The sequence below is a fragment of the Ochotona curzoniae genome, unplaced genomic scaffold (genome assembly GCF_017591425.1).
Source record: "Ochotona curzoniae isolate NIBS_2020 unplaced genomic scaffold, NIBS_Ocur_1.0 scaffold_4506, whole genome shotgun sequence".
Classification (NCBI taxonomy): domain Eukaryota; kingdom Metazoa; phylum Chordata; class Mammalia; order Lagomorpha; family Ochotonidae; genus Ochotona; species Ochotona curzoniae.
Genome location: NW_024467119.1, coordinates 2,779,580 through 2,923,758, shown reverse-complemented (window position 1 = coordinate 2,923,758; position 144,179 = coordinate 2,779,580).

Here is a 144,179-nt window from a genome sequence, read left to right as displayed (position 1 = left end):
AGGGAAGTGAAGCAAGCGGGACATGAACTGGTACTCTTATACGAACTTGGTACTCTTATACGAACTTGGTACTCTTATACGAACTTGGCACATGCAAGGCAAGGTTTTAGGATGTTACACCACGGCTAATAAATACATCATTAAAATGGTACACTATTTGTTCAATAATTTGTTGAATGCTGTGCTGAGAGGATAAAATAACTTGAAATTCTTGATACTATGTATGAGAAAGAAAATAGAAAATAATTCCTTAAATACAAAATTCTAATGGTTTCTGAATCATAGCTGATAATGACTTACAATGGCAAAGTTACATCCATAAAATCATATGCTATTGTAGTTTGAGAAATAATAAATTTAATAATTCATGGATGTAATACACAAATTTCAAGTGTTTATTTTTATTCATATGAAAGGTATAGTGTTACCACAACATATGTGTGCTAACGCACTTATAGTATAAATAAAAAATAAAGAATTTTATGCATTTACTTAAAGAACATTTGTTAATATGACTACTATTTTAGATAATCTCTAATGAATAAAATTACTTAATGAAAAGGAAAATTTTTTTAAGATTTTTTTTTTATTGGAAAGTCAGATATACAGAGAGGAGGAGTAACACAGAGGAAGATCTTCCGTCTGACGATTCACTCCCCGAGTGACTGCAATGACCGGAGCTGAACTGATCTGAAACCAGGAGCCAGGAATCTCCTCCAGGTCTGCCACAAAAGTGCAGGGTCCCGAGGGCTTGGGCCGGCCTTAACTGCTTTCCCAGTCTGCAAGCAGCTAGCTGGATGAGAAGCGGGTCTGCTGGGATTAGAACCCTCGCCGTTATGGGATCCTGGCACATTCAAGGCCAGAACTAACAGCACTAAGCCACTGCACCAGGCCCAAAAGGAAATATTTTAAGAACCATTGGCATAAAATATCACCCTCTTCTCATGTAATTCCCAATGCGACTTACCGAATTGTGGGTAGGGGTACACACCCATAGACACTTGACCATTGGTAAAGTGAGCTTAATTTTCTTCATCTATTTGAACTGATTTTTTGATTATTCTGCTTGCTATAAGTCACATTTACCTTTCATGTATTGTAACTGAATTTTTCTCAAGCAAAAATGCAGCATTTTTTGAGAGGTAAAATCCATTTTAAATTATATCTCTCTGGATTTTACATCTCTATGTTAATCTCACATGCTCTCTTGCCTGTCTTTAAGTTGATTAGCATTTCCATAAATGTTGATTCCTACATCTCATATTTATAAATGAAGCAGTAAATGTATTCCTGGAGTTCAATTTCTGATCTTTAGACTGGAGTATAATAATTTCAATCTCCCGCTGCCACCAACTTCTGGTTGCCTCTAGGCACATCTTAAAATATCTGGTTCTTAACTGAAAAGTTAGAACCAATTCAATAAGTGGCTCTCTCAATAAAGTAATGTTCAAAATGGTAGTTTCATATTTGTAATGATCTTTGAAATATGAAATGTACAATTTAAATTTTCTGATGCCAAGAAATTTCTATTCTCTCTAGGTCGAGAACAATCCTTATATTGAGTTACATAAGTATTGTTTTCCTGAACCTATCATGGTTCTATGATAAGTATATTTGTTTAAATAAGCCCATGGTCTTCTTCCACCCTAGGGAAAAATGGTCCCACTTATTTTTTGTTTCCTTAATAATTTTCTCAGTTCAACTATCCATTGGAAAATGTGCAAGGTATAGACTCCTGTATGCTCACATTATTGCTAGTTTTCTTTGCTAAAAGTAAATAAGGACTTCTCTTCAATAAGAGAAACTGATATGTCCTCTTGATGAACTTTGTCGAAGAGTTTCTATTTCTGTGATTGACCCAGGCAGTGTGTGGGTCAGATACATTCATATGGCTGTGAACGAGCTCCAGCAACTAACTCGGCTGAACGAGAGACATTCAGTTCTATCTTTATACAGACACATTCTGGAAGTTGCTGAGGCAGGAGGTACGAGGGGATCCCGGAGTGGACACCTTCTACAGGGGAAGGGAATGGCATGCAAAGTGTAGAGACAGCATTCTCACAGTGCATTCGTTCTTCACAAATCAAAACCTGGCGGTAAATGTGGAAGCCACAGAGCTTATTTTTTTTTTCAGGTGTCTTGTTTTCCCTGTGGAGATTCAAAAAGATAACGGAGAGGTGATGAGCAGTTGATGGTGCTGAGTAAGGAGGTCAGGGGTGCGGGAGATGCTGTAGAGGCAAAGGTACACACATCTAGGAAAGAACACATCATTGAAAGCAAGAAGTAAAGGATCAGAAACAGGTGGAAACCAAAATGACTTACATCCTAAGAAGGCCAGAGTACCAGGTAAACATCAGCAGCTAAAGCTGCGACTTGGGGTGACTTTTTGCAACCCACTCCTGTCTTACCTTTTCTGGTCACCCTTTAAATAAACTCAGGTTTAGATTGCTAGTTTGCCTTTTCTTCATAAAATGTGGTTGTGAATTCACAAGTTTGATCTTTAGCCTTGAATTGCTCAGAGTTGAGGATGATCATCCAGTTCAGACATACAGGACTCACCATGCCCTGTTCACACTCCCTGCATCTTAGGCCAACGCCAGCAGGGCTCCCATGTGGCAGACAGTAACTCGCTGCATGCCACATGACTCCCACACACTTAAAAATCAACCCTAACCATGAGATAGAGCTTCCACTGATTTTTGTTGGTGAAATGTGTCTCTTCTAGACAACAAATAGATGGGTTTTGTTTCTTAATCCAGTCTACTAATCTATGACTTTTGAGCTTTAGCCAATTACTTTCAGGGTTAATATGTACGGATGGTACTTTGATCCTGTCATTTTAGGAATGGGTTGTTCATTGGTTTAGTCTTCTGTTGTCATTTTACTGGGATGTTCTTCACATTTGCCTTTGGTTTTGGTGGGTGCTATTCCTCTTCTGTCAAGAGAACATCTTGAAGTATCATTTGTAGGATAGCTTTGGAAGAGGCAAATTCTTTTAACTTTTCTTTATTGTGGAAGAATTTTATTTCATTTTCAAAGACAAAAGAAAGCTTTGCTGGACATGTTATCCTGGGCTGACAATTTTTTCTTTTAGAATCTGGAATATATCATTTCATTCTCAACTGTAGAGTTTCCTGTGAGAGATCTTCTGTGAATTTAACTGGCCTTCCTTTATATGTCAGTTGATTTCTTTCACGTGCACATTTAAGGATCGTTTCCTTATGTTCAATTGATGAGAGCTTGATGATCATGTATCTTGGGGAAGTTCGCTTTTGATCAGGCCTGTTGGGAGTTCTGTGCCCTCCTGGATGTTGTTTCCCAATTCTTTCTCTAGATTAGGGGAATTTTTTTATGTTTTTGTCTTTCTTAGTTTCATCTCTTCAAAACAGCTTCTTCTGATTAAATTTTTCAATGACTCATGGATCATACAGTAGCATCATTTTCTTCAAGAAGGTTCTTGATTTTCTTTTTCATTTCTTCAGTGACACACTAATCATTCAGTAGCATGTTGTTCAACTTCATGGTGTTAATTTCTTTCTTCTTCCTGTTGTTGATTTTGTTTTGTGTCTTTTCATTTAAGGGAATGTACAGTAACTGTGAAACGGAGACTAATATATCCAGATGTGAGGATACAATGTAGTATGTGTTTCTACCTGCAGACAAAGATGGACTTATAATGAAACTGTTTACTATATCTTGAAAATAGGATGCTGGACTCTCTGCCATTGTCCATGCCCGCAATGATGGACATATGACTGAGCATGAAGAACTATACCTCAGTAATGATATAGAGGAGCTAGGTGTGTGTGGGGGGGAGGCGATTGGGGAGTGGATAAGGGAAATCCCAGGAGCCTATGGGACTGTATCATAAAATGATGATGATAATAATAATAATAATAATAATAATAATAACTCAACCCTAACCAAAGTTTGCATTTTAGCTTTTCTTGTAAAGTGAAATTTGGTAGGTTAGATAGGCACTGTGTCAATACATATCAGGAATCAATGTATAAGTCGTCGTCTTGGAAATGAAGTTTAAACTTTTAGTCAAACTTCACAAATATTCGTTTTTGATTTTTTTTTAACAAGCACATGAACACACAGACATCAGAAATCCAAGCATTAATGTGGGCACTGTAGTTTCAAATGGTGACTTAATCTGTGTTTCCGTAAGACCCACCTGGTTGGGGACTTACAATGTCCTTAACCTCCAGCCCAGCTTTCTTCTACAGCTCCTCATTGTCTGGCACACACCTGCTGAGACATCCCATCCCACACAGATGCTCCCTAATCTCTGAAAAGTCATTACTGACTCGAGTTACCTGAGGGTACTTGTTCAAATAACAATGCCACCACTTCATTTCCACAGAGTTCTAAACATCTTTTCTCTCTACATGATCTATTTGTCTTGGGATAGAGACAGACCCTGTCGCTCTAGTCATATAAAATATCATTTCTCAAATTCCTGATGTGGAGTTCAGCGAGTGTGTTGTCTCTATTCTTGTGTTTATAACATGATCAAATGGACAGTTCTTGGAGAGTCAGAATTTTGCCTGTTTCTTCCTATAATTTAACTCAACTTAGTTCCTGTGTTAATTTTAAGTACACAACAACCAATCACTGAAGTTTTACACTATAAGTGAAGTATTATGGGTAAATTAATGATTTATTTATGAAATGACAAAGTTCACTCAAGTGAAAGAGAGGGTTCCACATTTTCATGCACCTGTCATTCTACTATTGTGTACCTAGAAAAATGCAATTCTTGTTAGGCAAACGTAGTCAGTGTTTGATGGAGCATCTTCACGCTTTTCCCAGTGCTGCTAGTCAGCCTCCTAGACTATACATAATAGCTCTTGGTCATGCTGTCAATAGCTTAATTTGCAAAACAATTTCACTTTCTCCTGCCACTCCAGGATTTAGAGCTATGTACTTAGTTCCAATTGATTTCTAAAAAAAAAAAAAAAATATATAGACAAATGAAAAATCCTTCAAATGTAGCCAATCATATTTGGATATGTATGGCCTAGTAAAATTTTTTTTTAGTCAGTACTAATGTCTTTCATCAACTTGTAGTGTCAAGAGAGATATTTTCCTTTTTGAAATCCTTCACATTTGACATACTGGAAGAACTCACTGATTGAGAATCTGTCTATAATCCTCATATGCCAATACATTGCCTCTTGCTATGCTGTCATATCACTTGGATTATGATAGTGTCTCATCGGAATTGCTGTAGAAACATCACTGGGCCTCTGACCCATCCGGGTCCTGCGCTACCCTGCATCACACACATACACACAGAGCCAGCCACTTCAGTCCACAGACTGGTCTCCAGAAGCCCATATTCCACCTGAATGTGCCTCTGCTGTCTCCTCTTTACTTCTCCTGAACTTGGTTTTCACACCTGCAGCCAAAGGACTGAGCTCTCACTCAACAAGATGTTACCGAAGGAATTATGACAGTTGCCTTAGGCATGACGTGCAGCCATCCATGACATTTAAGGTCTGGGGGATGTGCCCCCCCGTGGGAAGATCTGGGGGGACGTGGATGTTTCCCTGTGGTCAGCCTCACGTTTTGATGAAAGGCCTCACCACTCCATTTATTAGCTATCTCGTCTCTTAATAAAGTACAAAATAAGTAACGACTGATTGATGTGGTGAGGAGCGCACAGCTGTTAATACGTCCATGTGATTGGAAGGTGTGTGATTTGGGGAAGACATCTCCTGCAGCACTTTCGATCAGAGAAAGCATTGTTTATGTTCTCTTTAAGACAGTGAAAGATGGGGCCTGGCGCAATAGCCCAATGGCTAAAGTCCTTGCCTTGCATGTGTCAGGGTCCCATACATGCGCTGGTTCTAATCCTGGCAGCCCCGCTTCCCATCCAGCTCCCTGCTTGTGGTCTGGGAAAGCAGTCAAGGACGGCCCAAAGCCTTGAGACCCTGCACCCGTGCAGGAGACACGGAAGAGCTCCTGGCTCCAGATTCGGATCAGCTCAGCTGGAGTAGTTGCGCTCACTTGGGGAGTGAACCGTCAGATGGAAGATCTTTCTCTCTGTTTCTCCTCCTCTGCATTGTGCCTTTCCAATAAAAATAAATAAATCTTTAAAAAATATAGTGGAAGATGAAACAATAAAATCCTAATTGAAACAATGATTAAAGAAAAGATCGAAGCTCCTAAGAGTTAGAAGTCAGTAGATGCTTGTGGTCCTGTTGTTTTCTAGAGGTTTTGCTAACCTTTAGTTTCCCAATGGATGATGAATGTGCATTCCAAGACTGACGAGGACATGGGACCCTAACAATTATATACTCTCTCAGCACTGCATCACCAAGTCATAGTGAGCTGTGAATACATCCCTCAGAAAATACAGATATGCCAAAGGGCAATTTAGCACCTCCTCAGAGCCCAGATGAAATAGGAATTATTCATAATGAGCTCACACCCCATTCTTGGTGCAGCAATGCCGTTCTGAACCTGGACTAGAATGATGTGAACTCCCAGCTAGCATTTTCTGTATCTTCTCTTATGCAAAGGCAACAATCTTTAATTTACTTAATATTTCATAGCACGAGTGCTTTAAGAATCTCCCTTCTTCATTATTAACTTTATTTCAACCATTTTCCAAATACTTCTCCTGTATGTTTGATGTTTATACGCACGACACACATGACTTCATTTTTATATATCTGATGTTTGAGCCTCAAGATAAGAAACTGTTTTCTGTGGTTGTCACTCATTCCGAGTGAGTCTATCGGTTGTATGCTTCCGAGTCACACTTTCTAAATATAATACAGGATGATGCCCCTGAGTCGTAACAGAAACTCTCATTTCTAGTGGCTTGACTGCACTCTGTCAAACTTATCCATGATCCGTGGAAGAGCCAGTGATGCTTGTATGGAAGATGGTTGTTGTTGTATCTCTAAGAATAGGTATTATTTTCCTTGCACAGAGACAACAAGCATCATCCTGACCTGGCCAATGTGGGCAATTGCCCCAGACCCTTACCCTGCTTCCTGGTGGGTAAGGGTTAGAGTTTACCACCCAGTGGCTGAGGCCTGGGTTCCAGGCCTGCAGGTGGAGTGTAGTGGGTTAGTGGAGTCTGCCGGAAGACGCCCTCCTTCCTTCCCCATTCTTACCCTTTAAAATTGTAACCCATGTTACAATTGGTGTTTCTTGCAGCCAAATGACAGCATTGCCTCTCCCTGGCGACCTCGTGACCTGTTGGCAGGTCTAAACCCTAAGAGGCCAAACCAGTACTTATCAATTTGACAAATTCTCAATGATTCTGACTAATTTAATTTTTAGACTTTGTTGTAAATTAGCTCAATGTTAAACAACCACATGAAAGTGTTCAACCACTTTACTGATGACTTTGTAAAAAATCTATATGAGTTCCATTCTCCTTTCTCTATAGGTGGTACACTCAATTTCCCGGAGTTCCTCGTTGCTAAAATTGTCAACAGAATAGTCAGCATGTGGAATGCACTAACACCACCAAGGATGCTGATGCTACTATTGGAAGAAGTTCTGAAATATCCTCTCGTAGAATATTATTATGCCTTTAATGCTGTTGCATTATGCTGAATATATTTAAACAACTTAAACTCTCCTTGAAAAAATTTGCAGTAGTGGAAACTGAAAAAAAAGAATGACAACATAGCACAGAGACTTGTAGTGTCTGTGTCAAGAGCTGAGTTTCAAGCACTGGAAAGCCTACCTTCTTCTTATTATGCTTTCTATGAAAATAAATATTTATTTTCATCAAATGGAATCTGAGCTCCCAAAGATGATCAGTTTGAATGTAGATGCTACATCTGAGATCCCGGTCTTGGGGAGTTCCTCTCAACTTACCCAACTACAGGAGCGACTTCCTCTATTGCCCTATGATGCTGTAATTAATCTATTAATAGAAACACTCTGATGATGAGCAATGTCTTGACCGCTTTTCTAGGGCACTTTTCGGTTTGTACAAGGGATTCAAGTCCTGGGGCAGACAGGACTGAGGCAACGTGGCCATCAACACATTCTATTGCTGACCAACCAAGAACTGTGGTGTGTGCTGGGGCAGGTGACCTCTGCGAATCCCGCCAGCCCCAGAGGCCCACCTGCAGCTGCTCCTGTCGTGTGTCCTCCTTATTGATGACTCCCCTTTCTTTGCGACCTCCTTATAAACCACAAGGACTCTCTCCATCTCTACAATTCTGGATTCCTAATACATAAATATTTAAGAATAAATGAATATCAAATCACAAGGTGCCTCCATTCAGCGGGACAGAAGTTCCACACACCCTCACATCTGTTAGCTCATCATCTACCGACAGATCAAGTTTTGTTTCCTCTTTATCCTCAATCCTGTCCGTGTTGTTTTGGTTCAACACCAAAGAAAGACACAGAACTTCTTGGTTAAAATATATATTTTATAAATATTTATATATATGTATATGTATATATAAAATATAGTTAAATATATATAATTTTAAAAATAAGAAAATCATTATCCAGGGGTTGGAACTATGGCATATCAGGTTAAATTGGCACCTACAAAGCTGGCATCCCATATTCGCATTGATGCAAGACCTAAATGCTCCACGTGCAATCCAGCTCTCTAGCAATGCACCTGGGAAAGTAGCAGAAGGCAACCCCATTAGTTAAGCCTCTGCTACTGCATGAAAGAACTGGATTGAAGCCGCTGGCTCCAGGATTCGGTCTGGTCTGGTCCTGGCCACTGAATCCTATGTAGGAGTGAACCAGTGGACCGAGGTTCTCCTCTCTTCCCTTTCCTTCTGTCTTTTCTTTCTTTCTGTAAGCAACACTCTCTTTTCCACATTCCGTTAAAACTCACACTGTTTTGTCAGTTGCTTGTACTTGTAGCTCAGTCTAAGCGTAGCCTTGTTCTAAAGTGCTGCTTATTCCTGTTTTCTAGGTTATTCTGCACACAGACACAAATATACACTCACTCTTAAATACCACCATGTTAATATCTATGTAATGTAAGTCTCTAAATATCTAGCTCATTTTTTTGTAATAATGGGAAATTTTGAGCTGTACTAATAAACAATATGCTGAATAAATGGCACTGAATAGTCCCAGAGTATAATAAATGCTATATTTTATTTATGGATTGTCCTAATAACAAAATTTGTGTAATTCTTCACCACGGACACAGCTGTGGTGATTTGCATGGGACGCTCCTTGTGATGGTTAGCAGGGCAGCCCCTCAACGATCTCATCTCAGATATTACTGATTCATGGTGGAGTTTTGGTCTCAAGGATCTCACCTGTAGCTGGAATTGCTGAGTCATTTGAACCTTTGCATGCACTTGCCTTAAATCTACTGTGGTTCCCAAAACAGCTGCAGGGGAATCCATTCTCAAGCACATTGCATGAGGCTGTCAGTATCCATGGACAGCTAACATTTAACATTTTTGCAATCTGAAGAACCTAATTATTACTCTCTTGATTTTAAATTACTCTTGTATTTCGCCACTATGCTTAGTCTTCAATTTCAACATCCACTGCCAGATGAAAATACTCTAAATGCAATATTATCAATTTAAACTTTCAAAGTGAAATAAGCCTGTGGTTTTCACCTTTCTACTTCTAAAAATCAGTGTAATATTACATGAGGTATTAAAACAGAGAACAGACATCACACACTGTTATAACACTTTGATAATAAATCACATTTTATAACGGTTGATTGTTCTTTTTACATATGAAAACAACAGTTCTTAAAAAAGAAGCGAAGTGTAAGCGTGTGATCTGTATATTGTAGAAACCTTTGGTGTAATAATTGACGGTCTGTCTACCAACAATTTTGAAATACTTTGTTATGTATTCATTGTTACTATTTTTGATTTGCTTGTTTTCTTACTATTTGACTTCACCTGCTGAAACCTCTGGTCTTTGGATTTGTCAGAGGTATCCCCATGTTTGATCACAACCATGCTTCTCCGTCATCGCTTTGTTCCTCCATCTCATGGGCTGGTTTCATTGTTTTCTAGGCAGATTCTCTAGTTGCCATTCTTTCTTTGTGTTGAATGGTTTAGCCTATTCATTGTGTTAAGTTTTTCTAATGAATATATTTAGTGTTGTCAATATTAGATCTTTCAAATGTTGTTTTAGGGATCAACATTGTAGCATTATACAATGCCATTTTTTCATATTGGCACTGGCTAAAGTCCAAGCTGTGCTACTTCGGAGCCAGTTCCTTGGTGATGTGTCTGAGAAAGCATCAAAAAAGGTTTATGTGCTTGGACTCCTGCACCCAGGTAGGAGGCCCATAGGAATTGCCTGCCATCTGACTTTTACCTACTGTGTCAATACTGCATTCAGCCCGTGTCTGCTCTTGTAAGTGACAAGTTGTGGATAGTAGGGGAAGTTAAGGAAGGCAATGGCATTTTCAAACCAGACAGCTGAAAATAAATGGTGTTAACATTTTATATATTGAGGCAGAACATTCACTTTCAATTCCACATCTGTCTTGGAAACGAGTTTTTTGACAATTGTATTCAAAGCAGTGTTTTCAGAAAATTCCTTGAAGACGAATCAGAACTTGAAATCTGTTTCCTAATGATGGAACTGTATCTGTGCCAAGGCAGATTAGCAAGCCACTTTAATGGCCCAGTAGCTGCTGAGGCCCTGGTAACAGAATATGCCCGCTCCAAGTGAAATCTCCTGAGCCCGCAGAGGCAACTCTCTTGAGACCACCTGTCAATAATTAACGCCTTGGCTCAGGCTTTTCTGGCCTCCCTCTCCACTGGCAGCCTACTTTGAGCTTTGTATCCTGTCTGGATTTCCTCTTAGGTCTTCGGTTTTCTGTCCTCAAAATAACGTCACACTTTGAAGTGGGATGTGAGTTGAGGAAAACATCAAAGGCAGCCAGGGGGAGATTCACAGTTGGGAATGAGAGAAGGAAGGGCATCTCTGAGCAAGGGTCAGTTCTCCTTTGCATGGGGATTGGGTTCTGGTTGAATCAGCAGCCCCTGTGACTGACTTTCAGTCAATGGATAAGAGAGAACACCCCGTTTTCATCCTGTGGCTGCCTGCTATTCTCAGCCTCCCCCAGCTGGCGCTCTGAAACACCGCTGTATAATTTAATATTGTAGTGGTGAGAAGCTCATGAGGGACGGCCAGGTTCTTTATTTCAGTGTTCAAGCCAGGGATGGCACCACTCTGTGAGGAGGAACACATTTGATTCTGGAGCAAATGCTGTAAAATGCCAAACTCAAAGCACTGGGATTCAAGTGGAACAGCTTTGGGGAAATTCCAACAGAAACTTATGGGGCCAAATATAGGTACTGTCAAGAGTCAGCATGAATGATCTGAAATGCTTTGGGAAAAACAAGTTGAGAAGACGGCGGGACAGCGTACATGGCAGTGTTGGCATTTTACATTCTGGAAAAGCCCGTGGCTGTGTATGCTCAAATAAGAACCCACGGAGAACCTCATTTTCCATTTTTAACGAGAAGAAGTCTTTGCAAAAGCTTTGTTCAAATCAGAATCTCTGCTGAGACTAATTTTTGACAGATATATGACTTTTTGAGAGAAGAGTTCATCATTGTTTTTCATTGCAGATCTAATACAACAAGGGCCGCTTACTTGACATAAAAATGCAGTAATAATAAATGAACTGATATTGCTCTGCGCTCTCAGAGGCACCACAAGGCTCAGCGGGAAAAGAGCGAAGAGGAATAGCATCTTTTTTTTTCTTTTATCTCATTGTATTTTGCACGTTTTTGTAAAAGTCTGAATATTATTATTTAGGGCGTTTTCTTTACAAATTAGATACAGATGGACTCTCAGTGAAAGAATTGAATCTATCCTAGTTGGGAAGTACTTTAACAACAACATAATGGACTTGTGACTGTTCATGAAGGACATCCACTGTAAAACTAGAGGGGAAATTAATGTGGGGTCAGGTGGGAGGGACCTTTGAGAAGGACATGGGCAACCCCAGAACCAATGGAACTATAGCATAAAAAATAAGATGTGTTAAAAGACAGTGGGAAGATTGCCATTAGGACACGGCACGTCTCAGTTCCCTGGCAGCGTCGTAACTGAGACTACCCTCTGGGCGCCTGTGATGCTGTGCACAGGGTCCTGCAAGAAAGTCCCCGTCCTCCGGAGCAGGCTTGGGATCTACATTCCAGTTTGCTGTTGCTCATTTCCCCTGGGAGTTTGCAAGTTCCCCCGCCTGCACTTTGGTCCCTATCCTAATGCCTGGAGCGGATTACATACATTGATTTTTAATCTGTAAAGTTTCTAAAATAATCTAGTGTTTTACATCTCAGTGTTAAGCTCCAACAATATAAACAGTGTAACTTATTAGATGACTACTGTGAAAACAGATTTACATCTACCATTATCAAAACTACATCCTGCCCCCAGTGTTCTCCATGCAAATATGGAATTCAGTCTTAACGCTTAATTGATCTTTATTCCTTCTAGAAGTAAAATGGAAGAGCATTAATTTTTCCATTAAATTTCATTGATTGTCTTGAAACATCCTGTCCTATAGTTAGGTGAGAAAAACAATCAGTAAAAATATGGAACAAAACAGAATCGGTTGTTTAAAGATGTTATATGTATGAGAAAGAACAATTTCAGTCATCATAGATAAGTATGCTCTTAACACTTAAATTCACCACGGACTAACTAATTAATTTGTTCTGACTTTGTTTTGCATTCAAGTTACTGTCTTCTAATACAACAATTAAACAATTAAAGTTCTTGGGTTTTGTACATTAAAACAAAAAATCAAAGCCTGATTTCCCCAGGTCTTCATAGTTTTTGTGATAAAACTCTCCAGGATATGAGCTGAGTTCATCAGATCTGAGAAATGAAGAACACAAGTTAAGATCTGAAAGATCTGGGGGGAAAGTGATGTTAGGGCCCTGGGGAGTCCCTAGACACTCTATTATCACACACACATACTCAGATCGCTGATGACATAAACAGTTATGGAAATTAATGACAAGATTTTAGGATATTGTTGGACAACTTAACTAGTAACAATTTCTGACAATTATATGTCGTCTTCATTAGACAAATAAAGCCATAAACATCAGTGGGAAGTTGAAACAGGGTGACTGTCAAAGAAGAGTTTAATTATGGCAAGGAGCAGTCCAGAGCAGGTGTCACTAGAGCTTTGCAATTGGGAGTGGAGATTGGGTTTTATTCTCTCATTAATTTTTGCCGGAAATGAACCACCTGCACTGTTCTGTGCATGGGAGGCAGAGGGAAGGCTTCTTGGTCTCTGCCTGCAGCCTGCCCAGACTTTGGGAGGTTTGCTGTAGCATTCACACTGGCATTTGGGACGAATGCAGACCCAGAGCAGCATGAGAGATGGATGGCATGTCAACCCCGGAGGAAAGCATCAGAATTCCTAATGCCTCGACCTTTCTATATCGGTTGTGATAATCAATGCTAGGTTAAAAGTTGGTGTCTTATTATTGTTACTTAGTATGGTAAAGAGGATTTTATTTTACACAGAATAGCAGCCCTACATTAAATTCTTCTGTATGGATGGCCAAACACTTCACTCTACTTTGATATTTGACTATATTAAAAATAATTAAAAACATGTAATCCCTGTTTTAAATATATTTTCCTTATCTTTCACAGCACTGACAAAGTTAAACAATTATAATTAGTGGAAATTTGTATTTTACTTTATATTACATTATATTTTTAGAAATTTAAACAAAACTTCAGTATTTTTTTTATTACAAAGTCAGATATACAGAGAGGAGGATAAGCAGAGAGGACCTTATTCCATCTGATGATTCACTGCCCAAAGGGCTGCAACAGCCAGAGCTGTGCCGATCCAAAGCCAGGATCCAGGAGTGTTTTCCGGGTCTCTCACGTGGGTGCAGGGTCCCAAGGCTTTCGACCGTCCTCGACAGCTTCCCCAGGCCCCAAGCAGGGAGCTGGATGAGACGTGGGGCCATTGGGATTAGAACTAGTGCCCATAATCAATCCTGGCATGTTCAAGGCAGTCAGATTGTTTTAAATATCAAAGATGACTAGTAAATTACCTGTGAATTAATGAATGGAAGGATGGATAAATGATTAAATAAATGAATCAATGCTAGATTATACTTTCATAGGTTCCCAGATGTAAATGATCATATGACATACAATTTTTCTCAAGGTGCTTCTAAAGCTATGCTCATAGTAGTTACTCAAGTAAATTGCAACTTCAATGTTGTGATTCTTTCATGAAATGCCAAAACTGGGTATTTTGGTTTTTATGGCAAGATGCTGTCTCTGAGCCTGCGGCTGTAGGCTGGTGGTGTTCTCTGACCCCTTTAGCAAATGGAGAGTTTGTACATAGTTCAGATGGAAGAGCTGAATCAGATGAGAAGAGGGAAGACCACTTGGTGAACTAAAATTGGGAATTTATCTCGTTCAATCTCTTTCTCATTTCTCCTTCTCTAGTATCATTTTTCCCACTGTTCTCTTTTAGGACTTTTAAGGAGAGAGGTGAACCTCATTAGCAACGGGAGGCAGGTTTATATTCTGTTTTCTCTGAGTTACCAATTAACCAGATATGCCAATGCCACAACCTATTGCCTAATACCCAACATTTCTTCAGGTGCCGCTGATCAATCTTTATTGCAATTCACAAAACGTAATGTGAATATGGTTTTGTGGAATTTAAAATATTCCATTAAGTGATGATTAAGACATCAGACATTTCACCAAGTTGTAGCTTCAGGTGCTGGGTGTTTTTAGACAGGACAGAGAGGGACAGGAGTAAGTGTGGATTGAGACTCTCTGTGGAAGCAGCCATTTCTAGGTCCTGGGAGCAGAGACATGGAAAAGTAGGTGATAGGAGGAAGGCAGACAAAGGGCATAATTTAAAGTTAATGTTTGTTAAAACAAAACAAAACAAAACAAAACAAAACAAAGGAGTATCACTGCCTGTTTACAAAAATTACTTATTACAGAGGAAAGATGACGATGGGAGAGACTGAGAGCAAACATTACAGAAGTGAATTACTTGAGTAGGCAAGAAGGAATTTCATCCAATACATAAACGGAAATATTGACATTAAACATGATATATCTGACACTGGGGGTCGGGAGCTTTGCGTAAGTGGATTTTCCCTATAAATGATGTCTACTCAGTCATTCACGGTGATTACTTATAGAATTGTGTAGTTGAACTCAAGTGATCTTGTCCCTAGTGCCTCACTTTGATTTCATTGTTAAACAATTCAGAATCTTAATTTGAACAAAACACACCATGCACTATGAAGGGAGCAGCTCGATGGGGCATTGTTCTCTCCTTAAATAGGCTTTGCAACAACCTAAGGCATTCCTCTTTCCTTGTGGATACAGGAGAGTTTTTCCATTGTAGGAAATACACCAGTCAAAGCAGTCAAGAACAGAATTAACTCAGAAATTGGGAAAGAGAAAGTAACAGGCTTTGGGACTCTTTTCTTTGCCAAGGGTGTGATATTTGCAATACCATTCATTGGCCATAATTATCAGCTTAAATATTAGTTTGCTGTTGACTTGTTGAGTTTTGACATCCGCCTGTGGTTTCCTCGGCAGGGCCAGACCAAATGATCTCTCTGACGTTATACAGTCTGTGAGTCAAATGCTCCTTGCTCCTGGAAGAGAGATTACTTATTTATAGGAGATTAAGTGCTAAGAGATGGAATCAAACACTATGGAACAGGACCTTGAGAGAACCCAAACATGAAGCAAACTTCTAAAGGCACCTCTCAGTCCCATGCTGGGATTCACAGTGCAGGGAGAAATGTGCCTTGCAGCTTCATTGATGGCGGGAAGCTTACACTTGGGCTGATCTGTACAGCTCCACTAGGTGTTGTGTGCTGCTCTGATCTGGCACCAAGTAGTGAGATGGATCTTTCTTTCTTTCTTTCTTTCTTTCTTTCTTTCTTTCTTTCTTTCTTTCTTTCTTTCTTTCTTTCTTTCTGTCTTTCTGTCTTTCTTTCTTTCTTTCTTCTTCAGATTTATTTATTTTTATTGGAAAGTCAGATATACAGAGAGGAGAGACAGAGAGGAAAATCTTCCCTTCATTGATTCACTCTCCAAGCAGCAGCAGCAACTGGAGCTGAGCCAATCCGAAGCCAGGAGCCTGGAAACTCTTCCGGGTCTCACATGCAAGTGCAGGGTCCCAAGATCTTGGGCCATCTTTAACTGGTTTCCCAGGCCACAAGCAGGAGCTGGATGGGAGGCAGGGCCGCTGGGATCAGAACTGGTGCCCATATGGGAACCTGACATGTTCAACACGAGGACTTTAGTCACTAGGCCAACGTGTTGGGCCCAAACTCGATGCTTTCTATCCTTCTATGGTTGAAAGCTTGGATTAATGTTGGTTGAAACAACAGCCATTGCAAGACAAAGAGGTAACCATGAGGGCTGTGTATTAGGTAAATAGCAAAGGCAGGTAAAATCGCGGTTTCAAATGAGGGTTTTGAAAAGCAGAAGCCGTACAAAGGTGCCTGGCTGCCTCTGAGAAGCCTCCCAGCCACCAGGTTCTTCCAGGGCCACTGGTGGCAAATGAGAAATGATCATTTTAACCCTGTCCACAAATCGCAGGCAGGATATTACAGAGTACAGTGGGAGCTGGGACTGTCAGTTGTCAGCAACTGGCTCAGTCATTACTTTCGTTCTCCTTTTTAAAAACACCTAATCTTTGTGTTTAAGATTTATTTTTATTTAAAAGGCAGTGTGGTGGAGAAAGAATATAGAGCCGAAACCCTACCTGCTCCTTCACAGCTCAAATACCTTCTACAGCCAGATGCAAGCCAGGCCAAAACAGTGAATTCCACCCAGGTTTCCCACATATGGAAGGGATTAAAATATTTGGGCTATAATTTAAGCATCCTAGACATCTTAATAGGAAGATGGACTACAACCTTTGTAGTTTAGCCTTAGGTCAGTGATATTTCAAACTCCCTCGCAGAATATGGAAGCATTCCTAACATCCATTCCTGGTGCTATCCATTCTCAGACTGAATTTCTCTCTTTTATTTTAATCTTTTTTATTTAGTATTATTATTATCATTTTATGATACAGTCCCATAGGCTCCTGGGATTTCCCTTGTTCCCTCCCCAATCCCACCCTCCAAGCCTAGTTCCTCTATATCATTGCCAAAGTATAGTTCTTCATACACAGTCATATGTCCATCATTGTGGGCATGGACAATGGCAGAGACTCCAGCATCCTATTTTAAAGATATAGTAAACAGTTTCATCTTAAGTCCATCTTTTGTTTTTGTTAGTTTCATCTCTTCAAAACAGTTTCTTCTGATTAAATTTTTCAATGACTCATGGATCATACAGTAGCATCATTTTCTTCAAGAAGGTTCTTGATTTTCTTTTTCATTTCTTCAGCGACAGATTCATCATTCAGTAGCATGTTATTTAACTTCATGCTGTTATTAATTTCTTTTTTCTTCCTGTTGTTGATTTTGTTTTGTGGCTTTTCATTTAAAGGATATATAGTAGCTATGTAATGGAGACTGTCATATCTAGTAACATGTTATTTAACTTCATGGCATTGTAAATTTCTATTTTTTTTCCCTGTTGTTGATTTTGTTTTGTGACTTTTCATTTAAGAGGATGTACAGTTGCTGTGAAATGGATACTGTCATATCCAGATGTGTGGATATAATGTAGTATGCATCTCTAATTTTAGACTCAGACTGAATTTCAACTTCTTCAGGTGAAAGAAACATTCCTGAAAATTTTAACATTTTACAATAAGGTTGGGTGTCTGAGGAAGCAAGAAGGTAATATTTCACAAGCACAAATGCATAATTTAAATAACGGTCTACCATATTAATCTTCTTTAACTTACTTAGTCTAAGATGGAGTTAATAACTACAGCTCTTTGATAAATTTTTCCAGCAAAGAATTTTCCCACAATGATTTTCTGTTTGCAAATTCACCACATTTAAACACTTTTTTTTCTGTGTAAACAAAATTACCTCTGCATGTAAAAAAACATATGAAATAGATTACTTCTTCAAAAATAGAAAATTATTCTGATGCTAAACATATCTCATAATGTGTTTTGTAGTCTCTTATTCCAATTGGGCAAATTTCCGCCTTCAAAGTTTGTAAAAAAGAAAGAATTACATACCCAAAATTCTTGCTCTCCCATAAGAGCTTCAATAAAGAAGCTTCATCAGACCATCCTGCAAGCATATGAAAGACATGCTTAACACCTATTACTCTAATACAATTTACTAGCCGATTATTACTGACTTATAGAATGCTCTTAATTAAGATGTATTTGAACAATCTGGAGGCTCGTGGAAGGCTAAGCTGAAATGTAGAATGTATGAACCATTGCTAAGAGATGTCACATGTTAAATTTGACCAGAGGCATATTCCATATTGAATACATAATACGTGGAGAGTGACGACTTTTGATAAAATCATTATTTATTGGATGCCATAAATGGATTTCTGAAGTAGTTTGTGGAAATGTTCACCAAGACCAGGAGCCACATTCAACAGTTACAATAAACAGGATTTATTTCTTAGCGTTTGCTTTAGAATTCATAATTACATACTTTGAATAAGCAATATTCATGCCAAATAGTGAAGTGACTTTTTGTCACAGTAAAACAAAACACAGCACACAAACAAAGAAAAACACCCTGGAGTCATGCGGTGACAATGGAAATAGTTTTCAATGTAGGCTATTATTTTGTTAGTTTTTATTTTCTTGCCCGTATTTTTTTCAGTTCTTTGAAATCTGAAGGACTTTGTTCCTCACAGATGTAAATGGGATTTGTTTACTCTAAGTGTTTTAATAGAATGAAGGAAGTGTTAGCTGAAAACAGGCCTATCAATTCCCATGTCCTCAATCCCTCGTTCCGCAAACTAAATGATTAAAAAAGCATGGGTCTGAACTATCAAGGCTGTATTATTGGAAATATTTTTAATGAAGATTTTAAAAAAATCTATCCTTGCTTAATATTTGTATTTATTTTGGGTTAACCATAATTTGATTTTATCAAAGGCAAGGTACTCTTCATTCCCTGTCTAATATCTGTTTTGTTGCTATTGTCACTTACTCCTCTAATTGCTAATGGAAATGTTTTTGGTTACAAAAAAAAACCCCATATTAATAGACAGCAGTGAACTCTAGCAGTAATAAAGTCATTAATCATCTCTACCAAACTGCTAGATATTTCACTCTAGGTAATTAAATTGAACACACTAAACAGACTTTCCCAGTTAAGATACTTCGATCATATCATGCCTGATGTTCTCTGCTTATTTTGTTTTAATGTTTTAAATTGAGATCTCAAGTTTAATAAAAGCATAACAATTGAAAACCTTATTGATTTATTCACTGTATTCACCAATTTACTTAGAAAAATTGCTCACCTAGCTGCCTCTGTTACTTATGTGCTCAAGGTGGTATTCATTTGAAAGATCATGAGAATCGAGTGTTTGCGTATAAAGCAGGAATTTCGGACGACAGAATGTACTGAACTGAGAGATAATGAAGATACAGCAGCTCCTTCACACAATCATCAGATATTTTCAAATTCGTGACCAATCATAGTATCTCTCAAAGAGTTATTTCGCGCAAACTAGAAAATGTACAGACACCTTGACCTGTGGCATTCTATTTTCTTACATTCTGTTCCGGCTGACGAGACAGGACACAGCCACTCCTGGCTCACTGCACACTCTCTCTCCAGTCGCATGCCTGAAGCTCATCCCACAAGCTTCAACATGCCTGAGTGGGAGAGATGAGATCCGTGATTGATCCTTGTTTGTGGCTGTCACACCATCGATGCTTGGTTTTACTGGTCTACACGCAGGTTACTGACAAGTGTCATCATTCTGTTTTGCTTTATTGTTAATAGACCAATGATGACAAGTAACCTTTTATGAAATATGTAGTGGATTATTAACTAGAGCCACAGTGCTATTCAATAGATAAATCATAGGAACCTATTTCCTTTCTTACTAGCGCTTTGCATCCTGTGAGCAGTGCCTCCACTTTTCCTGACCAGTGCCACTCCCAGCTCTGGAAACTGCCCACCATCCTTAGTGTCTGTGAGGCTGGTTCTCAGCTTTCACAACATTCTGTGACTCCTGGCATCAGGCCTTCCAGCTCCACCCATGTTTTACTAACGACAGACTTTCTACTTTTGAAAGGCTGACTAGGGGCCCAGTGCAATGGCTCAGTGACTAAAGTTCTCGTTTCACAGGTGACAGGATCCTATCTGGGTACCGGTTCATGTCCCAGCTGCTCAGTTTCCCATTCAGCTGCCTGCTTGTGGCCTGGGAAAGCAGTCAAGGACTGTGTGGGGGACCTGGAAGAAGCTCCTGGCTTAGGATTGACTCAGCTCCACCTGTTACAGTCACACAGGGAGTGAACCAGTGGATACAAGATTTTCCTTTCTGTCTGTCCTTCTTTCTGTAAATCTGCCTTTCCAATAAGAATGAATAAATACATCTTTTGTAAAGGCTTAACAATTTCCATTATGTGGTTCCTTTATGAGCCTCTTTCACATAGAGAGAATTGATGTAAAGCAAATTGAATAAACTTTTCAGGTCTTCTGGTTAAAATAGAAAATTTATCACAGATTAATATTGTATTTTAAGACTACCTAAGACAAATGTTAACAAAATTGAGAGTGATAAACTTTTAAGACTTATGGGATTTCAATTTGAATATGATTTCCATTCATTCAATTTTTTTCAAGTAGCAGCAACTTGTTTGGCTTTCATTGAGGTCTGAGTATAAATGTTGACAAGATATCTGCGTAGGGTTTTATACGCTGTGTACTGAGAACTCAGCATGGGTCCCAGAACGGTTTAGATATCACCAAGATGGCTTAAGTATATCTAGATACAGTAAAACTGTGACTAAAAGGGGAAAGAGATCATCATTTCCATTATGAAATTGAGGTGTCAGGAGTAGGCATTAACTGGATAATCACAACATTCCCTTTACACAAATGAAACCACAACTGTGCTAATTGGCATGAAGGAGTGATGGGTTCAATGATGACTGTGCAGTAGACAGGTTGGACCGCACCCAGGAATTAAATAAAGCCTCTTTAAGCATATTGTGATTAGGTTACAATTTAGAATAGGGAGAAAGATTTATTCATTTAAATGCCATAAAGCAAATGAATCTGTGACTTGTTTTCAGAAGTGAAATGTGGCCAGCATGGCGAAAGGAAGATATACTGAGAAGCAGAGTGTGTCATAAAGCAGAGATGGACTAACGGTATGGCCCAGAACGTGCAGACGTGTGCGTCTTCAGCAGGATAAATGGGACTGGGGTAAGCTCCCTAAGCAAAGATGCAAAGAAGACAGAAGAATGTGGGGTCTAGAGATAAGAACGTTCTTACACACTGAAAGTCTCCTTTCCTGACCTCTAGACCGCTATGGGATGTACTAAGTGGGCGTTTTGTGAGGGATTGTCTCTGGGCGAGTACTCTGCTCATGGGTCCTGATGAGCACCACTATCATTAGTTAGTGACTGACCGAGGGGGAAGAGCATTTCAAGTGAGAACGACAGAGTGTCAACAGAGGGAGGTGGTTACTAATGTGATGACTGGCAGGACTGTGCAGACTAAAACCTCAGAGTCGTGTGCATGCCTTCCTAAACGAAGGAACTCTATAACCTTGACAGATGATTGGAAATTGAGGTGGCGGGGGGCGGGGGCAGGGTGAGGGTTGAACAGTCAAAAAGCTGATTCTCAGGAAATATGGGTAGCTAGGATACTGAAAAGGAGAAAGATGCGAAGAGCGCTCAGTGTCCGTATGACTGGAGAGGTTTGAGCTGATAAAAGCTCAGAGGAAGACCGGGAGTGAGATGAAGGGGCTACACAGTGGAGAAACACGCGGATGCATGAGCATGCGCCATTCCAGGCAAGTAGGACAGAAACCCTTCATCGCTAAGTAGCAATGGGTTCATGGGAGTTGCCTGAATTCAACATACTGAGTATAGTTTCCCCATTGGCATTTGCTGTTTTACTTTAAAATTCATTAAGTGTTCTGGTATGTGTGGGAGGGAAGGGGTGGGCAAATTGCTGTGCTGCGGCCATCATAAACTTCCATACAAACTGTAGGATTCCAGCACTTGCTGCTTTTTGCTCTACTGTATTTATCCATATCTTTGTTGCTTCAAACGCCTGCAGAAGTATATGCTCTCTTTGCAAACACCATCAGCATGAAAACATTAAGTTGCCTCTAGTTTCAACTCTGAAACATCTGCTTGAGTTTGTTCAGTATTTGCAACATTGTACGAACAGCTACAGGCTTACTCAGTTCTGGTTCTCCCTGAAGGCTTGTTTCTCAGAATTCTGTAATTACTTTTGGCTATCAGGAGACCTATAAAAAAGCAAAGAAATCGGTGCTTACTTCAGGCATTGTCTAGTGTAGTACGGTGTTCAAAATACTCTATTTAATACTTGCAGAGAAAAATAGCTTGACTCATTTTGAGAGAGGAGACAAATGATTTTCCAGATAATTTGTAAAGTGCCAACTTTACCTCAGGTTTGTATTTGCCGAGCTAAATAAACATGGTCTGATCTCACTTCCACTGATCCTGCTTCTAATACTAAGCTTAATGACGCTCTGTGGTCTAGTGGGTGCAGTATGTTATCCTTAAAGTGGCGAGGATACAGGGATTTGGGGGATGAAGAGAAGATGACAAATGGATAGAACAAGTTAGTCTTTCTATTTAGTTGAGGAGTTGAGGTTGCATAAATAAACTGCCTTTTTTCTTTTGGGGACACGATAGAATTTTGCAGAAGAAATATTGATTGTCTTATTTCTTTGACAATTAAGATAATTATAAATTAATAGAATAAAAATGGTTTTTTCAGAGCCCAGAATAAAAGCTAGACTTTTTATTATAATAGTCTCCCAAATTAAAATGGACTAGTTGATCTGGAACACACATTTCTGATTGGTGGATTTTTAGAATTTATTTTGAAATAATTTCAGACACAGAAGATTTTAATAATAAATTGGTGTTGACATGCTCTCCTCACCTAACTTCTACTAACACTAAATTTCTTAAACCGCCACAGAACTATGACAGCAACTGTCAGACTTCTTGCTTTTCCTTGACTCCCTTGGCTGTGCCTGGCCCCAGCTCTGGATCCTGCAGTGTATTGCGGCACTGTTTCTCAAGCATCACCAGTTGCTGTTCCTACCTTTGAGCTGGGTGCTGGATGAAGGCACTCGGCTGGCTGGTGACAGGCACAAAGCCCTGTGTGTTGGGTTTGAGTGGGGTTCACTAATGATCCAATGGATCCCCTGCATTTCATTCCAGCTTATGTGTCCTTCATGGTGTGTCGTGCTTGGATACATGATGGGAACTTTGTTATTACTGATAATAGCAAGGCTCAGTGCTGGGCTTATCTATCGGAAAGATATATATTTTTATTGTTATGGTAAATAAATAACTCAGTAAAGACACCCTAAATTATTGCAATAAACTATTTTCAGAATTCTTTCAATTAACAATTATTTACCTAATATTTTCAGTACCAGTTACTGGATCTGACTTGCAATGAGTGTTGCTGTACTGTATCAATATACATTTTTAAATTTTTCTAATTTTTGTTAAAAAACTCTTTGTGATCATCACATTATTTACTTATGTCAGAGATGTTTGACTTACTTTATTCTGTGACACAGTTTTTACTTACTTGTTACTTATGTTGCTATTCATTGCCCAATGGGCTGTGAAAACTTGGTCCAATGGTTTTCTGAATTTCCTTTCAGCATGCTGCCGTCTTTCTGTAAATAATTCTTTATGCTACAAGAGCCATGCCGTGCGAGTCTTCCGGAACTTCTATTTGATGTCTTTCTGTGACTGTAGTTAATGTTTCCTTGTAACTGTCCCGGATCAATACTTTAGTATAAAATGTGAAATAAAACTCAAATTGACTTTTAAAGTTTTGTTTATTCCAAATAATTTCTTTTCTCTTGTCAAAGTCATCACTGGCTCATGGATTATGTGGTGGCATAATTTTTCCCAAGAGACTTTTGTGTTTCCTTTTTGTCGCTCATGTGTTGGTTATTCAGTGGCATGTTTTTTCATGGAGCTGTAATTTGTTGCTGTTGTTGTTGTGGCTGTTCTAACTCGTACCATTTGTTGACCTTGTTTCATGGCTTCTCAATTATAGAAATATGTAGTGATGGAGTACTGGAGTCTTCCATATCCAGATGTGGAGTTATAATGCAACATGCATCCCTGATTCCAGACAAAAGATGGATTCCCAATGAAACTTTTGAACATGTGTAGACAATGGGATGCTGAACTGTCTGACATTGTTTCTACCAACAATGTTGTGGTACATTTAAATAGGAGACTGATAGAATTATGGTTCCTTATTAAGGACTACACCATTGTATTAAAATTGGGAAAATCTATTGGGGAGTGGGAGTTTGAGGGGGAATCCCAGCCTATACAATATACAAAAATGTACTGCATAATTCAAAATTCAAAATAAAAATATTTTTTAAAAGTTTTTTATAAACTTGTTAATACACAGGACTGGAAATTTCCTTTGTCTTAAAAATAACCTTAAGTCTCCTATTAAAAATAGCTGAAGGCTACAACTGTATCTAGACAGGTAGGCCAGACAGTAATCCTCTTCTCTCACACCTAATGAGGAGTAAACAAAATAAAGTTACTGATTTTCCCATATTCCAGAGTGTCTGGAAGCCTTTAGGCAGTGACAGATCAAAGTCATCACTTAGCTGTTAACTTGCACAAGCGATTGGCACACTGGACAGAGGGGTCAGAGAAAAAATACAAGTTTCTGATCTTGTGGCAACTGACTTCTAAATGCAGAGTATGACAATTAAATGCCCATACAATATAATGACAAGTTTGGGAACTGGAAAATATAACTGGAAATCAGAACTAGAAAACACCATCATGTGTGTCTAGACTAAAATCATAACGGACTTTGAGATGCAACAGTGTGACCAGGGCATAGTGGGAGGAGGAACAACTGCTTTTCAATGGGCATGAGGTTTCTGAGAATTCTGGAGCGGTTGGTGGTGATGCTTGCCGACATTAATATCCATGAGGTACACACTCAAAAACGGTCTAGATGGTAAATTCATCTCGTGCATCTATTTTAACAAAATAGGAAAATTAAAAAACACTATATAAATGAAAATTTTCCAAAAAATGTACATTGGAACATACAACTCAATGTTTATAGAAATAAAGAAAACCCATGGATAAATGTATCATGCTCATGGCCAGAAAGACTGAATAACCTTAAAAGTAATTTCTCTTCTCTTCATTTTCTTTTTCATTTCGTCAGTGACATATTAATCATTCAGTAACATGTTGTTCAACTTCATGGTGTTATTAATTTCTTTTTTCCTCCTGTTGTTGATTTTGTTTTATGGCTTTTTCATTTAAAGGGATGTATAATAGCTGTGTAATGGAGACTGCCATATCTAGTAACATGTTATTCAACTTCAAGGTATTGTAAATTTCCATTTTTCTTCCTATTGTTGATTTTGTTTTGTGACTTTTCATTTAAGGGGATGTACAGTAACTGTGAAATGGAGACTAAGATATCCATATGTGAGGATACAATGTAGTATGTATTTCTACTTCTAAACAAAGATGGACTTACAATGAAACAGTTTACTATACCTTGATAACAGGATGCTGGACGCTCTGCCATTGTCCATCCCTGTAATGATGAACATATGACTATGTATGAAGAACTATACTTCAGTAATGATATAGAGGAGCTAGGTGTGGGGCACGATTGGGGAGGGGTAAGGGAAATCCAAGGAGCCTATGAAACTGTAATAAAATGATAATAATAATAATATTAAAAACATGTTAAAAATAAGGTAAATGTAACCCCAGGAAACAAAGTCAGGTTTATCTACAGATTCATTCTAAAATACATATGGAAAAGCAGAAGACCTTGAATAAGTAAAACACCTTAAAAAATGCAAGCAAAATAGGAAGGTGACACAGATATTAAGGGCTGTTTATTATCAATCATGTTACGTCCAGTGTGGTGTTCAGAAAACATATAATACACAGAAACATGGACCAGAAGAGAAAGTTAAGAATCATATCTAGAAATAGTCCATAGAATAGAAATAGTCAAGAAAACATACAGGAAATCAATTTATAATTCAGATAAAAGGCAATTTAGAAGACTCCAGATAATTTTCAACAAATGATGCTACTTTCCCATACAGCAAACCTTGGAAAAGCTCCTCTGTGCTGTAGCTAAAACACTAACTCGGGGATTACACATACATATGCCAAACGTAAAGCAATACCCTTCCCAAACACAACAGAGAAAGCATTTGGTGACTGATCGAACAAAGATTGCTTAGCTGTGGAACCAAAGGGAAAACATTTTGCTCTTCCAACAACATGATTAAAAAAATGAAAAGAGAAATCTCAAATTGGGAAACATTCTTTGCCAAGTTAGATTTAATAATAGCATTTCTAAGAATATGTGAAAGATCACCAAATTCAGCAATAAGAAAACAAGGGTCCCAGTCTGATGGCTCATAGCATAAATCCTCTCCTTCCACTTGCTGGAAACCCATATGGGCATCTGATCATGTTCCAGCTGCTCCACTTCCCATCCAGGTCCGTGCTTATGGAGGCTGGGAAAATAGTCGAGGACGGCCCAAAGCCTCGGGATGCTTTTCCCACGTGGGATACCCTAAAGAAGCTGCTAGATTCAGATCAGCTGGACTCCAACCACTGTGGCCACTTGGGGAGTGAACCAATGCATAGAGGATCTTTCTCTTTTTCTCTCTCTCTATACCTGACTTTTCAAATGAAACTAAATAAATCATAAGAAAAAAACCAGGAGTTCAGTACGGGATGAGTGAATAATTTCAACAGATATTTCACAAAGGAGTATATATGGAGAAGCCCTGATTTTATTGATAAAATGTGCTTATCAATATTAATACATCTATTTTTTTTTCCAGTTCCACAGGTGAGCATGCCATCATGTCCATCCTCATGGATCCTTGGAGACAGTGATGATGCCATATCAATGGTGTGCCTGGCACTCATGTCGAAGCTCTACATCTGAATTGCATTCTTGGTTTGTGACTTCACCCCAGGTCAGCTTTGGCCACTGTTGGCTGTATGCAATATCTTTCTCTCGCCATTCCAGTCTGATTCTCAAAAAAAAAAAAAAAAAAAAAATCCAAAGTAAAAGCACCTTCTAGCACTTAAGAAAATATTCTTAGTAGTTTTCATTTCATGTTTTCAGGGTTGCTTAGTTTCCTTGGAAAGCAGAGGCCAAATAGGGTCAAAATGTCTTTTTAAGACACATGAATTCAAGCTGCAGATGAGAGGGAAAGTATAGGGCACAGAGGAGACACAGGTGACTCGCAGCGACATCTGGCCTCAGCATCCTTTCCAAAAGACAGGAAGTCCTGACTTTGAATTCGTGCTGAAGAATCTCAGGGGGAAATTCTTCCTTTTGCAGGCACACAGAACAGAATCTGGGGAAAATTACCAACTATGTTTCTCCAAATAACAGTTTCTGCTTGTCCAAGGTTCCCTGTACTGCCAGCTCACGTGCAGTGCTCAGGAACAGGTGGACACAAAGCAGCTGGAGAGTTTCAGAGCGGACGCCGACCTGTGGAGCTTAGGATTTGACAAAAAGAAAAAAAAACTCGATGAGAAAAGCCGAGACACCACTGGAAGGTCCAGATCCAAACACACAGACTAAGCTATTGTACTAGAAATATTCAGTGTTTCCCATACTATTTTAAGTTTTTTCGGCATTGTTTTACTTGCACTGTATAAGTAAAGCTGTGTCATGCGAAAACACTAAAGGTTGAAGTGCCGAGAGTTACAGACACGTGTGTATAAGATGCTGTTGCTGGGACAGGGCTAGAGTGTTGGAATAGCATGAGGTTGTAGCGGTGAAGTTGCTACTCCGCCCTGCTCGTCTTCCTCCTTTTCAATATGACATTAAGCTTAGAAGCTTTGATTTTGTTAAACCTGAATCATGTTTGGGATAAAAATCCTAGAACAAAGATCTCTGAGGGTTTTGAATGATTCAAAGGGTCCCCTAATGCTTAATTAAATCAGTGCCTTGGTTACAGATTGCACAAACTCCCAAAAGGCCGTTAAGGTAGACACGTGGTAATGTAGTTTCACCAAAAGCGTCATTGTAAGATTAGCTTTGTAAATCCCCTCTTAGTGTCCCAAGGTGCTCTCCAGTGCTCATGGACCCCCGGCCTTAGAGGGTCCAAATGGATTCCAAACGGCCACTGTTCTCCCCAGCTGGGAGTGGGCCACTTCACTACCATACAAGATGTTCTGTGCCTTCTGCTTTTCGTATCCTGGAAATGAGAATTACACTCGACGGAAAGGAACACCTTGCCTTAGACCTTCTGGCATTCACCGGAGAGGCTAGAACAGCCCTCATAGTAATGAGTGTTGAGCTCCTTTAGGAGCTTAGGTCTGCTGTTACGGCTGGGAGAATGAACCACAGTTTGCCGTAGTTGAGCCCTGCAGGGGCAGGAGAATGGCCAGGGAAAGTCAGAGGGTCTCCTGGCCACTGCCCTTTTCCTGACCAGTATTCCGGCTGCTGAGAGTCCAGTCTTCAGAGCTCTGACAGAGTGAGCTATAGCAGTTCATACAGATTGTTCAGTAATTCTGATCCTGGAACGCAGTGTCCTCTTTGCTATTATCACTTCTTCATAATCCTTTTAAAAATCTGTCAGCTTTAATGAGGATTAGCCGTGCGGAGTAGTCCAAGCACAGGATTATCAGGAACAACAAGTTTTAGTGAGCTGAAGTTGTGGACTGAATATTCCCACGGAAGTCCATAGTTGCATTTCATGTGTTCTGAAATTCATATTTCTGAGACATTTTATTCACTTTTTCTGGACAGTTTATGTAATATTTTAAACGCTTATGCCCATATTTTGATTCTTTTGAATGAGGAATGCGCCCTCCTAGAATGTTTGCACCTGGCTTGCTTCTGATGTGGCTGACAGACCTGAGCATTGCAGGCCATGCTGCGGCCTCACTGTCCATGCAAACAGGAAGCTGGCTTGCTTCTGATGTGGCTGACAGACCTGAGCACTGCAGGCCATGCTGCGGCCTCACTGTCCACGCAAACAGGAAGCTGGCTTGATCCCTGAGCGAGACTCCATCCCAATAGGCACCTTAGTACTGCGCTAGGATATCCACCCACTCTGTACATGCAACGATTAGTGTCTAATGACTTTTTATTTAAAATTTAAATTCAATATTTATATTATGAAATCGCAAACATAAGAAGGTTGAACATCCTTACCCCAAAAATTAAAAACCCGAAGGGTTCCAAAAATCCTCAATCTTTTTGAAAGCTGACATGTTACAAGTAAAAAAAAAAATGCATATAATGAAATTCTTTTTTATACACAAAAATTATTTAAAATGTTGTATATTTTCAGATTATATATACTAGGTAGACATGAAACTGAAATGAATTTATTATATTTGAGTCCCATCCCCAAGGCAACACATGTGAATGAATACATTCCAAAATCTGAGAGATTCCTAAATTTGAGGCATAGGAAGGTTATAAACACTCCAGACAAGGCCCTCTGTCTGTATTCAATCTAATTTAAATAATCTTATGACTAATAAGATAGCTACTTGGCATTAGTATCCTTCCAAAATGTCTAGATGTGGCTTTATTATTGTCTTTCACTCATTAAAATCTATTAACAAATACAAACATTTTAGAGCTACTTAGTGTCATTTAAGTAATACTATGAAACCATGGAAGAAAAGCCACAGAAAAGGGGAAAGAAAAAGAAAAAGCACGTGATGACTAAAAGCATTCACTTATTTTTTGCTAAAAAGCAGATAATATATCATAGATTATGCCATGAAGTAACACATTTTACCCCTTAATAGAACAATTAAATTGAAAGAAATGTCCGCAGCCCAACAGCCTAAGAGATCAAAGAAGCGCTGAAAAACTCGGGAAGCAGTAGGAAAGAAACTAAACTAAAACTGAAATAAATGTCACATCCAAAGCTAAACAAATGCAGAAGAAAATTGCAGAGAACACAAGGATAAAGAATTCAGAAATTTGAATAATAAACTAAAAATAACATTTTGCTTATGAATATTGAAAACAAATTATACACATTGCATATAAGCCAAGAAAATTCGAAATTTGCATGTTTAGTAACAACTACACAGACTTAACAAGTCATCACAAAATACACATGGCTAAAATGTGAACATCCCTTTTGAATAATATAAGGTAATTTCAGAGCACACATTTAAAATGTCTGCTTTATCTCTTTTAAGAAAAAAAATTCTTTTAAAGTTGCTGTGATTTAAAGGAAAAAAAAAATCTTTGGGCACTGAGGCAAAAAAGAATGACTAGCCTACCAAGGGAAAAACACCAGGTTGGTTCTATGTTTCTTGATAACACCCTTCGACAGATGAGAAGCACCAATGCTTGCAATATCATCAAGAAAAGTGCCACTCGATAGATTTATTGCCAACCATTGAATTATGGGACTTTAGTTGGAAAAAAAAGACTTCTTGCAGAAAATACAAGATTCGAGAGGAAAGGAGACTAACACAGTTTTAGAGGCAGGGTTAAGGTTAACAGAAACCGACAGCCATGGCTACAGTGTGGAACACACACCTAACAAATGTGGAAAATATTAAAAGGTGTAAGTAGCAACAGCTGAGAGGTGACAACAGAGCAGTTAACCAGGGTCGTGTAGATGGATTTGCTTTTAAAGGAAAGCAATTTATTATAATGCCATACAAAGAACACAAAGAATGGAACTTTCAGATTCCAAGTGAAGAGAAAATACAAAGCCAAGCGATGGCTTGGCTTGATTGGTTAGTGCTGTAAGGTGTGTGTTGAAATGGCACACTCTACAGCACAAGAACATATGTTAGTAAATGTAACACAAAGAAAAATGCACAAAAATCTAATCAGAGGGAAAGCACTGTAAAAGAAAATTACATCATGAACAAAGCAGAAGACAGAAAAAGACATGGCTGTTTGTGAATGTTCTCTTTTCATACAAATGTGAATCAGTAGACATTATTTGAAAAACTAATGGATTAGGGTAATGATACAAATTGTATTATGGATTTTATTAGAATAATAACAATCAAAATAACAAAATCTCTATTAAAAAGCTATTAAACTGCAATATAGCAGAAATAAATATGAAAGCAAAATCAAAAGCAACATAGACCACCTAGTGAGAAATGCAAAGAGAAAGGAAAGAGGAACCAGAGGCATATGTGAGTATGTGTGGGTCTATGTGGGGGCCAGGCGTCCTGGCTGGAGCCTGGGAGATTTCCTAGAGGGTCCCAGCCTTGGCCTACATGGTTGACAGGAGGCCAGAGGCCTCTGACCTTTCTAAGCTGGGGTCCCATGTGTACCTGCCTCCTCCAACTCCTCTTTCCTGGTCGGTTAATAACTACTTCGGGATGTGTGGAAGTTACATGATGTCCCTGGAAGGAGTGTGTGATCTCGCGGCTGATTGGCCAGGCTTGTAGTATGTGTTAGGTGTCTGGATGTTCTGTTACTTCCCATGCTATATAGGCTTGCACCTGATTGCTACTAAATGAACACATCATTCATGATAACTGTTTAAATGTTTTCTCTGGAAAGGGACACCACTCAATTGTAGGGGTTTGGCCAGTAAGCCACCCAGAGGTAAGAACCAAAAAAACTAACAATAGCAATAAGTGACTAATCCAGGAAAAGAAACTAGGTTAAGGTAAAAGGCATCCATTTGAAAGAAAATTCATCTGTCTATTTGAGTAAAGGGTGGTACTTGAAAATAATGTGTATTAAAAATGAGCTTGACAGAGATAACAAAAGAAAAATCTAAGCGCCACGATGCCATCGAAGTCTGAATAAGGATTAAGAGTTATCGTTCATTTATGTCAAGACTTGGCCTGCCTCCGGGGTTAAGGCAGCCGTCTGTCGGCCCTGACACGCAAGGCGGAACTTGGAGCGTGTTCCTGTCCACGGCCCTTTCCAAGGTATGATAGCAGGACTCAGAACCGACTGGGGAAATCAGATCCACTGAGCCTGAGACGTCACTGTGTAATCCAGAAGCTCCCTGCTGCTCCTGTTTTAGTTCAGGAGAGCCAGGAGATGCAGAAGACAGAGTGCAGTGGAACTGATATTACAAACTAGTTTTCTGTCACTAGCCTTTAGAGAAGAACCGTCTGCAAGAGAAAATGTATCTCATAATTTTAATGATTTTTCCTAAAAAGAAAAATTATCTATAGACAAGGCAGTAAAATAACCAGAGTACATAACACTCACAGAAAACACAGATTCTCTGGTTAAAATTCAGTGTGTTTAAAAACAGTAACAGGATCGTAGAATAATGCTGGTACCTGGAAACTCAGAATTCTTTCCCTTAACTAGCACCCAGGTGTAATGGAAAATTAACATTGCACGTTACTAGGCATTTGCCTATACAAGCAAGGAAATGACCGTGTACTGCAGCCCATGAGGCAGAGGAGCTGCAACACCACAGAGAAATGCTCTACAGTATCTTCATTGAGCACTGAGAAAGGAGAAGCAAAAATACGTGAGTAAAAGATAAATAACCCAAAGACAAAGTTAAGAAATTGTTTTGTAAAATACTGTCTTCCCACTCTAGAAACATTATGCCCATCTGATAAGGTAAGAACTGTAACGAGTAAGTCACATTTTGCTAAACCTTACATTTTATGTACCAGATTTAGAAATTGAGTGTAGATATGACTCTGAAGTCAGAAGAAGCAGGGCTAAAACAGAGAAGGTGAATCTGACGTAAAGTAAAAGCTTTATGCTTCAAAATAACTATGAAGAATGCGCCCAGAATAAAAGAAAAAGTTTGTATATCAGATATCTCAGTGACTTCTAACTGGAACTCTTAAAATCTAGAAGAAATAAAATTGTATCAATAAAATGATAAACAAATGCATGAAGAAATGCCAAATTATCGTTTACTACAAAATAAATATCAAAGCAGCAGAAATGGTTCTGTGACTTGTCTCAGTTATTTCACTCCTGCAAATACAAGCGGAGGAAGGGACATCACGATCTCATAGAGACACGTCCACACCCAGTTACAGCAGCCACAATCATAACAGGAAAGCTGTGGGGTTCACGTAAATGTCTATAATCTGATGCATGCACAGAAAAACCCAGACTGTACGTAAACTGCACAATACTGCTCAGCCAAAAAAGAAGCAGGCAAGATGACATCTTGACGTTTGCAGCATAATGAATGAAACTGAAAATCATACAAAGTAAAACAGTCCAGACACAGAAAGACAAATAATACACGCTTACTGTTAGTTGTGGAAGTTAATACAAAGCTAGTGTTTTTAGAGCAGAAAAGATTCTGGGTCATTTCTTACTATTGTTCTCTGCATTGTGTATAACATATATTCCTGTGCAAAAGACCAAATAACACCCCCACCCCCGCCACACACACAACAAAATGACACCTGGCATTTGCAGAATGGAACAAACAGAATGGTAAATAATGACAAACACAGGTGACGAGGTAGAGAACCCTGGGCCGCCACGCCCTACTGCTGAGAGTATGAATAACTTTGCATGTTCTGACAAGGTTCAACGTAACAGTACCTTAACATCTGGCAGGGCAGCTACGAGTTGGATAACAGTAAAACTGCGTGAAAGCTTAAGCACAAACGATCATAGAAAAATTTTTTTGCAAGAGGTCAAAAGATTAAAAACAATTCAAATATCACTAATAGATACAGGGACACACAGAATGTAATATGTAAAATGGGTGAGTGTGATTTTTTTGCATAAAGGAGTAAGTTCTGAAAGGCCCTCAATATGATACACCTCCAAAACTGATGCAAGTGAAAATGGTCAGACACAAGCTATGATTCCATTTACATGAGTGACCAGATCATCATTGCTATGAAGCCCGGAAGTCCATGACTGTGTGTTAGGAGTAGCACTGAGGGGGCCCAGCACAGTAACCTAGTGGCTAAAATACTTACCTTGCAAGTACCAGGTTCCCATATGGGTGCCAGGTCACATGCTGGCTGTCCCACTTCCCTTCCAGCTCCCTGCTTGTGGCCTGGGAAAGCAGTGGAGGACGGCCCAAGACCTTGGGACACTGCAGCTGCACAGGAGAGCCAGAAAAGTCTCTGGCTCCTGGCTTAGGATGGCTCAGTTCTGGTCATTGCAGATACTTGGGGAGTGAATCAGCAGGCAGAAGATCTTTATCTCTCCTTCTCTATGTATATTTGCCTTTCCAATAAAAAAAAAAAGTAAAAATCTTAAAAAAACAAAACTAGCATTGAGGAACTACTTGGTGTTATTCCATATTGGGGTACTTGAATTGGCAGCAGGTTCAACATGCAGCTCCAGCTTGCACCAAACGCACAGCCCAGGTACTCAGACGGCTGTCACACATGAGACACCCTGCAGTCTGACCCAGCCCTGGTGCTTGTGCGCATCTGGGGGAAAGAACACTGAGAGATCTCTCAGACTGCCATTCATTTACTTGCATTTATGTAAATGCTTTTTTTTTCTGGGTGATGGATTGGCAGGATAATGATGTGATAACAAAGTTACCGAGGGTTTGGGTTTGGGGAGATTGGATGGAAGCAATTTAAAATGGATTATTGTTCTGAACCCCTGCAAATCTATTCAAAAAGATGACTTATTCATTCTAATGGGAAAATTGAGTGGAGTGCGAAACCTATCTTTATAAAGCGGCTACACAAAAAGTCTAAAGTACAAGTTCAGCCCGTGGAATCATCTGTGCAAGATTCACTGTGTGTATAAAGCTTGACTTAAGGGATTCCAGAAACAGTAACTCGAACCTCTTTACAGTGTTTTTTAGTGTATGCATTTTAAAATCTTTTTTCATGTTAAAATTACTAAGAGACATTTAGACATGCCAGCAGAGAACTTCTACAAAACTGCCAAGAAAACTAACATTATTTGCCAAGAATAACATTTCTTAGCCTTGTCTATCTCTCAATGAACTTCCAGTGGTGACAGCAGGTCACTACGCACCAAGCAGGACTTCACTCTCAAATGATGAGGAAGAAGAAAGAATCTCTGCATTGGAAGATATGTTCTTCCACAGTGGAGGATAAATTAAAACATTCAGGAAATAAGGGACACTATCAAAAGGCCAGTGTAAGATTTACAGGAGTTCCAGAAGGCACAGAAAAAGAAGCTGGGTTTAAACACGCATTTAATGAAACAATAAAGGAAAATTTCCCTAAACTGGAGAAAAAAAGTGAGAAACAAAGTACAGGAGTGGCTCAGAAATCCCAACAGGGTTGACCAAAAGCAATCTTCACCAGGACACATGATAATCAAGCTCTCTTCAATTGAATATAAGAAAAAAATCCTTAAATATGCACATGAAGTATTAATTAACATATATAGGAACCTCATTTATATTCATAGCTTATCTTTCAGAGGAAACATTACAAGCCAGAAGAGGACCAAGCCACACAGTCCAGACTCTAAAAGGTAAAAAAAAAAAAAAAAAAAAAAAAAAAATCAGCCCAGAATAATGTATCCAGCAAAGCTTTCCTTTTCATTTACCTTTGAAAATTAAATAGTTTTTTTCCAGAGTAAAGAAAAGCTAAAAAAATTTGCCTCCTCCAGACCTGCCCCACAAATGATATTAAAAATGTTCTCTTGTCACAGAAATTGGAGTAACACCGACCAAAACCAAAGGCAAGCATGGAGAACTTCCCAGTAAAGTGACAACAGATAATGAACAGTCTATTTCTAAAATGACAGGACTGAATTACCACATATTCGTGTTAAACACATCAGTCAAGTGTCACAGATTAACAGACTCGATCAAAAAACAAGCACCATCTGTCTGGTGCCTACAGGACACACATCTTACCAGCAAAGACCAGAAAACTGAAAGCGAACGGATGGAAAGGAAAAGGGAGCTGGTAGAGCCATTCTTACGTCAGATAATCTAGACTCTGACGTGATAAACATTAAAAGAGATGAAGAAAGACACCACGAAGGTCAAAGATCGTTTGAGCAGGAAGAGATCACATTGTTAGGTTCTTAGGGCGTTTTCTTTTTCATCTCTAACTTTACGTGGCTTTTCTCTCTTGCTTTTCTCTGCTTGTCTGGCTGAAGTTTGTTTTTCTCATCATCTTAAAAAATGGCTCGTTTTTGTTGCAATTTGACATTTTTAGTTTCAATTCTATTTAATTTTGCTGTGAGTTTTATCATCTCTTGCCATCTATTTTTTTCTTCTTTTCTTTTTTTAATAAACCTTGAGGTACATTAATAGATCATTTATTTGAGATAGTTCACTTTTTTAAGCATCTGATTTTATAAATATCTCTATCAGCATTGTTTTTGTTCCATCTCATGGATTTTTATATTTTGTTTTTATTTTCATTTATTCAGAAACGTCTTTTCTCTTATTAATTTCTTCATTGACCCCTAGATCCCACAGTAGCATTGTTTCCTTTGATAAGTTTTCTTATTTTCTTTTTCATTTCTTCAGTGACACAGTGGTCATTCAGTAGCATGTGACTTAACTTCATGTTGTTTTTAATTTTCTGTTCTTCTTCTTGAATCTGTTTTGTGGCTTCTCTTTTAAGGGGACATATAGTAAGTGTGGTAAGAACTATCATATCCAGATGTGAAGATAACAATGCAGTATGCATCCTTATTTCCAAATAAAAAATGAACTCCTAATGAATTTATTAAATATGTATCTTGACAATAGATGCTGGACTCTCTGTCGTTGTCCATACCTACAATGTGAGGAGACACTTAAATAGCAGAATGATGTACTTAGACAGTTCAGGAATGACTATACTATTGTAATAATGTAGCGGAAATCAGGGTGTGTGTGTGGGAGGGGGTGGGACTTGGGAAAGAGTTAAGGGAAACCCCAGAGCCTATGGAACTGTATCATAAAATAATAAGACAAACATAAATTATATAAACTTAAACAAACAAGCAAGGCTGTGTTTGTCCATGTCGGTTTGTGGATCTATTTCCTGGTGATGTGGCTCCTGAGTTGTTAAGCTTCATTCCAAGCCCAGCTCCCACTGTACGTGCCGGTTTGGGAGAGAATGCCTGCAAACCATCCACTCGGTACCATTGTGCGCTCTGTGTGTGGCACCAGCTTGCTTGCTTTGCATCCTGTGTTCACTTCACCATTTTTTGCTTTGTTTCATTTAAAATGTTCACACTTCTTATGATCACTTATGAAGATTTTGCGCTTAAACTCTCAGAATGGCATCATGGCAAGGGCATGATTGAAGTGACAACATTACTAATCTAAGCTTTCATTTGCATCTCATAATTCATTTCATTTCCAACAATTTCTACATCTTCTGTAGAATGAAATAATCTTCACAGAAAGTGCCAGGGAGAGAATGCTTGGAGTCTTCATGTGCATTACTTCAGCTGACTTGGTTTGCACGTGTGTAAATGTTTATACACACACACACACTCACTCACTGAGTACAAGATGCTCTCTGAAGGCACTCACCATTTCTTAGCAAGTCTTACCCACACGAGCTTTCAGATAATTGTGTTGTTTTTCTTCGTGCAGCCTTGGTGACATGCAGTTCTGCTCATTTGTCATGCTGGAATATGGCAGAGTACTGGTCAAACGTATGTGATTTAAATTGTTCTTGCTGAGCCAGTCAGGAATATGAGAAATCAAATGCAGAGATGCACTTTTGACGACTAAGAGGTAGGAAGGAAAAGTGGAAGTGGAGATTTCTGAACAATTTGAATACATATCCAGACACTATTTAAAATGATTTCGAATGATTCAATTTACCCCGAAATTGCACAATTAGTTTTTACCACATAGAGCAGAGATGTGATCTAGAATTTATGTTAACTTCAGGTTAATAACATTTTCACATGGTTAATTCTGACTTGAAACTAATTTCTGCTATGCTAACTTTATATATATTCAAAGCTCCTGCTTTATGTCAAATTCTACTTTAGAAAGACACAGGTAAATCAGATTTTTTAATTTGCAATTGAATACCAGTTAAAAAAACAAAGAAATATGAGAAATATGAGGAATCAGAGTAAATCAAGTCCTGACACTATTTCTTACTGAAATATAGTTACAGTGTGAGTTTTAACACTCATTATTATTATTACTTTTATTATTATTACAAAGACAGATTCAGGAAGAGAAGGAGACAGAGAGAATCGTCCCTCTCCTGGCTTACTGACCAAATGACCAAAACTCTCTGCAGTTGGGTGGGTCTGAAGCTGGGAGCAAAGCAGCTACTTCCAGGTCTCCCATATGGGTACAGGTGTCCAAAGGCTGCAGCTGTCCTCTCCTGCTTTCCCCGGCTAGATGGAGGGAGCTGGATGGAAAGCAGAACAGCTGGGACTTGAACTGGCATGGCTACAGGATGTAGGAACCGCACACTGAGGCTCAGCTTGCTATTCCATCATGCTGGTGCAAAAGTTCTACTACTTCTAGCACTGCTTACAACAGCTTTCCAGTCACCACTTCAGTCCCCAAACCACTGCTGACAGACTTGCCACTTGCACTTTATAACTCATCTGCCCTTACTGTCTCCATTCCTTCAGCCCTGTAATTACTCTCCTGTTGACAGATCTTCAAGTTGCGTATTACCAAGTACATAGTTCTGATTGTTGCCACTCCTTCGTTTACGGATCATCACCAAGACATTTGTAAGATAATTCAGTATTAATAACATTTCCCAACAGTCTTTTTCAAGTAATCATCTGTGGCAGCAAGTCAACACACACACACACACACACACACACACACACACATACTGCCCATCAGTGACATACATTATATAGAAAACTTAATACCATTTGTTTTATCAAACAAAGTAATTGCATTGACAAGGAGAAAATTGACTTAATTAATTTCACACTAATAGAGTGTTTAGCACCTCCTAATGTTGTCTTGCTTTATTGTGTACCTTTTGGCTTTGATTTTTTTTTTAATCACGGTGTATATTTGTTTTGTGTTCCACTTTCTCTGAATTTCATAACCATGCCTGGCATTATTTTTTGAATATCTGGATGCATGAATCAGTATGACAGATGCAAGCTTGGTTGTTGTTCTTAGGGAAACTTACCAGCACCACTCGGGGAATTATTATCATTTCTGACGTACATAAATTGGCAGGGGTTATCCTTGTTGGCACATTCCTTCTTTCTGAATGTGGAATAATTCATGTAAATGCCTTAAATCTAGTTTCTGAAGTACTGATTTGTGCCATGTGCATGAACTTCTGGATGCTAAAGTAAAGAATGGCTGCCCAATGCTGTGAACATAGAATAGTTAATGTGAGACTCCTGGATTAAAAACATATGCCATGTTAAAGCTATAAGCCCGTTTGTACTATCCTATAATCTGCCAAGTTAAGTAAAAATTATGCTTCAACACAATAAACTGTAAATATAAAAATTAAAATAGACACAAGTCAGCTGAATAGTATCCTATAGCCATTTTAAGGTGGATAGAAGCCAGTTGTATACAAACTAAAACTGAAATGTCAATGAAGTAGTCACAGGATGTAGTTAAGAACCTGCATTTTCTAACATATTAGTCACTCAATACCATGTCAATTAACCCCAAAAGGCTTTAAGCTATTGTTGATGTTATGTTATGGCTTTTAATTGATTGGAACGATATTCTGCCAGCTCTGCTTTTAGACCAGAGATGGTCTCCCCAAGAAACTGTTGAATTGATCTGGACAATAAGATGCTGGACTCTATGCATGGCACATGCTTGCAATGAAAGAAACAAGACTGGATTTGAACTGTAATACTGCAATAAGGTGAAGTAATCCACCATGGAGTAAAGGCACGGGGAGGGGTTGGAGGAACCTCAGAGCCTATGAAACGATGTCATAAAATGAAATGCAATTTAAAGAAAAGCAAGGCTGCCCAACATGCAGTGCAGGGTGCTTGTAGTTAGGTGACCATGCACCTGTTCCTACAAGCAGTGCACAGTGCCTGTGCCCAGGTGACCATCAGTCTGTTCCATTCATATCTTCTCTCACCTGGACTGATTTCTGACTTTGTTCCTCCTGGCCATAATGCTAATGAGTTTTACACATTATTGTCTATTCTGTCATATATAAAATCCTGCATTTCAACCAAAATAGAGTCCTATCCAGGATTACATAGCCTGGGTGGAATGCTCTTGACAGTATACTTCCCCTGAGAAGGTGATACAAAGAAAAAGATCTTCTGTCAACTTGCTCACCCCTCCAATGACCTCAACAACTGGAGCTGAGCCGTTCAGAAACCAGCGGCCAGGAACTTCTTCCAAGTCTCCCATACAGGTGTTGGGGCATCCCAAGGCTTTGGAACATCATCTACTGCATCCCCAGGTCACAAACAGGGAGAAGAATGAGAAGTGGAGCATCGGAACATGAATCAGCACCCATGTGGGATTCCGACACATGCAAGGTAAGGGTTTAGCCACTGGGCCAACGTGGCAGGCCCTAAGAACCATTGCTAACAAAGGAAGCATACTCAATAAACTTGGAGCTTATACTTTATTATTAGGCAATAATACTTTTATAAAAGTTGATCATACATAGTGAATATTCAGTGTAATAGACAACAAGGTTGGAAGACTCCTTTTTTTAAGGTTTATTTGTTTATATTGGATAAACAGATTTATAGAGAGGGGAGACAGTGAAAGATCTTCCGTCTGCTAATTCACTCCCCACGTGGCTGCAACAGCCAGAGCTGTTCCGATCTAAAGCCAGGAATCAGGAACTTCTTCTGGGTCTTTCACGTGGGTGCAGGGTTCCAAGGCTTTGGGCCATCCTCTACTGCTTTCCCAGGCTACAAGCAGGGAGCTGGATGGGAAGTGGAACAGCCAGGGCACAAACCAGCACCTATATGGGATCCCAGTGCTTGCAAGGTAAGGATTTAGACATTGAGGCATTACTCTGCATCTGTTACTCCACTTCTGATTCAGTACTTTTCTAATGTGCCTGGGAGAGAAACCCACATACTTGGGTTCCTGTCGTCCACCCAGGAGATGTGGAAGAGACTCCTAACTGCTGGTTTTGACCTAATCCTGTCCTGATTGTTGCGGCCATTTGAGGGGTGAATAAACAAAGAGGAATGGAGTGTAAATTACATGACTGACAACTACCAATCATTCTGCATCATTCAAACCTGGTGGGATGTATGTATCAGTGCAAGAAAAGTGTATATTCTTTAATAAAATTCAGTATAGTGGAACAGCCAGCTTAGGCACCTGCAGATATTATCCAGATTTAAATACCTAGTTTGACTATTTCTTTTGCTATTAAATATTTACAAACAAACAACTCTCTCCCACCCCAGATAGAGAGATTGAGACACCAGAGAAAAGAGAAGGAAAGATATTGCTACCTGTTGATTCATTTCCCAAATGAAGGCAAGCACCAGGGACCAGTGACTGCATCTTCCTGTCTCGAACAAATGGCCGGCTTCCAGAGCCAGGCCACCTTCTGCTCGCCCCAGATACAGTAGCAGCGAACCGGGTCAGCAGCAGAGGACCCAGAACTTGGATTCCTAAGTAACTGACCAGAGATGAAGTAAATTTGCATATTTGTTTCTTCTTTAGAAGGTAATATTCTAAAAACACACAAGTTCCATGTTCATAATCCCAGCATATGATCTTATGCAAAATGTACATTCACACATCCTCTTGGAATACGGACAATGCCACTGGAAGAGACTTTCAGTCAATGTGCTGATTTCCCATAAATGTTAACAACTTTCTGCTCTTTGCCGTCTGTATGTTTGTACAAGCGATCTCTCTTGTCATGATTAGGATTTATTGATTGTTATTGTCAGGGTTTGTAGAGAACTTTCCATGGAAAAACAAAGACTGCCTATCCAGCAGCCTCACATCACCCTGTCTCAAGGCAAGGTTTACCGGAGTGAGCGTCTCCCTTCAGTCACGCTTAATGAAGACATTGATCAAAATGTTAATTTATGTTGATTTATCAAGACAGGGTGATTGTAGTGATAAGCCTTCATGATTGGTACTTCCAAAGTAAATGTTCTGAAATGAAAAATGTGTATTGCCCTGGCCACAGAAACAGATTCTGCTCTGCAGTTAATGTCTCATACAACTCAACTTCATTAGGCAGAGCGCAGCTAATGACATCATGAATTTGTTTCATTTTATCAAATTGCATTAATTAGGGAAATGTGCTGACTGCTGATTGTGAAGAAATACTCTTTTTCTTCAGAATAAGGAAAGAAAAAACAAGGTAATTGGATTAATGTACCCTTCCTGCCTTCCACCCCCTTTTTTGGTAACCTTCATTAACTTGGAGTTGGGAGATATTTTCTCACCATGACAGCGTAAGCAAGTTGGTGTTAACATGATTCTGATTAACCAGTTTAATTGCTGGAATCCTAAATGAGGGCTGTGCTGGAGCGGTAGAGTCTCTGCCAACCCTGTGAGCTACTGTATCTCCAGGGTCTGTCGGTACTAAAGGCCTACGGTCTTCTCCAGCTTTGTAGGAGCGCAACCATTGAGTTCTTTCTCATGCTTCTGTATGTTATTTAGGTTCAGTTTGTTGAACCTTGCTGCTTTCAACATTTAGAATAATTTCAGTCGCCACCCAGGAGTTTTAGTTATGGTCACTATGTATGTACTCTGAACAATAAGATAGCACGTGATCCATGGTATCTTGTGTAGATGGTTGAAAACATTGTTCATTTGCTCTTAGTGACACCAATAGCTGAAAGCCATATCATGTGCATGGGTAATGATGAGTGTTCTGTAGATTGGGGGCGGGTAGGTAACTTTGTTTAAGGAGAACATTGGGTCTTGTCTTCATTCCTTGAGAACTTCAATTTCAGTTCATGTTGGAAAATGGATTTCACAAATCCTGCCACATGCAGCCTCATGGTCGCTCTGCATTCAAACCCAGTAAACACGTCCCCAGTGGGGTATGAAACGAGGTACAGTCCCTAGAGGTAAGCACCCAGCAGGGTCAAAGCAGAGGTCATTTCTATGTGTAAGGTCTGTTTGGCTTAGGAGGATTATTCTTAACGAGGGGCTGTAAATTGTACACACATGCCACTATCAGAGGCAAGGTAAGGCAGAAAAGCAAGCGTTTGGTGCATCACTGTCCTGCCATTTACAGATCCACAATCATACAGACATGACATGCAAATACAACTCTTAATAAAGATCACCTCACTAGCATTTTCGGTTGTTTTTTAAAATACATAGATGTATGATGGAGCAATATTAAGGTAGTTAGGCGGACATTAATCTGTATGTTTAAAATTCATTTCTCTATAGCAGAATGAGAGAAAATGTAGAAGCCACGATTACGTATCTAAAGTATTGCTCTGTTAAGTAACCCTGTGGGGCATGTCTCCGTATAGTTGAGTTGGGGAAGAAATGTGGAAATAAGTGGAAGTCTTCATACAAATATCATCTCATTGCTCAGTTACCTGGTTGGCTAGGTTCCAGCTTGTCGTGGGAATACCTTAGGGGAATCTCATCTGTCCTTCATTCAGAGAATTGTTATGAAGTTTGGGGGTAGTTTAGCATTCCACACCCTGGAAGCCATCACCCAGTAAGACATGCCCCCTCATCGCCACTCCCTATACATATTTGCAAGGAAGAGGAAGAGCCCCTGCGTCAAGTCCATACACTTCCCAGTCTGACTGGAGCTTGGGCTCTCAGCTCTTAACTGAGATGTCCAGTGGGTCTGCCAGATGTACTATCTTTGCTATTTCTTTTCATTGAACTTTGCTTCTATATTCACTTTCCTTCTAAGTTCAGACTTCATACTCTATTGTCCATTAGGAACTGCATGAAACAACCTAGAACATTTCTGCATTGATACTTTTAAAAATGTTGTATGACTAAATTTGAATTCAAAATTTCAAGGATGGGGATAGTGTTTGGTTTAGCTACTAAGATGTTGGTTACAATGTTCCTCCCTCATAGTAGAATAGCTAGGTCTTTGCTCTGGCTAAGGATCCCAATTCCAGCTTATTGCTAATGCAAAATCTGGATAGTTAGGTGGCTAAGTTAAAATAACACGTTGGAAGCCACACCTCTGTTGTCCTGTGTAATGGTATACCTTTATGTGTCAGTACACTGACTCCTTATCAGAAGGAACCTTCTTTACCCTGGGGCTTGTAGGAGCAGCATCTCTCACCTCCAAGCTAATCAGAAGCCTGGCAATTGGGACTTTCTCTCTCTCTCACACACACAGAGGATACAGTGACACTTTTGTCTCTTATCTTTTTTTATAATCTACTCTATACCTAAGCATGGTCCACATGTCTGTAATTTCTCTATCTTTTAATAAATATTATCACTTTATAAACTGCTTTTGTAAGAGGCAAGAACCTGGAACCCAGCCTGCAAGAAGGACTCAGAGTTTCCTGCTAGCCACATGGACAACTCAGACTGAGTCTCTGGTTCTCAGCTTCAGCTTGGCAATCTATCACTTATGGAAATTTGGAGAGTGAAATGGTAAGTGAGAACTCCCCACCACCACTCAGCTTTGCACCAAAGGAGCTGAAGAGTGCATTGGATGCCTAAAGACTGTGGCTATTCATGTAAGGAAGTTAACACCTTTCTTTTTGGTGGGCACTGTGTTGCAGTGAGCTCCTTGCAGTATAGGCATCCAAAAGTGGTTTAAGTCCTGGTTACCCCACTTCTAATCCACTTCCTGATAAGGAACCTGGGAAAGCAGTGGAGAATGGCACAAGTTATTAGACCACTGCACACTTGTAGGAGGAGAAGCTATTGACCTCTGCCTTTGGACTCGTCCAAGTTCAGCTGTTCAGCCATTTGGGAGTGAAAGAAATCTCTCTCTGTCTCTCTCGCTCTCCTCCCCCTTTACTCTCTGTAACTCTGGTTTTTAGATAGATAGATACACAGATAGATACATATTTTAAAAAGCAGATCCTTGCCTTTCTTGATGTAAATCTGCTCATTTCTTAAATCCTCCTGTTGGCTCTGATAGGCTACAATGCTGTGATTAGGAAAAAGTGACATGAACCAGCTGCATGCATTGCTAAATCAACAATGTTAACCTCTCAGCTGCAAGAAAAAGTAGAGGAGACTTTCAGCGTAGAGTTGGGGCCTACTTTCTGGCTATGCTTGTGAAACTGGTATGTTTTAGTAATTTCAGTCACATCAGACATGGAAGGACTGCAAAGAAAAGTTGATGCTGCTTCCTTACATCTTAATCACTGGCTGGACGTTGAAGAGGCGGGGTCTGCATGTGATGGCTCAGGCAAGGCTTCTGGGAGGAGAATCTAAACAAAACTGCCGAATGTGTCCTCCAGCTTGAGAAATCACCCTCCACCACTGACACACAGCAAGAACTTACCATGTGTTTGCCAATCCTGTTTGAAACGTGGTTTTTCAATACAATTAAATCAGTCACATTTGTAAAGGAATCGTCAGATTTTGCATGGGCATCGTCCACTTTATAAGCACTACAAACTAGCACCCAGTGATGAATTTAATAATTGTTCTGAACAATTATTTTATATATGCAGAGCAAATGGAAGGTTCTATTTGCACCCCCACAAAAACGGTGGTTTATGCACTGCCTCAGGAAGCCAAGTGCATGGCACCAAAATCTGGTACATCAGGCATGTCCTGGGGAGCCAGCTTACGTGTGCATGTGCTGCATGGGCCAGCCCTCTGAGCGTGGCTCCCTTCTGCTCTGACAGGAATAGATTTCGTCTTGTGATTGCATTGTTGTCGTTAGCAGTAGCTTAAATGAGTCAGAAAATTTTAATATTCATTGTGACTTCATTCTGCACAGTAAATTCTTGCCCTCATCCTCATTCCTTCTTTTCATCAATACCTTTCCCAGGGCCCATGGAAGTAGTAGAAATGTCTACTGAAAAGTCTGGGGGTATAACAGATGTCCTTGGTAGACCCTCCTTCAGACTCTTACTAAAGGAATGTGACCTTAGAGAAGTGAGCATTCTTAGAAAGTGTCCGTGAAAGTTGGAATGTTACTGTCCTTTTTTCTACAAGGATTCTTTGAAATAATAAGTGAGTGACATACAAATACTACTTGTTATTATCACTATTCATTTGCAATTGATAATTGCTTAAAATATTTCCTTTGGTGGAATGGATTTTCATTTGCTGTGAAATGAAGAAAGCGGGCACTGTGATTGGGCACTGAGGCTTCTTGGACACCTCTTATGTAACACATATTTCGGACGGAAGATGTGACTCTATAACCACGTCATAACTGCGTGTCCTGACTAAGAAGGTGCTCAGGTGCCACAGCAGCAGAACCCAGAGGTCAGGCTTCCAAGGCGCTCAGCTTTCAGAGCACTGTCAAACCATTCTTCCCATGTCCCTGCTGCGTTGTGTCCCTGCTGCATTCTCCCCTGACTACCACTTGTACTTGACATTTGAACAGAATGGCAGCTTTGCAGCTCCTGGAATGAATGCAGAGGGCCACCTGCGTGTTGACTCATGCCTCACATCCACTGTAGGATTTACATGGTCCAGCAGGAGTGCATTAAACACCACGGCGGAAACATGACTGGTTTCCCAGGGGACTTCTCTTCCAGGCCTCTGTGACAAAAGTGTATCCTTGTCCTGGTGTTACGCTTTGCCTTTGAGCTAGAATTGGAGAAGAGAATGCATCCTCTCGCTCTGCCTGTTCAAATATCTTACTCCAATTGATTGGGAGAAGCACCTTTCTGTCTACAGTGATGAAGAAGTTACACAGCTACAGAGAAAGGCCTGCCCTCGAGCCACTATGTGTACGTAACAGCTGACATTCTACAGAGGATGAAACCCACTAGCTGTCCGCAGAGGAAGCATTGTGTGTCTCCAGAAATTTCAGCCATGTATAAAAAATAGCTCTGAAATTTTCTAAGAGTCACAACCAATTTCCAAATGTACTCTTAAACTGTATCTAGAAAGGGTCCTTGGCTGACACTGGTTCTACTCAGAATTTTTGACTTAACGATAATGCGAAAGGAATTCACTGCCAGCAGCAATCTCACTTCAATTGCAGAATTTTGATCTTTAGTTAAGCCAACGATCAGTGTGTCGTGCCCAGAGCCACAGCCGCTGGTCGGCCCTGTGGTTGTGTTAAGAGTCGACACTCCAGTGTGCCACACTGCTGAGCTCAAACATGAGACAATTAAGCTTGCTGGGTACATTTCCTCTTAAAATATTTATTCTTACTTGGGATGGGTTAATTAAGACAAAGTCCCATGGGAAGTAGGCATCATTTGTGAAAACAAGGGGCCTGAAGACCATGGATGATAAAGCCGTACCATGTACCCGGGTTGTATAATTAATGAGTACTGATAACGGTTCTTGCTACCAGTACCTTTGTGAGAAGATGGGTATGTTAACTTGCTTCACAGTGTAAGTCTTTTACTCTGCATATATGTCTCTCAGCATCATGATCTGTATATTAAATGCCCACAAAAATTATCCATAGAGCAAAATGTGGGGAACACTACGAAAACGTACACCCTTCCTTTCTCCATGTGAAGTGCGGACAGATGAGGCCATGACAACGCTTATTTTTTGGTAATGTCAAAGATAATGGTTGAGCTGGAACTCAGCTTTGTAAGGGACTAAAAATATCTCAGTGTCTTTTTTTGGCACCTTCTCATATTTTGCTAAGTAGAGAAAAACTGGCACTGGGAGGATCATGTTAAAATGCTCAAAGCTGTATTTCTCAACCACCTTTACCTATTGGGCAAGAAGGCATCTGACAGGCTCACGTGTTCCCAACAAGAGTCCCCGGCAATTAGGGCGGGAGAGAGCCAGGAAGCAAGGCCTAGGCTTGCTGGGAAAGTTGGAGGAACAGAGAGAGATGAAGGGACATGCGGAATACTTCTGCATTCTATCTCTGAATTCTGACTGGCAAGCCAACTTGGCAGACTTTGCAACCGTCAGCAATGATATAACTGTAAGGGCAAATGTAACTATTGGCTACTTATGTTGATAATGTGTTCCTCTTAATTACTGCAAAACCATAATGAGATGTCACCCCACCCGTGTTAGAACAGCTACTAATAGTCAAGCTATTTTAAGTGCTTGTGAATATAGGCTTGCACGCTACTGGTGGCCATGTAAATTACAACTGTATGGATCACAGTAAGGAGATGCAAAATATGTATAATGTAAACATTCCTTAGAAATTAAAAAGCGGGAGCAGTTATTTGGCACAGCAGTTAGGATGCCAATGGTATGTCACAGAGTGACTGGGGTGGAGACACACCCACCACACTCCAACTTGAGTTTCTGTTGCTGTTCACCCTGGAGACAGAAGATGCAGGAGATGGTGGCTCAGGTGCTTTGGTCCCCACCACCTATGTGGGAAATGAAGAAGCCTCAGGCTTCCTTCTTGGATCTGGTCCAGTCCTGAATATTGTGAACATTTGCCAAGTGGCGTGCAGGTGGAGCTCTTCGACACTTTAATATAAGACATGGTTTTTGTTGTATGAAGGTTCCAACCATAGACTGGTGTTAAAAGGTCTGGTAAGCTGTGATGAAATTATTGGAATACAAGTAGTTAAAAACTGAGACACATTTGAGGATTGAAATGCCTTCCTTTTGGTTATTTTTTTAATCATAGTTGTCACTATTCCCTCCTCCTTTGTCAGCAATATCATGCATTTCTTCCTTTACTTAGTCACATGTACGACACAACAAACATATTTCATGTTCCTGTTTTCTTGACTGCAGAACCTTCACATCTGTGTATCTGTATGACACACTGCCAATCAGGTGTCTCTTGTATCTTTATCTCCAGTCTCATTCTGTTTCACAATGCATGTTGGCTTAGGCACACAATGTATGTGGTTCTTAAGCCCTGCATGATTCCTTCTACCCCTTCTCATTAGGACTAGCCTCTACAGCTGACAATTTTGCCTCAAGTAACTACTAGTACTCAAAACTACTAGATAAGTAGTTTTGGATTGAGGGTGCGGATGACAACCGACTCGTAGAGATGCGTCCTCTCAGCCGTCTCTTCTGTCCTTGTGCCCTATAAATCCAACTACTTCTAAGACATTACTCTTCCAATGATGAGATTCTGCATTCCCTATACCTGTACCCATTTCACCCACTGTGCACCCTCAGTGAGCATCTCTGCCGCCTGCCTGGTTATCTTACTGAGAAATCTGGCGGAGACACTTGACTCCATCCCTTACCCAACTGCCATGTCCTCTTAATCTCCTGTATATCACTCACACCCACGTGCTCAGGTTCATTTTAATTGTCAGCATTCTAGCTGTGGGCATCAGTCATCGCCTGTCCAATGACCATAACAACTTCAATGTTCTTTGTCAGGCTGGAATAAAACATTGATATCAGCTGATCCCATCTTATTCTCTCTACCAGGTATATTTTAGAAAATACAAAATTATTGTGCCATTCCAGTATTTAAGCACCACTATCTATAGTCGTGCATATTATTTAGACACAGTTACCATAGCTAAACATCACAGACTAGTTGAAACTTAAACTGCAAAACAAATACATATTTTCTCCACATTCCCTAAGCTGGAAATCTCAAATATGTGGCCATGGAGAGGAGACAGTGCCCAGCCTGTTACCTAGGGTAGGATATTGAATAGAGAGAATATTGGAGTACATGTGTATATGCATGTGTGGCTTTATTTTGTTACCGACAGATACGCAGAATAAAGGTGTGACTACGAACATGACTTCTTCTCCGGTGTGTATGAATATAGTACACTTAAAATGATAAATTAAACTCACTTTCGATGCTGGAAAAAAAGTGCACATAGCCAACATAGTGAGGGATAAGGTCTGTCATAGTATACATTTCACACCCTTGCCATGAGTTTACTGCTCACATTGCATGTTATGCATATTACCCTACTGAGTTAGCTCTACTGAGAGCTGGCTTTCCTTCTACCTCTTCTCTATCCTTACTTTGTACTTTGCAATTACTTAATTGCAATAATTTAGAGAGCTGTTGGAAAGATATGGCTCTGTCACCCCTTCCTTCAGGGGCTAGCGAGTGAGTGTCAATAATTTAACCAGTTTAGAACTGTTTATTGAACAACAAAGCATCAGCCATCAAAGGCCGAGTGACCCTCAGTGGCCTCCCATCACTGCTCTGTGGGGCAGTATTTACTAGACAGTTGCACACAAAATAATGAGCAACAATTATTGCTGGATTATAGGCTTGACTTTGGTAAAGGGGAAAACATTGTTTGTTTCAGATAAAATCATTATTTCCTTGAAAAAACAAAACCAGGCGTAACTGTCCTTACGGGGTGTTGTTACTAAACAGCTTACACTGATGAAGCATAAATTGAAAAATCAATGACTTGTGCAGCGTAGGCAGCAGAAGCCAGGGTTTGCACTGGATGCATGAGCCGTGAGCGTTGCAGTCCATCTCACTGAAGCTCGGAGCAATGTTCAGAACAACTTGGCTCACAGGAACAGCAGCCTGGGAGGGGCAGGATCACAGCACTGCCCTGCACCAGTCCTGATGGGCACACTTTTTTTTTCCTTCAAGAGTATTGAGACAGTAATTCAGTAACTGTGTTTGCAAGCTTTAAATCTCAGAACAACCTTTGCAGCACTTCAACTCCTACATAGAAAGATTTGCTGCCACTGTGCAGAATTCAGCTAGCAAAATTTAGGGTAGTTAAAATGTGTGGCCCTGGTAATCAGAACTTCTCATGCCAGCACTGCTGTAGACTTCACAATACTCGAGCTATTACGCTATCGTAATTCTCCCGTTTCTGTATTGCCTGGATATATTTCATCAGACTGTCCAGTTAATCCTCCCTCAAAGTAGTTGGACTGTCAGAATCACTGGGAGTTGTTCTGATAGAGACTATAAAACTATATGAAGTAGTACTTGTAAACGGTCTGAGTGTATAAATTATGAATGCTGGTAATTAAATTAGAACCTACAAAAGGAAAGGCTTTTCCCAGTGTGTTCAGTGATGGAGAACCTTTGCTGAAGTTTTTGGAAAATCTTTCTAGCATTTTTTTTTATTTTTGTGAGGTTCATACTTATTGTTCTGTGCATATTGGTTGGTACACATTTCCTTTCCTCATACAGAAAATAAGAAAGGTAAAATGAATCATGCTAACGTGTAACTTACAGAAAGAAATAATCTTAAATACTATGATATGGATGAAAATCAACCAGGGATGACAAACAGCAGTTTGCACTGTCAGGCATTTACTGTGCAAGAGTAGAACATTTTAAAGACTCTGCAACATTGCCCAAGCTCTCGGACCTTGAAAAGCATTCACTGGACAACAATCAGACATAGCCGTTAGCTCCTAGAGATTTAGAAATTATATTTTAAATTCTTGTACATTACAGTGAAAAGGTTGCAAGTGATTGAGAGTCCACGCAGAGGCATTTCACTGCACAAAAACTAAATCACTTTCTCTTCTAAATGAGCAGGACAGAACTGCATCAAGGCACAATAGGTGGAGCTGCCTCTGGGATGCCAGATGGTCTCTCCTGTTTTGGCAGCTCCACTTCCGATTCTTCTCTCTGCTAATGACCTAAGAAGGCAGTGGGGGATGGGCCAAGGCTTGGGCCTTCATCTTGAAGGATGGAGCTCTTGGGACTTAGCTGGTGGTTTCTAGCTATGGTCTGGCTGTGCCTTTGTGATTGTGTTCCTATGGGAATAACCAGTGAATAGAACATCTCTTCGTCTCTCTTCTCTCTTACTTCCAATATGTAAATAAGTATTTTAAAGAAATAAAGTAAAGCTGAGCAATCATTTGCTATGTAACTAACTTGCCTGTCATTGAAAATCAGTGATATGGAAGAATCCACACAAAAGTCTGTGTCTTAGACACCTAAATAAGAGTACAATTTTATTACTAGAGAATTTGAATATGCTTAGACTGCGTGTATGTGAATATGAAGTTGGCTTAATATGCAGTTTTGTTAAAGTGTAAGTTTTAATTCTATATATGATTCATAATGTATCTTGTGCTTATAAATTTTAACATATGCTGTCCTAAGTAGTTTAAAGTGTCTTGGCTATGGAATTACACAGATACTGATAAAGCATTTGCATATGTTTGATTTCTACATAATGTGATTATTTTAAATATCTTAATTGAATGTTTAAATGAACTACACAATCCAGGTGCACTCACTGTACCAACCAAAATGTCAAAAAATCACTCATCTGCAAAAAAAAATTAATAAGTAAATGCAAACAATACTCCAATATGCATTTTGATACTGGATTATATTGAGTATTCTGTTTTTTTAAAATGAATTAGCTAGACTACATAAGTGGAGGAAATAACAATGTTAATAATATAAAATGAGAAATGTGTCTTTTCTATATGAATACTTTGGGAAATATTTTGCTCAGATTTTGAACTTGAGTATAAATCTGAATAAAAGAGACATGCACTGCATAAACAAAAATGCAAAGTCACAATTACACTATTTCCTCAACTGAGAGTGACAGAAATTGGAACAAGAAAAGAGTGTCTGGCACACCTGCTGTCAGCCACCAGGAGATGGGCAAAGGCAGAGAAGTGCTCTCATGGACGCAGCAGCCCGCAGTGTGGACAGCAGAACGGAACGGCAGCACATGAGCACACGGCTTCTCCCGCTGCTCTGCAGCAAGACTTCTCCCAAACAGCCGCCTTGGTGCTGCTGGACGCCTTCGCTCGCTGCCTCCGCGACTTCCTGCTGCCTTTAAACTGGAGAAAAAGGAGACAGTTTTATCCAGAGCCTTGCAATGTAGCTCTCTGTGTAGATTTTAGCATTGTAAAATGGGAAGTATTTGGCCCCTGCAGGTTAACGTTGCTCATTTGCAGAATTTAAAGGAATGTATACATTTCTATCATTACCTTACATTTTCTAGACTATTAGCCATTAGGAAAATTGGGTGAATTTTTTTTTTTACTTTTAACAAATCCATTCACAACATCATATTGACAGTTGATAATTTCATGTTTATGGTAGAAATCATTGGAAAGGGTGATTATAAATTCAGAAAGCTTTGGAAACACTCTCGCAGTATGTATTGAAGAAGTCTTGCTGTTTATTTGTAAGTATTTTCCAGGAAGTCTTCCAGGGGCTGACACTGACACATAGTGGATTAAGCACAGCCTCTCTGCTGGCATCTCAAATGGGAGTTGAATCATGTTCTGGCTGCTCCACTTCCAGTCCAGCTCCTGTTAACAGCCCACATGCCAGGGGCCTGGATCTGTCACACTCACGTGAGAGGTCTAGGTGGAGTGTCTGGGCCAGCCTGGGTGTTGAGGTCATCTTGTGAGAGAACCAACAGTCGAACAATCTCTCCCCGACTTGTCATCTCTCCCTTTCTCTCAGGAACTCTGCCTTTAAGACAAATAAATAAACCATAAAATAAATACAACCTTTCATACAGAAAATAAAACCTGAGTAACACAACGCGGTAGAGTGAAGTTAGCTAAGATAGCTAATGAGAACTGTTTCTACGTACATACAATACCTGCACTGTAAAACTTGGGAAGGTTTTCATGTATTTCATGCCAGTATTATCTCAGAGGTTACCTTGGTTAAATATTGGCCATGAAATAATGCTTAATTTAATCAACCACAAAATGATCTGATTTAAATGCATAAAATATTAAAATCTAATCAAACCTGGAAGTTATGATATAATTTTCAGAGAAACTAACATCATTGTTTTAACCAGATAATTGACATAGAAATTATTTGAAATGTTTGTAGCCTGAATTATGATGTCATTATCAAAGAAAAGTCACACATTAAAGACTATCTGAATTTTACATGTATGAGCCGCTTTCAATGTGATTCATGTTTTAACCAGAGATATAATTTCTTTGGCCTCCTTGTACGTGTTGAATTTTGTGCCAACTGGAGCCCACTGTTTGAGTTAGATGACAGCTGTAAGGAACTAGAAGCTGAACACATTTCAGCCAGTGAAAGCTAAGGACATTTTGAGGATTCTTTATCATTTAAATGTTTTCTTTTGCCTCACTAGTCTTCAAATCTTTGGGGTTCAAGGTATTTCATCTCACCCGTTAACTTCCTGAGGCGAACACTGCAATAAGAAGTAATTTCCAAAGAGGAAAAGCAACATTTGTAGTTACATGCTTGCCCTTCTGTAAATTATCGACAAGTTGTTACTGTAAAATTCATAATACTCTGTGATTCATCATTAATGGTGCATTGTTTTTCTTACGGTTTATAGTCTCTGAATCTAATTAGGACATCAAAGACACAACGCGGTGAGGATGGCTGTGGCCTGTGGCAGGAGAGCCTGTGTGTGTCTGTCACTTCCGCATTGAAGGTTGCTGCTCTAAGAAGGCACCACAGCTGCTTGTGTGCCTTGTGGGTCAAGGCCACCGGCTTGCAGTAGGAACCGCACTTGGTAGCCAGTTTGTACCTCGTGATAATTCAAGAAGGGAATGAAATTCAGAATGGAATTCTGGATCTCACGCCCACACATGCAACTTTTTTCCATACGAAGTGGGCAGGGAGTAAAGGTCTTCTTGTTCCTCACTTGTAGGTAAGAATGATGACAACTGAAAATAGCTAAATTGCCAATAAAACTATGTACACGCAGATAATGTAAAAATAGTGTGAAATTAACTTATAGGAAATATGGGTAAGTAAAATGCATACCAGTATGTAACACCTTAATGAGAGAAACAATCCACCCATCTGTAACCACATCATTTTTAGGAACCAGATGGGCCAGTGGAACGGCAGCGGCCATCTCCTTGGACAGACAAGAATCAAATCAGATGGGCCAGTGAAACGGCAGCGGCCATCTCCTTGGACAGACAAGAATCAAATCAGATGGGCCAGTGAAACGGCAGTGGCCAACTCCTCGGACAGACAAGAATCAAATTTGAAATTAAAATCAAAAAAGTGGCAAGTGAAATCATATGTGTATGTGTATGCATATATATATTTATATTATGTAGGTATGTATACATATGTATGAGTATATATGATTAAAATTCAAGCAAGGAAGGTGGAGATGGTTTACTTAAATTCACAAAGGAACAGACATGTGGCAAAAAGATTATGAAAACAAGAGACAGTATTGACTAGGGGGAATCCATTTCCAGGAATATTACTATTCCAGAACTTCATGATCCTTTTACTGTAGCAGCAAAATTTGTGAAGCAAAACCAATATTTACAGGACACTGGTCAAAACTGGCAAGCTTAACCTTCAAGTGAATAATCTGGACACCCTCTCACGATGGAAGAACTCGGCAGGTGGAACATCAATAAGGACAAACAATGTCAAAAATTAATGAAAACATTTGCATTTAATTAACAAGAAGTAAAAAATGTAACCAGAATTTATAATTAACAAATTGCTTTCATAAAGACATAAAAAACAGTTTGGGTTCAATGTTATTATTGATATCTCAAAAGTTTTCAGAGCATTTCTGAATTTCCACATGTTTTCAAAAAATTACAATGGCTGAATCAATAATATGATAACTTCTAGTTAATATATGTCAAAAAGATTTAATTTAACCTTAAAAACACCTTTAAGGAAATATTTGTTTCAACATATCATTTGTAACATCAACAGAAAACTGCAATTTTAGAAAAAAATGTAAAATGTGTTTGATTTTAAGAGGAAAAATAAAGCCTTTAATGAGAGCTGCTCAGGGAAACATAGTAAAAGAAATGCATTCCATGTTCATCAAGCAAAGGTAGAAGCAGTTCAGGGACGGTTACTGGGTTCATTAGACGCTGTCTCCTAGCTCACTGCTCTCCAGAGCCGGTGAAGGTGTTTTAGTTGGAAAGGTGAGTTGTGTAAGTACAGGTTAGTGTAGGTAGGTCACACTGCACTAGGATGTGTCATAGAAACAAGCCAGGTGCCCATGTGAAAACGGAGGCAATACTGACAGAGACACACATACATGTCAGCACCAGCTCCTGGTGGCAGCCCCTCCAAGCTGGGAGGAGATAAGGAAGTATTCGCCCCTAGAGAATCAACATGGTGCTGCTGTGACAGTAAGTTCACACTTGAGGTCTCCCCGATGGTTTGAACTTTAAGATCTGTTCTATTGTGTCACATAGTATGGAGCGATTTGTCATAGGAGATCTGAGGAAACTACTGTAGCTGACTGGTCTCACATTGATCCTTAGATTTGAAAAAGTCTAATTAAAACCCACATGATGTGTCCATAGATTCCTGAGCTGGTGTGGCCAGAGACATCTCGACTAGTCCTGACCTGAACGTGCTGAAGAGACTTCCCCACAAAGAGGGCACACTAACAGGATAAAATTGTTTCAAGGATTGAGAAATACCTGTGAAAAACAGCTGTGAATCATATAGGTAGTCTAATATGTGATGCTGCCATGAGCAAATAGGATTCTGCCCAGCAGCAAAAAAAAAAAAACAAGAAAAGATATTTTCCTAAATGATCTCATGACAAGCAACTATTTTATAGAAGGTGGGGTGAGCAACAGAATTGCAAGATGGACTACACAGCATCTGGCAACTTCTGAGGTATCGATTAGCCACAACCGCATGGTGCAAAGAAAAATAAAAGCATAATTTTAGAATAAAAAAAAGCGAAGTATGTGTGATTTCATGAGACATATTTTAAGCCACATATTAAATTCCAACTCATGAGTAAAAAGAGGTTATAACTTTAATCACATTAGCATTCAAATCAAAAACATTACTAAATACAGCACAAATTGAACACACATGCATACTTGCAAAGATTAGTCATCAAATTTGTAATTTACAAAAGGATTTATAGCTAGACTACTTTTTGAAAAGTCTTACAAATTAGTAAGAAAAAAGTCAACAATCTGTTAGGAAAAAAATGAGCAGAAGATTCAAATGAAATCACATCAAGAGGTTAGAAACCTAATTAGCTCTCAGGGAATTACATTTGAAGGAAAAACTTTCTGGTTGAGTAAATTAAAAAGAAAAAAAAAATGTTGGACAGGTTTAGGTGTTGGCAAGGAAGTAGTTTTCTTGAAACTGTTCCTGTCTTGTGCCTAAAAATGTTAAAAATCAGTGTTTGTGGGAAAAAAAATCTGGCACTAGCCAATAAAACCATTCATGTACATGCTTTCCAGCCATTTCAACAAACCCATAGTTGCACAGTGTGTGAGAATAGAAGGAGCAGAAATGGCAAAATTACTCATCAAGGAATGAATCTTAAAAAAATGAAGGAACCCTATCAATGTCTTAATACTGGAGTGATATTAAATAGTAAAAGACAAAGAAGGCCTCCATTAAGAACGGTGACTTGCTGTCTCAAGCAAGGAGCTGCCATCTGTGTCTTCATCAGACAAGGAGGGCAGGTGTCAGGTTTCTGTTTGGAGAGAGAGAGAGCTCTTTCTGACTTTTTGGAGCAATGACTATGGAGAAGAACCCCAGCCCAGAGAAACCAGGAGACGTGGTGCTGATAATTGGTCCCATAGTAGTAGGCATGCCTTAGGAACCTAGAAGGAACGAGACACATAGTGGAGGATGCGGTTAGGGGTGCAGTTACTTCGACATTAAGCGCAGGCAACATCATCCGGAGGAAGTTCTCAGAATCAACAACCTGCCTTAAATTTTTATCCTCTTTCTCTTTATAATGCTTCCAGGAAGTGGAAAAATCTGTAAGCTAGGACTTCAGGCTGAAGGATAGAATGCACAAAATTTCGCTTCTTGGAGCAGAAAAAAAATAATTTGAAAGGTAGAGAACAAGCTGAGATGTGAGGCAGTAATATCTGCCATAATTTTAAACCTTCATTCTTGGAGCCAACATTGTAGGTTAGTGAGCTAAGCCATTATCTACAACATTGCTATTTCACATCGGAGCTGGTTGGAGAATAGGCTGCCCTATTTCCAATCCTCATCTCCTGGCTATGTTGTAGGACATGAAGAGGAAGGTGACTCAAGCCCCTGGGTCCCTACATCCATGTAGGGGACACGGAAGAAGCTCTAAGCTCTTGGCCATTTGGAAAGAGCACCAGCAGATACAAAAGATAAAAGATCTTTTTCTCTCTCTCTCTCTCTTTCTCTCTCTCTCTCTTTCTTTCTCTCTCTGTGTGTGCCTCTGCAACTCTCCTTTTCAAATAAATAAAAATAAACACTTAAATATGAATATGCATTTCTACAAGTAATAGGACATTTTTAAAGTAGTAATACTTTTAACAAAGCCATGGGGAAATAATATCTGAATGTCAAGAAGTTCAACCCAGTGGATAAAGAACTGGAGGGTATCAGGAGGCGACAGAGAGGCTGGGGAAACAGGAAGATGTTCCTGAGGCTCTAATTGCAGCCTAATTGCAACTTCCCCTTGGTCGCTTCCAAACAGCTTCTCACACCTTCAGAACTACTTATTTCTTTATGATGATTTTCATGCTGAACTTTGTTGCTGAATGAATTCAGTGCTCACAGAAATATAGCTCACCAGTCTTGACAGGCTTGTTCTTTCAGGTCACTTCTGTCTAGGAGAGGTTCATGGCAATTTCACTCCAAATCAGCTACATGAATCACTTTCAAACACATCTTCAATGTATTCAAAAGTTTTCCTCTTATATACAAAGAGGTTTATATGAAGCTGGAAGAACCCCTCAAAGAATATTCACTTCAAAATATTCACTTCAAAATTCTTCATATTTGAAAAATTCAGTTGTTTCTTTTTTTTATGAGGAGAAGAGAGAAAGGGAAGATTTTCATTCATTTGTTGAAATAAACTTGGCTTTTAAGACAATTGTAGGTTCATACCAAAAGTAAGAGGATTGAGCAGAGCTGCTCTGTGGTCTCCACTCCCACTCACCTCAGCCTCCACCTTTACCAGTGCATTACACTGAACGGAACGGAAGGCCCTGGAGGATGACATGTGGAGCAACCCATCCCATGTCAACCCAAGCCTCCGGAAGGGTTCATCGCTGGTGTCATGTGGTCAATGGCTTTGGATCAAAGCGTGACGACCATGTCCTGCAATACAGAAACACAGAGTAGTCTCTGTCAGGGGCGTTCCTCTGGACTGCTGCTTTCCTGTCCCCACGCCCTGGAAACCACTGCTCCTGCTGGTGAGTCTGTGATGCTGCCTTTCCCAGAGTTCTGCACAATTGAAATCAAGCAATGGTCTTTTCTACAGATCTCTTCCCCTGGGATCTGTGTTGGTACTACCTCCATTTCTCTCAAGGATTTAAGAGGTAACGAGTTTTGGGAACTTGGTGATTTTCCATTTTTTCCTTACTTTCTGAGCATTTGTTTCCTGATATGCACATCTGTATGCAGGATTTCTTGTGGCTCTGTTTTCAACTCCTTTGGCTAAAGACCAATGCATCTGATTATTACATCATATGGTGCCCAAATGTTCAGCTGCATAAGAAACTGAAAATGAGGGACCATCTGCTCCCTATAGGAAGCATTAGCAAAACCATTCTGTTGTGATCAACATATGTAAACATCTGGTGATTATTTTAACTGGATTGTATTCCTCCCCCCCCCAAAAAAATACTGACTTAAGTCTGACTTGGCCAACAGTTCTTGCAATTAGACTGGCTTTGTCAGACACCGACTTAAATCATGTATGTAGTACAGATAAATGAGTGACAGATGATGGCAGGTTATGGGTAGATACAGCAGAGTGGCAGATGGCAAATAAACATAAGGGGCGATGTTTCACATCATGTGCCATCAGGGAAACACAAGTCAAGACATTAATGAGAGACCACTAGACACATTCTAGAATATTCCAGTTCCAAAACAGAGCCAAACACCAAATGCCAGAGGTGTCATGAGAAACAACAGACCTCATTCATTCATTGCTCCTAGGAATGGAAAAGATTACTGTCATTTCGAAATTGTTTTTGTCAATTTCTTTTAGAATCAAACATACGATCACCATATGGTGTGGTAAACACATTGATTTTTAACCAAAGGTGTTGTAAACAGGTCCATAGTGACTTGAGTCATTTTTCAAAAGCACAAATTCAAATGGTTCTGTAGCTATCAGGGAGATACAAATAAAAACCATTTTGAGGTTCCCCATAACTCCAGTGTTGTTGACTTACATTCAGAAATCTACTAATACCAGCGTGAATATGGAAAGAAAGATTATCTACCCCATTGCTGGTAGGAGTGTAGTCTAGTGCAGTCTTGACAGAACTCAGTATAAAGAGTGCTCGGAAAACTGAAAACTGCTCTGCCATATGACCCAGCCATCCCACTCTGCGTAATATATCCCAAAGAAATGCATTCTGGACATGAAAAAATGACCTGCAACTCTATGTTTATAGCAGCACAGTAGTGAAGACATTGAAATAACCCAGATGTCAATCAAAAAGCAATGGATGAAGAAACAGTGGTATATCTACTCTATGGAATACTACTTGGCCACTAAAAATAATGAAATTCTACAATTTGCAACAAAATGGTCCCAACTGGAGATCATTATGCTCAGTGAAATCAGGCGACCCAAAAGGACATATATCACATGCTCTCTAAGAAATAAGACATTCATGTAAAACATGAAACAACTAGATATATGGATAAAATTATATAGTTATATTCTCATAGATGAACTGTATAATGGGGACTAGCCTACTGAGAAGCCATGATACATTGCAATATGCAAATTGATTCTTCAATAAAAGGAGGGATTCTGATAAAATTGTATAATATACCTTGACAATAGGATGTTAGATTATCCACCATTGTCAATATTTAAAATGCCATGACACAATTAAATAGCAGAACGTTGGACTTGTAACTGTTGCTGGAGAACAACACTATTATAATAATAGTTATAATAATAATAATAATAAGTTTAAAAATTTTTAAAAATAAATTATTGGGGAAAAACAAAGCTCTTTGGTGGCATTTCTCCCATTGGGGAAATTCAAAAATTTTGTTGATAGATTGTTAATATTTCAACAGATTATAGCGAATTAATGGATATGGGGATTTAGTGAATGATTATGGCCCAGAGCATTGGTAGTAGAATTTGATTTAGCAAATAAAGATGAACAATCCTCATTGGTAACATGTAAAAGTATAATACACAATACGTCACCGCACTGATATGCACAGTGTCGACTACCAAATGTGGGCTGTCAGCTTCTGGAGACAGAAGCTTAGAGTATTGTCAAACTATTCTTAAGGTTGGTTGTGACAATAAAATCATATCCAAGAATGGTAGTGCAACTACTCTTCAACAATGCAGCTAAACCATCCTACATAACACTAGATCTGAAATACAGAAACTAAAAACTCCACACACAGTCAGTATAGTTGCCCTGTGGTACTCTCAAGGACACGCTGTCTCTGCTTTCTTCCTTTCTTGAGTACCTTCTTTGAGACTCTGTCCTTCGCAGATGCATGATTTCTAAATGAAGATCATACTTTCATAGGGAATATTCTAGTGAACATCACAGTCTGGGACCTGCCACAGCAGCCTAGTGGGTAAGGTCCTCTCCTTGTATGTGCCAGGATCATTCCATATGTGCACCAGTTTGCATCCTGGCTGCTCCAATTCCCTTCCATCTCCCTGCTGTGGCCTGAGAAGGAAGCGGAGAATAACCCAAATTGTTGGGATCCTGCACCAGCATAGAAGACCCAGAACAACCTCCTGGCTCCTGGCTTTGGATTGCCTTCTCTGGTTATTGAGGTCACTTAGGGAATGAATCAGCAGAAGGAAGCTCTTTCTCTCTCTCTCCTCTATAAATCTGACTTTTCAATAAAAAAGAAAATCTTTAAAAAAATCAGTCTAAGTTTCTTGAATTTAAAATATCTACACATTAAAAATTTCTTTGCCAAACTTATGTTTAGGTTTTAATGGTCATTTTTTAAAAAAAATTGAGTAAATTAATGTTTTCATCTGATTATTGTTTATAAGACTTACCTATATTCTCACTGAATTGGGATCTTTCCAAACTTTTGAACTCTTAATTTAGTGGAACATTAAATCTTTGACTATTATGTGGAGAGTCAAGATGGCAGAATAGAGTGAGGACATGTTTAAACAGATGGAGAAACATTAGCCAGGGTGAAGCAGAGAACATACCTTCCAGGAAATAGAAGACAGACTGACAGCCGGGACACCATGAAACTGACAGACATAGGAAAGCAGCAGAGACAGCCATGGGGTGCTGCAGTGACCACACATCTCAGCAGCATTCAGCCAGAAATGAGCTGAACTGCACTAGTGGCCAGGACTCCACCAGCAACCAGGTGGGAGGAGGAATTCAGTAGGAACTCAGCAGGTGAACCCAGACAAAGAACTGCCCCTCCTGCTGGTTTGTTTGATTTGACCAGGAGCAGAGATACAGACCAGCAGAACCCAAATAGGTGGTGCAGAAACAGGGTGGATATCACAGACCAAACCCCCTGCAGAACCAAATTCAGCATCATTTGGTATAGAGAGGCAAAGATGATGGGACAGGGCAGCACATGCAGTATGCTGTGAGCAAACTCATTTCTGGCTCAGCAAATTGCAGCAACATGACATCCTACAGGTTCCACCAAAAACATGTCCAGGTAGCCCCCAGATCTAATGTTCAGAAGATCAAGAATTCCAGCAGTGGCACACCAATCACCATTTTGTACAGTGTGGCAAAGGCTTTGAGACTGTAGGGAACAACAATAAGCTATGCATGTACCGAGATGGAAGCAAAAACACTGAGCTCAGTGCATTGCACTGGTTCCATGAGGAAAATAATACTAACTTTGACATCTTATGACTCAAAATAAGTCTGTGTGACTCTCAGACCTAATGGCCAGCAGGTTCTGGCTACATGAGCACCACCAACAACCTAGCTCTATAGGACACATGGTGTCTCCCTAATCTTGAAAACTGCATGACACAGAATTGGGAGAAAGATTGTACAGACAAACAGTGCAGCCTTATCACAGTATTTCAAGAGGTAGAGAATGGTAAGCAGGGAGCTGGGGCTATGGAAACCATGGTGCAAGTTTAACATAAGAGCCCAGATGTGACACTCACTGGAGGGAGTGGCACAAGTGACTGTGAACAAAGATCAATGTACTAATCATCATAATTAAAATTGAATTACAAACTTGTGTGTGATACAGCTTAGAAGCCTGCACTAAGGAGAAGAATCTGCAATCAGAATTACAATGACCAAGAGCAAAAGAAGAGACAAAGGCACAATGAATATTACTGAGGACTCCCCTGCAAAGGTACAAACCCTTTGCCAACCTCAGATTTAACTGAGGAAGACATCAAGAAGATGGGGGTACAGAATTATAAAGCTTCTTATCAACAATGAGAAGCACTTGCAAGAATTTAAGAAATATGTCACAAAACAAATGACAATACTAAAATAAAATCAAGCTGAATTATTGGAAATGAAGAACACAGTAGAACAAATCAAAAATTTAATGGAAAGTCTCAACAACAGAATGAATGAGGTAGAAGAAAGAATCTCAGAATTGGAAGATATTTCTTGTCACAATGGGGAGACAATCAAATAGCTAGGAGCAGAGCTGGATCAAGCCACACCAAAAAAAAACTAATAATAATAAAGTATTCAAGAATTAAGAAACACTATTAAAAGGCCAAATATAAGAGTTAATGGAGTTCCAGAAGGTACAGAAAGAGAAGCTGTGTTTAAAAATGTATTGAATGAAATAATAAGTGAAGATGTCCCTAATCTGGAGAAAGAAATGGGAAACAACATCCAGGAGGGGCACAGAACGACCAACAGGGTTGACCAAAAGTGAACTTCACCAATAGACATGATAATCAAGCTCTCCTCAGTCAAACATAAGGAAAAGATCCTTAAATACGCTCATGAAAATACCCAATTGGCATATGTAAGAATGGCAATTAAACTCACTGGAGATTCTACAGGCCAGGATAGAATGGTGTGACATATTTCAGATTGTAAAAGCAAAACCAACCAACCAAACAAACAAACAAACCACGTCAGCCTAGGATAACTTATCTAGCAAAGCTTTCCTTTGTCTTTGAAAATGGAATAAAATTCTTCCACAGAAAAGAAATGTTGAAGGAAAGGAATATTCCTCTTTCAAACCTGCCCTACAAATGATATTTTAAAAAAGTTCTCTTGACAGGGATAGCACCTACCAAAACTAAAGGCAAATGTGAAGAATACCCCAGTAAAATAACAACAGAAGACTACATAAATGAATATCCCATTGTTAAACGACAGGAACGAATTATTACCTATTTTACATTAACCCTGAATGTAAATGGATTAAATACATCAGTGAAATGTCGTAGATTAGTAGACTGAATTAAAAACAGAAAGCCCATATTTCTTGCCTACGGGAGATACATCTCACCAACAAAGATCAGCAGAAATTATATCTTGTGAATTTTGACATTTTTATTTTTACTTTCATTTCTTCAAAACACATTTTTTTTATTATTATTCAACTCTTCAAGACTCATAGATCACACAGTAACATCATTTTCTTCAAGAAGGTTCTTGCGGGCTTGGTGGGATACTCTAGTTGTTAACGTCCTTGCCTTTTATGTGCCAGCATCCCATACAGGTGCCAGTTCTAATCCTGGCTGCCCCGCTTTCCATCCAGCTCCCTGCTTGTGGCCTGGAAAGCAGTGAAGGATGGTTCGAACCATTGGGAACCTGCACCTGCGTGGGAGAGCTGGGAGAAGGCCTGGGCTCCTGGTTTCGGATTAACTCAGCTCCGGCATTTGTGGCCACTTGGAGAGTGAATCATTAAATGACCACTTCCTCTCTGTATATCTGCCTTTCCAATAAAAATAAATAAATCTTAAAAAAGGATCTTGATTTTCTTTTTCATTTCTTCAGTGACATATTAGTTATTCAGTAGCATGTTATTTAACTTTATGGTGCTGTAAGTTTTCTTTTTCCTGCTGTTGATTTTGTTTTGTGGGGATGTATAGTAACTGTGTAATGGAGGATATCATGTCCAGTGCCATGTTGTTTAACTTTATGGCATTGTAAATTTCTATTTTCCTTCCTGTTGCTGATTTTGTTTTGTGGCTTTTCACTTGGGGGATTTATAGTGACTGTGTAGTGGAGACTGGTGTGACCAGATGTAAGGATACAGTGCAGTATGCATCTCTACTTCTGGATCAATAATGGACTCTCACTGTAGCTGCTGGATGTGACTTGACAATGGGCTGCTGGACTCTCTGCCACTGTCCATGCCCACAATGATAGACTTATGACGGCTTATGAGATACTATGCTGTTTCAATGATAACGGAGATCTCAGTGCGTGTGTGTGTGTTTGGGGCATGGGGGGATATCTAGGGAAGAGGTAGGGGAAATCCCAGGGCCTATGGAACTGTATCATAAAATGATAGTAATAATTTAAAAATTTAAAAATTAAAAGTCATACTGAGACTCAAGCAAATGTTTGACTATAATGTAAATTTTAAATATTATTTCCAAAAATTAAAAAAAGGGAGTGAGAGAGGTGGTCGGAAAGTAGACAGGAATGAGAAGGGAAAGACATTGTTGTATTCTTTGTTTAGATCTATGTGTTACATTGTCTCTTCTTTTCGTATTAATATCACATTAGCATCGTTTAACCCTGAGAATCCTGTAATTTCTTAAGCAGTAAAAAAAATAACAAAAAAACAAAGAAATAGAAATTCCTACAATAATTTTTAAACATATTTGACCTCATACTATGTATTTGCTTATTTCCAATTCCATGCAGAAACTTTAATTCTAACCACGTTCACATTCTCTTCCTAGCATTGAGGACAACTGCAGCACCATCTGTGTAAAATGAATGGCTCAGTCTATAGGGTTCCACTGTGGATGTCGAAGAATTAGAATTACTGAAAAGTCGGCTTATCTTCAGATTCGTGAATGGTGTTGCCCTGTGTCTGTTGAACAAAGGGATTTATATTAGAAACGATGACATGAAAAGATTGTGCATGTTTAGCTCTGGAGTCAGAGAATGAAGCCAGGTACCTTACAGCATGGAGATTAAACCCCCATTTCCAGACACAATAAAAATTTCTTGAAAGAGACTCGAAATAAAATCCAACTGAATCATTCTTAGAAAGCATGTATATTACCACATATACTGAATTAATGTGTTGCTCTGAATTATGCTATCAGAAAATAATTAAAACAAATACTCAGGAAAAAAAAACACACTATGCAAAGCAAATTTGTTTTCTATCACTCTAGAGGTACCTTTATGATTAGATGGTGGTGAAGGTGGCAAACTTTGCAAAATCTGCTGTAAGTGATGCTTTAAGCACTGGAAGCATACGTACTCATTGGTATGCAATTCTATCTCGGAGAGCTGCAGAACACGAGCCTACAAGAAGTATCTGCAAGGCTCAGAATCCATTCAACCTGTGAGTCACAGGGGCTTGCTGCCATCCTCGACCAGAGAGGACAGGCTAACCAAGCAGCACGTGGCACACACCCAGGACCTTGGCACACACCTAGGACCTTGGCACACACCCAGGACCTTGGCACACACCTAGGACCTTGGCACACACCCAGACCTTGGCACACACCCAGGACCATGGCACACGCCTAGGACCTTGGCACACACCTAGGACCATGGCACACACCTAGGACCATGGCACACACCTAGGACCGTGGCACACACCTAGGACTGTGGCACACACCTAGGACCGTGGCACACACCCAGGACCTTGGCACACACCTAGGATCATGGCACACACCCAGGACCTTGGCACATGCCTATGACCATGGCACACACCTAGGACCGTGGCACACACCTAGGACTGTGGCACACACCCAGGACCTTGGCACACACCTAGGGCCTAACGAGAAGGAACAGATGAAGAGGCTCTTTGCTCCTTAGTGATAGAAGTCTTCTCACAGCTTTCTCAGTTATAACAAGTAAGCAGGTAGAAATGATTAATTTGTGAAGTTAGGCATTTCCAGATGAAACTCAAAACCACACAACCAAAATTTGAAGATAGTATAATAAACAGCTTTCAGAAATGCTTATTATGAAGTGAAAAAGATGATTGTATATGCCCCAAGGATAGAATTTTCTTATTATTTTTATTTTACCTTCATTCTAGATTATGTTCTGGACAATTTATTTTATTATTTGTGGCTGTAGAAAAAATGATTTCTATATACATTGTGTGCTTACACGGCAAGAGAATCTGCAAAATCGTGCAAAGTTTAGATCTGAATTGACACAGAGCAAAGCAAAACCCTGTCTGAGACATTTCACATATTTCAACAGGAGCAATTTAGAAACTCGAAAATTGTACTAAAACCCCTAGGAATCAAAAAAGAGCAGAAGAATAAAGACTGTTTATTGCCAGTTCTGTAATCTGTCTTCATATACACTAAGCATTGCACACAGTGGGACTGCAATTTCTCTATGATTCGTGCATGTGGGTGAGGCTGAGAAGGAAGCTCGCGGTCCAGGGAGACTTGGTGGTGAGGGACGGAGATGAAGGATGGAGAGGGTGAGCTGAAGGCATGTCTGCTGACACACTGCGAAGGAGAGATTGGCTTAAACTGCAGCAGAAGAGATTTAGATTAGACATTAAAAAGAGCATTCCTTTATCAGGACTCCGCCACCAGGCTGCGTTGCCAAGAGAGCTCATAAAACTGCAAGCTTTAATATGAAGCAAGGGCAAGAAATAAATGGTTCGTTAGACCCTTAGCACTGGAGGTTTAAGGACTGATGTTTTTGTATTTAAGCATGTAAATTCAACATGGACTTTTCTACCTGCCATCTTCAGTGTATGCTGGTGGCTTTGACCACCGTTAATTTGGCAGTCATATCTGATTATGGGGATCGCATGCTGAATGCAGTTAAACACAATTTATTTCTAGTAAACCACTCATTAGCATTAGCTAGATCAGCATTTGCAGCTTAATTACCTTTATCAGAGTCATAAACTACGGCTCTACTTGGTGTTTTGGTATTTAAATAGGTTGCAGGAAAAAATATATATAAGGTCTCAGTATGGTATCACATATCCTTTATTCTCACATACATTTTTCTTTCTTTTTATTTTAATGGTTAATCACAGTGAAATGTCAAAAAAAAAAAGCTATAGTTAAAATTAAGTCGTAATAGTACTGTTGCAATGTTTTATGAAGCAATAATGCACCTCCCTTGAGAATTGACTGAGAGGTTGATGGCTGATCTTTCCCACTCAGATGCAGGATTATCGTCCCATAAAACAGGTTAGCAGGATAGTGGTTGGCGATATAGAGTGTCCTTGGGATCTGTGCTCACAGGAGTCATTAAAAATCATTTACAAGTGAATGTGATTATATATCTACAAAGAAATGAGGGAAAAGAATGAATCGATTCTGTCAACTATAGTTGATGATTTTCAAAAGCCTGAATGAATATTTGCAGTTCTCACCCTTCCTATTTCCTAAGCTTTTAAAAAAAATATTAAATACAGCCTCAATTGTGCGTTTCAAAAATCATGCAAAGGGCTAAGACTGCCGGTGCGGTTCAATACCCATGTCAGCATCATTCATTGCATTTACCGCACACACACCCCCCACACACACACTACAACACACCATCTGTATCATGGTCAAGGTTTCATGTGAGTGACGCACACAGGACATTGCGTTTCTTCTTTCTTAAGTACGTCTAATTAACCAGCAGCAGCCTTGTTTCCTCTCTACCTGTTTCATCACAGAATCTCCCTTCATAAACTTCAGTTTTAATGTTGTTTCATTTAAACAAAAAATTATACATATATATACATATATACATATATGTATATATGCATATGTATATGTACACATTTGTGCGATGTTTCAATACATGTATTTTTTGTGCAAAATTCAGTCAGGGACACATGCATATTTTATATGTATCATATGTCCTCTACCTTAAAATCCTAATTATGAATTTGAGTTGTTTATAGATTATTCTATTTTGTAACTACATATTACGTAATCTTTAAATGTGACTATTTTCCTTTGTGCTTTCCAATCTTACCTTCTTGTCTTGTTTCATTGCTCTGATCACAATCCAGAACGGAGTTGTAGAGAGAATGTGAAAGCATTGCTTTTTCTCTTTTTTTCATTATAGAGGAAAAGTGTTCCATACTAATATTTTGAAAGAGTTACATAGATGATGCCTGTAGGATCACTTTATAGATGATCAATTTTAAATTGAATAATACCTCTTTAACTTTTAATTTTACTTATAAATGGATATGAATTTGATCAAAGGAATTGTATCTGCATTTATCAAGATAATCCTCTGACTTATTTTTATGGTCACAAGTTACATTGATGTTGATGTTATACTAACTTTGTCTTCTTAGGATAAAACCAAAAGATTATTCTAGAATATGTTCTTTTTTATGTTGTTTAATTTTGTTAACATTTCTTCTAGGTTCTTGGACTTCCTTTCTAGTCATGGTTATGGCCAAGTTTAGGGTAGCATGGTTATGCCAATTTCTCTGAGAAGCATTGGTACATATTACCTGGTGTCCTATGTTTATGTTGGTATAATTAGTATTATTTGAACTTCGATTAAATTCATTGATGAAATTTTTAAAAATTCAGTCATGGTAAGTATATCTATCTCTAAATATTTGACATATTTTTATGATGAAAACGTTCACAGTTCTTTCTTTCAGGATTTTTGAAACAGTATCCCTATCATCATTATTAATAGTCACCCTGCTTTCTAACAGAATCTTAGAACTCTGACTGTAAGCTGCCGCTCAGCACACATTGATCCATCCTTTCTACGATCTCCCTCCTATTTCCATAGTTCTGGTAAGCATGCACGTTCTATTCATTTCTATGAAATCAGAACTTTTAGATTCTACATCTATGTGAGATTGTGAGGCACCTGTCTTCCTGGGCTTGGTTCACTTTACTTCTGATCAACTTGCATCCTACCACTGAAACTGATCAGGTTAAATTCTCGACAGCTAAAAAGTCCTCTCACTCTGTGGCTGTGCCTCAATGACATCATCAGTGGTCGGAGTCTTAGGGTTTAACTATTGTGAGTATCGCTTCTGTTACACACGGAAGTACAGACACCTGCAGCCCAGTGATGCGATGCTTAGATCATATAGCTGTACTTTCACTTTCTGACTTCTTGAGACTCTCCATGCCTTTGTTATATGATCATAGTGATTTGCATTTGCATTCCCACCATTTGTGGGCAAAGGATTTTAAATCATTAATGGGGTAGTTTCACCAGGAAAAAAAAAAGGATTTTTTACTTCCCATAAACATAGCTAACATTAGAATGATTTTTTTTTGTTTGTTTGTGTGTGGGAGTGGGAGCAAAATGATGGCTCAGTTGCTTAATTCTCTACTTTCAGATGCCAGCATCTCCTCCGGCTTGAGTCCGGGATCCACTTCCCACCCAGCTCTCTGCAGGTGGCCTGGGAAAGCAGTCGGGAATGAACAAAAGTCATAGAGCCTGCACCCCTGTGGGAGACCACCGGATTTGATTCAGTTTCAGCTGTTGCTCATATTTGAGGAGTGAATCAGCAGACAGAAACCATTTTTCTCTGTTTCCTCTCTGTTTATCTGTCTTTTCAAGAAATGCACAATTCTTTAAATGTGCTTGTCATTGTGTTATCATTACATGATTATATAAGACATTTACCTAATCGTATCATCAGTACTCTTCATTGTAGTGTTTTTTTAAAGATTTATTTTATTTTTATTGTAAAGGTGGATATACAGAGAGGAGAGACAGAGAGGAAGATCTTCCATCCGATGATCCACTCCACAAGTGAGCACAACGGCCGATGCTATGCCAGTCCGAAGGAAGGAGCCTCTTCCAGGTCTCCCACACGGGTGCAGGGTCCCAAAGCTTTGGGCCGTCCTTGACTGCTTTCCAGGGCCACAGGCAGGGAGCTGGATGGGAAACGGGGCTGCTGGGATTAGAACCGGCACCCATATGGGATCCCGGGGCGTGCAAGGCAAGGACCTTAACCACTGCGCCGTCGCGCTGGGCCCTCTTAAATGTACTGTTAAGAGATGAACTGTAGTTGTAAAATCCAATTTTAGAAAGGTGAAAGTGGAGAGTAAAGGAATAACTTACCCAAGATCCCAAAGGCGACTTAAGGCAGGTAATGTGAATTTCAGAAGCCTGACTGCTAAATGTGACATGATTTTGTGTCCAGTGTGACGCCTTTGCTGTCCATTACAATTGGTCTGGTGACGTGCAACGTACAACTACCTCTACAGAAAACAGGGGACTGTTGCTCTCACTCTCGTTGGTTTGTAATTGATTCACGAGCTGTAATCTACAAGTCTGAGATGAGTATCCCCAAACAAAGAGGAAGCCTGTGGTGTTGCTATCAGCAGGTTGGTCAGAAAAAAGCTTCAGTTCACGCCCGCCTGTATCAGGAGCTGAACTGCCTGCAGCGCTGCCTTCTCTATCATTCATAAGCAAGAATTACCAGCCACAGCTTTGGCACTTTTACAGCTATCTCTCCATAATTTCTTAAAATTTTGTTTATATTTATTTTTACTGGAAAGTCAGATTTACAGAGAGAAGCGGAGACAGAGAGAAATATCATCACATGCTGATTCACTCCCCAAGTAGCCACAAGGCCAGAGCTAAGCCAATCCGAAGCCAGGAGTGTCTTCCCAATTTCCCATGTGGGTGCAGAGTCCTGGGGCTTTGGGCAGTCCTTGGCTGCTTTTCCAGGCCAAAAGCAGGGAGATGGAAGGGAAGTGATGGAGCTGGAATACAAAGTGGTGCCCATATGGGATCCCAGTAGATACAAGGTGAGGAATTTAACCACCAGGCTATCACATGGGCCCTCTTCATAATTTTTATATCTGAGTTCTGTGTTATTGTAACTGCTTTTAAATTGTTTAGTATTAATAGTATGTAAATATTTGGAAATAATTATTCCTTCGCTTTTATCAAATACTACTACAGTGACAGCAAACTAAGCAAAAATTTTGTGTGCCTGATAATTTAACCGATGGCAGATGCTTATGTGTCCCTCAAGTGAGGGCACCACTCCTGCAGTGGACGGGGCAAGGAGGGAAGGAGGCCTCAACTCCCAGCTTCCCAGGAGACATTGCGACTGCCAGCCCAAAGGTCTGGTCCTGCACATTGTTTCATACAGCCTTCTCTCTCTGAAAGTTACCTGTACATATAAGGACACAGGATTGATAGATTTCGATAATGAAAGTATGACAACCCCAACAATAAATACAGCCTCTCACCTGGCTTCTGATTTCCTTCCCCTGTTGTTCTTTCAGAATGAAGATGGGTCTTCTCAGATCCTCACCTGGTGTAATTGGGAGCAAGATTGGTATACAACTTTCCAGATATATTTGGTATCAGCCTTTGTAGTCACTGTTCATTTCACTATAATAAATTCTCTCCTTAGAGACACATCTGCCTCCATCTCCAAATGCCCAGAGCAGGCCCATTACACCTTAGGGACAGAAGTAGAAAATGTGAAAAAGCAGATTCTGTTTTCATAATTTGCCTCAGATATGTAGTGTGAATCATTTGGATAGGAACCCACACTTGAATACTGATGGAGCAGCCTGCTTGTTCCAGAAGCTATTTGCTGATTAGAAACCTTTACCAATGAGAGCCAATCAAAGCAAATGCAATTAAGGAAATAGTCATAAGTAGAGGAAGTGATGGGAACCTTACAGTAGGAATTCCACATTACGTAGTCTGTGAAATATAGATGTAACACGTCTCTTGAAAACAACTTAGCATGTGTCGAGGCAAGTAAAAATGTGCCCGCTTACAGTGCCAAAGGCTTGCTCACTCCAGACTGTAGATGTTCCCATGAGGGTGACCAAGCTCTGCTTTGTCTACCGGCCCCTGACAGTGGCTTTCCTGGATGTGTTGGATTTCCTGTGGTTGATTAAGAGACATCTTCTCACTCCTGCAGATAAAGCAGGCCATGTTAGGGAAGCCAAGAAGGCAGCTGATGAAGGAACGGCATGTAGAAATGCCATAACACACGAAGTTCAAAGGGGGTGTACTTCAATTAATCCTGACAATGACCACTGGCTAAAGTATAGGCTACACTCCACCACCATTCCCATTCTTAGGAAAATGGAAGACGTTGAACAGCGATATTCTACCACCTTTCATTCTGTAGTGATGGCAGCTTCCGAGAAATCTGATCATCTGGCAGCTCCAACGCTGCTACATGAGTGAAGTAGGCTCCAGCAGCTGCGTTCAGTTCCAACACGAGCTCACTGTTGGGGTGCTAATGGCTGTGAGTGAGACCCACCCCAAGCCAACATTGGCAGCACGATGGAGGTTGGGTTGCTCTCTTTGTAAGGCTGCCTTCCCTGGCTGCAGCCCACTAACCAGGCTCTCACTGTTCAAAGGCAATGTCAGAGCATTGCATGGGGTTCCCAAAGTGAAATTACAGAGAAAGCTTTTGATAAATGCAGGATTCTTTCATGATAGAAAATAACCTTAAGCAAAACAAATATAGGAGGAACCCAACTTAATGTAACTAAAGCCATCCATTATTAAAAAAAAAAGAAAGAAATCTTGACATTTGCAAGAATTTGGACGATACTGGGAGTAGCCATGCTAAGAGAAGTTAAGTCAGACACTTAAACAAATACATCACCTGTTTTCTCTCATATACTCAAGTTACAAAAAAATCAATGCAATATTGTTTATAAATGTTGCCTTCACTGAATTAATTCCCTTACATATAATGCACCCTTCCTTGCCCCACTTTATATTTGTCATGATTCCCACGTTACATGTTAATATCTGCTTTCAGGAAAAAATAGCATGTATGTGTGTACAAAGTATTTACAAAAAAACCTGAATATGACAAAATGTTAAAAATCATTAATCCGGTGAATGTTGCTTGGACATTTACTCTTTTCTGTTTGACATGTTTTAAAATAAAAGGCAAAAAGTGATCATCTGATTTGTGCAGGTCAATATTATGATGGTCATACTGGCCCATGATGTTGAGTAGATTAAACGCTGAATTCATTAGACTAGGCAAGGAGACGTGCAAGCCTTTGAAGGCTTGTAAATCTGCAGAGCTGTCCCACTCAAATTGTTTCTGTTCTTCACTGGTGCTATAAGCTAGAATTGCCAGCTGCCCTGATGCTTTTTCATGGCGAGATGCATTTCTGATCTAGAGCCGTGGAGTTTATAGTTCCTAGATGATGTCAGACAATTTCCCAGTCTCTGATGATCTTCAAGTCTGGAGGGAAATAGAACTGCCTTTATGGTAGTCTCTTCTCATTTTGTTGCCAATAAGGCAAATTGCTGATACAGATTAGCTGGTTAACTATAGTTTGGATATTTGTACAGTCGCTGCATACAGGAACTTTTGTTCTTATGTTCCACATGAAAATATCCATCGTCTTCAAAATTTCTAAGATCATCTAAACAAATCTCCCATTTTGTGTATATGAGATTAAAACTTCAAAGAAGCTTATATAACAACACCAGTGAAAAGAAGTCATGTCTAGGCTGTAGATTTATTACTAGACAACAGTATATTTCTTTTTTTTTTTTTTTTTGAAAGGTGGATATACAGAGAGGAGAGACAGAGAGGAAGATCTTCCGTCTGATGATTCACTCTCCAAGTGAGCGCAATGGCCAATGCTATGCCGGTCTGAAGCCAGGAGCCTCTTCCAGGTCTCCCACACTAGTACAGGGTTCTAAAGCTTTGGGCCATCCTCAACTGCTTTCCTGGGCCACAGGCAGGGAGCTGGATGGGAAGCGGGGCTGCTGGGATTAGAACCGGCACCCATATGGGATCCCGGGGCGTGCAAGGCGAGGACCTTAACCACTTGCGCCATCGCGCTGGGCCCCCAACAGTGTATTTCATAATCAGATACATTTATGTTGATTCTCAAAAATGTATCGACCTGTTTGATTTGGATGGCTATTCCAAAGCTTAGAGTGAATTCTTTTTTAATCAATTTTTTTTTTCTTAAAAGCAGCCTTACTTCTTTAGCATTTAAATTATTACAAACCTCTAAGGGCATATCATCCTTTCCTCCTACATGCCAGCTCAAAGACGTTTCCATGGAAAGTAGAGTAACTTTTTATAGATTAAATCCTGATCTCAGCCCTATTAGAAATGAAAAGATACAGTTCAGATACAGTAATTGTGTCCCCTCGCCCCAGTCTTACCCCTCGGCTCTTGTCCTAACACGTCTGTAATCCTTTGCAGATCACAAAGCACTGGGCACATCTCAGTGTTTAGAAATTAACACCTTTACGGTTTTCTGTTTGGAACTCAACACATTTTACCTCACTTATTTTTTGGTAGGCAACATGGTCTAATCTCTGGCTACTTAGAACAATATCTCCAATTAAGTATTAAGTGTAATTTAATTGTTGGAATATCACTCATAATAATCCAGAGTTGTTACAGTGAGGATATTTGAACTCACATGAATCCAGAGTCCAGGCATAAATGTTCCAATAGTTATAAGCATTCAACTTTTGCTTTCATAACAACTTGCCATTTCATCTTTTTATGAATTACAAGTAATATCAATAAAAACTGCAAAGTACTGTTGAAATTCTCAACATTACCTGTATTTGGATATTCATTTGCCTATATAATAATGACAATAGTAAGTAAAGTGGAAATAGGACAGTCTTCTTCTATGAGATTTAAATGAATAATCAGTACTTCATTATGTAGTGATTCTCATTGTGTTTTTAAATCCTTATTTGTTCGAAGGACAGTGACATGAAGGAAGTCAAGCCAAGTATCTCAGTGAGTAGCAGTGGCTCAAGCAGCAGTCTCTCCCAGGGCTGGCTGTTAGCAGAAAGCTAGAACTGGATGTGGAACTCGAGCTTGAGCCCAGCCACTACAATATGGGATGTCCAAGACATGAAACTACTGTGTCGGAGACCCAATTCTGGTTTTGTGATGTTTAAAACCATCTTTATTTTACATATGCTTGTGTGCTTAGCTTACCTGTGTCTCAAATTTAATGTTTTATAGTTTTAAATTCTAAAACCGACCATGATCTATATTAAAGATAAAAGAGATAAATGTAAAAATACTGACTCATAATAAGTTATCACAGTGATGTTTCTGCTAAGCGGCTTCCCTTTTTGTTATACTCATTTATCTGAGAGTGTCATGATAGCAGGCTGTGCCAGACGCTACTCATAGGTAGGTGAGACTTTTCTGTCTTCTGTGTGTGTGTGTGTGTGTGTGTGTGTGTGTGTGTGTGTGTGTGTGTGTGTGTGTGTGTTTATTGTTGGCCATGTAGCCAGAGCTGCATTTCTGGTGTGTGGTTCTAATCAACAGCGCAGTGTTTTTAACGCGTGTTCTTTGTGAGTCTAATTACAATTGGAGTCGTGATGAAGCACAAGCAGCTCCTGGGTGCTCACTGTTGATGAGCTGCTGCTGTGGGGCACCTGGATCTAAAGATAGCGCCCAGGACTCGAGGAGCAGGCTGCAGCCACTCAGGCAGGCGCTGCTTCCCCTGCAGAGGCGCTGGGGACACACCTCCTGGAGAGCTTGCTGAAGCCACTCTCAAGGCCAGAAATAGCAGCCTGGACTCCTCCCTGTGGCTGGGTCTCCAAGTCTTGATGCTGAACTCACAGAACAGGCGCTGGACGGTGGTTAGACCTGAAGGTGGGAAAACAGTCATTGTCCTGGTGGAATGTCTGAAAATTAGCATACAGGACTTGGACTTTAAAAGTCAGCTTTATTTAAAATAAATTTGTCAAAACAAAGTGTTTTTTCATGACCCCAGGAATTGAGAAACTGCAGCCTCTTTCCAGGTTCCCCGGGACTTGCCTGCCTGGCAGCTGACTCAGAAGTTGTATCAGAGCTTAACTCTAAGGAAATACAAACACACACTATTGTGGAATTCTGAAAACGAATGTCAGTGTAAATAGTCAATAGATTTCTGCTGGTCTTATGTGAAATTAAAACTATACAACACTGGCTTACTTAGAAAAAAATAGAAATAAGTCTTCATAAATACAAAATTCCCTTACTGAAATTAATTAACCAATTAACATTAATTAAATGATAAGTCTAAATACACATAAATGAAACCGAAATGATGAAATGTGCAAAGACGCTTCCTCAACATGTATTTTGCAGGTTATCTAGTGGGGGAACAATGGAAATAAATGATAACTGTATAAAAAACAAAATCAAAACAAATACTTGCTGATTTTGTCAATATTTTCAGCCAGATTTCAGATAAAATTATTTTCTAGTGAACCCTTAAGTTTGCATAAAATTAATGTAACTGTAACTCATTATCTATACTGATTTTTACAGAAAAAATTAGATGGATATAGAAGTGTGTGCTCAAATGGTGCCCATTTGCTTTTCTTTCAGATGTTTTAAACTCTCGTTGGTAATGGATGTTATGAATGATGCATTATCAAAGAAGATATGTAAACTTATGAAATCAAGCAAATAATTAATGACTGGTGGCATTTGACTCAACGTGCCCAGATGATGTGCATTGACGTCATTTGGTTAATTGATACTGAAACTAAAGGCCAACCACAGTGTGTGTGATTTTTCTGACAATTTTGTGAATGCTTAGGAGAATTTTCTGACATTTTTAGGCAGCATTAAGCAGAATTCAAAAATTATCTGAATTATCCTAAATATGTATTTCACCATTTATAAATGTGATCATAAGGATAATATAAATAACATAATCTAGAAATATTAAAAAACAAACACATAAGTCCTGAGCAATTGGCCAACGTTTATTATTCAAAATATGATCTCTAGCATGTTGGCCAGACATATGTAAATTCTTAGGAAATGAATTCTTGAAAACAGATGTGACTGGGAGCTAAACCGAGAAGTAAGCAGGCAGTACTGGAGTCAGGAACACTGGTTTCTTTCTAGCATGGCCAAATGGAAGTGGAATATAGATTAAAGATGATTCGGTTGGCATTGCAGCACGGTGACATCCAGACGCTACTAGGACGCAACCCACATCAGAGAGTTGGTTCAAGTCTCCACTTCCATTACGGCATGCTTCCAGTGTGCGTGGGAAAGCAGCAGATGATGGGCCAAGTGCTGGGGACCCTGACGCCTGTGTAGAAAACAAGAATGGAGCCCTGGCTACTGCTTAAGCCTGTCCCACACCTTGCTGCAGTGACCGCAGATTGAGTGAACCAATGGATGGAAGATATTTCTTCTTGCCTCTTGCTCCTCTTCTTTCCCTCTCTTTCCATCTCCCTTTTTCCTTCCCTCCCTCCCTCCTGTTCTCTCTCTCCCTGCCTGATGTTTGAATAAGAAAACCCTAAAAAAAATCCAGTGACATCTACATAGAACAACTGTAAAAATTAGCCGTGATATGCTAAAGAAAGCAAAATTATATTTTCTTTTTCTTTACTACTTCATAGCTAATTGAATCTGTGTGAATGATTCAGTAACTATTTCCTGAATTTATTATTTAATTTAATGTCTATTTTTCCTGCTATACCTGTGGTCCAGAACACTCCTTGTGTCCTGCACAAAGCACAGTGTGGAAGGAACAGAGCTAATGAATGTTTTCATGGAAAATGTTTGTGTTCAGAATTACTCTCAGACTGCTATAATGTTAACATGGAAATGCAAGATGGCTCAACAAAAAATGTGATAACATTGAGGAATGGACAGAGAACATAAAAGGGCATTGCCAGAAGAAGAATAGGGAAAGAGGCAACAATGAAAGAGTCGGGAATGAAATTATCAACACCCCATGCAGGTGCTATCAACTGCCACAAATTCAGTGTGAGTGCCAGGACTCATCATCAGCAAGGATGCCCAGTAGGAGAGTGTGACCAAAGCAAGCTCCAGGTAAGCCAGGTACTTTAGCTGGAATAGATATACCCCAAGTTTATACACAAATGTTTCTTATCTGAGATCTAACACTCATGGAATGTCTGTGGAAAGAGGGACAAAGTGGACTATGTTGGATCTATGCTAGTTTGTTGCTTCTCATTCCAAATCTTCTATTCGGTTCAGAGACTGCCTTTGCTGTGGTGGATTGTTGTGAACTGTGGTTAACCACTTAGAGGGAGGGAATACGATACAGCCTTAAGTCCCTCCCGCCTCCCGGAGCAAGAGGACTTCTCTCAGCTGCATTCTCTGGAGAAGATTAGCTTTGTCAACCGACATTTTCTCTTAAAATTTCTCTGAACTGTGCGTAAAGTGTTTTCCCCAAATCATGGAAATACCACAGTGTGTTTTCCTAGTTATGAATGTTAGATGATGTGATTAGACCACATTAAAAGTGTGAAATGCTGGTTCGGTCTCAGCTGTCCTCTTCCCCTTCACAGCCAAGCCTGTGACGGTAAGTACAGGTTTGCACACAGAGACCACACAGGGCGTGGCTTTCATCTCTGAATGACTGCCCTGAGCGCCAGGGAATCAGGTCTTATCCGGTGCTATGGGTAATATACCACCAGATTGTTAAACTGTTAGTAACAGTCATTCTTACAGATTGCTTCCACTATATCACAGGTGCAAATTGGCGCTGAGGGTGGTAGAGGGGGTGTGTGTCTCCCCAGTCCTCGACCTTGTCTCTGTGCAGAGACAGCCTTTCTGCACAAGGCAGTGAACACACAACAGCTCTGAGCTCAAGCTGACATCAGCTTGCTGGGCTGCTGTGAGTCTGCCTGCCCCGCAGCCTTTAGCCAATTATCACTGTGAGAAACCCATCGAGCAGAGCTGAACCGCAGCACGGCCATTTGTGCCAAACACACGTGTGAACAGCACATGCTTGCGCCACTGCCATGGAGATTGTGGGGTTCTGAGTCCTGAAGCATTGTCACAACAGAACCCTGACTTGTGCAATCCACACTGATGCATGTCATGGTTTAGGGATTGGGACCTTGTCGACTGGTTACTGAGTTTGCCCTCACTCTACCCAGTCAGGCAGATTCTCAAAGCGCAATCACAACTTTCAGATGTCTGATTTCAGAAATCATCAACGATGTGGCAGTATGAATTGAGGACAGTTCTGAAATCAGTTTAAGGGCCTTAATACTATGTGATTGCCGCCTTTTTTTTCTTGAAGTGCAAATCACAGAGTGGTGATGTGCATTAGTGAATCTCGTGTGTGCAGCACAATGGACAAGAGCATGTGCAATGGACAAGAGCATGTGCAATGGACAAGAGCATGTGCAATGGACAAGAGCATGTGCGTCTTACAGAATACTGATATGTGTCAGGCGTGTCTCCAGGTTCATGGAAAGACTTAACAGGGGCCTTTACGTATGACAGTGGAACACTCGTGTGGAATTAAGGGCATGAGAGGGAGAAAATGATACTTACATCACTCATTAAACAACAGAAACATTATTTGTACCAAAGTCAGCTTTCTTAATTTCCCTGATGATCATTTTTAAAATTGTTAATGTCTAGTGAAAATGAACATGATTTTAAAAATTGTGGTTTTATTTTGCAGATAAGAGAAACATGTGAGCAGGAATTTGTTGGATTGCTATGGCAGCAATGATTTATACTTGTGTTTTCAGTGTTTTAAATAGCAAATCCCACCTTCACTTGAAATGCAGCAGTAGGTTGCTACCCGTTATTATTTATGAATACTCAGTCCTCATAATTCTATGGTAGGAAGCTGTCTGATCATGTATCCCGGACAAATACGCAGCAATACATTTCTGCTTCTGTTGGTTTAAAGATATGTGAATGTGGTCTCTGTGAAACATTCCATGATTCCTTGCAAATCCTTGCTGTGACTGTAAAGAAAGAGATTGGGGCAAGAACTATCCTCCTTTAATCTTGTCTTAAAGCATCAACTGACCATTGAGCAATTATAATGGTTGAGCTACATGTTTTCATGTTCTGAACTTGAACCTATTATTTCTGTCTCCTCTTGGGCAACTTTTCTAAGTGACACCACAGTTCCCATCTATGTCACTCAGATACAGACACTTCACATAGCCTTGATTTTTTGCAGATTGCAGCGTGAAAATGTGATGTATCTAACACGTAGTCTTTAAAAGATTAAGACCCAAGTTTAGTTTCAGCAAATCACATAAATGCTCATAGTGTCTCAAAGTGTTATGTGATGTTCTTGATACAAGATTATGAATGCCTCCACTTCGCTGCAGGCACTCATTCACTCACTCATCCACTTAGTGAGTTAGTCCATTCATTTCAAAGGCAGTGGGAAAAGACAGTTGGGGTGGGGGTCTGGTGCAAAGGCACAGCAGGCTAAAGTCCTCTTCCCTGTGGTACTGGCATCACAAGTAGGTGCTCTTTCATCTCCCAGATGCTACATGTCTGATGCAGTTCCCTTTCTGTGGCCTGGAAAGGCAGCAGAGGATGGCACCATTCCCTGGCCCTCTACCCCATGAAGACCCAGAAGAGGTTCCTGGCTTCCAGCTTTGTATTAGCTCAGCTGTGTCCATAATGCATTTGGAGAGTGAACCAGTGGATGGAAAACCTTCTCTCTCATTCCTTCTTGTCTGCAAAATGTGCTTTTCACATAAGAGTAACTAAAATGTTTTAAAAATGTACAGTCAGATTCAGGTCAGCACAATGGCTCAGTGGCTGGCTAGATTCTTACCTTGCAAGCATCGGGGTTTCATGTGGGTGCATGACACAGCTGCTTTACTTCCCACCAAGCTCCATGATTGTGGCCTGGGAAAAGAGGATGACCAAAAACCTTGGGGCCTGGTGCCCATGTAGGAGACTGAGAGGAAGCTCCTAGCTCCTGGCTGATTATCGGCTAAGCTCTGGCCATTACAGCCACTCTGACAGTGGGAGAGATGATGGAAGGCCTTTCTGTCTGTCTCTCTTTCTCTCTGTGGTTCTTTTCCAATAAAAAATAAATAAATCTTTTTAAAAAATATACAGTATGATTTAAAAGCCACAATCATTGTTTACTTGCTTCCTAAACTTGGGAACTTGTTTAACATTTCTGGGCATCCATGTTCTTTTTAAAAGATAGGTACTATGATATACTTTAAAACCAAAAATGTAAGACGGGCATCAATGAATGCATTTGTTTGCCGTGTTCTCTTTTAGTAGAATCTTGTGGGCACACCAGAGGTTCACTATCTTGTATGAATCAGCTATTTAAGAAGAAAATAACCATCAATTATTAGATTTGAATCATTATTGCCAGTTCACCATCTTGGAGATGAATAATGTTCAAGTACCAGAAACGCAAGCCTGTGTGAGTATTAAAAATGCCAAGTTTTTATTCTCCTGTGTCCCCTGAGTGTTGTAAACTATAAACTGACACTGCAGATTGCACCTGTCTCTCCTCATGACGCAAGTGTAAGGTCAGGATCCGCCTCAGTCGTGCGACCCACAGTGTCAGAACATAAGCCAACATCATGTCATTGTGTAACCTCGATCTTATTTTCAGTATTAGGTATTTCTCACATTTGTCTGTCTTTTTTCTAAGTGGCAGATTTATTTATGTATGTACATGTTTTGAAAAATCTAGTTATAAGTGGGAAAAAATCAAGTACTCCAGCCTCCACCTATTTCTAGCCAAGACGTCCCACTGTGGATTTGAACTTTTGGAAACAAAGAACAGAGTCACTATGCTAATGACATATGTGCCAGGCTAGTTGATCTCCATGAAATGGGATACATTCATCTACATGTTTGTGTATGAGCTTTTATGTAGAAGCACTTCATAAAGTTAATGATGCAAGATATAATGAGAAGATAATTGTAGTTGTGGGCATTTGTCATAAAGCAGGTAGATCACCACTTGGGACAGACACATGCTCCTAACTGCTGTTCTGCTCCCAGCCCAACTTCCTGCCAACGCATGTGCTGTGTCAACAGTGTATGTGGGCTAGCCCAAAGGATTGGGTCTGCCACCTATGTGCCTCTGGTTTTCTGCTGCTCCCAATCCTGCCTGTTGTGGCCATTTGTGGGACTCCAAGACCCCTCTTGTCTTTCATAAAATAAATGAAAATAAGTAAAGATTATGCTAAAATTGGAAATGTATTTTGTAGTAAAAACATTCTGAAACCTATGTATATAACAGTCTTCAAAATTCATGTAAAAGTGTATTCTAAAAAAATGCATCGACTTAAAATGTTTTTCACCAAAATAAATAACTTACGATTCCATTTTGCAAAAACTTAATAAAAAATCTGGGTCTGGAAGTGGATTTAGTCAGGTAACTAAAGGAACTCTCCTGTAGGGCTGTTGCTCCTGCTGATGAACATGTAATTAAGGTCTGGGTGTTGGTCAGACCAGGTAGTGTAGCTACACCTATACACACAGGTGTGGGGTTGACCTGGCAGGAGGAGGCCAGCCTTAGCTTAGTGGCAAGTGCTGGAGCAAGACTGGAATGCAGAGCATGCCATGCTAGGCTGTCACACTTGCTGATTTTCACGAGGCGTGAATGGGAGTGGACTGGGCAGGACCAGGCTATAGCACTCACCAGTGACAGCTGGGACTGAGGGTGGGTTGGGTCATGCCAGGCTGGCCAGTTCATAACACCCATTGACAGATCTCAGAATAAGGATTGGGTGCAGGATAGCCTGGGTGTTGCAGCATCACCAGCCAGTTCACATTAGGGCCAGGACTGGGGGATAACAGTGCCAGTTTGGGCATCAGTTCCAGCCAGCATGAGCTGGAATGGGGGCGGACTGGGGCAGGTTAGGCTACAGCACTCTCCGGAAATTACTGAGGTGAGATAGGCCATACCAGTCTGGGCTGCAGCACCCAGTAATGCATGCAAGACAGGGTTGGGGGAGCCTGGTAGAAGAGTGGTGGGGACTGCACTGCTCATGTTGGCGAGCATGAGAGCTGGCACTGGGGACGACCAAGAAGGGCAGGGCTGCAACACCTGTTGGTCTACATGTGAACTGGATAAGGAGTAGAGCAAGGCTGAGCTAACTGATTGTATCCACTGGTACAGGGATGAGCCATAATAAGGGCTGGTGGATTGGGCTTTACTGTAACATCAGCTGGCAAGTGCTGAGACTAGGGGACAAGTCCTGCTGAAGTAGACTGCAGAACCACCTGGAAAATGCAAGATCCAGGACTGTGGGTGGGTCCAATGGGGGAGGTTGTAGTTTCTTTTCTGATGGACTGAAACTCCCACTGCTGAGCATTAGAACCCAGACTTGGGGCAGGACTGGCTGGACAGGTGGTGGCACCCGCTGGCATGAGTGTGGGCTGGAGTGTGGAGTCAGTTGGGTTGAGTTACATTTTAATATCGAATGATGTATACAAGCTCTCAGTGAGATGTGGGGCAGACCGGACCAGTCCACTGAACATGCTGGCAGGCGCAGGAACCAGAGCTGGGTGGCCAGAGCAGTGTGTATTATTGGAAGTTGTTCTCACTGAGCTACAGCTCCCCCTGTGGTACCTGAGGACTGAGTGTGTGTGTTGGGCAGGGCAGGGGCTAGGACAAACCACCCATTGTTTGGCCAAAGAAGGTGGGCAGAACAAATTGACCAACTACCCCAGCAAAGCTTGACAGTACATTTCTGAGCAATGGAGACTCAGAGGCTGACTATGACAGCTAATCAACATTGGAAGGATTTCCTCATCCTTGGAGCTACAATATCAGCAGCATCTCAGAACTATCAACACCACATGAGTAGAACCCTCAGAAAATGCTCCACAATGGAGAAGCTGGGATGACATCAGGTGGCAGTTCCCCATTCTCTGGATAATGTAGCAGTTGGGAGACTGAGCGTGGTTTCTTCTCTTGCGCACTCCCCACCCCATAAACAGGAAGAAACATCTACCATTCCTTGATCCTCGACACTTCCCACCCTGATCTACTATGTAAACATCATGAAAAATAAAATATAAAAAAAAGTATAAAAAAGTTTTATTTGAAGGTCGGAGTTACAGAGAGGGAATGGGAGAGAGAGAGAGAAAAGAGAAAATTTCTGTCATTTAACTACTCAAGTAGCCACAGTGACTATAGCTAGGGCAGTCTGAAGCCACAAACCAGGAGCTTCTTCCAGGTCTTCCTTGTGGGTAGAGGTGCTCCAAGGACTTGGACTTCTCCACTGTTTTCTGGGGTATATTAGGAGAGAGCTGGATCAATCGGATTGAAGGAAAATGGTCAACCTCGAAGAGCTGGCATAAGGTGGAACATGGAGAGGGGTACTGATCCAGCAGAGGAACAAACCAGGAGACACACAACTGCAGGGAGAGGAGTGGGTAGGTCACAGGACTTCTCTGAAGTAAGAAGGTCAACACTGCTTGGAGGGACAGCCAGAAAAAAAAAAAGGCAGCACGCCCCACAAAACTTGGTGAGTTGCGGTCCCAGGCAGGGGGAAGGCCGGCGAAGTCTTAGCCAATCCAGGGAACATAAAGGCAGCTACAAAAACAAGTTCCCACACCAGCGGTAGCCACAGACCACAGGAGTCGTGGAGACCTAGAGGTGGCTAAAGGATTGAACATAGGGGCCATCAACCCCTGCAGAGGTTGAGGACAAGCAGGGGAGGGGGTCCCAGCAGCATGCCTTCCAACAGGTGAGCACCATTGAGAAAGTACAGAGGGGGCTGGAGCTTCGCTTTGGGGCTGGGTTGTAGAAACTCAGCTCTGAACTGTGGACTAGCCACGGAATTTCCTGCTGTGTTCGGCGTGAGCCCCAGAGGTGGGGCACCACACCGCAGAGTCTGCCAACCCAGACAGAGGTGCAGGCTACCAGGGGCACAGCTGCGTACCTTTCAACAGGGGAGCACCCTTGAGAGAGTGCAACAGGGAGAGGAGCCTCGCACTAGGGCCTGGCCCACAGAGCTTTCTGACCCAGCTCAGGACTGTGGACTCTAAGTGGCAGGTGGCTGGAGGCTGGGGCAGAACCCCCTGCTGTGCTCAGCTCCAACCCCAGAGGTGGGGCACTGCTCAACAGAGTCAGCTGACCTGGACGGAAATGCAGGCAAGTGGGCCACAGCAGCGTGTTTCCCAACAGGAGAGCACATTCATGAGAGTGTAGTAGGGTGTGGAACCACACACTCTATATCTACCCAGAGCAAAAAACAAGAAGCCCAAGGGTACAAAGTCTCTCATCCACACTCTATCCCCATTGGCACATGTAAGACAATACCTAACCAACTAGCTGCAGTGGAACCAGGTTGCAGAGATATAAACCCAGGGGCGAACAAAACAACCCAACACCCACCCCACCTTTGCCTGCTGTCCCCAATAGAGCAAGAAGAATTAAGCTTCTACCAACATTCCATTCAGCAGTAGCTGGACCACACCACCTCCAGGCTACAGCACTGAGGGCAGCGGCTGTGGACAACTAAGTTAGAGGCTAAAATCCCAATACAACAAGAAATAACAACACCATGAGGACAAGTATCAGAAAAAGTAATGACGCAGAAGAAAGATAGAACACTTCCCCCCTTCAAAAAAAAAATTAATCTCAATCTCTGAGATGTGAGATGAAGACATAGAGAAATTACTAGATAAGGAATTCAAGAAAATAATGATGAAATTCATCAGAGACAGCGAGAAGCATTGGGAAGAGTCCAAGAAATTTGAAAACCATGTCATTGCAGAAATCAAGTCAAAAAGGGAATCCTCGATCTTGAGCACAAAATTGAGAGCCTAACTGACAGAATGAACACAGCAGAGGACAGAATATCAGAAATGGAAGACAATCAGAATGAAAGTCTGCAGCTCATCAAACAGTTGGAGACAAGCCTGAACAAAGCCAACAGGTCCATACAGGAAATGAAAGACAACCTCAAAAAGTCAAATATTAGAATAATGGGAACTTCTGAAGGAGTGGAAAAAGAGATAGGCTTACAATGGGTGCTCAATGAGATAATACAAGAGAACTTACAGAGCACTGGAAATACAAACCCAGCACAAATCCAGGAAGGTCAGAGAACCCCCAACAGATTCGACCCAAAAAGACCCTCACCCGGACATGTGGTCCTCATGCTCCCCTCAAGTGAATACAAGGAAACTATTCTAAGACAAGTAAGAAGAAAGGATAAGATTACTTTCAGAAGAAGGCAAATCAGAATCACAGCCAATCTCTCAGAAGAAACTCTCCAAGCAAGGAGAGAATAGGGTAAAACCTTTCAAATCCTGAAACAAAACAACTGCCAACCAAGAATAATGTACCCAGCGAAGCTTTCGTTTGTACTTGAGAATGAAATAAAATTCTACAGTAAATAGAAACTCAAAGAATAAGCCAACACAAAACCAACCCTAGAAAATCTCCTTAGGAAGGTGCTAAACTCAGAAAGAAAAAATGAAAACCAGAACCAAAGATGGCAAATGGGAAGACCTGCTCACTAAAACCCATATGAGGAAAATCAACTAATCAGAGATTCCAATAGATGCAAATACACACTTGCACACTTACACATGCGCATGGCAGCTCAAAATCACAACTTCTCAATATTATCACTAAACACAAATGGCCTAAATTCATCAATCAAAAGACACAGATTAACAGAATGGATCAACAAACAGAATGCAATCATATGTTGCCTACAAGAGACACATCTAACCAAAAAAATGCGAAGAAACTGAAAGTGAAGGGATGGAAAAAGATATTTCACACCAATGGAAGAGAAAAAAAAGGCCGGTGTAGCTGTTCTAATCTCAGATGACTTAGACTTCAACGTGAGAAACATCAAAAGAGACAGAGATGGAAACTTCATATTGCTGAAGGGAATCTTCCACCAGGAAATGATTACCATTATAAACATCTACGCACCAAACACAGGTGCACCCAGCTATGTGAAGCAATTGCTGGTAGACTTAAGAGGGGACATAGATGAACCATACAATAATCATGGGAGACCTCAACACCCCGTTAACACCAATAGATAGATCAACGAAACAGAAACTTAACAGAGAAACAGTAGAACTCACACACACCATAGAACTAATGGACCTGGTGAACATTTACAGAACCCTCCACCCCACAGATAGAATACACATTTTTTTCAGCTGTGCATGGCACCTTCTCCAGAACTGACCACATGATAGGGCACAAAGCAAGCCTCACTATCTTCAAAAAAATCGGAATCATACCATGAACCTTCTCAGACCACAATGGAGTGAAATTGGAAATCAATAAATCAAAATGCCACAGGAAGTACAGAAACACCTGGAGGCTGAACAACATGCTACTAAATGAACAATGGGTCAGAGAAGCAATAAAGGACAAGATAAAAAAAAATTATGGAAACCAACGAAAACTCTAATACAACATTCCAAAACTTGCGGGATACCGCCAAAGCAGTGTTGCGTGGTAATTTCATAGCAATCAGCACCTATGTCAAAGCCCAAGAGAGATACCAATTATAAGAATTAAACACCCACCTCCAGAAATTAGAGAAGTAGCAACAAAATGACCCTTCAAACAAAAGGAAACAAGAAATCATCAAAACAAGGGAAGAGATAAACCAAATAGAAATTAAAAAAAAAAAAACTATACACAAAATCAATGAATCAGAAAGCTGATTGTTTGAGAAGATAAACAAAATAGACACCCCACTGGCCTGACTGACAAAGAAAAAAAAAAAAACAAGAGAAAACGAGAATTAATAGCATCAAAGATGGAAAAGGCAACATAACAAATGACACCGCAACCATTAAGAAAATAATCAGAAACTACTAGGAACAACTATACTCCAACAAGTTCCCTAGCAATAAGGGAAATCCAAATTAAGACATCAATGAGGTACCACCTAACACCAGTAAGAATGGCTCATATACAAAAAAACCCCCAACAACACTTGCTGGCGAGGTTGTGGGGAAAAGGGAACCCTTCTCCATTGCTGGTGGGGCTGCAGGTTAGTGCAGCCTCTATGGAAATCAGTATGGAGAACACTCAAACAACTGAAAATCTGTGTACCATCCGATCCAGCAATAGCACTCCTAGGAATATATCCAAAACACCTGCTACATGGCAAACCTACATGCACCCCCATGTTCATAGCAGCACAATCAATACTTGCAAAAACATGGAAGCAACCGAAATGCCCATCAACAGAAGACTGGATAAGAAAGCTATGGTTTATTTACTCCATGGAATACTACTCAGCTATTAAAAAAAAAATTGCAGCTCTTTGTGGCTAAATCGGCCCAACTGGAAACCATCATGCTAAGGGAAATGAGTCAATCCCAAAAGGTCAGATACCACATGCTTGCATTAAATTAAGTTGAAATGCTGTCAATTTGTGAAAGGGTACCTGTGAAATGTAGTATTACATTGTTGATTAACCCCATAATGATGAAAATGGTTGTTGATGTTATGCTATGGCATTTAATTGGTTGGAATGATAATCTGCCAGCTATGTCTCCAGACCAGAGTTGGTCTCCTCAAGAAACTGTTGAGTTCAGCTGGGCAATAAGATACTGGACACTATGCAAGGCACATGCATGCATTGAAAGAAACAAGACTAGATTTGATCTGTAATACTGCAATAAGGTGATGTTAATGTTATGTTCTGGCTTTTAATTGATTGGGATGATAATTTGCTGGCTTTACCTTCAGACCAGAGATGGTCTTACCAAGAAATGATTGAACCCACTAGGATAATAAGACCCTGGATTTTATGCTTGGTAAATACTTCCAATGAAAGAACCTCAACTGAATTTGAACTGTGGTAACGCAGCAAGGTAGAGAAATCCAGCATGGGGAGAGGGTTCGGGGAGGGGTGGGGGGAATCCCAGTGCCCAATAACACTGTGTCACATAATGCAATGTAATTAATTAAAAAAAAATACTGCAATAAGGTGGAGCAATCCACCATGGGGGGAGGGGAAGGGGGGACATCAGAGCCTATGAAATGTTGTTATGAAATTAAATGCAATAAAAATTTATGTCAAAAAAGCCTCAAGTGATCACTGAATATAATTTGAATAAATACAACCTTCAGAAAAAAAAAAGGAGAGAGCTGGATCAGAAGCAAACTATCTAGTACTCAAACTTGTGTCCTTACGGGGTAGTGGTAGACTTACCCTCTGTTCCACAATCCTGCATGTGAATATAAACACATATGTATGTACGTATGTATGTGCAAACACAACCTATGGGGAGATGTCAGTCGGTGTCAATATGCACCAGGATGCATTGTCACGAATGGGACACATCCACAGGGTTAATGTACAATCTGCAGTAATTGACCACCAAAACTGACCCGTTGCCTCTATTCTGACATTTCTGCATCAGCCTCCTGGAGGCTACTTCTGCTGGTAACTTCTCACTCAAGAGATCTGTCTTGTTCTGTCTTGAAATTATACTTCTTTCTGTCAACATTGTCTTTATGAGAATTTTCACATTTTTCACCTAAATACCCCATAATTTACCTGTATAATTTTAGCAGGATAAGGATGATACATTTGGGCTTATCTAGTTTATAGTGATTTTGAACAAAATGGCTATGAATATTGAAAACAGGTCTCCACTCAGATATTTTCCTATTTCTCTTAGATGTCGTTAAATGGAGTTGCTGTTATTCGACAGGTGCATGTTTAGAACGAGGGGTCACTGTCCAGGAAGTTTCTCCCGAGTTTTACCAACTTACACAGACGTTATTGAATAAGAGTTGTGCTGTTTCACGTGATAGTCCACAACTCCGAAGAGTCTGTAGGGACATCTAACTTTCCCAGGTGATCCGTGACTTCAGGCACCTGCATGTTTGTTCAGGAGTTTAGAACATCTTGCTAGTGCGTGCACAGCCGCCTGATCCCTGTGTGAGTCTTCAGCCCGCCCTTTGCTGCTGAGATCAACTGCCTTTCGACATATTTATCACCTGACATGTGCATCCTGCACATTCGCACGCCACGCCTTGACTGTTACTTGTGTTATCTGCTGCTGCTCGCATAGTATCACTCTCGTGAGATTGTGTTACGTCCTGGAAGTAGAGCCATCGACATGAGCGATCTCTTCTCTTACATGGTGCCTAGGAGTTTGGTTAGATTTTGTGTTTGCTACTCACACCTGTGATCAGGAGGAAGCTTCCTGTAATTTTCATTTCTGTAATAGAGTATCAGAATTACACTGCACCCATCAAATAAGTTGACAAGTATTACCTTGTTTTGTAAGTTCTAGAATAGCATGTGTAAATGTGGTTTTATAATTTTCTTAAATATTGAAAAGAATTTGCCATGAAGTAAGCCCGTGGAAAGGAATTAAGATCCACCGAGTGGACCACTTGGACAGCAGGCCCTCGGTTGGCTCATTCTTACACCTGCATTCTTGATTTGCTTTTGTTAAGGAAATACAGTTAAGCTAATTTAGAAAATATTTTGCAATAAATACAACTTATACTATTATATATTTTATTAAATGTGTATAAAACCCAGTGTGGTATGTTATTCTTTCTTCTAAACATTGATGCATTATCTTATTTTTAAAAATCTCTATGCACTTGGTTATTTTTTTCTATAAATAATATTTGGTTTTGTTCTTATTCTCAAATGTAATTAGCTGATTGCACTCTTTGAATATAAGTTGTTTTTCCACCAAATCTTGATATAAATGTTAGTTAATGACCTAAAATATACTCCCAAAGCTATCGATTTCCTGTAAGCTTTCTTTTACTTACATAACCCTTAAAATCAATGTAATTCAGTTTAAAATACTCTTATTATAGTTTGCTAATTAAACACATGTTTTTAAAAGTAGTTGGCACAATTTCTAAACAATGTATTAGTTACGTTTTAAGTCTGATTTCTACTTTATTTGCACTATTGTGAAGTAGTATGCTGCACTTTGGTGCAATTATTTGAGAATTTCTGAGACTTGAAGCAGCCTGTAAATTTAGTTTGGAAATAATTTTATAATAATTTCAAATTAAGATCATCTTCTACTTTTGTGGTGATTAAAAAGTAGCTGTCAGATTAATTCATATAAATATTCTATACATTTATTTATAAAAAGATTGAAGTTACATTTATTGATACTCTATTTCTAATTTAATGGATTTGTTGCCTCATGTGAGCTCTCATAAGTAATATCACAATGTTACAGATGAAAATCAGTGTGGAAAAATTACCCTGTCCAGCACATGTCCCATGTGCGGTGCGTCATTCCTTCTCGACTCCAGAAGCAGCATTTCCTCTTGGTCTAACTTGTGTAGGAGTGCTGCCACGCCAGGATTATTTGGATTGCTGCTTGAGCTGGTGCCTACGCTGCAGTCCCCTTTGCTTACCATCATTCTCTACCTCCAACATCAAGACGGGTCACTCTGAGGTCCTCTGAGGCGCATGGCGTGTTTTAACACTGTGGCATTTATCCGGCAGATGCACGGGCTTACATTTTCTTCTGAAGTAATTACTGATATATTTAGATTTGGGCACACAATTGAAAGTTTGTTCTGCATCACTAAGTAATTTTCAAGCGTTTTCCAGGTGTTTGTTAACATAAACTCTCTATATTCAGGATTAAAAAGAAACTTCCACCTGATATTTAGCTGAAGTCAATATGCTTGTATTTCTTGATCATAAGGCTAGTTTTCTCAGCTCTGGAGAGGATATAATGACGCATGAAGCTGGCTCTACTTCATTGCATACTTCAGCTTCTCTCCACCATGCTTCCCTTAAAATTGGACAGCAACAGTTCATTTATTTTTAATAGAATCTAATTATTTAAAGTCAATAGAAACACAAAGTAGAAAGAAATGAGTAAATATTTGGCCCAATTTCAGTACATTTAAGCACTTATCAAGATGGAAAACAATTGGATATCAATCGCCCTTAAACATAATGCACAAAATGTGGGTGGTCTCTAAGGGAATGCTGCACTGCTCCTGCACTCGTCAGACTCTCAGAAAGGAGGTTTTGTCGAACTGTTTGGATGCTGTGGGAGTCTGTAGGCGCCTAAGCAATTCAGTCCTGTTTTCCTCACACGATTTGGTCTCAGATCAATCAGGGTTTCTCATGAGCTTCGTGCTTTAGGAGGATGCCCAATTACACTGCTTTCTTCATTCATCAAATCCTTGGAATAATTTCCATAGGGCAGGCGGCTGTGGATGGATGTGTAAGCACTCTGGATAATTCTGTGCAGTAATTTTTCTCCATGCCGGATTGGCGTATTCGTTTCATCGCCGTGTACACCATGTTCACCATGCCTGGATGGAGCACGATGTCATGAACTCCTTGTTCGGGACCAGCCTTCTCCCAGCACTGGACCTTGCCAACCCAGAACTGTGACATTTGTGTTCTATCCTCTTATGTCTCATTTTCATTAAGCTTCATAGTATTTATTACTTTTTAAATCATTTTTTTTTCAGAGACACACAAAAAGAACTCAGAACTGCTGGTTTTCTCCCCAGATGCCTTCAGCAGTGGATCTTGATCCCAGGGAAGCTGAGAGCCAGGAACTCAGGCTGCATCTCCCCCATGAGCAGGGAGTGTCTGTGTGCTTGTGTTGTTGCCTATTGCTTGCTGTAGTGTGACCTGGCAGAAAGCTAAGATTGAAGCAGTCCCCCAATGCAAGGGCAGCAGCTACCTCAAAACACATGTTATCTGCTGTGGTCAAGGCCTTCCCCTGAGAAACATTTTAGTGCAAAATACTTTTAAATGAATGTTCTGCAGTTTAAGCAGGCAAGAGGAATATGCACTGACTTTCAGCCAGGTTTTAGCTGAGGTGCATGTAACGGTCCCATCTGGACGCACAGATTATCATTTCCTTTTGCACACAATCACTCCGAGTGACATTAAACACTTCCTTTCTTTTCTTCTGCTCTCACTGCCTCCAGTTCAACATCAAGCTTTGACCTCCTGGATCTTACAGAAGATGCCAGTTCCTAGCATCCTTCGACTCAAAGCATATTATCAACACCACCGTCTTCAGTTGTTCAAAGCGATCTTCAGCCTCGTCTTCTGCCGACTCGGCTGCAGATCCCTCCTGTTGGTAGTTAGGGTTCCTTGCAGCTGGTTCTCTCCAATTCTCTAGTTTCCTTCCAGGAGTGTCTGCTTCCTCCCCTGTGTGTCTTGGATCATCCATGGCGTTTCCTAATCCAAACAGATCAATCCAAGTCTCATCTATTTGTCAAGGGCCTACGTTCCGTGACACCTGCCTCCTTCCAACCACCCATCTACCTGCAGTGACAGACAGGTCTTAAACTGGGCCCTGGCTGAAGGCCAGTTTTACCATGTGTGTTACAGTTAATGGTATACTCTTGGTAAAGATTTCACAAGTTCAGGTTTTCATCCTTGGCTTACACAGAGAAAGGTCTTAATTTTATTTGCATAGAATTCCAAATAAGGACATGGATTGAGGATAATTTGGTTGAATTTTTACATGAGGCTCTGTCATTTTTCAAGCTGATTTCCCCTGTACATTCTGTGCAATAGTCCATTTGAATGGAAGCTTATCTGTGTCCTTCTATTTGGAATTGCTCATTTTATCACAGTGAAATATAATAAGTGATTGAAGAATTTCATACAGTAAGCTCAGTTAATATCTCCTGCTAAAAGATACTTCTAGTTAAAAATGTAGAGATTTAAATGTTTTCTCAATTAGCTCCTTAAGATGATTATTACATATAATGTGTACATATATGTATGCACATATATAAATATATATATGCAAATTGGAAATTAAAATGTCACATGATGTATTTAAATGTGTTGGATTTTCTTAACACTTAGTGATATGGGCAAATATTAAAGACCATCTCCTTGGCTCCTAGTGTGGTGCTCTGACATTCTATAGAACAAAGAGGTTGTGGCTCTTCTTGGGATACAATGATTTTGAAGAACCACTTAACGTAATTCCCTGAGCTGTTAAATCCATGCCACAGATAATAATGAAGAAATGTCATATTTTTCTGAAAGTCCTTGACATAACAAGCCTCTTAAAGCTTCAGCTATGTCTAACCATTTATTTGGACTCACTCTCAGTAACAAATAGTACAGTTAGCATTTATAAATGCTTGCGTTAGTTACAGCATTCTAAAAAGCATGCTGATATATTAAGATTTCACACGGTGGCAGAAAATGTATAGTTTTATTAGTAGAGTACTTTTTAGAAATAGGCATATGTTGAGCTGAAAAAAATGACCTTCATGCAACTATGCCTCGCTATCAGTCACTCCTGCACTTTGTAAATATAATTTCCTAATGAAAATGTGTCAGAATTTTATTTTTAGTATAAGTGATTAGAGCATTGAAAATTAAAATAGTATATATTCTACATAAATGGAAAATTAGGATCTATTTAAACTTTATCTTAAGGATGAGTTTGAAAGGTGAAAAGCACAGTAGTTTTATGCATGCATGCATTTTTTTAACTCTTGATGTTTCACAGTACAGTTTCTGAGCTCATGGATCCCCCCTTCCATCCTTCCCCACACCCTCCACCCACTGTTTCCCTCTGTGTTATAATGATGGTATAATCCTTTAACATATATGCGATATGTATACACACTACCTGCTATACGATAGTACAGTCCCTTAACGGCAGTCGCAAGCCCATCATTCTTCTATTTAAGTGCATCCTGACATTGAGGATACAATGATCTAAAGTCCAGCATTCTATTGACAACATATGTTAAACAGCTTCATATACATGCATCTTGATGTAGAATATTATAAAACATTAAATATTTGATGCAGGAAAAAAATTCTATGAGCTTTCATGAGAATTTCTTTTGTTAAACTTAAGTGATTTTGAAACTTTTTTTTAAAATGCTAGTATCCACAGTTTTCATTTTTAAATCTGTATTCAGGAATTCCATTCTTGTTAACATTCCATTAAGTTTAGCACACAAAACGAATTTGATGCGACGCGTTAGAGACTTTGTGCTACCTTGTAGTGCCCTCATCCCAGGTTCAAGTTAGCAAAGAACGTTCCTAGGATGAGTGAATCCATTGCCTGTGACACATGGCTGCTTGCCACTGACTTGTTATAGGAGCTGTGTTGACTACCCCTCACGTCACTCTCTCCTTCAGCCACGTGCTGCTGAGGACAAGAACCCCGTAACAGCTGCTTTCACACAGTATGTCTGCAGCGGAAATTCTGAGAGCTAATCGAACACAACTGTGTGACCAGCAGGTGGCAGACACACTCACAGGCTTCTCTGAGTTTTGCTTGGACAGCTTTGCATGCTGCAAATTCCCTGACCAGGGAGAGGCTATTCAGGGGTTACCGTGTGGCAGTTGGGGCACCATCCACAAGGGTAGGAGAGTAAGAGGGGCTTTCATGTCCATTTGATGTCATTCAGAGGGATCTGGTAGGCCGCAGCAGGCGAGGCTGGGGTCCTTTGCGGACACAAAGTTTGACTATTTAATTTCTTTCTTAAAAATAAAAAAAAGATTTATTTATTTTTATTGGAAAGTCAGATATACAGAGTGAAGGAGAGACAGAGAAATTATCTTCCATCCACTGGTTCATCTCCACCAAATGGCAACAATGGCTGGAGCTGAGGGGATCTGAAGCAAGGATTCAAGAGCTTCTTCCAGGTTCAGGTCACAAGACTTTGGGCTGTCCTCAGCTGCTTTCCCAGGCCATAAGCAGGGAACTGGATGGGAATTGGGGCCACTGGGATTAGAACTGGTGCCTATGTGGGATCCTCATGTGTACCACTAGGCTATTGCACCAGGCCCATCTATTTCATTTCTAGCAGAAGTGGGATGAGGTCATAAAAACAGATACGTTCTAAATGGCTTGGCCCATGCTTATTTGGTCTACTTTTATGACAATATGTATATTTGCATGCTCAAAAAAACAAAAAAAAAAAAGAAGCTTGGCATCAGCAGACCGAATCCTTGCCTGCTTTAAGGAAGTAATTACTGCCAAGACAAGAACTTTGCAACATCCACAATGCAGTCTTAACAACGAGCGTGGCGTGTGGATGGACAGACACACATTCGTTTCTGCTAAAGACATGCTGTCAAGTAGCTGCGTTCAATGAAACAAACATTTACGTCTCTAGATAAAACAAAACATCCTGTAGTCACAGTTCCTGTTCTTAAAGAACTTATGCTCTGACTGTAGAAACTCATCTATTTTACCTGAACTTTCAGGAAGGGTTACCAAGTTATAAAATCAACATGTGAGGAAAACAGGACAAAACACATCAGAATATGCAATTGTTGGAAACGGCAAACCCTAGTCTGGTTTGCTGTGAGGAGATGCTACTCCAGCATCAGTAGGAAATGATGAATCTTGGACTATTTGGTGGTCACTGCTCATCTCCGATTCCTTCAGATGCATAGGTAATTTCCGTGTGCCTCAAGCTTGTGATTTAAAATTAAAGAGAATGACCTAAAAATGGAGTTCAAGCTCATCTCCTCTAGTAGTCAGCACAGGATTTTTTTTTTTCATTTCAGTTTTGTCACCTGTGTTCTCTAAGCATCCTTACTGCACAAATAAAACTCCAGTGGGGCAGGCCAAGAAACTGGAATTGAGAACTTTGTGCATTGTTCTTCGCTCTTGTTTTTTCTACAGGACAGAGATTATTGCATGTATGACAGTCGTATTCTCTGCACCTTTTAGCAAAAAGAGATAATAACTAATCTACATATTCCTTTTCCCTTTGCTGCTTGCTTTAGACACATTGGTTGACTCAGCCTCACAACTATAAACATAAATTAGGTGTGGCTTGTACCGAATACCTTCTCTTAAATACTAGGGCAGTTCAAGGTCAGCCAGGCCCGTCATGAACCCAGCAGAAACTAGAGGCATCATAATGTGAATGGCAAAGTGAACACTGAGCATGCAGCCACTGCGAAGTTTTTGTTAAAACTGCTGAAGACAAAGATTGAAAACTGCACAGCAGTCCTCTTGCCTTTTAAGCCATTTTCCTTTGGATAGAAAATTAGAAAACAAGAGACACAATGCATATCAGCTGCTCTTTGATTCCTCCAGAAAATAGCTAATGTAATATTAAAGTTAGGTTTCTAGGGTGTAAGCAGAGAAGATTTTTCAGTAAACCTAGATCCCGTTGCATCTCTACTGACATCTTAGTGCTCATCCATTTAGGGCGGAAAGCAAAGCTAACGGCTGTGCCCGTCTAACAATAGGAGGTACGTCAGGGTCCTTCTCACAGCGAGTCCTAGTGACTTGAGCCAGTGCAGGCAGAGGAGGCTTTCTCTCTCCCCCACTCATCCACACTGTGAATTTGTACGTAGTCATTCCTTGTCTGTGCCCTGTGGCTCTTACCTCGTGGAAGTCATCAATACAGTCCCCAGAACTTCTACTCGATCAGTAGAAAGAGGCAGAAGAATAGGGATAATTAGGGGAGAGAATAGAGATGTAGAGTTGTGTATCAATGCTAAATGTTCTTTCCTGTTGAGCAAGCCTATTTCTCTAAGCATAACATTCTGTCTTAATATATATTTATTTTGAATTTTGAATTATGTGGTACAATTTTGTATAGGATGGGAATCCCCCTTAAACTCCCACCCCCAGCATTCTTATTTAAGTGTACCCCAACATTGTCGGTGCAGACAGTGTCAGACAGTCCAGCATCCCATTGTCTACACATGTCCAACAGTTTCATTGGGAGTCCATCTTTCATTTGGAAGCAGGAATGCATGTTCCATTATACCCCGCATCTGTATATGATAGACCCCAGTACTCCATCACTATACATTTCCATAATTGAGAAGCCATGAAACAAGATCAACAACTGATATGAGTTAGAGCAATCACAACAGCAACAACAATGCATTACAGCACCATGAAAAAATGTGCCATTGAGTAACCAACACATGGATGACAAAAAGGAAACACAAAAGTCTCTTGGAGAAAATGATGTCAATGTGTAATCCATGAGCCAGTGATGAATAAGTCAAGAGAGAAGAAATTATTTGTAATAAACAAAACTGAAATAAAAAAAAACATCAAAACACATGAGATATACCCAAACAAACTAACTAACAAACAGTATGGATCAGATTATTGAAGTTACACTTCCCATGCATATGGTATTTGTTCTGTTGTGAATGATTTATTTCACTGAACATAATGGTCTCTAGTTGGGATCACCTAGTTGCAAATAGTGTATTTCATTCTTCTTAATAGCTGAATAATATTCCACGGAGTAGATGTACCACAGTTTCTTTAACCACTCTTCCTTGAACGCACATCTGGGTTGTTTCCATGTCTCTGCTGTTGTGGATTGTGCTGCTGCAAATATAGGATTACAGATCCCCTTCTCATATGCAGATTTCATTTCTATTGCATATATTCCTAGGAGAAGGATAGCTGGGTCATATGGCAGGTTTATTTGCAATTCTCCAAGCACTCTCCATACTGATTTCCACAGTGGTTGTACTAGCCTACACTCCCCCCAGCAGTGAAGGAGGGTACCTTTCTCACCATATTCATGCCAGCAGGTGTTGTTAGTTGAGTTCTGATTGTAGGCCACTCACTGGAGTTAGGTGGTACCTCCATGTGGTTTTCATTTTTATCTATCTTATGGCTAGAGAGCCTGAGCATCTTTTCATGTCTGTTAGCCATTTGAATCTGTTCTTTTGAAAAAATGTCTGTTCATTCCCTTTGCCCATTTTGTCACAGTTTTTGTTTTCTGTTCCTGGGTTTCTGAAATTATTTATAAAAAGTTGATATTAGTTCTTTATGACCTGTGTAGTGTGCAAAATTTTTCTCCCATTCTGTTGGTTGCTTATTCACTTTGTTAATTGTTTCCTTTTCTGTTCAGAAGCTTTTTAATTTGATGTAGTCCCATTTCTTCATTTTTTCTTTGATTGCTTTTGCTTTTGGTGTCTTTTCTAAGAAGTCTTTTTCTGTTCCTATTTTTGGGAGTGTGCTTCCTATGTTTTCTTTAATAGTTTGATGGTTTCTGGGTGTAGATTTAGGTCCTTGATCCACTTGGAGCTAATTTTAGTATGATGTGACAGGTGTGGGTCTTGCTTCTTAATCCTGCAAGCTGCTATCCTGTTGTTCCAACAGCATTTCTTGACTAGACCAGGATTTTTGCCTGGATTGTTTTCAATTTTCTTGTCAAAGATTAGTTGACTATACATGTTTGTGCTCCCTCAAACATGTATAGTAATGATTCTTTTCTTTGACCTGCATGTCCAAGAAAGTGGCATTTCTGCTATTCTTTTTTTTTTTTAAGATTTATTTATATTAATTGGAAAGAAAGACATACTGAAGAGTTGGGGAGAGAGAGAGAGGAAAATCTTCCATCCAATGATTCCTTCCCCAAGCAGCCACAAGGGCCAGAACTAAGCCAATCCAATGCCAGGAACCAGGGGCTTCTTCCTGGTCTCCCATGTGGATACATAGTCCTGGGCTTTGGGCAGTTTTTGACTGCTTTCCCAGGCCACAAGCGGGGAGCCGTATGAAAAGTGGGACTGCTGGGACATGAACCAATGCTCATATGGGATCCCAGTGCATGCAAGGCAAGGACATCAGCCGCTAGGCTAACAAACCAGGCCCTATTTCTTCTATTTTTGAGCTCCCTAGGTGCTATGTCCTGACAATTCACATCTTCGTAAAAGTCTTATGGATTTTTTTTTTCTTTGCCCAGTATTTTCTTTTCTTTTCTTTTTTTTTTTTATTGTTGCTTACATTGTATTATGTAGTACAGTTTTATAGGCGCTGGGGATTCCCCCCTCCCCTCCCATACCCCTCCCCCCATGATGGATTCCTCCACCTTGTTGCATAACCATAGTTCAAATTCAGTTGAGATTCATTGCTTGCAAACACATGCCTAGCATAAAGTTCAGCATCTTATTGTCCAGATAAGTTCAGTGGCCTCTTGGGGAGACCTTCTATGGTCTGAAGATAGGTCTAACAGAGTAAAGATCCGGTCAGTTAAAAGCCCCAACAAGGCCTCAGTATCAATATACAACATTATGGAATTAATTGACATAGTATTGGGTAAACAATATGTTAAAAATAATGCAAGTTCCATTCTTCGAAACATCTGGGTTGAGACAGTATCAATGACAGGTTCAAAAAATAATAAACAACCAAACAAAAAATTACAGGTTAAATCAAGGCAAACATGTGGTATCTAACCTTTTGGGATTCACTCATTTCCCTTAGCATTATAGTTTCCAGTTGGGCCCATTTAGCCACAAAGAACTGCATTTTGTTTTTTTTAATAGCTGAGTAGTATTCCATGGAGTAGATGAACCAAAGCTTTCTTATCCAATCTTCTGCTGATGGGCATTTCGGTTGCTTCCATGTTTTTGCAATCATCGATTGTGCTGCAATGAACATAGGGATGCATGTTGGTTTGTCGTAAAACAGGTGTTTTGGATATATTCCTAGGAGTGCTATTGCTGGGTCATATGGTATGCAGATTTTGAGTTGTTTGAGTGTTCTCCATACTGATTTCCATAAAGGCTGTACCAATTAGGGGGAATCACAATCCCGGACCTCTGGACATACTATAGAGCAGTGGTTATCAAAACAGCCTGGTACTGGCACCTAGACAGAAAGGAAGATCAATGGAATAGAATAGAAGCACCAAAAGGGAACCCACACAAATACAGCCAATTAATCTTTGACAAAAAGACCAATGACTGTTCAAGCAAGTGGGGAGGCCTCTTTAGTAAATGTTGTTGGGACAACTGGCTGATAGCCTGCAGAAACAAAAAGATAGACCCACATCTATCACCATACACTAAGATCCAATCTACATGGATAAAAGACCTAAACCTACATCCAGAAGCCTTCAAACTCTTGCAAGAAAATGTAGGAAATACCCTGCAAGACCTAGGAATAGGTCCCGACTTTCTAAGAAGGACACCAAAAGCAATAGCAGTGGAGAACAGAATAAACAAATGGGACCTCATCAAACTAAGAAGCTTCTGTACAGCAAGGGAAACAATCAACAAAGTAAAAAAGCAACCCACAGAGTGGGAGTAGATCTTTGCACACGATATAGGCGATAGGGGGCTAATTTCCAGGATATACAAAGAACTTCAAAACAACCAAAAAACCAAAACAAACAAGCCACTCAAGAAATGGGCACGGGAAATGGGCAAACATTTCACAAAGGAACAAGTCCAAATGGCAAACAAACATATGAAAAAATGTTCCAGCTCCCTAGCAATAAGGGAAATCCAAATTAAAACATCGATGAGGTACCACCTAACACCAGTAAGATTGGCCCACATAAACAAGAACACCAACGACGCTTGCTGGCGAGGATGCGGGGAAAAGAGATTTTTCATCTTACTTGTTGAGTTTGGCTTTGGTTTCCAGCCATGGCCCTGGAATCAGCAGTCAGTCCTTTGACATGGCCCAAAAGTACCTGTCATTGAAGTCAGGGAGAGAAAGGATCTGGTCACCTGGATGAGTACACAGAATCCTGTCTCAAAGACGTAGACACTCTCTCTTCTCTGTCACTTTCAAATTGGTTCCTACTTTCCTGATGTTTTCTGTATCATATATATATATATATGATATATTACATATAATACACTATGTATATGTATTATATGTATATAATATACATATAATGACCATGGTTTAAAACTTCAGAGAGAAAACTGACTTACTAAGTCTCTTCACATTGATAATTCCTGATGGTTTTATCGCTTTTAAAAGCGGAAAGTTTCTATTGTTTCTGATGAGAAAAGCAATGATAATATGTTTTTGCTTGAAATATTTACAGTTTTCCTTTTACATGAACACAAGAATCTAGACTTTGTTTCAGCTGTTCATAGTTTACTCTGTTGCCTGAAACTACTTATCATTCTTCGACTCAGGCACAGTTTGCACACTATTTCTTCAGTGTTATTATAACTTTGTTCCATTTTATTGTTCTTGTTGGATGACAATAGTTACGTGGAAACTCTAGATATTGGCATCGTGGTTCCTGGGGGATTGTTTATATTTTACTTTATTTTTAAATATTTGCTTATTTTTAAAGATAGCATAACATAGGGAATGAGAGAGTAAGAAATACGGGGGGATGACAGGAGCGGGAGAGAGAGAGAGAGAGAAAGAATGAGATACTCCATCTGCTGGTTCATTCTCCTAAGGTTCCATCAGCAGGAGTTGAGCCTGTCAGTAGCCAAGAGCCAGGGGCTGTGCTTGGGTATCCCATGTGAGTTCAGAAGCTTAAATCCTTGAGTCTACTAATGTCCTAAGCACGTTAATAGGAAGCTGGGTTGTAAATGGATCAGCACCCATATTGATGCTGACACTGTTTAAGTGGCAGCTTTACTTGTTAAGCCACATTTTTGGCCCCATGGACAGTGCTTTTCTTTTTCAAAATGAGCATTTTTTTCTTTTTTATTTTGAGATAACATACTTTTAATTTACACTGTGGCAAAGGTTTAATGTGCCATGAAATAAGGAGCTCAACAAATAACAAGTTAAGAAGGAAAATAAGGAAGGGCTTTAAAGAGTAATCAAGTGGAAAGGAGTCTGTGTTACATGCGATATACTCTAAAATAACTAAGATCAATCAGATTATAATACTGCATTATCAGCAACTTTTACTAAGTTATCATCAAATACATGAACTCCTGCTGCTTCCAGTTTGCTGCTAAGGACATATTATGTCATTATTTTAAAACTTCAATGAGTTTTGTCCTAGATTCTGCCATCTTTTGGGGAGTGAATCAGGGGATGGAGGATCTCTGTCTCTTCTCTCTCTATAATTTGATTCTCAAGTAAAATAATAGCAAAAAAGAAACACTTGAAATCATCATTTATTATTGATGAATACAAATTAATTTCACACCTCCCCCCAAACAAAGCTACAGTGCAGGCCACTGATACATGCTATTTTGTGGGCAGATTGGATCACCCACTAGCCAATCAGTGAGTGCTTTTTATAGTTTAGTTATTTCCTGATAGTTAGAACTAGTTTCTATATGCAAGAGCGGTAGCTCATCAATACCTATTGGGACATGAGTATCTTTGAGTCAGGAAATGCTTAAGGCTGAACATTGAATTAGACACTCCCAGACAGACAGCTAGCCCTTGCCTGTTCTCTTGGAAGGAGAGAGCATTCATTCTGCCATTGCCCTATGCTAGATTTCAGGAATCACTTTGACGAACTTGAAACTACCAGAAACTACAGTTATTTGCATATCGTCTATTCCTGGAGGAGCTGGTGGGTGGAATTTCGATGAAACAGTTGAGCTAGTCAAGGTAGCATGTTTCCATTACAAAATTTATTACCATTATGTTTTACTTTGGAAAGCTTGGCTGGAATGTGCTGTGGTGAATTTTTTTTTTCTTATTGTGTTTATGTTGAAATTTTATATATTTGAGTGTCCAATTATTTCTCTAAACTGGGGAACTTTTTCTGCTACTATTTTTCAAGTAAAATTTTCTAATTATGCTTTTCCTTTTAATTTAAGATAATTTAATTGCGTTTTCTCACCAAATTTTTTTCTTTTTCGTACTTGGGCATCCCATCTTCTGCCTAGTGGAACCTTTTGTTAAGGGTTTCTACAGTATTTTTTTTTTTGACAATACTGTATTGTTTACTACAAATCTTTAAGTTTATTTTTCCTTTAATATCCGTATGTCCCTATGGATTTCTCATGCATGCTAACCACAGATTTCCTCAACTCAAATAATCATTTCTCCTGTGTTTTGGAGAATTTTTTTTTTTTTACTGTTATTAACATTGTATTATGTGATACAGTTTTATAGGCACTGGGGATTCTCCCCACCACTCCCACACCCCTCCGCCCATAGTGGATTCCTCCACCTTGCTGCATAACCACAGTTGAAGTTCAGTTGAGATTCCTTCATTGCAAGCATATACCTAGAATAAAGTCCAGCATCTTATTGTCCAGATAAGTTCAGTGGCCTCTTGGGGAGACCTTCTCTGGTCTGAAGGTAGAGCTAACAGAGTAAAGTTCCGGTCAGTTAAAAGCCCCAACAAAACCTCAGTATCAATATACAATGTTATGGAATTAATTGACATAGTATTGAGTAAACAATATGTTAAAAATAATGCAAATTCAATTCTTCAAACCATCTGGGTTGAGACAGTATCAATGACAGGTTCAAAAAATAACAAACAACCAAACAAAAAATTACAGGTTAAATCAAAGCAAACATGTGGTATCTAACCTTTTGGGATTCGCTCATTTCCCTTAGCATTATAGTTTACAGTTGGGCCCATTTAGCCACAAAGAACTGCATTTTGGTTTTTTTAATAGCTGAGTAGTATTCCATGGAGTAGATGAACCAAAGCTTTCTTATCCAATCTTCTGCTGATGGGCATTTCGGTTGCTTCCATGTTTTTGCAATCATCGATTGTGCTGCTATGAACATAGGGGTGCATGTTGGTTTGTCGTGAAACAGGTGTTTTGGATATATTCCTAGGAGTGCTATTGCTGGGTCATGTGGTATGCTGATCTTCAATTGTTTAAGTGTTCTCCATACTGATTTCCATAAAGGCTGTACCAACTTGCAGCTCCACCAGCAGTGGAGTAGGGTTCCCTTTTCCCCGCATCCTCGCCAACAAGTGTCGTTGGTGTTCTTTTTTATGTGGGCCAATCTTACTGGTGTTAGGTGGTACCTCATCGATGTCTTAATTTGGATTTCCCTTATTGCCAGGGAACTGGAGCATTTTTTCATATGTTTGTTTGCCATTTGGACTTGTTCCTTTGTGAAATGTTTGCCCATTTCCCGAGCCCATTTCTTGAGTGGCTTGTTTGTTTTGGTTTTTTGGTTGTTTTGGAGTTCTTTGTATATTCTGGAGATTAACCCACTATCTCCTACATAGTGCACAAAGATCTTCTCCCATTCTGTGGGTTGCTTTTTTACTTTGCTGATTGTTTCCCTTGCTTTACAGAAGCTTCTTAGTTTAATGAGGTCCCATTTGTTTATTCTGTTCTTAACTGCTATTGCTTTTGGCGTTCTTCTTAGAAAGTCAGGACCTTAAATCATTCTTTTATATTTCTTTTAATACTTTTAATATAGCCCTGGTCCTAACAATCTAACGCTGGAGTATTTTTCTGTTCTTTCGTGGATATCATACTGTCTTCCTTTTTCATGCTTTTTGTATTTCCATGTATACAGGGGAACTTGTATTTATATCATCTTAGAAGGCACTCTTCTTTGAGAGCAGACTGAGTGGAACGCCTTTACCTTCATCAGAACGCAGACATCTGTGCTGGTGGTACCAGGGATCTCTGGCACTTGGTTGTGACTGCTGAAGGAGTCCAGGGTGGCTTCTAAGTTGGGCATGGCAGATTGACCCTATCATCTCAAGGTGCTGGTTGGTGTTTTCAGTATCTGCCTTTCTTTGTGCTAATTTGAATTAAGCTCCAGGGTGAGCTCATTGTGGTTGTGTATGTCATTCACTCAGACACACAAGCTCCCAGAGCACATGAAACATACATGCCCTGCATCATGTGAGCACAGAGTGACCTGAAACATTGTTCAATAGCATTCAAGCAGTTCTGAGCTCCAAAGTCAGACAATTTCCAAAAAACCCAGCCACAACCTATGCCCTACTCTGTTTCTTGACTTGCATGTAGCTCACACAGCCACAGGAATTCTACAATCAAGTTGTGGTGAATCCATTCTGTTGCTTTCAAGACCTCTTGTCCAGGCAGCAAGCTGCCCTGTCCCAGAAGCAAGCCATCTTCCTGCCAAGGTGAGTCTGGTGCTGCTGTAAGGGTATCAGGGCAAAGCAATGCCTCCCACTCACAGAACTCAGTTGGCACTCTATTCCACTGCTAGCTCTCTAAGCCCATCACAATGATTATGGAGTTCTTATCAGAGAGCATACACCAGTAGCACAAGGCCACAGTGGTCTCCACTCACCTCCTTCTGTAATGATGAATTTCCACCACTTTCCTCCAGGTCCTTTGGTTTGGTGGGGAACAAAAAAATGTTCCCTTGCTTTCACTAAAATCAGTGGTCACCATGCTTTCTGCAGGATCTCGAGTTTGCACTCAAAGTCAGTGGGAATGTAAGATTCTCCCTGAAATAAGATCAACAAAGGAGGGTCAGATGCTTCTAATTTTTATTAAAGAGCAGTTGGCTCTGGAAGTGGGAGTGATGTCTAGGTCTTGTATTCTGTTCCGTTGTTCCATAAAACTTTTCATTTTATTACTGTGATTATGCATTTTGTTGCTGTGATTTGTTTTAAATTAAGTAGTGTAATGCTTCCCACTTGTTCCTTTTGCTATTGTGGCTTCTTTAAAACTACACATTTTGGTAGTGATTTTCTCTAGTCCAGTGAAAATATTTTTGGAATTTTAATAAATACTATATCAGTTCTGTGAGTCCATTGGATAGAATCCTATGTTATTCTTTTAGCATTACAGAAGCCCCTTTGAAACAAAGTAACTCGTATATGTCCACTTTTCATGATGTCCCAAAGATTCCATATGCTTTCCTCATTCTTCCTAGTTCTCTTCTTTTTTTTTTTTTCCTCATCAGACTACACATGTAAAAAATATATTTTTGGAACATACTTATTTTTTCTACCACTGAATTTATTCTGCTTCTGTTATCCTGTTTCCACTTCATTAATTTATTAACCATATTTTTTAGCTGAACAGTTTCAGTTGAATTCTTATTCTTGTTCATTGTTTTAAATGTTACAGAGCTAGATGCAAAGCACCCATGTCCTTTCTCATTCATAAAATTTTACAAATTTAAATTGTTATATTTTATAAATACAAAATGTTTAATTTATAAAATTATTTTAATAACCAGGCAAGCTGAAGCCTGGAGCAGGGTCTTAATTTACCTTGTGAGTGGCAGCAATCCAATCACTTGATAGTGTTTTGCCCTTCATGGTATTATCAAGAAGCTGAAGTAGTCAGCAGAGCTGTATTTGAATCCAAGCATTTTGTCTCAGGATGTGGAAATTCTACATGGTGGCTTAATTGCTTTAGCAAATACCATCACCTCACCACTAAAGGTACAGACTCAAAGTGAAAGACTAGAAAAAGACATTGTGTGATAAGAGAAATCTGAAGAGAACAGGAATCCACTATGCTACTTTCAGACAATATAGATTTTAAGACAATGATTTTAAAAGTCACAAAGACAATTATGTGATAGTTAATGACCAAATGGATCAATTCAACAAGAAGATATGATTACAGTAAATATATAGACATCTAATGCTGGCCCATTTTATCATAAATGTGCTAATGGAGCTTGGGGAGGCACAACCTCCAATTTAATAATAATGAGGGAGGATTCTACACACACTGTCATCAATGAACAGATCAACCAAATTAAATCCGCAATGAAGCAACAGAACTGGGCCATTAAACAAGTCTCAATAAAGCTTAATTTGCATAATATCAAAACACTTGAGAAGATATCAAATAAATGATCTGATAGTGCATCTCAAAGATGTATAAAAATAAGAAACCACATCAAAATTAAGAAAATAAAAGAAGTAATAAAATTCAAAGAAGACATAAATAAAACAGAAACTAAAAAGCTGTACAAAACATTGTTAAAATGAAGAGTTGCTTGTTTAAAAAAAATGAACAAAGTGGCTCAATTAACCCAAAATTAGTCAGGAAATGTCCATCCTCTATAACCAAGTAATCTTTGACAAGTGAGTTAGAGTACTCCCTGAAGAAAGTGTTGGAAAGTTGAATTTCCAAGTGCATAAATTGAAATAAGACCAATAATTTACAAAAAGAAAAAGACTCTAAATCTAGAAACTAAAAGCATCAGATTACATGAGTGTTACGGGGTACGGGCGAGATCACATCAAACACGTCTACTGTTTATTCAGGAATCTTTGTTAGCCAAGCTTGGTGATACCAGAGCCCATTAGAAATAGAAAATCACAAGTCCATATGGCAATCCATCCAATCATAATCCAATCATAAGCCCAAGAGGAACAAATGGTCATTACTCTCAAGTCCATCCGTAAAGCTGAAGATCTATGTCCCAGCTTCCCCAAAAATATAGTTATCCTAAGAGACATGCAACGAATAACCTGGACACACTTACGAAGCTGCAGACATTCACCTCTCCCCGGCCTTTCTGCCCACATTCCACCTCTCCTGGAAGTCTCACACAAAGCAGAAATACAAGGCATCTTAACATTGCAGCCTTAATTGTTCCACCCAAGCAGTGAACAGAGGGTGAAGGATACAGATATAAAGAGCTATGCTCAGGAGACACCTGTCCTAGGATGCCCAAGAATCGTGGTGCCAGAGCAACAAGGGAGCCCTTGACCAATGAGCGAACTGCTCCTTATCATGAGCTTTTAAAGGGGCTTGTGAGTGGAATGGTTACACAATGATGTAATACCGCCTCCACTTACATGATAGGTGAGAAAGTCACAGGTGGGCAGGACTGAACACCTAGGCGGTAGGGAAGTGGCTGATGGCTTCTGTCTAAGGGTGGAATTAACATTCCATTGGTGTTAAGCTCCACCTTCAGGACAGAGGGTGGGAGGCACAGCCACATTCCATTTGCCCACTGTAAAGCATTCCATTTGCTAGCTATGGCTGTACCCCATAATAAGAGAAACACAGAGCAAGTTCTGCAAATCATTGATTTAGGCAAAGTTCTTTTCAAAGTCAAGAAGCATTGGCTCTAAAAGTAAAAACAGACAAAAAAGATTATGCACAATAAAGCAAACTATTTACAGTGCTAGCAGGCAATTGACAGAATGAGAGAGACTATTTGCAAATTATGCATCTGATAAGCAATTAACATTTAGAATATATAAGGAGTTCAAATACGCAACAGCAAAACATAGAATTCAATTAAGAAACATGAACAGACAATATTCAAAGGATGAAATACAAATGACCCACAGCAACATGAAAAAAAAAATCCCTGGCCATCATGGAAATGCATATGAAAACCAAAATGAAGTGTTGTCTTATCATGGCTTTCTTATAAATAAGTAAATAAATAAATGAATAAATAAATCAAAATAAGTAACAGATGCTGTCAAGAATGTAGAGAAACAGATACTTTAAACCTATTGGGAATAAAAATTGGAACAATGATTATGGAAAGTAATTTGGAGATTCCTAAGAAAGCTCAAAACAGTTCTACTCTATGATGCTGCAACCCCACTCATGGGCATTATTCACAATAAATGACATAAATATATGAGTAAGTTGCCTGGACTTCCACATTATAACAGCTCAATACACAACTGGTAGGATAATCAACTTATATGTATATTTATATGTATGTTTATCCAGGATTTATATTTTCACTAGATATATGTGTGTGTGTGTGTTACTGGATATAATGTAATATTACTCAGCCCTAATATCATGGAATTCCTGACTTGCATCAACATTGATACAACTGTTGTATCCATAAGATAAGCCAACTCTACAAAGACAAATACCACATTTCTTTGATCTGTGGTAATTAACGTGCAGAAAATGTAGAATTGTGTGTCTTTTATACCATTTAGTGTAAGGTTATAAATGTCAGTATAGGGATGACTCTTGGAGTGCTAGTAATGAGATCATTTGAACATTGCTTGTGGGTGTCAAGCAATGACAAGAACTGGATTATCTGTGTACTTACATGTATGTCCTGCTATGTATACTACATTTCAGTGAAATGCTGAAGAAGAGAGTGGCTGGACCCTTCAGAAGCCAGCTGGCCGATGCTACCTGGTGCTGCTTTTTCGTCAGCAAGTGAGGTGGAGCGCTTGGGAGTGCTGGGCTAAGTCCCCTTCTGGGTGAGCTACACTTGAAGAAACTGCTGCAACTTTTGATTCTTAGATGGCCAAGAATATGAGGTCATCAGCCATCCTACGATTGATGTTTTTACAGTGATCTGCTAAGCTGGCTCTAGACTGCATAAGAAAATACAGCAATTCATCTGGGGGCTCTAAGGGAAAAAGCATGGGGGAGTGAAACCTGAGGCAGTCAGAGGACAGCTGAGGAAGTCTGAGCCGAACAGAAGTCAAATCACAACATGTATTCAAAATACCTCGGGCTGAGTGGATGTTACTGTGAAAGAGGCCGTGTTGAGCAGTCAGCTCCAAGACCCTAAGGAAGATTAGTAACACCTGTCTGGTTACTATTCAAATGATCTTGGACCTGATACTTAATTTCTGAGTCACAGAGCTTGGAGCTCTAAAATGACTTTTATTGAAAAGTACTGTCTGTAGCTTCCCTCATGAGTGCCTTAAGTTCACAACACTGAAAAATCCATTTAATGGAAATATCATCATGTTTGTACATTTACAGCCAGTCACTAGTCATTAGAAATCCTGGCTAAATTGTCTTCATCTGTGTGTCACGGAGCATCAACACCGATGACGTCTCCACACTACATGGGCAATGCGATGTGTGCCCTACTGGCACTGAGGCTGATGTGAGAATAATGCAAGAGGCAATGCGAGAGCTCTCCTCAAGATCCCAAGTGCAAGATTCACCAAAACCAAGCACAGCTTAGATCATTGACTAACGAAGCGTATGGATTTCGGAATAAGTCCTTTTGTGTTACAAGAGAACTATTAACACTTTGCAACTATGATTTAGAGAACGGGAACATGAAAGCGACCGTTCCTCTTATGTGTAAGTTCAGATACTGCAAACTGAGCTAAGGAATGAAGTGTTTGTCTATTACATACACTGAAGGGGAGAAATGGATGCAGCATTTTAAGTAGTTATTCTGTGTGGAGCAGTGCTAGACCATTCTGCTGTCATAGGACTTAAACATTTCTAGAACCCTTTAAGGTGAGCCATATCTTCATTTCGCAGATGGGAAAACTGAGAGTCAGAAAACTCCCTTAAGTCATGCTGCTAGACAGAAATATTAGGGCGTGTTGTAGGACTTTCTGTGATATATTGGTCATTATGTCTATAAACCTGAAAGAAAATTTTTAATCAGAATTTTTAATGTGTTAGATAATTCTCAATTCCATGTATCTGAGACACAGTAGATGGGATCTAACTATGAATATACTCCTACTTATAAACAGAAATGTAGGTAGTTCAATAAGCATTACAATTTTAAAATCAAATGGCAAGCGGCCAAAGTAACTCATGTTTTAAATTAAGTTTGGTTCAGCAAATATACTGGGTATGCAGTATAGGCTGTCCTTTATTCAATTAGTGTTGTATTAACAAAACTTGAAACCTACTATATGCATATTGCATAAGAAGCAATGGAGATGGGTTAATAAATGCCATCCTCTTGAAAACTAAACAGTAATTAGTACATAAAACTGATCTACCAGTAAGTACAGATTATAGCACCAAAAAAAAAAAAAAAAGATAAACGTATAGAAGTCAAAGCTAGAAAATTAATCTAGAAAATCAAAAAGAAACTAACAAAACCTCAAGTCATGTCCTGTTTGCTGAAAGCAATCTGGAAACCTAGAAATAGCTTTGTTGGGAAGTAATCAGGACTTAGAACCTTATTTAGGAATTAGAACTGATCCGAAGCCGAGAGATTCTTCTGGGTCTCCCAAATGAGGGCAGGAGCCAAGTATTTGGGTCATCTTGCACTGATTTACCAGGTATGTTAGTAGGGAGCTGAGTCAGATGCGAAGCAGCTGGGACTCATAGTGGCACCAAGAAGCAATGGCATCACGGGTGGCTGCTTTATTCACTATAACACATGGAAGTGCTGGTTCCTAAATCATTCTCACATCTACAACGGAAAGAATGAACTCCAGCACCAGGGAGCCTTTGAAGTAATCACTGGGGATCGTGGGGAGCGCGGTTAGCGTCACTGAAGGATGGAGTATGAAACGTGAGTTCAAGTCCATAAATACACTAGGCTGCCAGGGGAGGCAAAGAGCGAGGGTTCACCATACAGAATGTGTCATCAAAGGGAAATAACTCTATGACATCATCAGGGTGGTAATGAGCAAATGATAATGTACTGTGAACTGAGAAGTAAGCTTACTTAGAAACTTTACTACGTGAGGCCAGAAAAAACAGAAATCAGCGACATTTCCTACTTCAGTGAAACCAGTGTATACTCATTTTAAGAAAGCTTCACCTGTGACGTAAGACCCACAGGAAAGAAGGTGGAAGCACACGCAATGCGTTGTGAAATTCATCTTTTATTTTTGTTTATACCACAACAATCTTGCTTGTCATTTTGAGATAACAAATGCTTAGTTTATTTAGCGAAAAGGCCTAGAGCTGTTCAACAGTGTTCAACAAAACTTTAGCACACCATAGTTAGCAGGGATGTAGTCAGAGGCCATAAACAGTAAGCAAATAAAAAGTGTTGATTTCACTCATGTGCTGTTCATTTTCATAGTAAAACATTCTTGACAATTTATTTCACCAATACTTGAAACAATGTTTGAGAAAACAGTGTTTCTGGGAGTACTTTAACCCACATGCACTTTTTTTTGTTGTTGTTGTTGCTGACCATTGATTTGTTTTCAAAATCTAGCTCCAAAACATTGAAACAACATGTAATATTTACATTTCTGTCTAGATTTTTTTCACTTAACACTATGTATCCCAGTTGTTTCCATTTTGAAGTAAATGAAAGAATTTCATTTTTTATTGCAGCTGAATCGTATTTCATCATGTGCACTTCATTTCTGTGCACTAACATGTACATGTACATATGTGCATATATGCGCATGCACACATATATAATTACAGACGATATTACATCCTTTCATCAGGTGAGGCACAATTTGTTGATTCTATAATTTGGCTATTGTAAGTAGTGATGCTATAAGCAAAATGGTGCAGGTCTGTGTCTCTGGGTGTACACTCACTGGTAGCATTGCTGGATCACGTGACAAGTGTCCAGTTTTTCAAGAAATCTCTGTACAACTCTCCACAGGGGATGTGCCGATGTACAGTTCAACCAATGCATATCAGAGTTCCGAGTCCCAAACTCACTCACCGACATTGTGAGCTCCGTCTTTAGGAAGCACATATTCTGAAAGCAGGGAGCTGGGTAGGAAGTAGAATAGCCAGGTCACGAATCAGCACTCACGGTGACCCCAGCAATGCAAGGCGAGGGTTTAGCCACTGAGACCTTGTGCCAGGACCTTCCCTCATCAGACCCTTTATTTGAGCTGTTTCTAGTAATGTAAACACTGTGCATTTGGTTTGCATTTCCCTGGTAGCAGCTGTTGCTGAGCACTTTTTCAGATGTTTGTGGGTCATTTATTTTCCTTCCTGAAGAACTAGTTATTGAGATCTTTTACTCATGTCTCAACCAGATCTGTTGTCCGGCTACTGAGTGTTTGAGTTGCAGATACTGTGTTATGTGTGTGTATGTGTGTTTGTGTGTTGTCGCTGTCCTGCAGCGATGGACTTGGTGCACGGAGCCGGTAATAACATGCATGGACTACTGACTGATCATTAATAATCAAAGTTTATTAGTGGCAACAGACTTTATACACTTAGGGTCCTATAGGATTAGGGTGGAGGTATTTAGCTCATCAACAAACCCATCAACTGCTTCTGTTCTTTTGTTTGGAAGTCCTTTTGTCTTGTATATTCCACCAAGCTTTCTCATACACATACTTTCCACTCAGCTGTTCTTATACCAATGATATCCCATCAGCTATACAAAAGGTAGTCATTCAGGTGTTCTCATGCAAAGAATGTCCAATCAGTCACACAAAAGACACCCACTCAGTTGATTATCATACAAATATTGTTCAATCAACTGTAATCCTGTGCTCGCTGACCTTCTAGGGTCACGATGTCCTCCTTCAGTGCATGTGTGTATGTGCGTATATGTATGTGTGCATATGTGTGTGTATGTGTGTATGTATGTATATATGTGTGTATTGTGTGTATGTGTGTGTTGTATGTATGTGTATGTATGTATGTGTGTATGTGTGTGTATGTGTGATTGTTTTCACCAACATTTTGTAATTCCCATGGTATAGATTTTAACTACTTTGGTTAAATTTATCCTTGAATATTCTATTTATAATGTCAATTTTGAATGATATTGGGCTTTTTATTTGACTTCTAGTGAGTTCAACATGACCATATAGGAAAGCTATTAGTTTGTATATTTTTTCACTATAATCTGCAACTTTACTAAACTGATTTCTCAACTGGAATAACCTTTCAGTGGTGCTTTTAAATTTTTCATGTGTACCACCATATCCTTTGAACACATGAACTTTTTTTATTCCCTCCTTTAAACTTTGATTCACTTCATTTCTTACCCCTCCCTTAAGAAAGCATGAAATACCGTGTTGAGTTAGAGCTCTGAAGGCATACACCTCGTATTACTCTCCATCTGTTCTCTTCTTTCGGTGTGATGTGGTCTATTGCTTTGTCACATATACTTTCTACAATTTTGAAGTACATTTTATCTGAACCTAATATTTGGATTTTTTTAAATCATGAAAAGGTGTTGAATATTCTTAAATGCTTCCTCTGTAGCTATTGAGATGACCATGTGGTTTTCGTTCTTCATTCTCATAAAGTGATCCATGGTTATTTGCATGGGAATATTGAACCACATTCACAAATATGGGCAATTGTCATTTTATCGTGACATATGATCTTTTGATGTGATTTTGAATTTAGCTTGCCAGTATCTTGCTGGAAGATTTTTGCTTCTGCATCCATAGATGATATAGGGCTGTAGATTCTCTATTGAATTGCTTCTTCTGTTTCGATATCTGCCTTGATATATGACTCAGAAAACAATTTGGCGGAGCGCTATTCTGTTCAATATTTTGAAGTAGATTGAAAAATATTGGAATTAATTTCTCTTCGAATGTTTTATAGAATTCAGTACTAAAGCCATCACTTTTCCATGATGGAAAATTTTTATTGTTTTGAAATTGTTTCCTATACATCTGATTCAATCTTCCATATCTTTTGTACTTAACTGTAATAGGTCACTCCTACCTGGGGACTTATTCATATCTTTAAGGTTTTTAAGTTTGCCAACTTATTATTGTTAAAAGTAGCTTCTTTTAAAAAAGATTTTATTAATTTTTATTTGAAAGGCAGATTTACAGAGAAAAGGAAAGTCAAAGAAGAAAGATCTTCCATCTACTGATTCATTCTCCAAGTGGTAGCAATGGCTGGAGCTGACATGAGCCCAAGTCAGAGCCAGGAGCTTCTTCAGGATCTCCCGTGTGGGCTCACAGTGCCAAGGACTGAGCTGCTCCTTTGTTGCTTACATGAGCAGTGAGCTGAACCAGAATTGGATCGGGTGGGCCGGTGCTCACATGGGTGCTGGCACTTGAAGCTGGGGGATTAGCCTGTTGAGCCATAGAAGCGGCACCATGTGGTAGTAGAACCATCCTTTGTACATCTGCTGTTTTGTTTGGATGTCTACCTTATCATTTATAATTCTGTTTATTTGAGCTTTCTCTCATGTTTTTCTTTGCTAGTGTGTCTAAAGCTTTCCATATTTTAACTTCCTACAAGATAAATAAAACCCCCATGTGTTATTTCTCTTCTCAAAAAGCCCACATTTTTATTGATCTTCCATACTCATTTTTAGTTCAAATTTTATTTATTCTTGCTCCAATCTTTATTATTTCTCACCTGCTAATGTGGGTTTGGAATGCAGCATTAGATTCTTTAAAAATATATTTTATTATTTTTATTTGGAAGGCAAATCAGAATTACAGAGAAAACCTTCCATCCTCTTCCCTTTCCAAATAGCTACAACGGCCAGAGCTGAGCCGATCCAAAGCCAGGAGGCAGGAGCTTCTTCAGGGTCTCCAATGAGGGCACAGAGACCCAAGACTGTGGGCCATGATTCTCTGTTTTCCCAGGCCACCGGCAGGAGCTGGATAGGAAGTGGAATAGCTGAGACTTGAAGCGGCACTCATAGTCATTCCAGCACTTGCAAGGCGAAATTTCAGCCACTGAGACATTGTGCCAGGCCCTTCCATCATTAGCTTCATTATCTGAGCTCTTTCTCTCCTTTAATGTAAACATGCAATGCTACACACCTTCCCTTTTGATTCTTTTTCCTGTATCACACAGGTTTTGATGTGATTTATTTTCATTTTCGTGTATTTTAAGAAAGATTTTTTGGTTTGCTTTTTGATTTATTTAATGATCCTTTGGTCATCCAATTGTTAATTGTTAATTTTCATGTTTCTTGTAATGTTTTATTGTTCTTTCTGTTGTTAATTTCTAGAATTTTTTTTGAAAAGACACATAATTTTAATCCTTTTAAAATCGATAAGGTTTGTTTTTTTCCTAATATATACCCTTCCTGAGAAATGGCCCGTACGTTGGGAAGAACTGGTGACTTTCTGTCTATTGAGGTCAAATGGCATTGACTGTATGCGTCTGATAGTCTTGTATTGGGTGTAAATATATCTTCTTGCTCAATCAATCCTTTTATAAATGTCTTTATCTCTCCACAATTTTTTGAAGTAAAAAGTTTGTTTTACCGAGAAGATCTACTACCTGTCATTTTGTTGACTAGTCCAGAGTGCACCTGCTCTGTTGGTGAATTTGGTGGTGTGGTATGTTTTCCTGGCAGTTACAGCTAACGAAGGACTGCCTTCAGAATCTCTTGTAAGGCTGATTTACTGGTGGTGAATTTTCTCTCCGGTGGTTATTTGGGAAATATGTTAGGATAGTTTCACTGAACTATCTTGTTTGGAAATATTTTTATTATTATTACTCTTTTTAAGATCTTGAATATATCATCAAACTATCTTTCAGACTGTAACTTTTGGCAATTTCATTACAATATGCTTGGAGTGAGATCTTGGTTGAGTCTGTACAGAGTCCTTTGAAATGTTTTATCTGGATATGCTGTGTCTTTCAAGACATGAGAAAATTCCAATAGTTATTTCATTTTATGAATTCTCAACAACATTTTCCTGATCTCCTATGGGGAATCCTAATAATATGAACAGTTGCTTATTGTCATCATATTTTGAAACAGGCTTTCTTCAGTTTTAAAATACTTTTCTCAGGGCTGGCACAATGATGTAGCAGGCTACTCTTCTGCCTCTGGTTGGACTATGGCTCAGTTGCCTGCTAAAGTACCTGAGAAAGCAGCAGAGGATGGATAAATGCATTTGCTCCTGCACTCATGTGGGATGCTGGGAAGGGGCTTCTGGCTCCCAGCTTCAGACCAGCCTGTCTGGCCATCCCAGCCTTTTGCAGAGTGAGCCAGCAGATGGACGATCTCTGCATCCCTTCCCCCTACCACTCTGTCTACCCTTCTCTCTCTAACTCAATAAATACTTAAAAATACATTTTTTTTACTTTTGTCACATAGGGTTACTTCCAATGTTTTATGCCTGAAGACTGTGATAATTTTTCCTGTTCTTTCTGTATTCTGTTGAAGCCAGGAATCCTTTTATTTTCAAATTTATTAATTTTAAGATTTAATTTATGCGCCCTGCATGACAGCATCTCAAGTTTTTGGCATACATGCACCCACAATTCCATATAGCCCTGGTTCTGATCCTGGCGGGATCCTCCCCATCTAGCTCCCTGGTTATGGCTTGGGAAAGCTCAAGGACTGCCCAAGGCTTTGGGACCCTGCACCTGTATGGGAGACCCAAAGAGATTCCAGACTCCTGGCTTCGGATCAGCACAATTGTGGGTATTGTGGCAGCTTGGGGAGTGAATTATCAGAGGGAAGATCTTTGTCTCGCCTACTCTCTCTATATATCTGCCTTTCCAATAAAAATAAATAAATCTTTAAAAAAATTCATGTGCAAAATTTTGCTTGGATCTTTTAAACGATTTCTGCCTCTTCAGCGAATGCTTAATTCATGACACCTATGTTTTCCTCATTTCTTTGCCCTGTGTGCATTTTTTTGGCTTGTTTTTCATTGTGTCTCGTTATACTCATTATTTCTAATTCTGTTCTCTCTGAGATCAGTGTTGACTATTCCTGGAGAACCACTGCGTCCTTTTGGAAATGACGTGCTGTGCTACTCCCTCTGTGTGCCATTTCCCAGCACCAGGACATCATGTTTCTGGGTATCCGGTTTGATAGTCCCGTGTTGTATATGCAGTACATTTCATTAGGGAACACTTTGGGCTCAGGTATAAATCATGGGTATTGCTGATTTGGTTTTGGTTCTAGGTGATCCCTGAAATGTGACCTTGAAGTGATATCTTTTTCCTCCCTCTGTGCCAGTGGTGTCTATAAGGAACTCGTGATCTAGGGATGGATGTGTGGTTTTTGCAGTGAGTGGCGGCTTCCCAGGATGCCTATGATTAGTCTCCAGAGACTGAGAGTCGATTGCACTAAGGTCTGTGATAAGCAAGGCCTCCATTTTGTTGCTGTCGCCTCTTGCCATGGGGAAGCCTGAGTGATTCTAAGGCTTGACGCATGGATGGCTAGAGCTCTAAAGCCAGGTGTGATGAATCCACAACTCCAGCGCCAGGACTGTGTGGTGTGGATAAGGTCTGTCTGAATCCTGTTGGGACTGTGTGACTCATGCTGGGAAGTGTAGCACCCCAAATCTTCTCTCAAGACTAAGGGATGTGAGTACATTAGAGTCAAAAGGACAATATCGTTTGTTTTATTTGTGGTGGTTAATATGCAGGATGCAAAAAGGTTTAAAGCACATAAGTGATTTGATTGTGATTTACAGATCTTGTCTGTATTCCTGCTGAACCATATTGTTTTGTATTTTTTACTAGGTGAATTCTTAATTAGTAGAGCATTAAGCCTGTGAATATAAGGTTAAAATGTAGTGTTAGAAAAAAAAAGAAAGAAAGAGAGAGAGAGAGAAAGAAAGAGAGAGAGAGAGAAAGAAAAGGAGGGAGAAAGGGAAGTGGCATATTCTTAGAATGGTGTCATGAACTATAAAAAATTTTTTCTTAATGTTAATACAATGATGAATAAAATAAAAAAGTATTTGATAGCTATACATCTGATAAGCATTTAATACTCAAAATACATGAGGAATTTATCTCCTCAAGAAAAAGAGCAGCACAATGAAACAAGCATGCAAAGGACTTAACAGACACGCCTCAGACAGAGACACAGATGACCAATGGGTGCAAAGGACTTAACAGACACGCCTCAGACAGAGACACAGATGACCAATGGGTGCAAAAACTAATCATTAGATAATTTTATACCAAAACTACAATGAGATGGCATATGAGCACATTAGGGTAGCTAATATCAAACAGATGAAAGGCAATGGGTATTGGCAAGGATGTGGGGAATGTCAACCGTTGTATGATGTTGGTTGTGAAGTGTAGCTACTAAGAGAAAGTGTTGTGGGGGTTGTCAAAGAACTGAAGGATCATAGGATCCAATGCATAAAAATGAAAATCCACTATTGAGTGTCTCTAAGAGTTATCAACAATGCCATAATCATTGCCAAGAGATTGAACCCATGTGGTTGGCTGTCCAACTAAATCAATAAAATGTAGCACACATATGTATATTTACAGTCACAATTACAACATCTTTTAGCTCATGAGCTTTCAATGTTGTTTTGTCAAATTGAATAAAATTGCACAAGGTTTGTTTCATGCACATGATTCATGAGACTGTTGTACACAATTGCCTTCAGGCTGCGTGCACAAGGCGTGCATGAACGTGTATGAGTTCTGCGTTTAGACTGGCCCACCCTCGATAGATATCTCATTATGTATATGTAAATCTCCCTCTGAAAAGTAGCTGAAGTAGAAATATGTGTGGTCCGAAGCAAAGCCACGCCTCAATCTGCTAGATACTTGGCTGTCATAGAACTCACTTCTGACTCAGACGCCTGTAGGAAGCTGCTTCCCACGTAGGTAGGTCTTCTTTTTGAACACCAATTGAGTAAAATGATGGAATCACCATTCAAGAATGAAATGCTTCCCCAATCCATGACAGAATCTTCTGTTTGGGCACGCTTTACCATTTTACAATGACCTTTTCAAAATTACATTCATCATCCATTTCATTAGTATTTTGCATGGCAGCAAGGAAATAACGAGGTTTCATTTTGTTTTCTAATCTATATGGTTGAAATTGGGATGAACTGATAATACTTTAATGTGTCAAAAATCTCGTTTGATAGCATAATCAAGGTTGGATAATTTTGTGAAAGAGGAAATACTGCACTTCATGTTATTCCAATTGGAATAGATTTGGTAGACAGCAAATTGTTTGGGAAGCATAGCCTACCCAGCAAAGTGTAATTTCCTTCCGTGAACCACTCAGCTAGATAAAAACTGACGTTTGGAAGTAAATAGATGACTACTATTTTTAGTTATGGCATACTTTTACGTTTCTCATGTCTTCCTTGTCATGGAGCTCTACTTTCAAACAGATATTTTTCTGTGACCAATTCTGCTTGATAAAAACTGGCATTTTAAAAATGAGCCACAAAATAATTTTTATTTCTAGACTTTCCCCAGATTTCTGGTTTTATATCCAACAGGTTTGTCATGATATAAATTCATTAACTTTAGAGCATTGCTTAGAATTGAGCAGATCTTCCGTTATGAGATGCACTCTTCTTCCCCATGCCTTTCAAACACATGGAAGTGAGTGTTTTTAAAAAGTGATCCTAACATTGAAATACAGCTTACAGAAAATAATTCTAGACAAGGGAAGATGCAAAAAGGCCCATTACATTTACCTTTACAATATTCTGTGTAAAAGCTTATGGACTTTTTAAAATTATTTTTAAGAGTCTTAAATAACTACACATGAAAAATAACAAATGGAGCTATATCTTAAGTTTATAAAAATAAACAAGAGTTTACAACATCTTAAAACTAAACACTGGTATCAATTTCTGAAATAGATCTTCAGTGTGGAACCGGTTCATTTTGTGAGAGCCTGAATCCCTTCTGACTCTTGTCTGCACCAAATTACAAATGCGTGCCTGCCATTGTCACCCAGGGTTTTCACACCGGTGTTGTTCTAGTCTTGTCACAGTGAAAGTCATGCATTGAAAGGAGGAAATGGACAGTTGCTCTGCTCAGTCTGACCCGTGTTGGAGCCTATGACCCTGCAGGAAGACAGAGCAGACACGTGCATTCCTAAGAGTATAAAGTTGTGGCCCTGAATGCCACTCTCACATGGGAAGAGGGAGAAAGACACCAGCCAAGGAAGTCTGTCCAGAGCATGCAGGGATCATTCGGGACTGCCTGGCTGCAGGAGTCCTCCTGAAATTGGAATTAGATGTCCATGGTTGCTACAAAGCTTAAAAGGATTTCCTGAGCATTGTTAGCTTGTGTTGTGGGTTCTTATTCATTTATTAATTATTAATCTTCCATCTCTTGTCAAATATAAGTAAACAGATTTAAAACTTGGCTTGTAAATGTGCTCATGCAGTCCAATCGACACTGTGGAAAGAAATAACCTCGGCATCTGAAGGACAACAGAACAATGATCTGTTGCTTTGATTGTATTGTCCCCACTTGGCTGTTTTTTGGGGGTGCAGAACTAGGCAAAGACTTTATTTGTGCCCCAAACCATTTTAATCCTTATTATTTCCACAGCAGGACCAAAAATCTTCTACAGGTGACTGGGATGTGGGGGAGCGGAAAAGAGGTCACAGTATAAATGTGAATGCTCCGAGTAGATCATCTCCACGCATGACCAGTTTGCAGAGTGTATTCCAGGGCCCTTGCCATTGGTGAGAGTTAGAGATGTGGGCGCTCCCAAGCGCTGCCTTGGAGAAGGAGTCCCAGGCCCGCTCTAGCATCATTTAGTTTGGCCTGTCATGTGTTTGGACTAACAGAACCACAGCTTTCCTCTTGTGTATCATGTATTTGTTTATTTTTGTTAATTTTTTTTCAAGGTGGAACGAACTCTACCAAACCCCCAACTTGGCAGTTACCATTTTATATGGGTTATTACAAGAAACCCCTCCTGTTCAGAGCCCCCATTTGTGCCTTTGAAGAGAGGGTTTCTTCTGTGCACACAATGAGGATCAGTAGGCAGCGGGCAGTATACAAAGAGCTCCACTGTTCACTGTGGATCAACGTTTGGAAAGCAACGTCCGCTGTACTGGTGTAGGATGAGTCTTCCCACATCCATTCTCTGATTTGATGAGTCAATTCTGAGGCTTACAGATTCATAGTCTACTCAATATGTTCTACCTAGTATCATTAGTGAAGTTATGTTTGAACGGGGAAAAACATCTGATATGTCACTAATGTTAGAAAATATGCACAGAGCTAAGTAGTCTAATAAACATAAAAGTCTGTTTATAATAATCAAGCTGATACATCACTGAGACTCGCTACTCTGTCCATTTGTATTTATGGAGCACTTGTCTTCTCTATGCTAAGCTGGTATTGGGTTGTGAGGCTGTAATGTTTTATAAAAGACATGGCCCCAAAAGACATTGCAATGCACTACATCACAAGCAAACTCTCAATCGTATAATCCAGCAATACAAATGTAGCTTTTAGATAGGAGAGAATTAAGCAACATCCCTCTGTGTTGGAAAGTAAACAAAAAAAGCAGCATGTCCCCCTGTCTCCTTAGGGGATAAATACTCAGGGAAATGACAAATGCTTTGGGAGTGTTTAGGGAATATTAAAATATCTACATATCCATGAGAAGATTAAGCAAACTTTTTTTCTATAGATGGCTCATATAACTTAGTAACTAGGTAATAATAATAGTAATATTTAACTCAGACACTCTAAGAAACAAGAAGCTAAGCAAAGCATATATGTTTGTGACTCAGTAAGACCATTCTCCTGGGAAATTCTTGGAAAGGAGAAGCATCAGCAAAGGGGAAGAAAGCAAACTAAGCAAAAATTCACCAAGTTTTAAAAGCTTATGCGCTCATGGCAATATTACCGGTTCAAGTCCGTCTTACAATATATTTACATATTTGAAGAGAGACTGAAACAAAGAAACAGGGATACCCCATCTACAGGATAAACTCCCCAGGGGTCCACTACACTGAGGGTTGGGCTACGCAGGACTCAGTATGATCATCCCTCTTGGCCAGTAAGAATCAAGCATTTGTCCATCAGCTTGTGCCTCCAAACGTGTGATGACCAGAACTGGGAATCAGAAGTGGAGATGAAACTTGAACCCATGCATTGCAGGTGTGCCACCAGTGTGCCAAGCACCTTCCTAAAAACTGAAAGATTTTATTTCACTTTCTTCAAATATAAGAACAAACTGTAGAGATTTCTCATTTTCAAACTATTGTGCCATTTTCTACAGTGTCAGGCAAAGTGCTCAGTTATAATACTGTTAAAGTCAGGTGGTCTCTATTTATCATTACTTTTTTTTTTTTAAGTGGTAAACTCAAGCATTTACTTCTCGAGAACTTTTTATCATTATCTCGCAAAATCAATAGCCAGGTACAGAAAAAAAGATAAAATGTTTCACATAATACAGAAACTCAATACGCTTAATTTTCACATAAAATTTTATGCACTCAGGAGAGAAATGAAATGAAAGAATGGAACAAGGATGAATCTTTGATGTTTCTGTCTGCAACTCACCTTTAACCCCACGTTTTCAAAATTACTGGTCTTCATCTGCTACAGAGGCAACATTAGCATAACAATATAATTTTAAAAGAAGAATGGACAAATAAAGTTGAAGGTGCTTATTTTTATTCTACATTAGTGTCTCAGGATAACTCATTTGAATGTAAAAAAGAAAAGCTTCCCAAAATTACTTTTCTTGAAAGTTTTATGTAAATGAAAAATCCATAGTTATGCATTTATTTAAAAATTAAATGTTGATTAAAAGATTGCACTAGCAATTCCTTAGTCATGCCTATTTAAGCTACCCTGTTATAATCATAAGCAAACTAAAGCATTTTTATCCTGGAATTTCAGCTGTGCGGCCAAGTTTATGGCAGAGTGTGTGAGGTGGATGTTGGTATCGCACATTAGCGGGGCAGTTCATGTCTCCACTGCTGCTTCCAATCTGGTTCCCAGACTAATGCACCGTAAACAAAACAAAACAAGCAAACAGCCAAAGGCGGCATAGGGATTGAGGGAGCTGGCACTCATGTGGGAGTCCAGGGTACATTGCCGGGCCCCCACCTTCCTCCTGGCACAGCAGTAGTAGCTGCAGCTAGTGGGGAAGTAGAGGCAAGATCTCTCTCTCTCTACCTCTGTCACTCTTCTTTCAAATAAGTAAATCTTTGTTCAAAAAAGAAATTTTGTTTCCACACAAAACAAGAAAATAATTTATCAGAATACAGCTCCAGATACTGCAATGCAAATACTCGTGAATTTCATGGAGAAATTGCAACATTTGTCTGCATGTTTTCATTTCATGTTAATGGGAAATCACCACAGAGAAAATGGGCAAATCCACATTCATGTTTTCAGTGTTTGGTGGATAGAATGTTCAAATTAGTTGCAATAGAATCCCCACTTGTGCTACAGTTTCATGAAAACCCAAATGGGTCGTCCTGCAGCACCCTTATTCCTTGGACTTCCATGGGCTGTGCTGCTGTGGCTGACGCCTGAGGAATCTGAGGACACTTCCTTCTCGCATTTTATGAAAAAGATGTTATTTTGGCTTATCGTCTTAACATCCCACTTCTTGAGATATATGCTTCAATTTTCATTAAGTCCACCAATTCTTTTAATTTTCATTGAGAAACAAAGTGTTTTTTGGCAGCTAGTTGGTAAGTCATTTGACATAAATTGGGATACATTTTTAACATATTGTTAAAACTAATCCCAGAAGGTGAAGGATCTCAATGGATTTATAAAGACCCTGAGTGAAGGTATTCACGGAACCATTCGCATGTTTTACTTTATTCATATAATTCATGATTTCTAATCTGTCATTCTCTTCAAAAAGTTGAGTAAAAAATATTTGCTTAATCTTAGACATTTCCTCACTGACTAAATATAGTATGACAACGATTCTATTTATATTTATTTTAATATAAATTAAATGGAATAACTAATTTTATTATTTAATAGTGATACTAATTGAGACTAAAAAAGAATTGAAATTCCCAAAGCAGTGAATTTCTACAAGTTTAATGATATTTCAATTTTGCAAAATACATTGTAGGGCTTCACAAATAATTAGTGAGGGTCATGAGCAAGTTGTTCACTTTAAAGAAGTTCTGTGCTATGACATCAAAGTCCTTTGAAGGATTCTTACACGTTAATCAAGAAGATTAGACCTAGATAACAAAGTAGGTTTCGTTTCTCTGAGGAATCCCCGTAGTTTAGTAGTGGAAATGGCAAGGTGTCACTAAAGCACAGCATCCGTTCTGCGTCATGATGTCTTGTTTGCCTCAAGCCTTCCTCGTGGCGGCATGCCGGCCCACAGCCATGAACACGTTCTGCAAGGAAAGAAAAGAGAGTCTTAGACTCTGTAACACACGTCATGCATACAGTCTTAAAATGAATCTCTATTGTATTTGTTTGTTGAGTTTAATCATATCTGAATATTATACATTTATTTACCAGTAGATGCAATTCAATGTTTTATTTTCTTGAAACTAAGGAAATACAATCGATTTGTATGCCTGGCTCCTCCCACACGTTTGTTTTATTGAATGATCAGAGCTCAGTTCGAGATACACTTCTCCAAAAAGCTTATGTATCGTAATCATTTCCAATTTATTAAGCTTCATAATATATGCCGCAAATCTAAGTGATGAAATTGGCAAAAACACAGTTTTTGTCAACAATTGTAAATTGGCCTCACTGTAGATACACTCATTTTAGGGAATAACTTGTACTCTCAGTCTTTAGAGCAAGAGTTTTAGCTTAGGTTTCACCACCTTTCCAGGCCACCTCAGTTAAAACATTCTGACTGTTGTTCACACTTCAAGGACACATAGCTTTCCTTTAAAAAAAAATTGAGTCACAGAGAGACTCAGAGAACCCCTTCCATCTGTTGGTTCATGTCTCAGATCCTGTGAAAACCAGAGCTGTGCCATGCAAAGCCAGGAGCCAACGTCTCACTTGGGCCATCCTCATGGCTTTCCCCAGGTCACTAGAAGGGAGCTGGGCAGAAAGTGGAGCTTTTGGGACATGAACTAATGTATGTATAGAAGCTAACATTGCAGGTACTAGCTTTACCTGCGAAGTCACAATGCCAGCCCCAGGACATATAACTTCCAAGTATGTTAACTTAGAAGCTGAAATTGGTCACCAATGATTTTCTTCTTGTGAGATTTTTAAGTTTTTTTTTAAAGATTTATTTTTATTATTTTTTCATTGGAAAGGCGGATATACAGAGAGGAGAGACAGAGAGGAAGATCTTCCGTCCGATGATTCACTCCCCAAGTGAGCGCAACGGGCCAATGCTATGCCGATCCGAAGCCAGGAGCCTCTTCCGGGTCTCCCACGCGGGTGCAGGGTCCCAAAGCTTTGGGCCGTCCTCAACTGCTTTCCCAGGCCACAAGCAGGGAGCTGGAAGGGAAGCGGGGCTGCCAGGATTAGAACCGGCGCCCATATGGGATCCCGGGCGTGCAAGGCGAGGACCTCTAACCACTTGCGCCACCGCGCAGGGCCCGAGATTTTTAAGTTTTTGACCCGAGCAAAGTGCTAAGACAAATCCTTCCACCGCACTAACTGAGGCTCAGTGTAAACATGGTATCCCACGTGCTCCCAGGATGTAGTTAGGGAGACCGACAAGGTGTGAGTCCAAACTTTCCTTTCTGGTTCACTTTCCTTAATTACATCTATTCAGCAGCACTGAGATGATGTTCCTGGGCAGGAGAGTTAGAGCACCTCACTTTCCTCAAACTTCAGGGAAGTAAAATTTCTGGTTTTTTTCCCCACAAAATGGATAGGGAACACATGGACCCTAGTGTCTCTTGTAAGACCATGAACACTTCTGTCTCAACATTTAAGCCACTGCTCAAATTTAAATGTGTGTGTGTGTGTTTTCAGAGTGCACAGTTTGCTTTTGCCACCTAGAGAAATTTGGGAACATGTGAAGGCTTTAGAAATTATAAACTTTTCACGTCTGAGGTTCATAAAATCAGCCTGTTTGGAAGAACTAGGTATGGCTCTATGATGGTTAGATAGGACACAGAATACAAAAGAAATGGTTACAGTTGGAATAGTATCATTGTTAAGATTGCATTGCTTTCTTGTAGCGGCCTTTGTATCATATGCACTAACATCTGTGCAATATGATTACTGTAGAGCGTTAAGTCTATTTCGAACCCCCTATTTCTGAATTTCTTTTTTTACTATTTTAATCAGGACTTCAATGAAATTATTCTTATTTGCATGTATTGTAATAGAAGTAGGATACATTTCTTCTTAGCTTGAATTTTTAATAGCTTGAAGCTGGCACCATGGCGTAGTAGTAAAATAAGCTTCTGTCTGTGGCACTGGCACTTCATATGGGAGCCAATTCGTGTCCTGGGTGCTGCACTCCAGCTCCCTGCTTAGAACCTGGGAAAGTGGAGGCGAATGGCCTGAGTCCTGGGGCCCCTGCACCCACGTGGCAGACTCAGGAGCTGCTGGTTCCTGTCTCCAGGGTGCTGCCCAAGATGCTGTGTCCATTTGGGAAGTGAACCAGTGGATGGAAGATCTCAAGCACTTTCTCTCTCTCTCCTTTCTGTATTTCTGCCTTTCAAATAAAATTTTTTAAAAAGAAATCTTTAAATTTTAATAACCTGAAGAGCATAATCCTACCAATTACTCTGAAGAACAAACAGACAAGAAATGTGCAAACACATTTATTTGTGTTTTGGAGGTCTGACATCCAGTTTTCAACATAGCTCTAGAATAAAAGTCAATTCTGAAATGGAACAAAGAGAAGTAGGAAGGAAGATCAGTATGAGAAGAGTAAATGAAAACAAAAACAAAAAATGCAGAAGAGAAAAGAAAGAGCGAGGAGAAAGGGGAAGAAGAGGGAGGAGGGGATGAGAAAAGAATGCTGCAGTTGTGAGCGTTGTGGACGGGCTGTACTGCTCTAATAACACGGAGGGGAGACGCGAGGTGACGGGGAGAATCCCTAAGCCTATGGAACTGTTACCTAAGAAATAAAAGTAAACAAATACGATATAACTTACTCATTTGAAAAGCAAAGAGAAAAACTGGTGGCAGTGGTAGAGCAGTGCTCCCCAGAGCCTGTCGGACACACACCACAATCAGAGGCTCATCCATGTCTGAAATCCAAGGAAGAGATGCAGGAACTCGAGGCTGCCCCTGCTTTGCTTCCATTTGTTTGTTGACGTGTTTTGTTTTATTTTGAAAAAGATACTTATTTTCCTTCAAATGAATTGATTACCTTTTTTGCTGCATCAAGTGGAACTGAACACAGAGCAGGCATGAGAGGTCTTCAGATTCAAGTCTTATTTTTAAAGTCATAAATTCTGCTTTTCCTTTATTAATTTGATCATTTTAAAATTCTTTTTGCTTTCGTCTTTCACACAAAAGCAAAATCATTTCTGTTCTCCAGAGTTTTATTTGTGCTCTCTAAATTTCAGTCTAGTGTGACAAAAATACATAATACATACACATATATACATTATATATATAATTATATATAATATATATAATATAATATAATATAATATATTATATATTATTATATTATATATACTATATGTATAATTATATATATAGTATAATAGTATATATAATTATACATAATTATATACATAATTATACTATATATAATATATATATTTTATAATATATTTTATAATTATATATATATATAATTATATATAGTATGTGTATATATATATGACATATAAATGATGTATATGCATATATTCTAAGAGTAAGCTTTGTTTTTCTTCCTTGGCTATATAATCTGTGTATCTGTGCATTTGGAAATTCTGTTTTCTCCCCCAGTTTTTCTGTGAACGCCTTTGTAAGTAAGGAAGAATTCTTGCTCCTTTTTAGGGTCATTCATTTAAGTGTGGAAAATGTTCTTCCCCTTCAAAGTGCATCCAAACGCTTGGTGACAAGCTGGGGTAAGTGGATAAAGATGAAAAACTCCATCCGGCTCTGACATGTTTTTGTTCTGACAAGAATAATTTGTTCAGCACAATGGACTTGGCTGATGCGCTTCCAAAGGGCCGCACGTGGATTCAAACAATGCGATCTGGCTTCTCTCTTATCTCCCCTCCCATGCAAGCCTCAGCGTCCAGATAAGAAGGTCCAATCTTTCCCGGGGTGTAGGAGTTGTGGGTTATGTCGCCTTTCCCTTGTGGTGCCACAGCCAAGTCTTTAGAACAGGAAAAGTGCACTGACGAATGCCTTGACTGCCACGTCCTCGTGCCTCGTGCCTCCAGCATCACGACCCTAACTTCACGCCCTTCCGGGAACTGACTTTGTTTTACTCTACTAACTTCTTCTGAAAAATGTGACTTTTTCATGAAATAAATTATATGTCAGCTGCCAATTCATATCAATTACTAATCTATGTGTCCAGAATTTAGTGTGGAAAGCTATGTTGTTGAAACTACTTTTCAGTTTCAGAAATAAGATTTTTTTTCCAACCTTTTTGGATTTCTGACCAACCTGCTATGTGGTCAAAATATTTCTTAGAAATTACAATCTATACTTTTTATTTGAAAGTCTCAGTACATTCAAACAATATTTAACCCATATTATATAAAATATAAGGTTCTTTGACTAAGATTGAAAGATTCTCAGAAATTTCAATCACTCCTTACAACACTCATTGGTCCTTTTATTTTATAAAACTTATTTTTGGAACAGTATTAGATTTACAAGAAAGGTATCACATATTTTACTCCCCATTTTCCCTCCTTTGAATACAGTGCTTTAACATGCTGTGTGTATCATATTTAAGGAACCAAAACTGGAACATTATTATCAATTAATATGCCCAATTTTTTCATTTTCCAAAAAAAATCTCGTAAGTTTTACATTATGTGGTTTTCTTTTTTGGAATCGTATATACTTTTTGCCACATAAAATTTGCTTATGTTGATTCCTTAGGCGCCTCTAAATTGTGATAATTTGCTGTAATTTTCCTGTTTGCTGTGATTTAAAAATATTAAAGGTATCAAGTTGCATATTTTGATTGTGTATCTGTCAATTGAAATTTGTCTGACTTTTTTCTTATTATGAATTACTGTCACTATCGTTTTTGAGGGAAAAAAAGTACAATGCTATTTCCTTGACACATTATCCAGAGTGCTCAGCTAAGGCAAATGTTTGGAATTCCTCTGGAAGCACCCACATCCATGCCCCGGTTTCACCGCACTCTGCTCCCTGCTAACTCCTGCCCGTGGAGGCAGCAGGTGAAGCTGGCTCAAACACTGGCACCTCTGCCACCCAGGCTGCTGATCTGACCCAGCTGTGACCTCGTCCTTACCGCTGCGGGCATTTAGACTGAACGAGATATGAGAGTCTCTCCCTCTCTCTCTCTGCTTCTTAAGTAAAATACACAAATATTTTTTTTTGGATTATAAACTGAGTGTTATCAGAGTGCTAATCATTAATAACATTGACACTCATGGCTCATAGCAACGGTGCTGGCCAAGCTTCTCCTCTCGAAACTTCTCTTCTTTTCCACTCTTTTGTTTTGAAAGAAGTCTGTATGTAAGATCTGAGCAGTTTCAGACCATGCCTACATGAGCAATTACATGAGTAATTCTGCATGGAAACAGATCTCATCTTTAATTGTTTAATAATGTACATTTTGTGTGAATCCTCAGGGTTTGCTTCTTTCTTTTTCACTTTGGACCATGAGTAAATACTGAATATTTCCATGTACACAGTTTTTAAGACTTGACGTAATTTTTTTAATTAGATCCAATGTTCATTTGTGATGCCCATATCGCTGCTAAAATGGAAGAATCCCACTAAAAAAAATCCCATTATAGAGAAAATGGTGAATGTGGGAATAGAAAATATGAAAGAAGCAAAAATCAGTGAAGTTTAAATCACAAATATAACCTTTTGTGTATGTTCAAATTTGACTCCACTTGGCAGGATTTTCAGCCAATGTCAAGACTGGATGTGAGGTAGACCAGATGGTCTGCTAGGTATGGCAAATCCGCTCAAGGTTTCAACAATTCCAGGGTGTTATTGGACGATCAACATTTTAGGGTCAGGAAGGCATGCGAGACCCACTCGGCTTCAAGCCCTGTGTCCATCTGGGGCAAAAGCAGCAGCTGAGAGCTGGGCGGTCTGAACAGAGATGGAGCTGTGACACACAGCTTCACCTCCTGAAACCTGGCGGACTCGGGACTGGGATGGGTCACCACTCCTTCTTGCCTCTCATGCTTTTTGTTTTGAATACAAGTGTCTGTGTTAATTGGGAAACTGATTTCTTTTCTGGTTTGAAATTCATGCATGCCAGATTCTTCAAAAGAGTCATGAAGAGATTGTGTCTCTCAGACGATACGACGGAGCTGGCTGCAGAGGTGGTGAGTTCTGGAGAAAAGCGTGGTTCTCCAGTGCTGTGATTACATCTCAGTACTTCTGACTGCCAAGTTAAGTCCTTCATGAGCGCATCTTAGCCTCAAACTGCATTAAGTGACAGTGCTGCCACTCGTCAGGGTGACAGGAGTTGTTAGGAATCTCCTCCCTGGAGAACTGGCCTTTGCAAGGAAAATAACTTGGGGCTTGAATGATGCTTGCTGCTCCCCGAATGCTGACAAGGTCAACAAGATAGATTCTTATCTGAAGATCCTGGAACAAGATCTGGTGGAGTTCCCGAGCAAAAGCTCATGGAGCTGTGGGGTAAAACTCATGTAAAACTCCACAGGTCCTTGTCCCCACGACTGTCCGCACTAACCTTTTGCCAAACCTATGCTTTGCATACTTGGACACTTAGCAGATCGTTCCAGGAAGGGGACCCTGACCCAGGCTTTCTAGATTCAGTTGGCTCTACAGATTGGGTCGCCATCTTGCTATGTAACTTGTCTTTGACGATGCCTTGGAAAGGAAGGTGCTATTTCTGCAGCACGTTCTCAGGAGAAACAGTGAGTGATTTTTGCTTGTTTGTTTTACATGTTAGAACTGGAACTTCACATAAGGGCAGATTCTTGCACAAATGTGCTGGTTCATGCTGTCACTGCCTCACATGGTCCCGAGAAAGTGCTCCTGGCTGATATTACATGAGGCATTGGAGCCCCTCCCAGATCCAAGTCACCCACCATGGCATGTATTAGTCATGTAATGAAATGCTCTACACACATGTGTACCGTGGATTTCCATTAAAATATTTCTACTATTGTTCATTAGAAAGTCAGAGAGATGGAAAGAGACAGACGTTCCATGCTCACTTCACATACGCCCACAGCTGGGACGCGGCAAGGCCAAACGCAGCAGCTGGGCTGTCAGTCAGCTCTCCCGTGCTGAAGCATTTGAGCCATAACCAGTTTCTTGCTGGAACTGCATGATGAATGCAGGGGCTCCCATAAGAGGAACAGGTGTTCTAGTGGCATTGAAACTGCTGTGCCAAGTGCACAGCTCAGTATCCATTCGGAAAAACATCATTTTTACACTGATTGAGGCCATTCTAAGTGACAACTCGACTCTTTTGTTGTTGCTTAGTTTATTGGATTTCTTTTGACCAAACCAGTAAAGTTAATTTCAGCATATGTGATTCACGTAAAAGTAAAAAATGCACTCTAAATGTTATGCTTTCAAAATTAATATAATGCTAATTTATTGTATTAAAATTATATATGTATATATGTATGTTTACGTATATATTTGGACTATTGGGAAAAGTCATTTTTATTAATTATCACTTCTACCATTGTACAAAAATGTGATTTAGGTAAATGATAGAAAATAGTACAAAATAACATATTGCATGCAAAAAAAATCATCCCAAAATGGTCTATTTTAAAAAATCTGTTTGAGGAGGATCATTTAGCCTAATGGCTCTGTATAATATCCCTCATTATGCTACCTGCATTTGATCCTTGTCAGATTCTGACAGTAAAAACTTTCTGAAAATATACACCCTGGGAAGTATCAATGCTGGCTTGAATGTTCAGGAGCCAGTTGCATATGTAGCAATGCTGGATTGGACATCTGGAACCCCAGGTTTGGCCGCTGAGGGCATCTGAGCAACAGATTACAAGAAGGAGGAAGGCTCTCTGTTATTCTGTCTTAAAAATAACATTTTAATATCTATCCTTTTATATTTCAAAAACATTATATACTCTAAAATGTCAATAGTGACCAAGTACATACAGTATTGCATTGTGTGCTAATCAGGGCAGGGCAGTTTAAATTTTCATGTCTTGGGCCGGCTCAAGAGTGTAGTGGCTAAAGTCCTCACCTTACACACGCCCTGGGTTACCATGTGGTTGCAGGTTCTAATCCCGGCAGCTCTACTTCCCATCCAGCTCCTTGCTTGTGGCCTGGGACATCAGTTGAGGATGGCCCAAATCCTGGGGACCCTGTGCCAGTGTGGGAGACCTGGGAGAGTTCCTGGCTTCTGATCGGCTCAGCTCCAGCCGTTATGCTCGCTTGGGGAGTGAACCACTGGATGGAAGATCTTCCTCTCTGTCTCTCCTCCTCTCTGTATACCTCCCTTTCCAATAAAAATAAATAAATCTTAAAAATTTTCTTTTCAATGTCCTCACGCAGTGAATTTCTAACGCACATAGCTGATTTCATCAAACCAAATAGTGCACAATGGTTTAAACTCTTAGCGTCTGCATCTTATCTCATATTTTAAGCATAAACTTGTCACTAAGCAATTTTTAATCAGTATGACTTTAAAGGTACATAGCTCATTGATGCAACTAATGATAATCCACATTTCAAGCAAAGCCTGTGTTTGGGGGTTTGTCTCAGAAGACATCTTACAGAAATCCTACCTAAATTTTGTCTAAAGTTGATGCAGCAGAAATGTTCAAAGTTGGATGAAATAGAAATATTCAAGTTAACAAAGTTGCATAGGAAAGAACCATCACTTTCAAAGAAAAATATTTTGAAGAAACCAAGCCAGTGATCACCACTTTTAGCTTAAGTCTTTTGTAACTCCATAAAAATATGATAAACAGAAAAAAAGACTTTAATGGAGACTTCTAAGGAACATAATCAAGATAGAAAAAAAGAAAGAAAGAAAAGGAAAATGAGGCTAATGGAAAAAATCAGATAAATGTTGTATTAAGGCTGGGTCAGAATGCAATTTACAACCAATAGGGGACTTTAGTGGGAACAGATCGATGGGCATGCATTTCACAGCATTGAACTCTTTCTAAGATGGTTTAACTATGAGCAAAACAAAAGCACTTTCCAAATGAAACTTATGGAGAAGTTACAAACAATGCTTTCACTGGTCCAATCCTTTATCCCTTTTTAAAATTACATTTTAAAAGTTATTGACTGAAAGACATTCTGAGTTAAGACACCTTAAGCCAGTGAAGTACACATGGTCGAAACTTCTTCACCCTTCCTTTAACCTGCAGATTCTCCAGTGAAGCCGGCATCTTCCCTGGATGGTAACTATCTCATCGATATTACCACAGCTTTATTAACCATTCCAACCCGCGTTAGCTTAAGTTTGATTCACTGTCAAATTCACATACGTTCAGAGTTTTAGAGTTAAATTAAACTTGGCATGTTATTTTTTCTTTTTTTTTTTTTTTAAATAAAGACTATTGGACCCCTGACGCAGTAGTGTTTCATGTCCCATGTGTCAGTTTGTGACTCGGCGGCCCTGCTTATAATCCAGATCCTGCCTGCAGCCTGGGAAAGCAGTCAAGACGGCCCAAAGCCTTGGCACCCTGCACGCATGTGGGAGACCCAGAAGCTCCTGGCTCCTGGCTTCCTCATCTCCAGCTGTTGTGGCCACTTGGGGAGTGATTCAATGGGCGGAAAATCTTCCTCTCTATATATCTGACTTTCCAATTAAAAAATAAATCAATCTTTACAAATAAAATAAAATAATAAAGATTACTGTCACAGCTTCCAGACCATATGATTTACTCACAATGTGTGTTGCTTTACTTAGTAAGAAAACTACAACAACGTCCCGGGCTGTATTTCCATCTCATGGAGAGGAATATGAAGTATGTGTGTCGTTCAAATGGGACTCTAGACTAGTTCCAGTGCTCGGCTGAAGGAAGACTGTCCCCGTCTCCAGAAAACGCCCGCATGGGGAGTTGCAGTGGAAATCTGAAGTCTCTGGAGGACAGTGGAATAAAGCTCAGTGTGCTTGGAAAGGCAGAAGAGAGCCCAGAATGAGCAAGATCTGAGATGGGGCCCGGGAGCTGATCATGTGGACCTTGTGACTTGAGGAAGGCTTTTAGATTTGTCTTCGGCTATGACATGACACCTGCAGCTGTGTCTATGTTAGTTACCACTTGCATTCCCGAATGAGACAGAAGCTTTGGAAAATGTTTTTTTATAAGCAACAACAGAAATCTAAACTAAACCAGAAGAATAATTTGGCTATCCAGATGTACAAAAGACAGTGATTACTTTCCTGTTTAGCCCCAAAAGGCTGAAATCCCTTGTAAATCCAGAAACTAGTTGCTGTGTTTCTACATTTCCCCTGCAATGCTTTGTGCACACCAGGCTCCAAATGACGCCCTGCTGGGACTGGATTTACATGGAATGCCTCCCTAGCATCTCCAAATTCAACAGCTTAAAATATTACGTTATCAATAAAATACACATGTCAAATGCACACATTAGTAAGAATGCGCTAAGTAGATCTTCATACATAAAGTGTATTTACATAATTAGAACTCAGATATAAAAGGTAACCCTCCCACATTCCTATATCCCTTCTATCTACTCACTCCAGGAAATGGTCCTTTGAAGGAACCACTCTGAATTCTAACAGAACACTTTTGTTTAGTTTTATGCATGGTAAAAATGGAATCCTCAAATGTATTTTCTCTTGCTTTGACTGATCACATTCATTGATTCTGTTGCATGAAATTTCAGCTAATTAATAGCCCACTATGACTTACTTACACAGACTTCTGTAAATGGGCCTTGCTTATTTCAGTGTGGAGTTATTAAAGCAGTGCTTCTGGTTATTGCCATCGTGGTATATAGCTTTCAGTTCAGTAAGACTAGTGTGGATGTACTTTGCATTTAGGAGAGAAGTGCATCTCCAAGAACTTGAAGTTTGATTCTAAAGGCAACATTGTAAATTGCCAATATTTTTCTAGTTGCAGAGCCAAAAGAATTTTCAAAAGTAAATGTGGAGCTCCTTCTGTGACCTTAAGACAGACACACGACTTGGGTGTCTGATGTAGCTCCATGTTGCCTAGAAGCAAGCAGATACTGAAAAACATTACCTGCACACCTGACTCACGGAAACTGAGACGCGAAAAGCAAGATCAATCTGTCAAAACAGTGTCAAAAGCCTCAAAAATAGCAAGTTAAATATAATAATTTCATAATTTAAGAAAGTACGACTATGGAGTCTAGTGATCACTTGGAAAATAACATAACACATTTAAATCAATGAAATAATTTATCACATTCACAGAAAAATTAAATAATTTTAATTTCAATAAAACATAAAAAGTTTTCAAAAGTTGCATTATAAGGGCCCGGCACGGTGGCGCAGTGGTTAAGGTCCATGCCTTGCACGCCCAGGATCCCATATGGGAGCTGGGTCTAGTCCCGGCAGCCCTGCTTCCCTTTCAGCTCCTTGCCTGTGGCCTGGGAAAGCAGTCAAGGACGGCCCAAAGTTTTGGGACCCTGCACCTGCGTGGGAGAGCCGGAAGAGGCTCCTGGCTTCTGACCGGCATAGCATCTGCCATTGCGCTCACTTGGGGAGTGAATCATCGGACGGAAGATTTTCCTCTCTGTCTCTCCTTTCTGTATATCCACCTTTCCAATAAATAATAATAATAATAATAATAATGATAAAAGTTGCATTATAAAAATGAGAAATAAAAAAGAAATATGTGTGTCTGGTTCATATATTTACTTGAAATTTTCTTGTAGCAGCTTTGATTTTACTATCAGGGATTAACTGACCGTATAAAATGATTTTGCAAGTATTACTCTGCATTTTTTTTTCCTTAGGAGAATTTGAAGATGGCTGGTATTAATTCCTCTAATTTTGTTGTAGTTTTCTGGTCTTACATTTTGTTGGTTGAGAGGTTCTTTGCATGGACTAATGCCTTTATGAGTTATACATCTGAAATAGACGGGAAGATATTCTCTGATCATTGATTGGAAGAAGACAAAACAGTGCTAGAGTGTTTTCATATCCAAAAGCAATCTATGGATTCAATTCTTATCAATATCCCAAGGATACTTGCTAATATAGAAAAAAAAATCCATGTGCCAGCTTTGGTCTATTGCCCCTATCTGAATTCCCTGTGCTATTATGCTAGCTTTTACCTCTGCAAAATTAATCTGGGTATTGCTAAACGCATAATAATCCAAAAACTAAAAACAGGCAAACCCCTCCAGAATGTTGCCACGGGTCCTTATATCACGTTTGGTTCAGGAGTTCCTTAACTGCAAGGAACTTACCCGCACTGGGGGACATTTCTGATTGTCACGAATTGGCAACAAGAGCTTAGAAATACTACCAAGCTCCCCGCAATATCATTCCTGAAGTTTAACTAGTCCCGTGTGTTAATAACACTTCACGGAGCCTGCTTAAACTATTTCTCAACTCACGCCATGTCACGTGACATGCATGTTTTGTGTCTAGTCTCACATCGTGCAGGTCTGGCCGTGTGCTCATGGTCTCACAGGGAAAACACCGCTGTGATCTTCTCCTCCAGACCCAAGGGCAAGCCTGTGGCCAAAGCTGCTTTTCCCCGCTCTGCTCCCTTTGGTTTTATCCCGTGGTTGTCGACCTCACTTTTCTTTCAACTTCACACCCTTTACTACTTTGTAATTTTAGCATTGAGCAGACTTTAACTCCAAGAAGGATTTTTTGCGCACAATAAAATACAGCTGAGGCAATTCTACTCCATCGGAGTTTGCGTTTGCTTATATCCACATCTATCTGGACGCCATGGATTGTACGTGTACATCAGTCTACATGTGTAGAACTGTATGAACCCAATTATGGGAGTAGATGTTTGACTTATACAAGAGATTTTAATTACGTAAATTTCAGAAATAGTGCTAATACTTCTCACGTTGTAGCATCTTTGCCGTTCCTTTAGTTCTGTTAATCTGAGAAATCATTTTTCATTTTGTTTCGTTGCATCATCAGTAAAATTAGGATGATTGTATCTTTGGACTGAAACACAAGATTTTATGGAACTTTCAAATCACTTGCACGGATATTTCAAATGAGATAACTCATTGGAATCAGGTTTTAAATGCTGGCATGAAAATATTTCATTACTATCAATTTGAAAAAAAAATAAATGAAACTGTCTCATAAGCCCTCATGTTCTCCCTGAATCCATGAGCATTTGCTTTGAGGCACTTTCATCTTTTTGATGGGTACTCCTTCCCTAGGGAACAGGAGTTTGAAACTGAGTACTGACAATTATTATTTGATGAGATCTGAAACAAATGTATGTTTGAGGCCTTGAGGTTAATGCACCAGCAAATAGCAAAAAGCCATATTCTTATCTCTTTAATCATCCTCTCTTTATGAGTTTTAATCGGAATCATCATGTGATACATAATATACATGTTAATATCAAATGCAGTCCCTGTGATTTTATTAAAAATCCCCCTATACATGCTGTTTGTGCTAATTTTTATCCTAAGTATATCATATTTCATCCAATCATACTCAATAAATTATAGCAGAGGCTGCAATTCCATCTCACTATCATTTATAGTGATTTAAATTTAAGAGAATATTTTAAGCGCTCACAACATGGAGCAACTTATGAAAATGCCAAAAATATACATATAAAACACTGAAAAGTGAAACTCATAATATTTTCCTGTGTTCCACTAATTAAATTGTCTTTTCTACTCCATCCTTCTGATCCGTGAACAGCAAAAAACTTCATTCATAAAATGGAAGTTAGTAGTAAATTTTCATAAGGCATATAAATTACATTGCAGAGTTCACAGATTTATGAGTAAATTTTAAAGAGGAGACAGAGTTGCCTTTTCCAAATAGTTATCTTTTATTAGTATTGTTTTAGAATCAGAGAGAGAGAGAGATGATCACATGAATAGTTTGATTGCCAAGTGCCTATAGTAGCCATGGCTGGTCTGAACTGAAACTGGGAGAGAGGCATCCAACCTCAGCTCTGGCAGAGGTGGCAGGGCCTCAGCTGCTGAGCTGTCGGCTGCATCCCCAGATCTGCAATGGCACAAGGCACGGATGAGGAGCTGGGGAGAAGCCCCAACTTCTTCCTGCATCGCTGGTGATGCCTGCTTACAGACAGAATTGTTACACTTTAAATATTTTTTCTAATGTATTATCTTCACTAAGAGTTTTTTTAAAAAAGAAACATATGAATATGAGTTTTATGAGAACCAGAAGTGTCAACCAGTTTTAAGATTTTTTTCCTTCTTTCATTGGTTTATTTTTCTAAGATGTAAATTCAAATGCAAAAGTTTTAAAAATCATACAGAAGTGCCAATAGGACCTAAAGCAGATTTTCCAAGCCAGCGCTGTAAGAGGGTGCTTCCCGTCTTTCGTCAAGCCCTCACTGTTCAATGCTCTGTGCCACAGGCCATCGATTATCTGTCCTTGCGGCTCTTTCTGAGAACAGAAGATGCCCCTTTGCTGCTCTTTTAGCAGTTCCTTGAGACAAGAGCTTTCCTTTACGTAACTAGACAGCTGCTACTGAATGCCAAACATGTATGTAGGCACCACACCACAGCCTCTAATCAAATCCTACCCTTCTATGACCAATGCTTTGGGCTGCTTCAAAATTGAGAGCAAGTTTCCATACTGCAATGAGTTCTGGCTTTTGTCCCCTTTAGCTTGTAGCAGAGAACAGAACATTCCTGATATTTGTCAACATGGTGACTCATAGAACCAGTTCATGAAATTCCCAGCTTTGATGGGACCCCTAAGATGGTCCTATTCTTGTCCCTGCTTATGACCCCTGATGCTGCACGTGATGAGGGAAGCTATCGTGTTTGCTCATAGAGATCTGCATGAGCCAATGTTCTTGAGAAGAAACTTTGAGGTTGATCTTGAGCCAAAGATGAAAGAACGGCTTTGGAAAAGAAGAGAGTAAGGTGGAGCACTGTGAGTGAGCTTGGCTGGCTGTACAGCAAACAGCGGCTTGCATGTGTAGATGTCACTGCCATGTGAATCAATGAGCTCTATAAACATGCCACTCTGAAAGACGCTTCTGCTTATCTTCAATCAGCTGAGAGTCCTAGGAGCAGGTGGGGCTCCTGATGAAGAAGAAACTCTGCAGCTGGCCTGTAACAGAGACATCACATAAGGTTCCTGCCCACAGGCCATGGGTTCAAATCTGAGATGTCACCTCTTCCAGTGTTCTCACCAGTCCATTCAGCTGCTCTACAGGTTTCGAACCCTCTCTGCTGAAATGAAAGTGTTTACAATCTCTGTCTCTGTTTCTCTACTGACTTACCTGTGTATACATGTATATCAATGTACAGAAACAGTTCTTTCAGTATGTAACCTCGTTCTCTGGTGATTCTGTATGATACAGATGTAAAATCTATAGTCAAACAAGAATGATGTAGGGATAAATGCTTAAGTGGGGTGATAATACAGGAAAGATGCAATGGCTATATTCTGAGTACCTCTGTCTTCTGAGGTCAGCTCATCAAGGATGAGCCTTCATTTCCTGTTTTGTCAGGAGCAAGGCAAAAAGCAAACAAAATAAATGCAATAAGTGTCAAATAACTCGGTTCCGGAACTACAAAGTCAAAGAATATTCAATAGCCCAGTACTTGTGGCTTTGTTGCAAAGAGCAGAGCTGTTCTTACTTTGAGCAGTTGTGTATAATTCAGACAACTGGAAGGGAAACTGAAAGTGATTGATTTTGATATTTACAAATATGTATCTGATGTTAATATATGAGCACTACTTCGGGCTGAAGAACAGTACAAAACATGACCTCCTTAAAATGGACAAAGCAGTCGAACAAACTTTTTAAAGAAAATGCACAAATGGCCATTTGATTTATAAAGGATGTTCAACATCATTAATAACTCAATAAATGTGAAGAAATTAAAATGAGCTACGATGTGGCCTGTAATGGGATGGGTACCATCCAAAAGGGAAGAGACATGTGTGGGCTGTGTTGCTGCCTGTGGCCGGGTGGGCCCTGTCACACAGCCAGGGGACACACGCTGGAGAGGTCGTGGAGTACTCGGCCTCCTTGTGCAGCACAAGTGTCTGCTGTCACCCTCAGAGTTTCTGGAATGCAAGGAGAATATCTACCGAGCGTTTGAGCGGCCATGAGCAACACTGCAACACTCTTATGTACACTGATCATGGCGGCCCGTTAACAACAGGAGAGAAGAGATCAAACAAGGACTAACAGCATATTAATCTAGGAAGCTTCTCTATATTTTATGCTGTTGCTGATAACAACAGCAATTTAATTGTGCTACACTGCTTACTAATTATGTTATTAATTATATTCAAGTTTATAAACATCTGAGCTAAACCAGAAAGCGAAAGAGAAGAGGTTGACAACGAGCAGGTGTTTCTGGACACGGGCGTGTCTTAACCACTCTATATGTTGAATTTAGATCGGCACAATTGACACTGTCCACTAAAAAGGAATACCACTGCTCTATGCTCACATATGCCACATCTTAAAACATATGCTCACATTCACCAAAAGATGTGCACAATAATTTCATTTCTGGTAGTATTTAAAAATTGCACAACAGACATCCAACAGACACAAAAATAAAAATCTATTTTCATACCATGGGATATCACACAGCAATGAGAAAAAGAAAAATAACTTTACTTACATGCACCCAAACAAACAAATCCTGCATTTCAAATGTGGAGAAAGCTAGACATCACAGAACACGTGTGCAGGCCGGGTGATAAAAACAAAAGCAATGATAGGAGTTTGTGTGGTAGAAGACAGCATGAAGACGTTCCCCAGGCGCGTGTGCACATATCTGCTTTTCTATGAGGCCATGCCATGAGCGGAGGCTGCTGGAGCGTGCCGGGGATCTGCTGTCCACTCCTGCTGTGGATCTCAGGAGCGTGTACTGACATTGGGTACCTGGATGCTCTTACTCTACTCTCTCACTTGGGTGTGTACACAGAGATGCACGTGATTGTATGTACTCACATTTACTTACAGATGTACACATGACAGGAAATGGGAGTACTTCATAGAGTAAATGGGAAATGAAAGTAAATATATTTTGCTGCAACACTTTTGAATCCATGCCTAACTTCTTCATAACGTGCAATTGCCACAAGTTTCTTGAATGATTTTCACATTTTAATTAAATGTTTGCATGAATGCATACATGAATAATGCACATTTCAGAATAGACGCCTGTGTTGGTGAGTTCAGGCCTGTCCAGTCGTGAGACTGAGACTTTTTCCCTGTTACTTAGGGTGCTGCTTGATTTCCTCTTAACACTGAGTTTAGTAGTACAGCATCTAAAATTCTTCCCAAAGTATATTTCTTAAAAGACTTTTAATATTTCTAATTTCAAGCAGACAAAATACGACTATATATATTTTTTATGAAGTACAAAATTATGTTATTGTTTATCAATATAAATAATCAAGATAATATAAATCAAAATAATAGTGTATCTGCCGTCTTCCTTGCCGGATTTTGTGATAAAGCATTTGAAGCTTACCTTCTCAGGTTTTTTCAGGTGTGCAGTGTCAATCCGATGCTCTGTGACAGATCCAAGGAAAACGAAACGCCTTCCTCCGGCCAAACCAGGTCTTTATCCTCAGATCATCATCCCGCCAGCCCCATTCATCCCTTGACTCTCACCAGATTCCCACGCCTCAGTCTTTTGACTGTTTCAGTTCCTGAACTTAAGTGAGAACATGCTCGGTTGCAATCTTTCTTCTCTTACCAGTAGATTGATGAATACATAGGTAAACATATGGACAGACGGATAGATAGATGGAGACTGAATCAGTACGTTGTTGAGAGCCTGGCCTGCCCCTTCACTGTCGCAATGTTCTGCAGTCATGTTAAGTGCTCCCCGAACTTCATGCCCACTCCAAGTCATGCAGAAAAGGAACATATAGCATTTCCTTAAAGAGTGGAGTTGGAGAATGTTGGTGCACATGAAACAGGCCACTCAATTTTAAACACACAGAAGCACACAACTACGTATTTCTCTATTACTATTGAATCTGCGCTGTGACTCAGCCTCACCCCACAGTGAGTCCTCTTCAAACCATTCCGACCAATATTTTCCTAATGCTAGTTACATTCTAAAATAGAACAAACAAGGGCAAACTACGGTACTTGAGCCTCTTCCACCATTTTTCAACCTGTTTTTCTGAGTTTGATCTTGGTTTCTACTGTCTAAAGTGCTCTTGGATTTGCTGTTGTGTCCAGGTTGCCCCTGCATTGTCAAGGCTGCAAATGTTTGCATGTTGGAGTTACTCAAGTGTTGGCCCCGGCTCAGTCTTCTCAGACTTTTCAGTCACGCAGCGGAATATCAGCGGATCCGTGGCCTCGGGTGATCCAGACCGCTCTCAGCTGCATTGCAAGCCACCTTGTTTTCCCTCAGTGATCCATCTGGACCAATTTTTAAATTGCAACTTCTCTTTACCTGGATCA